The sequence below is a fragment of the Cynocephalus volans genome, chromosome 8, assembly GCF_027409185.1.
Source record: "Cynocephalus volans isolate mCynVol1 chromosome 8, mCynVol1.pri, whole genome shotgun sequence".
Lineage (NCBI taxonomy): Eukaryota > Metazoa > Chordata > Mammalia > Dermoptera > Cynocephalidae > Cynocephalus > Cynocephalus volans.
Window position 1 is genome coordinate 7,314,512 of NC_084467.1, and position 143,126 is coordinate 7,457,637.

Below are 143,126 nucleotides of genomic sequence, written 5' to 3' on the forward strand. Positions count from 1 at the left end.
CAGCCGACAGCAGCACGGACGCTGGGCAGCCAGATGGCAGAGTGCGCCTCTGTTGACTATTAGGTGGCAGACTGCTCTCGGAACCAAGCAAGCTGATGATGAAAGCTGTTAAAAGAACATTGTTATACGACTCTTCATAGTTTCCCAAGTAAATATTACACTCACTGCTGCTTGAATTACTAATGCCTTGGAAGTGGAGGCTGCAATCTGTTCCCAAACAGACTCCTCTTTTTTTCTCTGTCACCTAGGCACTCCGCAGTGTTGTCGAATTGTTTTCCTGGTCTCGCCCGTACTCAGAGCTCAGTACATTCCCTCAGAGTGATCTCTTGGCACCTCAGAAGCCCAATTTGAGCAGCCACCTCACCCCCCAGCTCCTCCACGCTAGTGCCTCATCCAGCAGGCAGCTCGCCGCAGGCAGGTGACCCAAAGGTCCTGTGACAGAACTGCAGCCAAGGGAGCGATTGAAAAGCAGCCGCAGCTCTGCTGAGCCTCTGCAAAGAGACGCTGCTCTAGCGGGCAACTCCAGGTTGAAGAAGACAGCTCTGGGGGATGTGTCACCTCCAGCCCCCACACCGCGGCACTTAACCCCTTCTCGGGTTCTCTGAAGAGACAGCCAGAGAAAGTGCCTGGACACAAACAGCTCTTGGGTCCTCACTGTCATTATTACTGCTTATAAAAGCTAGTAAACAGATGGTTTGGTTTAAAGAAAATATGCAGTTATGCAGTCAGTGTTATTAAAAAGAAAGAAAGAAAGCAAAAGAATGAGAGAAAGGGAGAAGCAGGAAAGCTTGTATCACAGCGAGGACGGTGACAGCTCATAAATCCATAGGGGCAGGCTCTACATGTGTCTCTGGTTGGGGTTAAGTTATCCTCACCAAGCCGTCTGTCCCAAAAGCCCAAATAAGTCCAATCTCATGTAGAAAATGCAGTTTACCCTCCTCACCGCCCCCTTCCTGTGTTCTGTCCCATACATACTCATGGCATTCTGGTAAGATGAGTTTGGTGGCACTTGGAGCCAGGGGAGGCATCTGTGGGCAGTCCTTGAAGGAGGCTGCCACGCACTGGATGGCCACGGAGGGAGAGGCGAAAGGAGGACCTTGGAGGTCTCTCTGGAATACAAGGCACTGGGGCCATGAATTTCCTGCGGGAATAGAGGACAGTGGGTACTTGGTTATACACCTGGCAGTGACCTCGGCCAGAATGCAGCTGCCGGCTCCCATGAGTCCCAAGAGGAAAAGCCCGGGAGGAAAAGCCACAAAACAGATGGGCTCGGGATTGAACCGTAGGACTGAGAAACTCAGGGAGGGGGCAAAGGCACACTGCAGAGGTCCCCCTTCCCACACCCTCAGCGTCTCCCTGAGGAGAGACCAGGCACCAGGATTCAACACAGGACGTGGGTGGAGAAGGGAGAAGAGAGGATCAGGGTGTGGCATCGTCCTCTGGCCACCCACAACTCCTAAGGATCAAGAAGAAACGTAGGAGAGCAAGGCCTAGGCACGTGTTTGGGACTCTGGGGCCAGGATCCTGCAGTGGGTGCGTGGAGGTTTCTGTCTCTTTCACTTCAGCTAAAGCTAAAGCAACACACATAGAGATCAGAAGGAAGATGGGGACGCCGAGGAGGTGGGAAGGAGGCCCCAAGGCAGACACGGAGTGCAGAGTCCTCAAGATGAGCCGGAGGCGGGCAGGGGGTGGCGGAAGGCAGTGTTCTGGAAGGGGCCACACCTGTGCCCGGGCGGCCAATGCTTTGCCACTTGTCTACCGCAAAACAAGTACAGACACCAAGAGGAAGCTCGCAGACACTGGTATATGCCTGTCCCTTTGTTGTGTTCGTCCTGCTTATATGTTTTTGAAACGTCATAGGTGATCCTTGAATCTAATAATAATAATAACTGGGGCTCATATTTCGTATGGCTTTTGCGTCTCTCATTTCATTGTCTCTAGTACATCATTGTTACTGTATTTTACAAAAGCAGCCGTCTGCAATGGATTGGAAATTTTAAAATCTGGTCTTTCTCTGTAGATAGTTTGGGACTCGCCGGCCCAAGTGATATGAAGCACCGAGAACCACCCCCCTCTCCCCAACCCCAGCATAGAAAGTGTAAGATCTGTGCAGCAGCAGATGTCACAGCAGCCCTGGGGGGCCGCACGAGGGCACCGACCAGGCCGCCAGGAGCCCAGGCCCGCCCAGGGACACAGGGACTCTCTGGGCCCAAGCTGCTAGAATCCCTGCCCTGCACCAACGAGGCATAAAACCAGGAGTGACTGGAGCCAGCCCCGTGGTGGAGAGACTCACCGGCAGCAAAGAGGGTGTGGGGTGCCCCAGCATCCTGCTGAAAGTGAGGGCGTCTGGGGGATGGGGTTCCAGAGACCCCACTGCTCAGGCTTATTGGTGACTCTGGGTTATCCTCCTTTCTCCGTCCCTGATCCCGGATGGATGCAAACCGGGAAAGCCTGAGTCACACAGCACAAGGAGAAAAGATGCTGAGTCTTTTCGTTCTCAGATCAAGACCCCACCCCGCATTCTGTATATCTGCTGAAGTCAGGCATTCCAGTCCCTCTGTTGGCAGCCACGTGGCCCTGGGCACAGGGAAAGGGCGCGCTGCCCCTCTTCATCCGCTCCTCCCTGGAGCTGGAGGTGAGGACGCAACTCGACCCTAAAAATTCTACTGGCTTCAACCCAAAAGAGAACAGAGTGCATGATCCCATTCACACAAAGCACAAAAGCAGGCAAAGCTAGGATAACGCTTGCCTCGGGGCTATGGTGACAAGGGGTGGGGGGCAGGGGGACTGGGGGGCTGGTCACGTGCTGATCCTTGATCCGGGTGCCAGTATGTTTGGTTTGCGAAAACTGACAGTTTGTGGAAGTTGTACACTTGGATTTGTACACTTCCTTCACGCACATTAAGCTTCAGTAAAAGGTTGGAAAACCCTGGGGCCTCTCACCACAACAGCAAAAGTAAAACATCAGCACAGAGGTCTTGCTAGCCCCCTCCTGCTTGCGTTAAAAGTGCCCAGTCGTAGCGCCACAGAAAAGACCATTGCCCTGTAAGAGAAGCCGGGATTTGCTTCTCAGGTCACTGCTTCCCCAGGTGGTTGGGGGAAAGGGGCACGGATGACTCATTTTCCTTGCTCCCCCTCCCGCCCTGTCCCCACAGTGTGTGGCGGGATGGGGGCCAAGGACCGGGAGATTTGGGCTGTTGCCTTGGTGAGGTTTAAATATTGGCTTCAAGTGATGATGGTAAAATAAATAAGCAGGAGCCGTGGGGAGCTCCAACCGGCCCCTGCCGGTGCTCCCAGATCCCCGCTCAAGGACTAAGGTGGCTCAAGTGCAGTGAGACCCATAACTCTTCCAGGGGGACAGACAACAGGTTAGGCTGGGTGTGCCAAATGCTCAGGGATCCATGCTCGATGCTGGGTGTCCTGTCTCAATAGCCTCTCCTGAAACTCTTGCTCGTGGTCATATGGCCATATAGTGACCACAAATAAAGATCCAGCCTGGGGAGAGCACTCTCTGTCCCTGAAGGTGGTGGGCACGGAGGGAGTTCGTAGAGCTGAAATTCTGCTGTCAGTAGACTTGCTAGCTTTCAGAAGGTGAGGGCCAAGAAAATAGCATTGTTTTTGGAGGCGGGGAGCCACGATGCCCTGGCTCGGCCCACCCAGGAACCAGAGCCGGGGGGCCGCAATTCTCAACAGAGCCCAGGAAGATGAAGACCCTGGTCCAGGAAGCAGAAGAGAACTTTGCCCAAGCTAAGTTCTCAGTTCCAGTCCCAGCTATCTTGCCAAGATGCTCTTTGACTTGGAGGTGTATAGCAAGTCCTTAATGCCTCTGGGCCTCAGTTTCCCCATCTGTAAGCCATTATATTTTATTGACGGAGGCAGGAGAGAATGGGACTCCAGCCCTGGGAACGCTCTCCCCAGGCAGCTGCGGCAGATGTGCAGCTCGTATTCCAGGGTTTACGACTCGGCTGCCCTCAGGGAAGTGGAAACTGTTCGCCTCGCCCATTCCCAAAGCATCCAAATAATAAACCGCCACTAAAGTCTTGGCTCGGAAGGTCTGGTTCTCCTGCTGTGTGTGCAGGGAAGAGAACTCACAGAGCTGGGCAGGGGTGGGATGGGGACAGCTCCCTCTGGGCAATGCGGAAGCACTGGGCGGTGCTGGGAGGGGCCCTGAGTGTTTGACATCCAGTGTTAGGTCACCGCTGTCCTCCTGTTGGGTGTGACGTGTCAGCGGTGCAAGCTGTGATTCACGGTGGGGAGCATTCCTCCCGAAGGCCTCGGCCCCAGGCCCTGCTGCCCCTCCCAGCAGATGCCTCGCTTTCTCTCCCTCCAAATCTGTCCTCCCAGGGCTCCAGCCTCAGCCAGCCAGGAGAGCCTCAGCAGGAGCCCAGTGCCCCTGGATGCCCCAGATGCTCCTTTGGACACACGGGTCCCCTCCAGGGCCATAGGCTGCCCCCTGAAAGTTTATAGAGCTACCCTGAGGTCCCCTCTTCATGTGTCCCCCGCACCTCCTCCCACCCCAGGGGAAAGGCAGCACAGGGATAATAGTGAATTGAACACCTACTATGTGCTGTGTGTCAAAAGCTTTAGGTGACACATGTCCTTTGAGGGGGTGTATTCATTTTGTGGGACTGCCATAACAAGTTACCATAAACTGGGTGGCTTAAAACAACAGAACTTAGGTCTCTCACAGTTCAGGAGGCCAGAAGTCCAAGATCAAAATGTCAGCAGGGCCACGATCCCTCCAAAGACTCTAAGGAAGAGAGCTTCCTGCCTCTTCCAGCTTCTGATGGTTCCAGGCATTCCTTGGCTTGTGGCCGCATCACTCCACTCTCGGCCTCTGCTTCCCATGGCCTCTCCACTCCATGCATGTCTCTCTGTGTCCTCTTCTCTTCTTCTAAGAACATCAGTCATTGGATTTAAGGTCTACCCTAAACCCAGGATGATTTCATCTGGAAATTGTTAATTATATCTGCAAAGACCTCGTTTCCAAATAACGTCACATTCTGAGGGTCTGGGAAAACATGAAGTGTGGGGGTCCCACAGAGGGGCAGGATCAGTACCCCCTTCTTACAGATGAGGAAACGGAGGGCTAGTGTGTCTGGAGTCTCCCAGCTAGTAAGTGGTAGAGTCAGGATTTAAACCCAGGCCACCTGACCCCGCACCCACTGGACCGTCTCTGCCAGAACCCAACATCTTCGAGAATTCCTACTCTGCAATGTCCAGGCAGGGATGAAAACAGGTAGGAAATCCTTGGCCTTCAGGAACAAAACGTGGTCCCACACTGCAGTCATTCTCTAACTTCACTGTTTGGACAAATCCCCAGAAAGAGCTCTTAAAATCACTCTGAGATTTTGACCCAGTCAGCCCGTGGGGGGTAGTGTTGAGGGGAGCCAGGATCCACGTTGTAAAGGAAGCCCTGAACCCCAGGAACTTGGTGCAGGCGGATGCCGTTCTGAGAGTCCCTGGAGCAGCCACAGAGACTGGACCCCATGCTGGAGATCAGGCTGTCTCCAGCTCAAGGAAGTAGCAGAGAGCACAGCTCAGCCAGAGGGACTGGTCCCCGTGCCAGCCTGCTGAGGACCCAAAGTCCCCATCCCACCACAGGCAGCTATGCTGAGCAGCCCAAGGGGGAGGGTTTGGATTGAAACTCCCGATCCTGAAGGAGCCAATGCTCCTCCTGGGAGCTCCTCGAGGCAGCTCTGGGCTCTGCCCAAACCCCAGCATGGAGGATTTGGAAAGGCCCAGAGAGCCAAACCCTCCTTCCCCTTTACAATGCCAGTGGGAATAATAGTTCTGCCCCAAGACCAGCCCCTTCTCCTGGTGGCGTCACTAAGCACCTTCCGTGCCAAGTGATGATAGAAATTTGGCAGTCCGAGTCTCATGGGCCAGCTGGAGCTGCAGCTTGGACCCTAAGCAGGGACAGCACCCTCCCCACTGCTCCAGCCAGGAGGAAGACAGGTACAGCTGCTTGAGAGCATCCACCCAGCAAAACCCACGCGTGATCTCTCCCCTGCACAGGACGTCCTTGGCACCTCTTTGGAGCTTGTTCTACCAGGTCTCATGAAAATACAGAAACTCGCCTCTGGACGAGCCATCCAGGCATTTCCGTGGTCCCTGCAGTGGGCAGCGGCCCTGCCAGCGACCACACCCACAATTACCCTGTACAGTGGCCTCTGGCTTAAAATCCACTGCGGATCCCAAACGCTCCGAGGTTTAAGAAGAGAGAAAACAGGAAGAAAGGGAAGGAAAGAAGGAGTCACACGCCTAGCAGCCGCTGTGGGTGAGAGCACTTGTGGGTGAGGACAACTTGTTTTTTTATTTTTTATTGAGGCGAGATTTGCATAACATAAAATTCACCGTATTAGAGTGAACAATTTGGAAGTATTTAATACATTCAAAATGTTGTGCAACCATCACCTCTGTCTAATTCCAAAACATTTTCATCACCCCAGAAGAAACCCCCTGCCCATTAAGCAGTCACTGCCTCTCATGCCGGGCCCCAGCCCCTGGCACCCACCGTTCAGGGTTCTGTCTCTGCATTTACACATTCTGGACATTTCATACAAATGGAGTCACCATGATCAGTTTGGGGACAGGCTTGTAACTCAATCTCAGCCACAGAGAATAACCTCAGGACTTCTGCTGGAACCGCCAAGCGAGTGATGCCGTCTGCTTGGCTCGCTACTCAGCACAACAGGAGGCCGGTGTTGCCAGCAGCCACCTTTCCCACCTGAGAATGAAACCCGTGCAGAGGAAAGCAGAGACAAAGGCAGGCCCGTCTCACCAGCACCGTCTGGGCACCTGGATCCCGCTCTGCCTGAAAGCAGAGCTACCGTTGGACGTTTCAGTTTTGAAAGCCAATAACATCCTTCTGTACTTAAGCTAGTTGGAGAGACATCATCAATACTTGTAGCAAAGGGGACTCCAGCTCAGTTTCCTGCCTTAGCCTTTCCCCATTCCTTATGGAATAAAATACAACCTCCTTAACAAGGAACACGTGGCCTTCCTAATCCAGCCCCTGCCTCCCTCACCTTTCATGACATGCACCCCGTCCTCTTACACCAGCCACATGATTCTTCACACACACACACACACACACACACACACACACACACACACACACACACACACACAAGCTTTCTCCTGCCTTTGGGTCTCTGCTCTTCTTGTCACCTCTGCCCAGAATGCTCTCACCGCCCCACCCCCAGCCCCCCAACACTTACTCATCCTTTAACACTCCATTCAGCCATTACCTCCTCCAAAAAGCCTTCCCTGACTCAGTGCCCCTCCTCTCCTCCAGCTGAGATGTGTCTCCCAGGCTCCCACCGTGCTGCCCTGCGTGTGGCGCAGTCTCGGCACTTGCCTGCACGTCGCTTTTCATTACCCATCTGTGTCCTGTCCACCCCCCGCACACCCAAACTGGGAGCCTCCAGGAAAAGTTTCTGTCTGGCCCATTGCCAACCAGCACAATGCTTGGGCCACTGTGAGCCCTCAGTATATGTATGTTGAATGAATAAATGAATGAACAAACGAGTGAACAAAGTGCCTTGGAACATGCTTTAAAAGAAGAGATCTTATTTTCCAAATACTTCCCAAAGGTACAGAGTTTAAATTTATGCCAGCAGCCCTCATCCAGGCAAGCAGCCAGCTCCCATTCTGTCCCATATTTAAGGATGTGATTTCTAATATTTCAGCCTTGGCTGAGGTTGGACTTTGGGGCCCCCCTCCCTAAAGCCTCACCCCACACCCCACCCCCCACTCATGTAAGGGACGAGGAGAGATGGGGCTCGCTTGCCAGCAGCAGCTCACGGGGAGACCTCCGATACCCACAGCTGATGTGGGGAGGAGGCCTCTCCCCGCACCGGGACGGTCTCGCCAGGCCTTTAGACACCCCCAAAGCCTGTCTAGTGCTTCCCATAGTGGCCACATTCACGTCTTTACATGTGAGAGTCCAGAGGCTACTAGTGCCATCCACCGTCCCCCCATCCCCCCCGACAATTCTGACTTGGAGACCAGCTAAGATGGTGAAGCCTCTCACTGACCGTCCTCTCTGGACACCAGTTAAGGTGTGAACAGATGGGGTGGGACCAACTGGGTGACCCAGGACTACTTGGGAACCACTACCAAGACAGGGCCTGAGCCAAAGGATGACAAGTCACGGCTGCCTTAACCAGAATTGCAGGCGGGATTACTTATGGTTCCCAGGGGGACTCACTCCCCAGCTGGTGCCCCGACGGACTTGTCAGGGAGCCGAGGTTGTCTCTCTGGGACACCCCTTGCGTCCTGGAGCTGCTGGGCTTCTGAGCCAGATACCACGTTTAACTTCCCTGGATCAACTCCACACCCAGCCCCTGGGATGCTAACAACTGCTCTAGCCTAGGACTTCATCAGAAAGAACTGAGGCCCCTTTCCCAGGCTGTCCTGGGAAACCCACCATCAGCTGTGTACCAGTGGGTCCTGGCTTCTCTCCTGGGCTCCACAGGGCAGGCCCCAGCTGCTTGAAAGCTTCATCCCCTGGAAGTGCCCTCCTGTCACCTTCATGTTTTACAGGATCTGCTCTTCCCAGGCTGCCTCAGACTTCCACTGGGCTCCCTTGGCAACTGTAGTGGATTGAATTATGTCCCCCAAAACTCCCTGAAGCTTGAATTGTGTTCCCCAAGTTTTATGTATTAGAAACTTAGCCCCCACTGTGACTGTCAAGAGGGTGAGAAATCCTATTATGGTAATTGGAAGGTGGAGCCTTGAAGAGGTGATTGGATTGTAGGACTGTGCAGCAGTGAATGGATTAAAAATGGTGGTCAGCACTGAGCTGCTGCAGGAAGCGCCCCAGGCTCTCCCAACCCAGGGCAGTGGGGGGTCTCCAGCCTCAGCCACACACCCCCGACACGTGCAACCAGCCCAGCGAGGACCACCAAGCCACAGCAAGAAGGGCCCTGGGTTCCCTAGCTGGGACAGTGGGGGGTGAGGGCTTTTGCCACACCCCTTGACATCTGCACCCAGCCTGGCAATGACCAAGCTACCGCTGGAAACCCCCACCCCCAGTCTCCCCTGTGGGAATGAGGCGGTGCCACAGTCCTCAATCCCACCCCTCCTCCTGCCTCCTTCTTCCATCACGTTTCCTTCCCCTTTCTCCCTCCCCCTCCCTCCCAACTGCTCTGCAACATCATAGAGTGTAAAAAATAATATTAATAAAATTACATTTTCTTTTTTAAAAAATGGTGATCAGGGGCGTGGCTCTGAGGGCTTTAAAAGAAAGGGAGAGTCTGTCTCTCTCTCTGCTCTCTCTGCTTCCACCAACTTACAATATGAGACCTTGGGTCACTGTCACCACCACCAGATGGACTTTGGACTTCCCAGCCTCAGAAACTGTAAGCAATAAATTTCATTTTCTTTATAAATCACCCAGTTGCAGGTATTTTGTTACCAGCAACAGGGACAGACTAATACAGTGACCCTCCAAGATCCACGCCCCCATGCCCCAAGCCCCAGCAGCCCTGATGGATCAGCACTGGAAACACTGACCCAGCTTTGAAAGTCCTCTGAGAATGACTGTCGAAGTTTGCTTCTCAGGGATTCATTTTTCCGCGAATAGTCTATTACTTTGGGGTGGAGGGGGTGTTTCATTCATTTATTCATTTATCCAACATTTATTCAGAGTCTAATATGAGTCACTAGATAATGTGTGGAGCACAGATACTGATGGCAGTTCCTACCCTGGCTTCAGGAGGTCCCTGCTCTTAGCCTCTGCCCAGGCTGCCTCTGCCCATGGCAGGTCTCTCTGGCTGAGCAAGAGAGGCCACTCGGAGGGTATGTGCCCTTCCATCTCAGTCTCCAGACACAGGCCCTTCTTGACACCTAAGTGCACGTGGGGGCCATGGGCCCACCCTGCTCATCTAGCCAACCCTGAGGTCAGAGGTCAGCTGAGCTGACAGGCTCCGAAGGGAGCTGTGGACTCCCAGGCTGGACAGCTCTGCCTGTTCACAGCCTTCAGGAGAGATCTCCGAGGGCCACGTGGGTCCCCACAGGGAAGTGATGGGAGGTGGCCTCCCCTCCCCAGAAAACAAGGTCGGATGCCTGACCTGAGTCAACAGTCTGTCCCTAAAGGGAAAAAACAAAATAACGAAACCTGATTCTACGGAAAGGATGCTCTTGTTCTGCCAGCGGGAGGGACGCCCTCACAAAGGCAGCTTCTGCAGAGCAGGTGTGTCTCCTCCCAGCCCAGGGCACATTGCAACCGTGTCATAAACTCCTGCCAGAGAGAGCATCTGAGAGCTCAGCTGTGCTCAGCACTGGCTCCCGTGTGACAGGTGACTCTGCTCCTGTAAGAGGAACAGGAGAAATTCTAGAAGCAGGATCAGGTCACGTTCCTAATGGTCTCTGCCCTCAGAAAGAAGCAACTTCTGGACAGCAGCATCCCCACCAGAGCAGAGGCTCTACGAGGGCCCCAATCTCTGCCCGTCTTGTTCACTGCTGGGTCCCCAGGGTCTAAAATACCACATCATGAAGCCCCCATCAATTTTCTTTAAAGGATTCAATAGCTGCAAGCCTAAGTGTGCGGGCCAGGTGGTCGCTGTTGCCACAGCTCCACTCTGCCACGGTAGAGAGAAAGCCACCAACACTTCACAAGGGATGAGGCCTGTCCCAATAAAATGTGATGGACGGACACTGCAATTTGAATTTTATATCATTTTCAGACATCATGAACTATTATTCTTCTTTTGATTTCTTCCCAACTATAAAAAAAAAGGTAAAAGCCATTCTCAGCTTGCAGGCTACACAACGTGCTCGCTATGGTTCACTGACCCTGACCCAAAGGCCACAACCTCAAGTGCCAAACCCAAACACAAGGCTCCCCACGCTCTGCCAATCAAGGGTCCCCTACCCCTTCCCCCACAGACCCTCCCACCTAACATCTGCAATTCTCAGTTCACACCTCTCTCACAGGTGCTTCTGGAACATTCTTCCTCCTCCCTTTCCAACACTTGTTTGTTTTTTAAGGCTCATTTCAAGTGCCCCCACCTCTGGGGACCCCCTCTCGATACCCAGCAGGGTGTGGGTGCTCTTCTCTTCACCAAGCCCCATAACCAGGCCCTCAGTGCACTTGTTGCCAGGTCTCATGATGGCAGCTTGCTCCATGGTCTTCTGCATCAGCCTAGAAGCTCCCTGAGGGTAGTGCATGGCCTTTCATCTCCCGGAGCTTCATTAGTGCTTGGAACAAGGTAGACGCTCAATAAATGCCTGTCGGGATCATTTGTCCATCCCACTGCTTCCTCTTCTTCCTCCTCTTCCTCTTCGGGTCTCCTCCCAGCCTCTGAGACTGGCTGACCCCAGAGCTCAGGCCAGGAGTCTTCTTTTCTCCACCCACCTCACATCCTATGCAAGCTCACCCTGTATCAGGCCTCTAACAACATGTGTGTGGTAATAGCTCCCAAACTTTTAACTCCATGAGGTTATTTCCCATGAACCCTAGATCCACAGTGCATCTGCCCACTCTTAAGGTCGGCTTCAAATAGCAGCAATTAATAGTTAAAGGAGACAGTAGGCATAAAACTGTCTTGCAAATATGAGGGGCAAATCAGAAATGTTGAGGCATCGTAGCCCCATGGGATGGAGGAATTATAGAAGCCAGAGAAACTGGCCCGAAAGGAACCGGTCAAATGTTGGCTCAGCTCAGACCAGAGGCCAGAAGCCTGTTGGTTGTCTACCCCAAATATTCCAAGGGTGTCCCCCCTTCATGTGGTCCCTCGTGCACCCCTGCACCCTGGTGGGATGAAGATGCCCTCTGGCTCTTCCACCCGCGCTGTTTGAGACTCTCCTGGAGGGAGCAGAGAGAGGCTGGCTGGTCCTCTTTGCTAATCTCTCCTCCCAGCCTGTGTTCGTGGGCCAGAGCCCTGTCCAGGGCCCAGAAGACCTGGGCCGCAAACCCACACAGCATTTCCAAATAAACTTGTGAAACAGACAAAGCATCTGGAGATGAAACATCCAAGTTGGGGAGGAGGTGGTCAGTCCCAACAGAGCAGTTCCTGAGACCTTGATCTTGCAAATCGTTAACTGCATCAAGCCACGGAGCATTTCCATGGCCCTTGGGAGGCCATTATTCTCCTAAGCAGGCTTTTTGCCCAGAAATCGTCTTGAGCCTCAGCCTATCACTTCCTCTTCATCGTGTCACCTCATTACTCCTCCTCACGTCCTCCAGACGCTCCCGTCTTCCCCTTCCATCTGGGACCCTTCACATCTGCCAGCTTCAGGCCACGTCTCCCCTAAATCTGCGCTGGGGTTGAGCCGTCATTTCATCTCCCCTCCTAAGTGACCCCCCCGCCTCTCCATCACTTTTACTGCCTTTTCTCCTCAAAATTCCCCCCCAGAGTTGTCAGTGAACCCTACACGGGAAGACCCAAAAGAAAATCCCCTCGATAAGAAACACCCTCTCACTTCCAAGGGTGCTTTCCTGGGCAAGTCCTTCTCATCAGCCGGTGATGGACACAATTTTGGCCAGACAGAGAGTATTTGTGATCCTCAGGGGTTTCTGCTCCGTCTTAGCCTGATTCCGGCGTGGGTCCCCTCCCCTCCTCGCGGCCTGCTTTCCTGCCTTCTCCGGATCCTCTTCAGCAGGCTGTAACAGGAAACTGCTTCATGTTACGGTCTCTTGGTTTCTGCCCCAAGAACCTTCAATCAGGGGCCCAGTGGGTAATCTTGGGGCCCTGGGCTCGTCCCCACCACCTGCTTTGGTCACTCCAGCATCTGATGGCTCCTATAATGTCAGTGGAGGATCTGCCATGTGCCAGGTACTGCCAGGGAGATTTGCCACATTGTCATTTCATCAAAAAAAAGTTCTAGGTTTTATGCTTTTCATTACAGGGAAGTGGACACAAGGTTCAGGCAAGTTAAGTAACTCACCACGCCCATATGGTCAGAAAGTAGCAAGACTGAGATTTAAACCCAAGTCCTTACCCTTCTCGTGGAACCTGCAGTCCCCAGTGCTCATGCCTGATCAGCACAGGAGACAATGGACTGGTCCTCTGGTCACTGGGAATATATTCCAACCACTGCTGCCTCCAGCAGGAAACAACCAGTGGGCTTCTGGCCTCTGGTCCAAGCAGAGCAAATTATACTCCAATGAAAAGATTCATTCGCCATTTTCCCCAGGAGCTGTATCACACTACTGGTTCTTACGGAGGTGAGAATGAAGGAAAAGTCCAGATTTTGCTCACAGAGCTTCCTATCCTACACTTGGGCAATTCATATGTTTTGCTCTTCCAGGTAGGGCTTTATTTTATCCTTTACAACTAAACAAATCAAACATAAACACATGCACAGATGTTCACAGCAGCACTATTCACAATAGCCGCAAGGTGGGATCAACCCAAGTGTCCATCGACAGATGAATGGACAAACAGAACGTGGTATCTCCACACAGTGGAATATGACTCAGCCGTACAAATGTCGGCGTGAGCAGGATGGAAGCCGTGTTGGGACCTAAAATCACATAGGCTGTAAGCAAATTTTACAAAGACACGGTTTTTTTCTTGGCATACATTTCTCTGAGCTCCCTCTTTTCCCATGTTATTTGATATTTTGAAACTTGGTTATGGGGCAAGACAACCCTATTTGCATACATGTAAAGTTGTTTTCCAGCAGCCTGAAGCTGCAGACTTGCAGACTTGCACATACAATCCAGACTCCGGGAAACCCAAGAAGACATCTGTGTTAATCCATTTCTGTTGCTTATAACAAAATACCTGAAACTGGTGATTTATAAAGAAAACAAAATTTATTGCTTACAGCTTCTGAGCCTGGAAGTCTAAAGTCCAGACAACACATCTGGTGAGGGTCTTGGTGGTGGCAACAGTAACCCAGGGGTCCTTCATGGCAGAAAATAGCTGAGCAGAGAGAAACTCTCACATGCTCTCTTTTTAAAGCCCTCAGAACCACACTCCTGACCACCATTATTAATCCATTCACTAGGGCACGGTCCTACAATCTAATCACCTCTTCAAGGCCCCACCTTTCAATTTCCATGATAGGATTTCCCACCCTCAACAGTTACAGTGGGGATTAAGTTTCGGAGGGGGCATTCAACCCAAGGCAACATCAATAAAGCCATGCTGATTCCACCCCACCAGCAGGACCTTAATACAATAACGTCAAGGATGGAGGAGCAGAAACCAGATGGAGCCTTGGTCATAATTTGCACCTGCCCCTGCACATCCCCCTCCCTCCTGCTTTTCATTTCCCATATTCCATTCCCCCTCTTTAAAAACCCCTCAGTAAATCCAAGTCTTTGTGATGGCTTTAGTCTGGCCATTCCCTTTCAGGTTTGCTGGAGAGATGGGTCAACCTAACATCTGTCCTCAGGTCACCAGTATCGCTGAATAAAAGCTGACTTCCATTTTCACCAACATTTGACTTTTGAGTGGTTTGCTTTTGGAAGGGGGCAGGTAGCTGGACCTGTGTGCCCTGTGACAAAAAGGAATGAAGTTCTGATACCTAATTCTACAGCAGGGATGAGCCTTGAGAACATTATGCTAACGTGAAAGAAGTCAGACACAGAAGACACGTACTGCGTGATGACATTGACATGAAATGTCCAGAATAGACAAATCCATAGAGACAGGAAGCAGATGAGCATTTGCCAGGGGCTGAGGGGAGGGAAGTGGGTAGTGTCTGCTTAATGGGGATGGGTTTTTCCTTTGGAGAGATGAAAAAGCTCTGGAAATAGGTAGCAGTGGCTGCACAACCTCGTGGATGTACTTAATGCTACTGAATTGACACTTCAAAATTATTAAAATGGTAAAATTTATATTACATGCATTCTACCACAATAAAGAAATTAAACAGGACTCTAGTCTGGTGTTGCAGACCCCCCTTGGGCTGAAATGCACCTCTACCACCCTTGCTTGGTGACCTGGCTGACGCCCCTGGGTCCCCCTGAGGTGAGCGCAGCCAGCTGCAGGTGCCATCCTGCCCTCCAGCATAGGCTGGAGACCCCAGCAGTTTCCTTCCTGCAATGAAATGGAGTTAACTCGGGGATCCTGTTGCAGAAGCTGGGTGATGGGCAGGTGGAGATGTATTGTCATATTCTGCCTTCTTTTGTATATGCTTAAATTTTTTCATAATAAAAAATGAAAATAAAGGGCCAACCCATGGCTCACTCGGGAGAGTGCGGTGCTGATAACACCAAGGCCACAGGTTCGGATCCTATATAGGGATGGCCGGTTAGCTCACTGGCTGAGCATGGTACTGACGACACCAAGTCAACGGTTAAGATCCCCTTACCGGTCATCTTTAAAAAAAAAAGAAAGAAAATAATATTTTTAAAGTTTTTGTGCATAGTTTTCAAAATACAGAAAAGTTTGAGGAATGTAGCCATCACTTTCAATGCCACCACTTGGAGACAACCCCTGGTGGCATTTTTTACTACCTCCCCTCCTAGTCTTTTCCATTATACATATGTAAATCATGTTATAAATATTGTGTTTTATCATTTTTTTTAATTGTGGCAAAATGCACATAACGTAAAATTTACCACCTGAACCATTTTTAAGGGACCCCAACATCACTGACCTGAGCACCTGAAAGGATGGAGTTGCCCTTAACAAAGACAGGGAAGAGCAGGTTTGCAGAGGTTTGGAAGTGGCTTTGCAGAAGTTAGGTGTGAGCTTCCTAATAGGCTTCCAGTGGCAAAGCTCGAGGAGCTAGTCGGACGTGGGAGTCTCTAGGAGGGGCTAGGCTGAAAGGCGAGTGGTGCTTATACCCTGAGACCGGCTGCCGTCACCTGGGAGTGAGCACGACCAGAAGAGAAGGGTCCAAGAACTGGCCCTGGGGCAGCTGCAGGAGACCATGAACCACAGACGAGGAGCTGCCAGAGAGGGAGGGGGAAGCAGGAGCACCGTGGGCCTGGAGGCCGGGAAGAGAGCCTGGGAGAAGAGGGGGCACTTGTCCGCAAGTCTAGTGAGACCAGGAGAGGTCACCGGCGACCTTGATAACAGTGATCTCAGTGGCATGATGGGGGCGGACGGCTGGGCAGAGCCGGTTTCAGATCATGCTCTTCGCCCAGCTCCGGGGTGAGTCCCCAGATGTCCTGCCCACCACCCCGGCTGCAAGGTGGCTCCTCAGTTTGTCTTTTTTTTTTTTCCTCGCCATTTTTACCATTCTAAAGTAGATAATTCACTGGGTGTTGGCATGTTCACAATGTTGTGCAACTACCACCACTACCCTATTCCACAACATTTTCATCACACCGAAAAAACCACTAACATTCACCGCCACCCTCCGCTTCCCCATCTCCTGGCGACCACGGATCTACTTTCTGTCTTTAAGGATTTATTTGCCTGTTCAGGATACTTCAAATAAATGGAATCTACAATGTGTGGCCTTTTCTTTCCCTGAGCATAATGTTTTCAAGATTCATTCATGTATCAGTACTTTATTCCCTTTTATAGCTGAATAATATTCCACTTTTTTTTTTTTTAATCTATTCATTTTGTTTATCTGTTCCCTTGTTGATGGACATTTGCATTGATTCCACGTTGCGGCCATTATGAATAATGCTGCATGAACGAGTGTGTGCAAGTCTCTGCAGCCATATGTTCTCAGTTCTCTTGGGTCTATACCTAGAACTGGGATTGCTGGGCCATGTGGTAGCTCTATGTTCAACTTTCTGAAGAACTGCCAACCCATTTTCCGGGCTGCACCATTTACCATGCACCCTGCAGCGTCCTGGTGGTCTGGGCCTTTGTGAGCTGTGACGGCTCATCGCCCTGGTCTGATGCCTTGGGTGTGCACGCACACACACGTGTGTGTACTGGCAGGGGGTGTGGCCCACAGCCATGCACCCCAACTCTTTATAACCTACTTTTGGAGGAGCCGGTTTCATGGAGCAGCCTAGAAACGGTGGTGGCAACCTGCAGTTTCCATGCTCTGGATCAAGCTTGCCCAGAGAAGGGGCAAGAGGCCTGGGGGTCCCCATAACTCTTTCAGTTCCATGGAGGGAGGAAAAGAAGCCTCCTCACTTGTTGAAACCCCAAGAGAATGTCTGAAACAGAGAAATCTAGAGACAGAAAGTAGATTGGTAGTTAGTGGGGTAGTTGGTAGTTGATTGGTAGTTGGCTGGGGGCAAGGAGCGGGGGGATAGGTATAGGGTACCCAGTTTCTTTTTGAAGTGATAGAAAAGTTCTAAAATTGAAAGAGGCGCTAGTTTCACACACCTGTGAATATACTAAAAACCATCAAATTGTCCACTTTCGGTGGGTGAATTATATGATATAAGGGGTCTTCAAAAAGCTCATGGAATATTCATATCATGAAAAACTGTGCATGGATTTCAATTTATTTTTGCACCAAAATAAATTTGTACTAACTTGTTATAACATGTCTGAACGGAATCTAGTTTGAGGCACTAAGAAGGATAAGACATGAGTTTGAAAAGAGCCCCCATCAGAGCAACATGAATTCTGCTAAAATCAAAGCAAAAACAAACATCAAATTTATGGCGAAGGCTGGGTGGAAGAATGGTGAAATCGCTGACGCTTTATGAAAAGTTTATGGGGACAACGCCCCAAGATATCAGCAGTTTACAAACGGATAACTCGTAAGAAGGGACGAGATGATACTGAAGATGAAGCCCAGGGGCAGACCAGCCACATCAATTTGCAAGGAAAAAATTAACCTATGTTTGTGGCCTAATTGAAGAGGACCAACAGCTAATGGCAGACACAGCGGACAAAACCACGGACATCTCAATTGGTTCAGCTTACACAATTCTCACTGAAAAATTAAAGTTGAGCAAACTTTCCACTCCATGGTGCCAAAACTACGGCACCCGGCTCAGCTGCAGATGACAGCAGAGCTTTCAATGGAAATTTTAAACAACTGGGATTGAGCTCCCAAAGCAGGAGATGACACATGGCTTTACCGGTACGATTCTGAAGACGAAGCACAATCAAAGCTGTGGCTACCAAGAGGTGGAAGTGGTCCAGTCAAAGCCGAAGCAGACCATTCAAGAGTGAAGGTCGCGGCAACGGTTTTTTGGGGTGCTCAAGATGGTCTGCTTGTCTTTCTGGAGGGCCAAAGCACAATAACATCTGCTTATTAGGAGAGTGTTCTGAGAAAGTCAGCCAAAGCTTTCGGAGAAAAACAGCCGGGAAAGCTTCACCAGAGAGTCCCCCACCGTGACAAGGCTTCCGCTCACTCCTCTCATCAGACAAGGGCAATTTAGGGAGAGTTTCAATGGGAAATCATTAGGCATCCACCTTACAGTCCTGATTTTCTTCCTTCTGACTTTTTTTGTTTGTTTGTCTCCTAATCTTAAAAAAAATCTTTAAGGGCAGCATTTTTCTTCAGCTACTAATGCGAAAAAGACTGAATTGACCTGGTTAAATTCCCAGGACTCTCAGTCCTCTAGGGATGGACTAAGTGGTTGGTGTCATTGCTAATAAAAATGTCTAGAACTTGATGGAACACAGTTGAGAAATACAGTTTCTATTTTTTATTGTTATCTTGTAATTCCATTTTCTCATGAAATCCCCTGTATGTGAATTATATTCTCAATAAAACTATTAAACACACACAGGGGAGACTGAAGAAACTGGTACAGAAACGCAAGAAAAGTTCTCTGAAGCCACATCAGGATGAGAAAACAGCAGGAAAACACGACTGTCCTCGCTGCAAGTCTTCAGCAACACGCCTGCAATCTAGGCCCTCGCCTGGACTTCACGCACATCTCAGGATCGCGCGCCAACTTCCCCGCATGGAGGAGCTTGAAGTCTCAGCAGCTTTCGGGGGGCGGGTGGAGGGTCACGAAAGGAGCTGGGGAGGGCCCGGCTCGGCCCCTGTCCCGCCCCCTCGGGCCTGGGCTGGTTACCGTGGTCTCGGGCGCCCCCTGGCGGGCACGAGGGACGTAAACAGAGGCGTCTGGAATCCGCTGCGAGCTGCACCAGTCTGACCTGCCCCCAGCCCACAGCGGGGTCTCTCGTAACCTGGTTCCTTTGCACCCAAAGAAGGTCAGGGTTTAGCCCCCGCGTAAACCCTTTTCAATTTTTAAAAACTTTTTATTATGAGGGGTTGGCCGGTTAGCTTACTTGAGAGAGCTGTGGTACTGGTAACACCAAGGTCATGGGTTTGGATCTGATACCAGCCAGCCACCCCAAAAATACATAAAAACTTTATATTATTAATAATTTCAAACATATATAAAAACCAGAATAATCTAATGAACAGTTGCCAGCACATAACCAATCTCATGCTCATTTCATCTCACCTCCATCCTCAATTGTATTATTTGACAGCAAAACCCAGATGGCATATTATGACACCTGTAAATATTGATGCATGCATAAAAGGCAAGGATTCCTAAACACATTCTTCAACGTCATTAAATTATCAGTGTAATTATATGAACAGTCTTATCAACGACAAAAATCTTTTTGTTTAACAATCTGTTTAAATCAGGATCCACTGAGATTTGTTGATCTGCCATTTAAATCTTTTCACCTTGAGGTTCTGTATTCAGCTTTTTTTACTTGCAGTTTGTTGAAGAAAGCTGCTTCTCTACTTTAACATGTAACTGAGATTTGTTTTTGTTTTTGTTTTTGTTTTTTAAAGATGACCGGTAAGGGGATCTTAACCCTTGACTTGATGTTGTCAGCACCACGCTCACCCAGTGAGCTAACCGGCCATCCCTATATGGGATCCGAACCCACGGCCTTGGTGTTACCAGTACCACAGGTTATCAGCACCACACTCTCCCGAGTGAGCTACGGGCCGGCCCTGTAACTGAGATTTGCAAGTGGCCTGGGATTACAGTCATGTTGATGATGGGAGAGAACTGAGTGCCTGCTGACCGTGTTTTGTGGTTGGAGTTTGGGGAGTTTATTTGTCCTTCTGTCCCAGTTTCTCCAGTTCTCTGTGGTTCTACTACTTTTGTCATAGAAAAACAATTCTTTAAACAGAAAATGCACCTGAGACACTGTCAGAGAATTGTACAATTGTACAATTGACCCTACCCTCTTTAAAATGACCAGAACCTAAAACGTGTCTAAGTCCTTCTGAGATTTCTGAGCCTGTTAAGAAGAGTGACTGTCTGTGAATGATCCTGTGGTGTGAAATACAAGGCACTATGAGCACCTGAGTCCAGATTTGGACAGGTGAGGGCCCTGCTTGGCCTCTCCCCGACTTGCACCCTAACTTGGCGAAAGTCTTCACGGGGAGCCCTTGACCCCTCTCTCTTAGCTGCCCCTCTTCCCTGAGCTCGGATGCCCTACTCTGCTCCTTCCAGCACAGTCTGCCATCCTCGAGCTCTGACCACCCTACCACATAGCCTGTTTGCCAGCGGCACCTTGATTTCCAGGGGGACAGCAATGATATTAAGCTTAAACACTGTGACCTATTCAGACGTCACTTTGGACCAGCGTGGCCCTTTGAAATTTAGATAAATATGGCTCAAATACCTGGATTTCACAGCCAATGCAAGTCCAGACTGAAACTGCAAGTAGACCCACGATGTCTTCTCACCCACTTCCCGGCGGCTCCCATCTGCCCTCCGCGCTGTGGGTGTTCGTCTCCCTCCGGCTGCGGGTCAGCCGACCTGTGCCCTCTGGCCAGCTGCTGCAGAATCCAATCCCACTCGGATGTCCTGGAATTAGTTCCTTTACTAAGATGAAAAGGGGGTAGTGGTGGGGACTTCAGGGTTCCCTCAAAGGAGGACACAGAGGTGGCTCATGGCTGATTTAGTGGTGAGGGTCCATTTACATGAAACATGACATCAGTCATCTGAGAACAGTACCAGTAAATAACCCAGAAAGATGTTATTGATAAATATCCTTACAAACAGGTTGTTTTAAGGAATCTAGAATTTTCCCCTAATGGCTAATCAATTATTTCACCAGTAGTTTACTGCTTTCTCTTAATTTCTTACTTTCCTGAATTAAATTGTAGTACCATCAACTTGAGAATTCAAAATGCATGTACTTGGCCAATTTTGAAAAATTCTTATTTGGGGTTGCCAGAGGAGATGGGGGGTAGGTGAAGCCCTGTCCCCTCTCTCCTTGGCATGTCTTCACACTCGGCCTCCCTCAAAAGCTAGGACTTCTTGCCCCTGGAGGGAGGCTCCCAGGAGGGGACCTCTCTTGTGCACCCAACCCTAGCAGCTCGGGCTACCCTGGGCTGGTGTGGGCTTCCTGGGGGGGAAGAGGATTTGGCTCCCTCCGCCTCTTGGGGTGTACCCTGCGAGAGCCTGAGGGGCACAGCGGGGAGGGGGACAGGACTGGGCTCCGTCCTGGGTAAGGTGGCTTGTGGGTGAGTGAAGGGTGTGGGGCACGATTCTGCACTGTGGCCCCCAAGCGTCCACCAATCTGTCCGGGGGATGGTGGCTCAGGATCCCCCAGGCAGCAGGCTGGGAGAAATCGCAGATGGCCACCTTTGCGGAGGCATGATGAGTAAATTGTGGTGCCCAGGGCGACGGTAGCAGCTGCGGAGGCCACAGTGGCCGCTCCTCCTGCGGCCGCCAGGGGGCGCAGCGGCGCCAGCAGGAACCGCAGGGAACCGCAGCTGTCCCCACGAAGATGTCCCCTGTGTTATCTCGTGATCTTCACAGGCACCCGCAGAAGGGGGCAATAACCACCCCCCATTCAGTCGCCCCTGGAAAGTGGTGGAGCCAGGACGGCAGCCCAGACGCGCACAGATGACGGAGACCACCCAGCCCCGCTTCTCAATGCCACCCCCGCTTCTCAATGCCACCCCCGTGGTCCTCAGGCCCTGCTCCCTCTGGAGTTATTGGGGTTTTTAGCTGAGTTAATAATTTGTTTTTAACAGACTTTATTTTTTAGAGCAGTTTTAGGTTCACAGCAAAATTGAGCAGAAGGGACAGAGATTTCCCATGCACTTCCTGCTCTTACAGCCTCTCCCACTGTCAAAATCTCCCACGAGGGGAGCACATTTGGTAAAACTGATGAGCCTGCATTGAGGCATCATTGTCACCCAAATCCATAATTTACTTTAGGGCTCACTCTTGCTATTGTACATGCTATGGATTTCAAAAAATTTGTATGACATGTTTCCACTATTGTAGTATCACACAGAATAGTTCCACGGCCCTAAAAATCCTCCATGTCTGCCTACTTATCTCTCTCCCCAACTCCTGGCAACCACAGATTGGACAGGATTCATAAAGCAAATGTACTTCACAGGGCCTGGTTTTCCAGAGACTTGCAGTTTCAAATATTGACCTTACAAAGGACAGGAAAATTTCCCCAGGCTTTTGAGTCTCTGTTGCAAGATAAGAATCGTAACACAGCAAGGCTGCTAGCTCAAAGACAGACAAGTTACTAATTCATATGTAAAGTTACTAAAAAGCTGCTGGAGGGAAAAGGAATGTTTGCCAAATCAAGCCTTTGTTAGTGGATCACTTAATTGCCTAACAGAATGTCATTTGACTTGTTTTTACTGAATGTTACCAGCTTCTATTGTAAAACTTGTAAAACTGTACTTAGCAAAACCCCACCTATGTCTCTTCCTGTAACTTCTTGGTCTGGAGAATAAATGCAGGAAGAGAACCCCAATTCGTGGTTAATTTCCCAAATGGAAGCAATGCCTCACTGTTGAGGGCTATGGGAGATTAACCCCTTTCTGGGGCTTCTCACTGCTCAAAAGAGATGGGCTTTGAGTAATTTTTGGTGGCTCCATCACCCAGGGGAAAAGGGGTGACAAATCCATGGGAGGCAAAGCAACAACCAATCTTTTCACCGTCTCCATAGTTTTGCCTTTTCCAGAATGTCATGCAGTATGTCTTTCCAGATTGGCTTCGTCCACTTAGCAATAAGCATTTAAGTCTTCCCCATGTCTTTTCATGGCTTGATGGCTCATTTCTTTTCAGTGCTGAATAATAGTCCATCGTCTGGATGTACCACAGTTTGTTTATCCGTTCACCTATTGAAGGACATCTTGGTTGCTGCCAAGTTTCGGCAATTATGAATAAATATCCACAAGCAGGTTTTTGTATGAACTAAGTTTTCCATTTATTTGCTGAATCATATAGTAAGAGTATATTTGGTTTTGTAAGAAACTACCAAACTGTCTTCCAAAGTGGCTGTGCCATTTTGCATTCCCACCAGAAGTGAATGAGTTCCTTTTGCCCCAGATCCTCGCCAGCATTTGGTATTGTCAGTGTTCTGGATTTTGGTCATCCCAATAGGTGCCTCATGTTTTCGTTTTTGTTTTAGTTTGCAGTTTCCTAATGACATATGATGTTGGACATCTTTTCATATGCTGTTTGCCGTATGTGTATCTTCCTCTATGAGGTGTCTGCTCAGGTCTTTTGCCCATTTTTTAATTGGGTTGCTTATTTTCTTATTGTTGAGCTCTTTGTACATTTTGGATAACAGTCTTTTATCAAATATGTCTTTCGCAAATATTTTCTCCCAGTCTGTGATTTATATCCTCATTCTCTTGACAGTGTCTTTCACAGAGCAAAACTTTTGAGTTTAAGGAAGACCAGCTTATCAATTCTTTTTTTGTTTGTTTGTTTGGTGGCTGGCCTGTACTGGGACCTGAACCCTTGACATTGGTGTTATAACACCACACTCTAACCAACTGAGCTAACCAGCCAGCCCAGCTTATCAATTCTTTCTTTCATGGATTGTGCCTTTAGTGTCATATCTAAAAAGTAGTCACAGGGCGGCCCATGGCTTACTTGGGAGAGCGTGGTGCTAACAACACCAAGTCAAGGATTAAGATCCCCTTACCAGTCATCTTTAAAAATATAAAAATAAAAATATATATAAAAAATAAAAATAAAAAGTAGTCACCATATGCAAGATCATGTAGATTTTCTCCTATATTATCTTCTAGGAGTTTTATAATTTAGTGTTTTACGTTTAGGTCCATGATCCATTTTTAGTTGATTTTTTGTGACGCATGTAATGTCTGTCTCTAGATTTGTTTTTCTTTTGCATGTGGATATCCTGTTGTTCCAGCACCATTTCTTGAGAAGACTGTCTTTTCTCCATTATACTGTTTTGCTCCTTTAGATAGATCAGTTGATTATATTTACATGGGTCTATTTCTGTGCCCTCTATTCTGTTTTATTGATCTATTTGTCTATGCTTTTACCAATACTATTCTGTCTTAATTGTTGTAGCTTTATCATAGGTCTTGAAGTCAGCTAGTGTCAGTCCTCCAACTTTGTTCCACTTCAATGTTGAGTTGGCTATTCTGGGTCTTTTGCCTCCACAGATCAAGTTGGGAAGAATAGACATCTTGACAATATTGAGTCTTCCTATCCATGAACATGGAATACCTTTCTACTTATTTACTTCTTTGATTTCTTCCACCAGAGTTTTGTAGTTGTCCTCAAATACATCTCATACATATTTTGTTAGGTTTTTATATGGATTGAATTGTGTCCCCCAAGTGTATTAGAAGCTTGATCCCCACTTGTAACCCCACTGTGTTAAGAGGGTGGGAAATCCTATTATGGTAGGTGAAAGGTGGGGCCTTGAAGAGGTGGTTAGATTCTGAGGACCATGCCATAGTGAATGCATGAATAATGGTGGTCTGGTGCATGGTTCTGAGGGCTTTAAAAGGAGAATACACGAGAGTCTCTCACTCTCTGCTCTGCCATTCTGCCATGTAAGACCCCTGCATTACTGTCACTACCAAGGCCTTCACCAGTTGTGTTCCCTGGACTTTGGACTTCCCAGACTCCAAAACCATAAGCAATAAATTTCATTTTCTTACCCAGTTCCAAGGATTTTGTTACAAGCAACAGAAATAGACTAATACAGATTTATACCTATGTGTTTCATTTTTAGGGGTGCTAATGTAAATTATAATGTGTTTTTAATTTCAAATTCTACTTGTTGATTGCTCGCATTAGGAAAGCAATTGACTTTGTATATTAATCTTATTTTGCAACCTTGTTATGATCACATATTAGTTCCAGGAGTATTTTTGTTAATTTTTAAAACTTTTCTATGTAGACAATTATGTCATCTGTGAACAAACTGTTTTATGTCTTCCTTCCCAATCAGTATATCTTTTACCTCCGTTTCTTGTCTTATTGCATTAGCTAGGACTTCCATTATGATGTTGAAAAGGAGTGGTGAGAGGAAACATCCTTGCCTTGAACCTGACCTTAGTGGGAAAACTTCCAGTTTCTCAGCATTAAGTATGATGTTAGCTGCAGGGTTTTTGTGAATGTTCTTGATCAAGTTGAAGAAGTTCCCCTCTATTCCTAGTTTGCGGAGAGGTTTTTTTTTTTTTTTTTTGTCTTTTTTGTGACCGGCTGCACTGCGCTCAGCCAGTGAGCGCACCACACCGGCCATCCCTATATAGGATCCGAACCCACGGCAGGAGCGCTGCTGCTCTCCCAGCGCCACACTCTCCTGCGTGCGCCACGGGGTCGGCCCTTGCGGAGAGTTTTTATTGTGAATTGAGTCTTCCTATCCATGAACATGGAATATCTCTCCATTTATTTAGTTCTCCTTTGATTTCTTTCATCAGTGTTTTGTAGTTGTCCTCAGATAGATCTTGTATGTATTTTGTTAGATTTTGGTATGGATTGAATTGTGTCCCCCACATGGATTTTGTCACATGCTTTTTCTGCATCTATTGATATGATCAAGTGATCTTTCTTCTTATAGTCTGTTGATGTGATGGATTCCATTAGTTGACTTTCTAATTTTGAACCAACCTTGCATCCCTGGGGAAAATCCCACTTGGTTGTGGTGCTGAGTGAATAATTTTATGCACCAGCTCTGTGGCAAGTTATGGGTCCCCTGTACTGCCACCCCCACTGACTCACCCCAGCAAAATTGACCCAGGAGATTTCAGTGCTCTTCCTGATTCAGGCCTCCAATTTGGAAAAACCCCCCCTTCTCAGTAGGGTCATTTCCATCATTTCAGAGCAGAAGCCCATGATCCCAACATCTTCCTCCTCACTGCTATGCCCTTCCCTTGAACTGGGGCCACCCACGCCTTGTTCAACTGAGCAGGGAGCTAGGCAGGTGCGGATCACCCTGTTGGATCTACATCCTCTACCTAGTGGAACCCAGGTTCCATGGCAGAGCCCCCAGCCCTACACACTGTTTCCTGTTGGCCTTTTCAGCCTTACCTCCTCACTCCAATTCCAGATCCCTTTAGCTCTGGCTACAACAGACAACAAATCAATAGGTAGTGCATTCATACTGCAGATATTTACTGAGAGCCCCTTTGTGTCTGGTCCTAATCTTGGCCCTCGGGATACAAAGCAAACTCGACCCAGTCCCTGACCTTGGAAGTCTGCAGCACTGTGGGAAAGAGATATGAGTGAGACACAGGGGATCAGTGCTGGAACAGGGGTGGCACAGGGGCCTTTGGAAGCTGTGCAGTGTCAGGCCTCCAGGTCTCTGTCCCTTCTCTTCCACACTCCTTTTACAATCTTCTTCCTGGATTCTTGGCACAGCAAACTCCTATTAATCTGCAAAGCCCAGCTTGGAAGTTTCCTCTTCAGCAAAATCTTTCTTGGTTGTCCCTTCCGTCCAGGCAGCATTCACTGCTCCTTTGTCTTTGCACTTGCTGCACACTCCAAGACCTGCCTTTGGTGCACACTATGCTGGATGTTCCTGACCCCAAGCACTATTCCCTGGGATAGCATGGTTCCTGTCCCTAGTGTCCCTTTGTGGCCACCATGTCCCACCAGGCATCCTGGGTTTCTGCTCTCAGCTAACACTGCATTCTCCAAACCCTCCCTCTGGTGCCAGCCTGAGAACGTTCCCACTGGCCCCTCCTTTCTGCTGCAAACACTTTCACCAGCCTTCTCCCAGGACCAGCCTATCACTGTTTACAATAGAAGCTCCTTGACAGCAGGCAGTGGTTCTGGGACCTTGGGAGGCCTGGATGGGGCTGCTGTATGGTGGCCCAGGGTGTGCACATCGCACATTTCAGGGGCCCCGTTCTTATTCTGGACATCTTAGATTTGTATGTTTATTGTGCTGATTTTCTGACAGTCAAGGGTCTGGAGGAAGGGATGCCTTTTTCTGATTCTCATAGGCGAAGCTTCTGGTCCAGGGAGGGGCCTGGGCCCAAGGTAGCCAAGGCTGGAGTGAGCCGGCTGCCTCATGTACTGGATGATACTGAGGACACTGGGCTGGGCAGACATGAGCAAAGGGATCAAGAGGGCAGAGCCTGGCTCCACACGCCACTGCTGCCCCGCGGTCCTCTCTGTACTGTACTTTCTGCTCCTGGGATCGCCCACTGGGCCAAATGCAACCAGCTACTGATTAACAGAGGCGGCTATGTGTGGCTTTTACTGTGAACTGTGGGCACGTAAACTTTTCAGCCAAATGTGGGTAAAGAGGCACCTAGCGTAAAGGTTAAGAATGAGGCTCGTGGGGTGTGATGAGCCGTGGGTCCAGTCCCAGCTGTCCGTGACCTTGGACAAGTTATTTAATTTCTCAGCTTCCTTATCTGTGACTTGTGAATACCAAGGGTGCCCACCCCACAGGCCTGCTGTGAAGAAGAAATAGGATTTTGCATGTAAATCACTTAGCACAGTAAACCTCAATACTGGAAACTATTAGAGAAGGAAACAGCAAAGGAAGGAGGCACCAGCGGGACCAGACCGACCCTTCCTTCAGGGCCCGGAGGCACAGAGCTGTGATACGTTTAGGGCCCCACAAAAAGGTTTTCATTCCTTTATAAAATCAGAAGGAAAAAGTGAATATAATAATAACAAATATAACAAATACAGCCTGGATTATATTTTCCTTTATGCCAATATAGTTATAAAATATAATTTTTAATATATTTTTAATGGAGGAAGGGACCCATGAAAACAAAAACGTCCAGGGCCCCTGAAAATCACAGCACAGCCCTGATCCCTACCGTGTATGTTTTTGAGGCCCTTTCTCAGGAGACTCCAGTCTACTTTGTGAATAAAAATGAAGCCCTAATAGATCCGTCTCTGAGAAAGGACACGATCGGGTGAAAGTTCTAGGCAAATGCTCTCGGAAGCACCCGCTTCTCCATAGTCTCACTGTTTCCTCCCCACGGTCAAGGTATTTGTCCAGAGGGAAAGTGGAGGAACCTCACATTGACCCTCAGCAGCCTTGGAAGAGCGTGGCCAGCAAGGATTGAGCCAGTGACTTGATTCTGGGATTACCTGACCATGTGCAGATGCCAGTTCTCACTGGGAAAAAAAGAAAAAGAAAAGAAAAAATTTCAGCACCCAGAGACTCAAATGAACCATCCCTATCCAGGCACGCTGGGCTTATAAATAACCACAGTGACCTGGCCTTGGAGGAGCCTCTGCTGTACTGTCTGTCCCTGCTGTACTGTCTGTCCCCACGAGGGGCCAGCTGCTCCCAGGCCCGTGGTTTCATCTTATGGCATCATCAGAGCTGTTATTTGCTGCAAGAGGAGGGGACAGGGGGAAGCGGCTCAGATGACTTTCCTGGGTGCCAGTTGTTCACTCGTTCTGTCAGGACAGATGGAGGAGCTCCCGGCTACACGGGAAAGGTCACGGGGCTAAAGGTACTTGCTGGGGCGGGTGTCCCTCAGAGCCCTGCCCCTCGGGATTCATACCTGTTTATCTTATTATGAAACATGTTGTAACAACCATTGCTACTTTCTTCTGGGGTGCAGGGAGAGGTATGAGGGGCGCACATGGGTACCTGGGGGAGAAGAGCTGTGGCCATGGGCAGGGCCAGGCCAGAGAGAGGGGTCCCCACTCTGAGGACGCTCAGTGAGCCCACCATGCCCCTGGACCCTGGTTATGACCACAGTCCCTTCTGACCCTTCTGGGCCCCATTTGTGCTCTGCCACACCTTCGACATCTGCTGTCACCCACTCCTGTTGACCGTCACCACAATGAAGCAGTGGCCCAAGCTGAGCCTGCCCACTAAGACTCGATATCTCACCTGTACCAGGAAAGGACAGCTCCCTGGGTCACTTCCAGCCTTCTCCTCTCATTCCCAATGAGACTAAGCATCCCTCTCCTATCTAGGCTGCTTTAGGGGCTAGTAGGAGCAGGAAGAGCTGCGAGAGAGGTCCTTTTGGGCAGGGCTATAGGAGACCTCCAGTGTCACTTCCAGGCCTCACCACTAAAGACTTGCACTTAACCCTTTAATCCCCCCCATGGCCCCTCAGGCCACAGCAATGCTCGTGGGTGAATTGAAGATATCAGGGACAGGACAGGCCAGAGACTGTGTGTTAGATATCTTACCCTCGTGTATCAGGTGGCTAAGGGCAAGAGCCCTGGAGGGAGGGGACCACACAAGCAGGGACCTGCCCAGCCGATCCACAGCTAGGACATGGGAATATAACAGCCTCCACCTTGCAGATTATTCCAAAGATGAGATGGTGTAGGTGGGCAAAAGGCTTAACTTACATAGGCCCGGTAAATGATACTTTATTTTAAAATATAATATTGATGAGATACTAAGACACAGAAGGGCTGAATTAGTTTCCTGGGGCTACTGTGATGAATTATGACAAACTGGGTGGCTCAAAACAACAGAAGTGTATTCTTTCACAGTTCCAAATGCCAGAAGTTTAAACTTGAGATGTGGCAGGGCCACACTCACCCCAAAGGTCCTGGGGAAGGTCCTTCCTCTCTTCCTGCAGCTTCCGGCGGCTGCAGGCTCTGCTCGGCTTGTGGCCACATCACCCCAGTCTTCACACGGCCTCCTCTGTGTCTGTACCTTCTCCTCCTTTATTTTTTATAAGGACATCAGCCACTGGATTTAAGGCCTATCCAGATAACCCAAGACAATTCCATCTAGAAATCCTTGACTTAATCACATCTGCAAAGACCCTTTCTAATAAGGTCACATTCACAAGTTCTGGTGGACACATGTTTTGGGGAGCCACTGTTCAGCCCGCTACAGAGTCTAATGTCCAGGTGAGTTTATGGTGAAAACAAAGCTAAACCCAGATTGTTCAATGTCCGCTAGAGGCAGAAAGGGAGAACTGGGCACGTGTGTCCAGAGTCACCTCTCACAGGCAGAGAGGTCACAAATGAGGCCACAAGAATTGCTGGCAGAGCTAGAGATTGATGGAATGCGAATTCTTCATAATTGCTCTGAAAACCCACCTGGACTCCCCTGTGTCTCCCTTGACGGGTTTCTTTGACTAGGAATGGATGCACGAGGCACTCCCTCTCAGATGAGCTTCTGGAATGCATGAATATTCACCACCAAACTTAATCCCCCTTCTCATCTGCAGTGGGTTGAATTATATCCCCCCAAAATTTGCTGAAGCTTGAATCGAGTCCCCCAAGTTTTATGTATTGGAAACTTGGTCCCCACTGCACTGTTAAGAGGGTGGGAAATCCTATTGTGGTAATTGAAAGATGGAGACTTGAAGAGGTGATGGGATTGTAGGACTGTGCAGTAGTGAATGGATTAAAAATGGTGGTCAGGGGTGTGGTTCTGAGGGCTTTAAAAGAAAAGAGAGGAGAGTCTGTGTGTGTCTCTCTCTGCTCCGCCATTTCACAAGGTAATACCCTGTGTCACTGTCGCTACCACCAAGACCCTTACCAGATCTCTTCCCTGGGCTTTGGACTTCCAAGCCTCCAAAACTGTAAGCAATAAATTTTGTTTTCTTTATAAAATACCCAGTTCCGGGCCGAGCCCGTGGCGCACTCGGTAGAGTGCTGCGCTGGCAGCGCGGCGACGCTCCCGCCGCGGGTTCGGATCCTATATAGGACTGACCGGTGCACTCACTGGCTGAGTGCCGGTCACGAAAAAACGACAAAAAAAAAAAAAAAAATACCCAGTTCCATGTATTTTGTGATAAGCAACAGAAATGGACTAATACAACATCAGATCCAAAAACACCCACAGCCACCATAATGCCCCCTGACAGGAGCGGCAACAAGTTGGAGAGGAAGTCAGGATGGGAATAGGTAATGCGTAACTGATTGCAATTAGATATCTCATTTTTGCAAATTTTGCAAGAACATTTAACCATGAGGGGGCCATTGCTTGGGTCCCCAAAGCTTAAGCAGAATCCACCTGTGGATAAAGCACCTGAAGGGGTTTATAACCCATGCTCTCCTAGTGTTGGGGACAAGACAGTGCACCTGGTTCTCTTAAGGACCTTCCTACATTTTCTGGCTGGTGATTCCAAAATTAAAGCAATATTTTGCAAACTTGTTTATGCAATGTTCATAGCAGCATTTTACATACTAGCCAAGCCACATAACAACCCAAATGCCCATCAATTGATGAATGGATAAACAAAATGTGATATATTACTGAAATAGAGCTCCCTACACCCTCATAACGTATGCTATCTGCTTCTGTAGAATTGCTCACTTAACCTAAGTAACTCCATTTTACCCCCGTCTGACCTGCAGACTACCCCACACTTCTGCATGACCGTTGACCTTCTCATGGAAACAAAAAACAATTGCATAAAAACAGGAGCCACACACAGTGAATTATTACATGGGAACAGGAACCATACACAATGAAAACTTGTATGCTCGATTGCTCGAACGGCTCGTTCTCGGCCTCTGTGACCTAGCTCCCTAGCTTGCTTTGTGCACCTGGACAAACCCGTGGGCCAATGGGATGTAGTTTTTGCCTTTAAAAACCCCACAAGAGGCCGAGCCCGTGGCACACTCGGGAGAGTGTGGCACTGGGAGCTCAGCGACGCTGCCACCACAGGTTCGGATCCTATATGGGAATGGCCGGTGCACTCACTGGCTGAGTGCTGGTCACGAAAAAGACAAAAAAAAAAAAACCCACAAGACCAAGGCCTGATGCCACTCTTCCTTGGTTGCTCCTTGGGAGACGGACGCTGGCCAGCTGGAGTGAATCAACTGCTCTTTTCTGCACGAGTGATGTATAAGTGCATTTCTTGTGGGAGGGGGCCTCACAACATTACCACGCAATGGAATCTCACTCAGCATAAAAAGGAATGAAGCACTGGTACATGCTACAGCATGGATAAACCTTGAAAATATTATGCTAAGTGAAACAAGCCAGACACTAAAGGCCACATATTATATGATTCCATTTATATGAAATGTCCAGAGTAGGAAAATCCATAGAGACAGAAAGTAGATTAGTGGTTGTCAGGGGCTGGGAGGAGTGGGACAAGGATAAGGGGGTAACATCTAAGGGGTATGACTTTGGGGGGAGTGATGAAAATGTTCTGTATTACCCTGTTTCTGATGCTTATAACAAAATACTTGGAAATGGGTAATTAGTAAGAAAACTAAATTTATTGCTAAGTTTTGGAGGGTGGGAAGTCCAAAGGTCAGGGAACACAGCCGGTGAAGGCTTTGGTGGTGACAGTAATGCAGGGGTCTCACATGGCAGAATAGTAGAGCAGAGAGAGACCCACGTGCTCTTCTTGTAAAGCCCTCAGAACCACGCCCCTGACCACCATTATTAATCCATTCCCTAGGGCGTGATCCTACAATCTAATCACCTCTTCAAGGCCTCACTTTTCAATTACCATAATAGAATTTCCCACCTTCTTTTTTTTTTTTTAAAAAGATGACCGGTAAGGGGATCTCAACCCTTGGCTTGGTGTTGTCAGCACCACGCTCAGCCAGTGAGCAAACTGGCCATCCCTATATAGGATCCAAACCCGTGGCCTTGGTGTTATCAGCACCGCACTCTACCGAGTGAGCCACGGGCCGGCCCAGAATTTCCCACCTTCTTAACAGTCACAGTGGGAGCTAAGTTTCTAATACATAAAACTTGGGGGACACAATTCAATCCATATCATTCCACCCCAGCGCCCAAAGTTTATGTCCTTCTCACAGGTAAATACATTTATTCCATCTCCAAAGTCTTGACTTGTTTCAGCTCAGAAGTCCAAGGTCTCAAGGTCCCATCTGTGAAATCGAAACAAGTTATCTACTTCCAAGATACATAGGGTACATATTCTCATTCAAAATGGGAGAAATAGGCCAAAAGAAAGGGGTAACAGGTTCCAACACAAGTCTGAAACCCAGCAGGGCAGACATTAAATCTTAAAGCTGGCAAATCATGTACCTTGACTCCATGTTGATGTCCTCTACATGCTGGTGTGGGGGTTGGGTCCCCATGTCCTTGGCCAGCTGTGCTCCTTTGGCTTTCCTGGTCTCTGGCAATGCTTCAGCTCTCCCAGGCTGGCACTGCATGCTGGTAGCTCCACAGGTCTAGGGTCTCCATGCTGGTCCCACTCCTACAGCTCCACTAGGCATGGCACTGGTGGGGTTTTTCTGCTGTAACCTGACCACACATTTCCTCTTGGTGTTGCTCTAGTGAAGGATCTATGCAGTGACTCCACCTCTGTGACAGATCTCTTCCTGGGTCCCCAGGCTTTTCCATCTACCATTTCAAATCAGTATGGAGGTTCCTAATCCTCCATAGCTCTGGCATTCTGTGAGCCTGCAGACCTAACACCGTATGGACACAGCCAAGGCTTGTATCATTCAAAGCTGTGTCCAGCCATGGCTGGGGCCAATCTAGCCACTGGAGCAGCCAACACAGCCAGGGTTCTGGTGCTGGAAGCAGCTTCCGCAGGTGGTCCTGGGCAGCAAGCCCATGGAGGGCACCACAGGCCTGCTCCTCAAGACCATTCTGTCTCCCTAGTCCTCCAGGCTTATGATGGAAGAACTGGCCCCAGAAGCTTCTGCAATGCCTTCAGGGCCTTTTTTCCCTTCTCTTGATAATCCCTTTCTTTTGTATTCATCTGCTTAGCAAACGGTCGGTCGCTGAGCTGCACCACTGCATTTTTCTCCTGAAAATGCTCTCTGCTTCTCAACCACATGGCCAGGCTGCAAATTTTCAAATTTTCATGCTCTGCTTCCCTTTTAATTATAAATTCTGGCTTTATGTCATGCCTTTGCTGCCATAACTCAGCATACGTTGCTATATGCATGCAACTTTAAAAAACATGTTAAAACATGCAGCTTCCTGAATGTTTTGCTGCTTAGAAATTTCTTCTGCCAGATACCCTGGGTCAACAACTTGAAGTTCCACATTCCATAAAACTTTTGGGCATGAACAGAATGGAGCCAGTTCATAGCAAGGGTGATCTTTGCCCCAGTTTCCAATAAACTCTTATTTACGTCAAGATTTTCTCAGAATGGTCTTTACAGTTTGTATTTCTATCAGCATTCTACTTACCCCCATTTAACCATCCTCTAAGATGTTCCAAACTTTCCTCACCAGCACCTAGGCTTTTCCTCATCAGTTCCTCCAAACTCCTCCAGCCTCTCCTCAACACCCCATTCCAAAGCTGCTTCCACATTTTCAAGTATTTGTTATAAGCAACACCCCACTTTGTTGGTACCAGGTTTCTGCATTAGTCTGTTCCTATTGCTTATAACAAAATACTTGGAACTGGGTAAATTGTAAGAAAACAAAATTTATTACTTACAGTTTTGGAGACTAGGGAGTCCAAAGTCCAGGAAACACATCTGGTAAAGGTCTTGTTGGTGGCAAAAGTGGCACAGGGGTCTCACATGACAGAATGGTGGATCAGAGAGAGAGACACTCAGGTGCTCTCCTTTTAAAGCCCTCAGAACCAGGCCCCTGACCACCATTATTAATCCATTCACTATGGCATGGTCCTCAGAATCTAATCACCTCTTCAAGGCTCCACCTTTCATTTACCATAATAAGATTTCCCACCCTCTTACCAGTCATGGTGGGGATCAAGCTTCTAGTACATAAAACTTGGGGAACACAATTCAATCCATACCATGTTTTAAAATTGTGGTTATAGTTGTAAGACTCTGTGAATGTACTAAAACCCATTGAATTGTACACTTTCAGTGGGTGAATTACATGGTATGTGGGTTATAGCTCAATAAAGCTGTCACCAAAAACCCAACCAAGACAAAGCCCTTACTAATTGCTTTAAGACAATATTCACTTAGATCAGTAATACTCATATACAAGAGATGTCACTGTGAATTCTCAGGCTGATTCACAGTCACTTTCATATAAAATCCAACTTGGGACCAGCCCAAGAGGCTTATTCAAAGGGTGCTTATTCAAACCCCACACCTCACAGGGTGCCAGACACACAACTCAGTGAGACTCAAGCTGCGGGAAAATCAAATCTTTGGCTGCCTTGCTCCTGTTTCCTAACTCTGCAGCTGCAATCACATCTATGCGTGATCTAGCATCAAAAAATGACCTCCCTCCAAGGCAGGGCAACAGTCCTACAGATGGGTCTAAAATTCTGTCACTTTCAAAACTGTCCCAGGTTCCAATCCCACTTTGGCATCTTAGAGTGGGAAGAGATGACAATTAGACACTAAAACCAGTGTGACTATATTTTCTTTTTGCACGGCCTGTGCCCATTGTATTCCGGCTCAATTCGCCATCACCCTACCTCCACCCTCTCCTGGGGAATTGATATTCAAATGGAAACACCTGCTCAAAGTCACCTTCCCAGCTGCTTCTCAGTCAGTCAGGACTTGTAGCTTGTGACCTAATCTGCGGTCCAGGAAAAAGATGCTTCTAAAGTTCTGGGGATGGAAGTGTGATTCATGACTGTCGGGGGTGCCTGCAAGGGCACAGGTGGGGCCAGGTCCTCGCCGTCTTAACAGCCCGTGTCAAAGTGCCGGCTCGGCTTCTCGGTCAAAAGATTGGCTTGTCCCTGTGGTTGCTGCTGGCAACTCCAGGCTTCTCCGAGAGGATTAGCTCAACACCTCCCTTCCCCCCGCAAAGGGAAAGCCCTTGGAGCGCGAGAGGACAGCTGGAGGGAGCAAACATCTCCAACTCTCCTAGGACAGCACGTTCCTGGGGACCGCTGGGACCCTGCCAGGACAAGCCAACCTCCGAGGGACTGGCAAATAGGGGAAGGAAAAGAAGCGGCACCAGGTCGGCCCTGTGTGCGCCCCAGATGGAGAGGTGCGTTTAAAACTCCGCTGAATGTAAGGCGACTCGCATTTCAGTTAAAAAAAAAAAAAAAGCTAAAACAAAATACCCTGATACCCACCCTCCGCAGGGAGAGCCAGTCCAAATTCACAGATTATTTTAAAGAAATGAAATGTTATGGGGCCAGCCGGTGGCTCACTTGGGAGAGCATGGTGCTGACAACACCAAGTCAAGGGTTAAGATCCCCTTACTGGTCATCATTTTAAAGGAAAAAAAAAAAAAAAATGAAATGAAACGTTATGATGTTCGAGCACACAGGATTCTTGAAATCAAGTTCACCAATTATTCTGTGGCAAGACTCCTTGAGGAAGGGGTAAGAAGGAGGCCCAGGCAGGCTGGGACTTCCATGATTCAGTTAGCTGCTCATTTTACATGTATTTACTGGGCGGGGCACAGGCAGCTCAATAAAAAGCAAAGCAGGAAGGACACACGTAGACAAATGCTTGTCCCTTGGGACATCCAGCCCAGTCACTGGCAGGGCTTCAAAGAGAGGAGGGTTAGCTAGGGCAGGGGATGGAGACAGCCAGGGCTCCACAGGGAGGTGACATTGGAGGTAAATCTACCAGCAGGAAAAGGCAAGAGAGTCCCAGGCAGGGGGCACGGAGGCATGAAGGAGTATCACTCGGCCAAGTGTGTGGAAATACTGCCAGAGGTGGATTGTGCGTTGCGGTGTTGGATTTGAGCTCACATTCAGCTGGGCTCCTTAGGCTGGAAACCCTGCGAAGCCATTGTTAAGGGTGCAGGACTGTTTGACTTAACAGATCACACATTGTCAGGGACCCACCTGTATCCCCTCGGCCAGTCCCAAAAGTCACCACTGGACGTGTCCCTTGAGGGTTTCTGTGGCTTCCTGTATCCTCTGTGAGGACGTCCTCCAGCTGTGGGAACACGCACAGGCTGAGGGGGCAGGAGCAGCCCCGAGCCAGTGAGGAATGGGAGTTGGTGGATAAGCCTCCAGCCTCGTCACCTGTCAGCAGGACTTCTGCGCTGTGGCCCGCGCAGCCTCACCGGGGGGCCCAGCAGGGTGGAACCCCAGATCCCAACAATGGTAACAGCCCATCAGCTGACCCTTTCTGCCATCCTCTCCTTCCTCACCTCACTGTGTTTGCTGGGGCCATCTCCTAAAATACGGGCCCCACCTATACCCCTATTTCCTTAACCATCTCAACCCAAACATCTGGGCTACAAGTTCAGCAACAATCCAAGAGGAGCATAACTCCCTCCCTTTGGACCCCTGGAGACTGCTCACGGTTTTATGGAAAACAGTGTGGGCAGTTCCTCAAAAAATGAAACATACAATGACCATGTGATCCAGCAACTCCACTTCCAAAAGAATTGAAAGCAGGGACTCAAGCAGATATTTGCACACCCATGTGCATAGCAGCATTATTCACACAATAGCTAAAATGTGGAAGCAACCCATGTGTCCATCAACAGATGAATGGATAAACAAAACGTGGTACATTCACAATGGAATATCATTCAGCCTTAAGGAGGAAGGAAATACTGACACATGCTACATACAATAAACCCTGAGGACATTAGGATAATAAACCTTGAGTGAAGCAAGCCGGTCACAAAAGGACAAGTACTGTACGATTCCACTCATATAAGGTACTAGAGGAGTCAAATCCACAGAGACGGAAAGTAGAACGGTGGTGACCTGGGGCTGGGGGAGAGGGAACGGGGAATTAGTGCTTAATGGGGACAGAGTTTCAGTTTGGGAAGATAAAAAAGTTCTGGAAATGGACAGTGGGGGACCAAGGCTGCACAACCTTGTGAATGTGCTTAATAGCATTGAACCAACCATACACTTAAAAATGGTTGAAGGTTAGTGCAGTTGGTTAGAGCACAGTGTTGTAACACCTCCCCATACTGGCTAGCTGCAAAAAAAGCTTTTTAAAAAATAATGGTTGAGGGCCGAGCCCGTGGCGCACTTGGGAGAGTGCGGCGCTGGGAGCGCAGCAACGCTCCCGCCGCAGGTTCGGATCCTATATAGGAATGGCCGGTGCACTCACTGGCTGAGTGCTGGTCATGGAAAAGACAAAAAAAAAAAAAAAAAAAAAACAATGGTTGAAGGTAAATTTTATGTTACGTATATTTTATTACAATTATAAATTGCTATAGCTAGAATGTGTCCCCCAAATTTCATGTGTTGGGAACTTAATCTTCGAATTCATGTGCTTACACATTTGTATGTTGATTGGAAGTGGGGCCTATGGGAAGTTATTAAGATTAGATAAGGTCATCAGGGTGGGGCTCCATGATGGGACTGGTGGCTTCAAAAGAAGAAGAGAGATTGAGCTCTAGCTCTCTCATGGGGTAATGTCTTCCACCATGTTATTTTAATTCTTTTTGTTAATTTATTTTTTTGGCAGCTGGCCAGTATGGGGATCCAAACCCTTGACCTTGGTGTTACAATGCCACACTCTAAACCAACTGAGCTAACTAGCCAGCTCTGAGTTTCTCTGCCTTCTACCATGTGCAGCAAGAAAGCCCTCACCAGATAACAGCCCTCAAGCACTCTAAAAAAATAAGAAGCAGAAGAAGAAAAATAAATAAATAACACACACACACACACACACACACACACACACACACACAAATAAATAAATAAAAATAACAAACACAAAAAAGAGAAAAAACAAAAAGTAAATTACCCACTCTATGGTATTCTGTTATAGCAACAGAAAACAGACTAAGACATAAATAAATAAGAAAATAACTCACTTTTGTGTTTAAAAAGTTATTTATTATGTTTCATCTTGGATTTATAGGAGTTTTATGGTAAGGGGGCTTTTTGAGATCTCAAATCAGCCGTATTTCCAGAAGCAAAGGCTCTGGGACTGTATTAGTCAGGGTTCTCAGGAGAAACCAAACCCATAGGACATATATAGATATACACAAAGCAATGTATTATAAGGGATTGACTCATGGGCTAATGGAGGCTGACAAGTCCCACGATCTGCTGTCTGCAAGCTGGAGGTCCGGGAAAGCCAGTGGTGCATTTCCAGTCTTATCTCAAAGGCCTAGGAACCAGCGGAGCCAGTGGTGTAAGACCCAGTCCAAGTTCAAAGGCCCAACGTCTGAGGGCAGGAGCAGATGAACGTTCCAGCATAAGCAGGGAGCTAATTCACCCTTTTTCTGTCCTATTTGGGCCCTCAGCAGATTGGATGATATCCACATACATTGGTGAGGGAAATCTTTATTCAGTCTCCCAACTCAAATGCTGATCTCTTCCAGAAACACCCTCACAGACACACTCAGAAATAATGTTTTACCAGCTATCTGGGCATCCCTTAGCCCAAGCAGAAAGTCTGGTTTGGAATGTGTATGGGAAAACACCATTATAAACAGCATTGGATATGTGGTAAGAGAACATTTGTTGAAAATCTCTGTGGAAGAGATCACACAAGCATCCTCATGTACAATTAAGCTTGACTCAGTGAAACAAAGCACCGCAATGCAGAACTCACATAGATCTTGCCGAAGTTCTGGTTTGGAACGTGTGTGGGAAAATGCCCTTTATAAGCAGCATTGCATAGATGGTAAGAGAACATTCACTGAAAATCAGTCAAGTTGACACATAAAATTAACCATCACAGAAATCAGAGTGAAGAGCCTTGTAGGTGGCAGCCCTGTCACCATCTCCTCTGCAATCTTGTCAACATCGTTTGCTTCATAAGCCTGTGTCTCCCTAAGTGCGTGACTCAGCTGTGTCGCAAACTCATGAGACTTGAATGAGTCAAGTTTCAGCATGGGAACTAGGATGTACTCAGAACACAGGCTGCTGTGAGACGATCCCTGGAGGAAGGTAAAACCAACTCCTCAGGGTAAAAGCCCATGTCTACACACTCACAGCCTGCCTGGCCTGGTGCCAACCCTGCTTCTCCATCACCCACATCACCCCACTCATAGCTCACCAGGCTCAGCCTCGCGGCCCTCTTTCTTCCAGCTCTTCGCGTAGTCCAAGCTCGCCCCTACCTCAGGGCCTTTGCACCTACTGTTCCCACTGGCTGGAACAGTCTCCCCAGGCTCTATGAGTCTAGCTCCTTTGTGTACTCCATATCTCAGCTTAATGCCACTTCTGCAGAGAGGCCTTCCCTGACCACCCTCTCCAAAGGGAACAATAGATACAGCAATTATCCGTCACAGGGGATGATTTAAAGGACCACTTGTTTCCTTGTTTTGGAACAATTTGAATTTGAGCTCCATGAGGGGTAGGGACGGACCATTCTTACTCACACCCAAGACCCTGGTGCCCAGATATTGAGGAGGAATTCAGGTAGAAGTTGTGTATAAAATATATACATTATCAGACTTTTCGTGACTTCATTTCATGATGGTAACTAAGCCCCTAACTCTGATTCCAGGCCTAGCAAGCAAACTGTGAATGGCCATGTCTTTCTAATGGTGACTATCCAGTGGGAAGATGAGGCAGCCTGAGGGGGGCAGCAGGTATGGGGCAGGTGGGATAAGGAATCAATTGGCATGGTTTGTCAATGTTAAATTGCACCTGCCTATCTAAAACCCATCTGGAGGTGTCAGATAGGTGAATGCTCCAGAACATACCTCAGGGAAAGGGGGAAAGGGTGGAGCTGCAGATAGAAATTGGGAGTCATATGGATGCCACACAGATGGTTTGTAAAATCTTGGGACTACATGAGGTCACCTAGAGAGAGGGTACAGCTCTCAAGTCACTGCACTGGAAAACTGGGCAGTTTTTGAGCTGTAGGGACCACATTTTAAACCACTTTGTAAGCCACCCAGCATGCATCCTTCAATGGTGGGCATGAGGGCACCTCAGAAAGAGCAGGGAATTGGGAGTGTTAAGACAGGTCTTGTCTTATCTCTGCCCCTTTCCAGCTGTATAGCTCAACAAAGGCACCTTCTCGGAGACTCAGCTTCCCCATCTGTAAAATTGCTGGGAGTTACATGACCTACATTATTTATCAGCAATCAAACTGCATTTCTCCAGTGCCCTTAAGCACTGGTGTTGGGAATGAAGTGATCCTGTCCTGCAGGAGCCCACAGTTTAGTGGGAGGGGCCTGGAAGTGGAGCAATTGAGCTGTAAGGAAGGGGAGGGCTAAGTCCCAAGGAGGCAGGAGGGTCCACTTCTGACCCTGAGAGAGGCATGTGCTGGGGAGATCCTGAAAAACCTGGTGAAGTAAACATTTTAAGCACCATTTTACAAAAGAGGAAAATCAGGTTCAGAGATGCTAAGTAACTTGCTCAAGGTCACACAGCCTACAAGTGGCAAAGTGCTTAGTTACCATTAGCTTTGATGGTGTTGGTCACAGCTGGGGCAGGCAAAGCCCTCTGGTAAGGAGAACGCAGCGTATCTTCCTTCCCCACCCCAGCCTTCCTTCCTGTACCCTCTCTGGTAACAGATTTACAGCTCAGCAAAAAGGGTGCGGTCTTGACAGCTTAACCTGAATGTCAGAAGAAGAAAGCCAGGGGATGCACCCCACCTAGAGCCTCTGATCCAGTCCTGGGGGTTAGTTGGAGCACAGACTGGAGCCAAAATACACTGGTTCAAATCCTCCGTGCCTCATTTTGCAATCGGAGACAATAATGAAATAGTCTCCTATTCACGGTGTTGCTGTAACGATTAAGTCAATACAAGCTAAGCGCAGAGTGAGCCTTCTGTAAATGTTAGCTGGGATTCTCAATCCCTTTTGCACACCTGCCCCTTCCCTTGACTGGGCCCGGGGTGGCAGCACTGTGACTCTGCCCTACTCAGACTGTGGCCATGCCAGGTCTGCAACCGGAGCCAGCTCCCCTGGGAGGGCAGTGAGCATGGGATCATTTTTAGGACCTAATGAATTCTTCATACCTCCAGGGCTCGGTGGCTCTCTGAAGAGTGTCCTGATTCTCCCTCCTGGGGAGATCAGGCCCAGGAAGAAAGCCCATTGAAAAGTGACTTGTCAGAGCCTGAGGCTGCTCTACCACACCTGTAGTTTTAGTGACGCACACAGAAATCATGGCAGGTGACATCAGCAAGGCCTGCGCCCATCTGCATTGTCTACACTGAGTACGGTGGTGGGTACTCCCAGCTTTGCTCTTGTGTCCTTTGTTTGCCAACTACCTGTTGTCTTACAGGGACCCAGAGAGAGCTAGTATTTCTCAAAATTCCATCAGGTGCAACTCAGGTGAAGCTGCACCAAGGAAAAGAGCTGTTGCCCACTTTGCCCTGGCAACATCCCCAGTGCACTTCCTCCTCTATTCTGCTTACACAGGCAGGTTCCGGCGCAGAGTGAAAGGAAGACTCCAAGGACACCGTGGGCTCTGAAACCCAGCGTTCATCAGTGCTGGATCTGGGACGAGCACCTCTGCTCGAGGTCACCTGCACTGGCCCTGAACTTTTCAGTCATGACCAGTCCAGGCTAGGCCAGGAGAGCCCAGCGTGATCATGGGCAAGTCAAGCAAGCCATGCCCCTTGCCAGCCCACAGCTGTCACACGAGGTCATGTTTAAAAGAAAGTGAGCTGAGATGCTGGGTACCATTCAAGCTTTATTAAAGAAAGAAATCTGCCAGGCTGTGCTCAAAGTGGCAGGCAGCCCAGGGCTGTCCTGAAAAGGGGACAGCACCAGGCATGGGGGTGGTAGAGCTCATATAGGGCGCCAAGGGCTGGCTGATACCATCAAGGGGGGTCATTATGCTAATGTGGATAGGGGTAGAGAACTGCATCCTTGCAGAAGCAAAAGGGGTTTCTGTTTACGTCAGGAGGCTTCTCCTAAAGGGAAGGGCGGGGGAGGGGAGGAGGTGGACGGCACCATTTTGTACTTGGGCTTGTCTAAAGTGGTGCTGGTTATGTTGCAGATCTATTAACGTTAACACCAAATGCCCGGGTTAGAGGGGTCTCTGAGCCCCTCCCTCCTGACAACAGGAACTCTGCCCCCCACCTTTATAATGCTCCCCACCCCTTATATGTGAGCCTTCTCAAGGTCACCTCATAGGCTGCATGCTGTGGGGGCCACGGGGCCGCCCCCCCTTGCCCATTCCTCACACAACCATGTCACTTTTCCTCCTAAGTAAATGTGCAGCCAGTCCCCTTCCCTTGAGCCCCCCGACACCATGGTCTAGGCCGCCACCCTTTGCTAATTGGATGCTAATCTTCTGACAGCCAATTCGCCCTCCACACAGCACCCAGAAGCATCTTCAGAAGCCGTCCCAGGTCACACCAGCATCTTCCTGCCCTTCAGTGGCTTCCCATTGCCCTTGGGATCAAGTGCAAATTCCCAGGCCTCCTCTCCGCCACTCCCAGGCCCTTTGCTGCTTTTCCTCCCTGGACCACTCCCCCCAACCCCCCCAGCTTGGCTCATTCCCGACGTACAGGTGAGGATGCTGAGGCACTGCACGGAGAGATGGAATAACTTTGCAGTTTGGCAACGGAGTCCTGTGCTCATGCTTCTCAGAAGCTGAGACAAAGGAAGAATGGGAGGGAGGAAAGAGGGCTTTGTCTAACTGCAGTGCTGCCCAGCAGCCAGTCCAATTACAGGTGTCATTGATTCACACTGAGAGCCCACCGAGTTCCAAACATTATTTCAAATATGTCCGAAACACAAGTCAGGGCCTCTTAGACTTGAAGTTATACCAAAGTTGCCTTCCTTCTAAGAAACGCTCAGGGAAACTTGTGCGCAGGGACAAAGAGCTCAACGAGAGTTTGAATAAACAGGTTCCAGCCTGGTGGACACAAAGAGAGACTCGTGGGCAGTGACTTTTCCTTGCCAGAGCTGGAACAACACCAGCCTTTCTTTAATAAGAAAGCTTGGCTTGCAAAGTCTCATTAGGACCATAGTTGGAAACTTGGCTGAGGCTGGATGTGTTAAGGAGAAATGAAAAGAGGGAGCACAGGGGCCAGTTGAGCATTTGTCCTTTGCCCCCACCCCACCCTACCCCACCCTGCCTGCCCCAGTGTCCCTGGGCAGAAATAGGCCTTGCAGCTTCCTCTATTCTAACTGAGGCCTCCCAGAAGAGAAATCAGCCCTGACCCAGCCTCTGGCTCTGTACAAAACTGAAATGCTCCTTACAATTCGCTGTAAAGAAATGAAACCCCAAACTCTTGGGGGTAGGGAATTATTTTTTCAATAGCCGGCAGCTTTTGCAGAATACCAAGAATTAAAGAAACAATTAGAGGTTTGACAGAGCAGAAGAAACCAGGAACAGGTCAGCAAGAAGCCTCAGGCCTTTCAGAATTTGCATGGTTACAAAAACCCAAACAAGTTTCTCCTTCCCCACCCTACCAGGGACCCAGTGACACCTAAGCAGATCTCCCTGTATAACCGCCTGTGCACTTCCTCACCTCTAAACTTGACATGCTGTACATATATTTATATGCAGTGTGCCTTGCTTATCTTTATTACCAACTTGATTGAGATATAATTTACATACAATAAAATATGCCCATTTTAAGTGTAACTTTTATTTTTTTTAATTTTTAAAATTTATTTATTAATATTATATTTTTACGCTCTAAGATGTTGCGAAGCACTTGGGAGAGGGGGAAAGGGAAAGGGGAAGGGAAATAGGGTGGGAGGAGGAGGAAGGAGGGGGGTGTGGTTGAGGCTCGTGGCACCCCTCTCATTCTGGCAGAGGAGACCAGGGGGCTTCCAGGGGAAGCTTGGTCATTGCTGCGCTGGATGCAGATGTCAGTGGAGCATCGGTGAGACCCTCAGCCCCCTACCACCCCAGCTCTGGAGCAGTGGCCTGGTGGTCGTTGCTGGGCTGGGTGTGGTCATCAGGAGGGTGTGGCTGAGGCCCATGGCCCTCCCTGGCTTGGGAGCCCAGGTGGATTCCAGTCCTTCTAGGTTTTATAGGTATTCTTTGGTGGTGTTAGACCTTTACTAGTTAATATCAGACTTTGTCTCTGGTCTGTGGGTATTTTGTTTTTTCTTTCAGTTCTGTGTTGGATTATTTGCCGTTCCCACTACTTAAACTCTGCACTGGAACTAATTTGCTGTCCTTTGCTTACTTCTAAAATGGGGGAACTTCCTGTGGGGACCAGCACTTGAGCTCTGTGGTTGAGCTAAACTGCTGCTTTGCTGCTGATTCCCTGGGGAAGGCTTTTTGTGCAGCTCAGGTTTTAATGGTTCACCTTGTAAGTACTTTCAGGTCTTGTAAGGTCTGGTACACCTGGGTTGTGGGGAAACTCTGGTCTGGGCCTGAGTCTTTTCAGCAAACTCCACCCCCTACAGTTCTATATTCCTGACCAGTCGCCACTGAGTGGTCCTGTGCTGATTGGGGGGAGATCAGCTGTCCATGCTGTGCCCCAGTGTTCCCCTGGTGACCCATCTTCTCCACTGCCCAAGTTCCTAACACTTCCCATGGAATGGCTGTATGTTGGTTCCTTGTGATGACTCACTGGCCTCTAAGTGGCTCCTTGTTTTTGGTTGTCTGTGGCTCCTCATGCCTATGTGGGTCCATGGGAACCCTGTTAGAGGTCTTGCTGGCCTGGGGGCCACCAAGGCCCTCTTCTCCCCTGCCACCTCCAAGCAACTTCATACGAAGGGCACAGCTGTGACTTTTGCCAGCTCTTGCTCCATGCACTCACCAGGGCCAGGCTTTAAGCAGCCAGGGTTGAAATAATGGGAGCAATCCTTTCTTTCTCTCATCATGGCTTCTCCCACCTTCATGCACTCCATAGGTCTCTCCTCCTCTTCCCCTGAGCTCTAGCGGCCCGAGCTTGGCTTTTTAATTATTGTAAATTGGTTGGTTCAGGGGACAGAGTGACGCTGGGGACAATTTATTCTGCCATCTTGACCGGAAGCCCCTTAAGTGTATATACCTTAACTTTTAATGAGCTTGGTCCTCATTATATGTATACTCCCTGATTAGGATACAGAACAGTTTCATCACCCTAAGAAGTTTCCTCCGGCCTCTTTGCAGTTAATCCCCTTCCCATGCCAGGCATTCACTGATCTGCTTAGTCTCTATAGATTAGTTTTGCCTTTTCTAAGATTTCATATAAATGAAATTACATACTATTTTATGTTTGGTTTCTTTCTTTGTGTTTTGATGTTATCATAAATTGAATTTTAAAAATTTTCATATTCAAATGGTTTGCAGCTAGCTTAAAAGAAATTTTTTTTTTTTTTTTGTCACCGGCCATTCCTATATAGGATCCGAACCCGCGGCGGGAGCGTCGCTGCACTCCCAACGCCACACTCTCCCGAGTGCTCCACGGGCTCGGCCCAAAAAATTATTTTTTGTATACTGACTTTATTTCCTGTGACCTTGCTAAATTCATTAGTTCCAGTAGTCATTATATATTCCTTAGGATTTTCTGGTAAACAGTTACATCATCTGTGGCTACAGACAGTTTTACCCCTTCCTTTCTGATATTTATGCCTTTTATGTCTTTCTTATCTTGCTGCACTGACTAGGACGTCTAGTTCAACACAGAATAAGTGCTAAACGCAAACATCTTTGCTTGTTCCCATCTTAGGGGCAGGCAGTCAGTTATTTACCACTAAGTATGATGTTGCTGTAGGTTTGTTGTAGACACTTTTTATCAGATAGAGGAATTCTCTCCTGTTCCCAGTTTGCTGAGAGCTTTTTTCATCAAGGAGTAATGAGTCTTGTCAAATGCTTTTCAGTATCTATTGGCATGATTATCTGGTTTTTCTCCTTTATTCACTTAATATGCTGAATTATATTGATTGATTTTCAAATGTTAAGCAAACCTCTCATTCCTGGGACATACCTTATTTGGTCATGATATATTATCCTTTTTCTATATTGCTGGATTTGATTAATGTTTCATTAGGGGTTTTTATCAATTAGAATCTGTGCCATACCCCAGAACCTAGAACACTGCCTTAAACAGAGCAAATCACTGAAGCTCAAGCTTCATATAAAATGGCATAGTATCTGCATACTATGTATGTATGTATATCTACATGTAATCTTCAAATCATTTCTATTTTACTTATAATACCTAATGCAATGCAAATGCTATGTAAATAGTTGTTATACTTTATTGGTTTTCTATTTGTATTATTTTTTCTTTTAGTCCGTTTTGTGTTGCTATAACAGAAATACCTGAGACTGAGTAATTCATAAAGGAGAGGTTTATTTGGCTTACAATTCTGGGACAGCTGCATCTGGCACCACCCTCAGGTTGCTTCTTTTTTTTTTTTTTTTTAAAGATGACCAGTAAGGAGATCTTCACCCTTGACTTGGTGTTATCAGCACCACGCTCTCCCAAATGAGCCACGGGCCAGCTCTCAGGCTGCTTCTACTCATGGCAGAAAAGCGGCAGGCATCTGGTGGGTACAAGCAGATCACATGGCGAGAGAGGAAGCGAGAGAAAGAGGGAGGGGGAGAGGGAGGGAGGGAGGGAGGGGGAAAGAGAGAGAGAGAGAGAGAGAAGAGGTGCCAGGGTCCTTTAAACAATCAGCTCTCTCGGGAACTAATAGAGCGAGAACTCACTCACTACCCCTCCTCCCCCAGGGAGAGCATTAATCCATTCAGGAGGGATCCGCCCCCATGACTCAATCAGGTTCCAACACTGCCACATTGGAATCAGATTTCCACATGAGTTAAGGAGGGGACAACACATCCAAACTCCATCACTTTTTAATTGTATTGTTGTTTATTTATTTGGCAGCTGGCCAGTACAGACATCCGAATCCTTGACCTTGGTGTTACCAACTCCATGCTCTTATATTGTTCTTCTTTATTGATTTCCTTTTTTGAATATTTTTAATCCATGGTTGGTTGAATCTGCAGATACAGCACCCACGGATACAGAGGGTCGACTGTATGTGTTGAAAGAATGAACGAATCAGATAGCTTCCTCCATGTGGGATTGCTGGGTAAAAGGATGTGTATATTTCCACATTCTGACAGAAATTTACAGACTTCCCTGGGAAAACGTTGCCTCAGTCTTCACTCTCACCAACTCATATGCCAGGGAGTGAATGCTGGGGCAGCTCATGGTGTGGTAGCCACAGCCACAGTCCCTCCCCTGAGTGCTGGGGAACAGGAGAGAGAAGCCCTTGATTTCCCCAGGTGAGTACGGGGAGGCTTCAGAGAAGTCAATACCTGAGGTGGTGTCAGAGGAGGTCCAGAAGGAGTCTGGCCGGCAGAGGAAGGGGGCATCCTAGGCAGTGGAAAGAACACGTTCAAAGGCAAGACCCATCAGCCACTAACTAGCGATGTGGCCTTGAGCAAATCTATCCTGCTTATCCATGAAAAGAGAATGAAAACAGGGCTGCCAAACATTGTGAGTATCCAATGAGATATATACATGAAGAACCTTGAAAAAACTCTTAACATGAAAGCAACGTTACTGTTGACAAGGAGGTAGGGAAGTCTGTTTAAGTATCTAGCATAGCTCTAGACTGACGATCTTTGATAAGGAAGGCAGGTGTCTGGGTGCAACCTTGGAGTTAGGAGCCTGGGTCCCAGCCTCAAACACTTCTGTGAGAGAGGAGCCAGAGTAAAGGCTGTTTCCAAGGATGGCATCTCCTCGGATTCAGAGTCCTGCCCAGAGGGGAGCGGTTCCTTCCTAGTTAACAGCCTGGCAGTACTCTCCTCTGGCTCTGCTACTGCCTTGTAAATCATCTTCAGCTAAGACAAATACCGACTTCCTAAGCATCCAAAGCAAGAAATTTGGTAGATCCAGCAAGAGTGAAGAAACTCGCCCCCCCCCTTTTTACCCTTTACTTTCTTCTTCTTGCCTTATATCTCGAGCACTAGTACAGATTCCCTTCTTTCTATGCCTGGTAGCAATGGCTTTAATAGAGTAATCACTGTATTTGTATTTTGGATGACTGCTCCTAAGAGTTGTTTTTAAAGAGTCCCAGCAATTAAATGCAGATTGGCTTGCCAGCTGCTGTTTGCACACAATTCTCCCCCTACTTAAGCTCTCTTTGTGTTTACACACAGGACATTTAGCAGCTTGGTCAGGTGAAGGTACTGCCTTTAGCAGCTCTGGGAGACAGAAGACTGAGGGTTGGTATGCTCTGTATCCGGTGCTGCTGGAGGGGAATGGAAATAGGGTGGAACAGACTAAAGTGGTTAAGGGGTGGCTTGTGAGAACAGGAGAAGATTTTTGCTACAAAGTAGGTGAGAAACATGAAAACCTGAAACCCATAGCAGCAGAGGAGGGAACACAGAGAAGGGGATGAACTTGGGAGAATTTTAGGAGCTAGAAGTGCCAGGTGAGTGATGGGCTGCTGAGAGAGAGAGAGTCCAAGGCAACGGGACAGTTTCTGGCCTTGGTGCCTGTGCAGACGGTGGTGTCACCACCAGGACAGGAAATACACGAGGCAGAGCAGGTTTCGGGGTGGGTAAGAATGATGAGTTCAATTTGAGACATTTATTCACTAGTTCTTTGGGCATTACTATGCGGCCAGTACAAGGTCGTGAATAACCATGAACAAAATAAACAAGGTCCCTGCTCTCCTGAAGTTACATTCCAGGACAGGAAGGACAACTTAAACAGGTAAATCAACAGAGTAACTGCAAAAGCCTACTGCGAGGGAATTCGATGGAGCCATGTGATGGACTGTGCTGGAGGGTGGCCACGGGAGGTCTTCCCTGCAATTTGGGAGAGATAAAAAGATGCCAGTTTAACAGGGAGCAGTTTGGATATCTATGTCCGGGCTGGAGATGGTCAGAGAAGATAGGCCAAAAAGCATATTGCAAAACATATGCAGCACACAGTACTATTTACGGAAACATCAAAAGTACACACCATGATACTAGGGGTACACTGGGGCTTGTTTAGATCCCCTTAGCTGGGAGGTGAGTACAGAGGTGTGGGATCTCAGTGACATATAACTTGCATACCTTTTCGCACACGTATACATCACAAAGTAAGCAAAAATAAGACAAGGCCTAGGCCTCCTAGGATCCCCTAAGCCTGATTTCGCTGGCTCTGAGCGGGAACCAGACAGTCGCAACCAGTTTTTACTCCATCCTTTCTCTGGCCTAGGGCGGCCCCGCCCAGTCATCCGCTCGGAGCTGGCCCCGCCCACACCCGCCCGCCGGCCAATGGGCGCGCAGGTTCTGGGGCCACACACCCCCCTCGCGCCTCGCCCCGCCCCCGACCCGCGGCGCCGCGTGACGACAAGACCCGGCCCCCGCCACGTGACCGCCGGGTTCGGGGCGCAGAGGCTGGTGAGGCACCGGCGGCCACGCCGCGGAGGCCGCGGAGCGAGGGGAGCCGAACGTCTGGGCCCGCGCGCATGGAGGTGGCTCCGGCAGCAGCCTGAGGCCCTCGGGGCCAGCGAGACCTCACGCATCCCTCGAGCCTGCCCGCGCCACCCGGCGGCGCAGGCGCGGCCATGGCGACGGGCACCCAGCAGAAGGAGAACACGCTGCTTCACCTCTTCGCCGGCGGGTAAGCCTCCCGGGCCGAGCCCGCGCACCCCGCCGCCCCCGGGCCTGCGGACCCCCGCCCGGCCTCCTCCTCCGGGCGCGGCGCCGGCCTCCCGCGCCGGTTACCCGCCCTCCCCGGGCTGAAGCGCCGGCGCCCGGGAGGAAGAGGGGTCCCGGCGTCGGGGCTGCTGGGGAGGCCCGGGCCGGGGGGTCGGGCCTTTCCTCTGCCCCATCTCTCACCCCGACTGCATCCCCCGAGGTGCTCTTACCCCGCGCCGCTGCCGCCCGGCGTTCCCAGCCTTTCCTCGTTCTGAACAATTAGTGGCTGGTGTGAGTGTCACTCGGGGTGGTCCTGCCTGACCACTGTGGCTCGGGCCGGCATTTCCCCGAAGTGCAGCGTTTCAGAGCCCTGGGGAACCTCAGGGCAGCGCGTGAGGTAGCTCAGTCAGAGGGCTGCAGGTGTTGGACGTCAGCTGCAAAGTGCTGGTGAACGGCGATGCTTCCAGCAACACGTGGGAGCGCGAAATGCGAGGTCGCGGGTGCGTTGAAATGCTTCCAACGCCGGAGACGCAGAAATGTAATATGTGCCTGTTTTGAAAGATGCAAGAGGCACTTCAACGTTTTTTTTAGTGGAGGCAACGCTTTTTTAGGAAGGTCGAGTGGTAGGGGAGGTAGGAAGGTAGCTGATTACACCACCTTCTCCCCCCACGGAAAATAGAAGTTCAAATGGTTTGGGGTATTAGTTTTTTCTTTTCTCACAGACGGTGCCTTTGGGTTCGTTTAGAGTCTTACAGATGTGCAGTCTTATTTGAGGACCTCACAGGACTGGGAACAGCAATTTTTAAGTGTAGGACTATTTTTTTTTTTTTTTTTTTTGGCTGCTGGCCAGTACACTTGCATAAAATAGAATTTGTCCTGGATTATCATCTTGACGAGTATTTTAGTTGCAGCCTGGATTGCTACCTAGATGTGTTTATTACAAGCAAATAACCGTTGAGAAACTGTACTGCGAAGCTCACTGTGTTGAAGGTGTTCCTGAGCTCTCTGCACCTTTATTGTAGGAGGTTATCCGGTTACCTTCTCCAACCAAAAAATGTTGGTGATTCTTTGTAGATGGTATATATTAGCCAGTTTTCTATTCCTTATAACAGAATACCTGAAACTGGGTAATTTATAAGAAAATGAAATTTATTTTTTACAGTTTTGGCGGCTGGGAAGTACAAGGTTGAGGGGTCTCACCTGGTGAGGGCCTTCTTGGTGGCGACTCTATAGGGCCCTGTGGCAGTGCAGCGTGTCACGTGGCAAGAGGTTGAGCAAGAGTGCATTAATGTGCTTCTTCCTCTCCTTACAAAGCCACTAGTGCCACTCCTGTGACAACCCATTCGGCCATTAATCCATGAACGGATGCATCCATGCCTGAGCACCTTGTCCGATCTTGTCCAATCACCTCTTTTTTTTTTTTTTTTTTTTTTTTGGTCTTTTTCCGTGACCGGCACTCAGCCAGTGAGTGCGCTGGCCATTCCTATATAGGATCCGAACCCGTGGCGGGAGCGTCGCTGCACTCCCAGCGCCGCATTCTCCCGAGTGCGCCACAGGCTCGGCCCTTGTCCAATCACCTCTTAAAAGCCCCACCTTTCAAGTACCATATTGGGGGTTAAGCTCCAACAAGAGCTGGGGGCGGAGGGGTGGCATTCAAACCATAGCAGTTGGGAAGAATTCTCAGTTATTTCTTTTTTAAAGTCTCACATTTTTAAAGCCAAGAAGGATAATTCTTTTTTAATGAATTTATTATGCTCAGTGATTTTGACTTAGTGTTTTCAGTGACGAGGTCTTTTAAATGCCTTAGTATTCCAAAGTGGGGGAGTTGCCTGCTCTGGAGCAGCCTCTGCTGAGGCTGTCTGCAAAATTGATCTCCCGGTCTTGATGAATCTCCCTATGCTCCCTTTACAGTGCCCTTTGGCTGCCGATTTTCCTGCCAGAGCGCCAGCCAACAAGGTTGTGGAGGAAAACTGCAGTGGCCAACACAGCTCTCCCAGATTGATTAAGATGTAGGTAGTTTATTAGAGCAGTGCCTGAGGCCATTGTGGAGTATTTATAAAGTTTGAGTACCTTCATTAGCAGCAGTATGGGATTACTTGCAGATATTCAAGAAAGAAAATAAACCTTAAAAAGATGTTTTTCAGAGTAACTAATTAGATTTTGATGCATTCTCACTAGCCTGAAATGTTTAAACATCAGTTTCATTTAGGGTAGAACATGAAAGGGGCTGAGTAGAGATGGGTATATTACATGGTTAAAATTAGCCAACCTGAAGGTCCCAGCTTGTCCAGTGGAATATGTGCCGCTTTGCTTCAAGTAACTAGTTTCTACTGTTAAGCTGGCTTCTTTCCAGAGAACTAAATTCACTTCCTTTGAGAAGTTTGTTGAAAAGTCAGAACTCCTGCTTTTAAAGTCTGTCATATTTCTCATTTATTGAATAGCCACTGGAAACTAATATTAAACAAGCTTAATGCTACCACTAATGATATTGGACAAATATTTTAATAATGTATAACAAGCTTATGAATAGTTTAAAGTTAATGCTAGAGCCTGGAAAATGAAAACTACACCAAAACAAGTCACAATCTTTTAAATTTTTTTGATTTAAAAAAAAAGAAAAAGACAATTTCTTGGATTCTTGGATTCTTTGCAAAGGGGAGGATACTCCTGTGTTAACCTGTCATAGTCATATTTTTAATATGCAGAAAACAAAAAAAAAAGGTCAGGTTCCCATACCAGCCAGCCACCAAAAATAAAAACCTATTTTTAACACAGTGTGTTGCACTTTAAGAGAATGGAAGGAAAAACCACCCACAAGTCAACTCCTAGAAATAAGCACTTTAGAGTAGGTTCTATGCATATATACGTGTACCAAACGTAATTTCATTTCATTTTTTAAATAGGCTCATGTTCTTTAAATTGCTTTCTTCTAAGTAATGAGTTTTAATGGCATGCCGGTAGCGTATGCTGTGTGGATACCATTAGTCCATCAGTATTTATCTTCCATTTAATGCCTGGGTTGTGGGAAGATGGCAAGGCAGAAGGCACACTCGGTTTCTAAGCCCAGTGACTGGAGTTCAGAGAGGATGTTAGAGTAATTTACAACCCGGCTCCCGCTATGGTTTGAATGTCCCCTCTGAAGCTCATCTTGGAACTTGATTCCCATTAGATCCATTCATGGATTAGTAATGGGTTAATGGTCTAGTGGGTTATCAGAGAGCAGACTGGTGGCTTTATAAGGAGAGGAAGAAAGCATGTGAACATGCTGGTCCTCTTGCCCTGTGGCCATGTGATGCCCTTCGCCACCTGGGAACTGTGCAGTTACACCAAGAAGGACCTCACCAGATGTGCTCCCTTGATCTTGGACTTCTCAGCCTTCGAAACTGTAAGAAATTTCTTTTCTTTATAATTATCCAGTTTCAGGTGTTCTGTTATAAACTACAGAAAATTAAAACAGCTACCTCACTTATTCTGATTACATAATTTCTTTCCAGTCTATTATTGCTAATCTTTTGCCATTGTAAATAATTGGACATCCTTATGTGTACATGTGTACTTTATTTCCTTTGGATAGACCAATAGACGTAATTGCTGAGTGAGAACATTCTTAAGGCTTTTGGTACCCACACAGCTCTTTCATAAACTGTCTTAGAGTGGGTTACTTCTGCAGGAGTGAACTTCGTTCATTTGATGTTGCTCTTTAGTAGCAGGGTTCTGCTGTTTTCTGCTTTCTTCCCTCCTTGTCCCCAAATCTGGGTAGTATTGTTGTCAAAACAAAAAAGTACTCAAACATATTTTATTGTAACTACATAACAAATAAAACCTATCATTATTTTTCTACTGTTTAAACCATCTCATCTATAAAAATACCGCAGTTCTCTGAAGTTGCCCTTCTGTGTGTACGCCTGATTTGCTGTGGAAGAAAATCCTGGAAACTTTCCCCATCAAAGACTTAGGGGTTCTGGTTGTCCATTAGTGTTAGTGAGGTTCTTCACCTGCTGGGCAAACACTAACACAGCGGGGAGATGATTTAGGAGATCTACTCAGCACGTGGAATAGCCGGACTAAGCTGTCCTTAGACGTTGATAGCCTGGATTAAATGCTTTGGGTCTTGCTTTTATAGCATGATTTTTTGTTTTCTCATCAAATATACTTATATAGCCTTTAAAATGTATTTTAGTGGGAATATGTTATGTTTTTAAGGACTTAAAACACATAATATACAGATGTTTTCAAGATTCAGTGTTTTCCCCTCCATTTTGCACAGCTGTTGCCAGGTATACTGGGGTACTGTGTTTGTCCCCACAAATTTAGTCTGTGTCAGCTAGTGATTACTTTTGAAGTGTTAGGGAGTACAGAGATGGTGTGTTTTATGGGGGAATAATGGGGGAACAATGTAGAGAAGATGCCAGGCTTATTTGAAATGCTTAAGGAAATTTTGATATGACATGTAGTGTGCACCTACCAGTTTGTATAAGGCTGGTATAAATATATCGCTGTGAATGTAAGTTGGCTTTGCTTTCGTCCAGTGTATTTTGTATATGTAACAAAGATTTTTTAAATTGTATGGTATTTGGGTGAAATTTTTCCACTCGTTTTTTAGTATATGTGCTGCCGAAGCGAGCACTTTCCACTCGTTTTTAAGCTTCATGAGGAACCATGTTTTTCTTCATTGATACATCCCAAGTACTGAGACAGGCACATTACAGGTGCAACCTCAATACTTAAGTGATTGACCAGGTGAATAAAAGATGGGTGGCCTGTTAAGTTGTCCCAAATAAAGAGAAGCAGTACTTTGTGAATTATGAACTTGGTTTCACATTAGGATGTGCTGAAACTGTATTGACATAAGGTAATGTTATTTTGGATTTGTCTGTTTGTGAAAAATATGATTCTCTTCAGGTTCAGAAAGTGCTAGAGTTTTTTATTCATTTGGGGTGCTATTTTAAATTTTCTTCCCAAATAAGATAGAATACAGGAAATAGCGTCTAAAGGAGAATTAGCTACATCACAAACTATTTTGCTTTAACCAAGTGGATATAAAATCTTGTACGCCTTATGCCAGGTATTCAAATAAAACTTTCCAGAAAATTATAGCATATATAGAAGAGCAATTAATGTTTTTCAAGTAGTGACTACAGAGGTAGCAGATGAAAAAGAGAACTTACCCAAAACTCCAAAGATTCGGAGGATTCAGTTCAGGGTATGTGGCAGTATCATTTGTCGGTGGAACCCATTTTGTACATATGTATAAGCTGTGAGTGTGGAAACCAGTTTACCAGCAATTGGGTAGTGACTATTATGACAAAGATCTCTTGGCCTTGGTTTTAATGCTTAATGTGAGGGTATGCATAGGAAACAGAGGTTCTTGATGAAACATCTAGTTTTTAAAAATTGTCCTTGTTATTTGAAACTCAGAGTTAAAAAGTAAAACTTAGTGTGCATAATGTAAAAATTGTATGTAACTGTCTGATTATTTTAAAGAGTAAAAGAATGCAGTATATATATTATAGTAGTAATATTGTAGCTTTGTTCTGCGATAAACAGAGGAGGAGAGATGTCTAATCCTTGGGAAAAATCAAGCCAGGGCCCTGTGGGTGTAAAAAGATAAAAGGTTAAATATATCTTCATGTAATAAACACAAGATTTCCATTCTGGAAAGGAAGATTGAGAGAAGGTAGAAAAATCGGGGGTTGACCATATATTTGTATAGAAAGGTAACAAGTGGTTAAAAAAAAAAAAGGTGCAGAAAACATCCAGTGAATGGACTTTTTTTTTAGAAATGAAGGCAAATAGACTTCAAAGAGCAACTATCTCTATGACTGTTCTTGGACTTGTAATCTAACCACTATTCATTGCCTTTCTGCTACTGTATTCAACTCCGTCGGATGTTTGCTCTGATTGGACTATCCCAGAGAATTTTCTTTGGACTTTGGCATCAGTGACTAGAGCAGTATTACCTTAGCAGCAAAATTAAATTAATATCCAGGAAGTTTCCTTGTAGCTGTTAGAAACATAGCTGCCTTGGGTTGAATGTCCTCCCAAAACTTAATCATGGATGTAACCATTGAGGGTGGGAAACCCTATTACAGTAATTGAAAGGTGGGGCCTTGAAGAGGTGATTACGCTGATGGTTTATTGGCGGTCAGGGGTGTGGTTCTGAGGGCTTTAAAAGGAGAGCCCATGAGAGTCTCTGCTCCGCCATGTGAGACCCCTGTGTGGCTGAAAAGCATCACCAAAGAAGACTCTCACCAGATGTGTTCTTTGGACTTTGGACTTCCCAGCCTCTGAAACTGTAAGCAATAAGTTTCATTTTCAAAGTACCCAGTTCCAAATATTTTGTTATAAACAACAGAAATGGACTGATACAATAGCCTACAACAAACATGAGTCCTAACCACTCTTTGGAAGTTTATTTGTAATTGTAAAAGCTTTTCTTGAAAAGTTGAGGTATAAATTTTTTTGGCAAGGCTCATTTAGGAGGCTTTCAGTTGTAAGTAATAGGAGATTACCTTCTTTCCGCACTCCAATGGATCACCCTGCACGTCTCTTAGAGCATGAGCCGCACTTTGGAGATTAATGGTCTAAAATGCTGCTGAGAGGCTGGTACTTGCTCTGTGGCCAGATGCTTCCTTCAAGCGGGATGCTACTGTTCTGGCCCAAGCCAGCCGGATGAGAAGAGACTGGTGGGGTATGCTTGGGAATGACATGGGTGACTTCCTACCTCAAGCTAGTCTTGTTGGCTCCTGGAGGACTTGGAAGGACACTCTGGAGGGCCGCATTGGCTTGATGTCAAGAAGCATGGGGACCAGAGGAAGGGAAGGCACCCAGTGCTTCTCACAAGGTCCCCAGGCCAGGTAAGACAGAAAGGAGACAGTGGGATGGACTGCTGGTGGGACCGGTGGGGGGATTCCTGGTGTTGCGACCCGTGGCGAGGTTGAACACCATCTACACGGAAGTCATACCGTTTACTGAAGCCACCAGTATGCACACAGTCAGGTGGATTCACAAGATAAGGACCAATTACATAAGACCACCTCTCTCCTCCTTGTCCCCGAGCTCAGAGAATCCTAGAACTAAGGAAAGAAAATGTGAAGGAGCAGACCAAGTCCCCTCAAGTCACAAGTCCAGCCAGCAGTGGTGGAGGGAAATTTTGAATTAAGATTTGAGGTTGAAGTTTTCAATGGGACTGGATATGAAAAACTGGAAAGTTATGGAATCTGCCCATGATGTCATTGAAAGACGGATTCAGTAGAGCACAGCTTAAAAGCAGTGAGGGGTGAGGGCCGGCGACAGAACTCACGTCTGTGCCCTTGCTGGGCCGAGACTCCTGGGAAGTCCTCAGAGCCACAGTTGGACGGGGCTTCCGCAGAGTGCCCTTGCCAGGGGCAGCTGTGGGGCTAAGATCAGAGGGGCTCTTTGCATCAGAGAATTGAGAAGTGACGGGGACTTTTTTCCTACAAAGAATATAATTTAAATCTTAAGTGCTTTGGGCCTAACATGATTAAATATTTTTAGAAAACATTTGTAAAGCCAACCTAGATAAGTCAGTGTTTCGTGCTCATATTATCGTCTCCGACTGGTGAATATCTTGCACTTATTGGTTCATGAAGAAAGAAAAAGAAGTTGAGCTGAAAGATAATTTAAAACATTTCATAGCAGTACTTTTCAATTTCAGGAAGAATCTTTGGAAATTTTAGTTTAGTATCAGGACTTGTTTTCTTCTAATGAAGAGTATTTAGTGACTGTGTCCGACACAGCTTAATGACTTGGACATTTCGCATTTAAGGTATTTTTTCTAGTAGGTAAGGAGGGGTTTACCTCCTGAGTGGTTACTTAATTTTGATAATGACACTGCAGTGTTCAGCTTGTGGTGTTTACCGTTCTGGGTGGTTTGCTGTGAGGCTGGCGTCTTCCTTGTCTTGTAGGTGAGACACCTGAGCTTTAGACTGCCCTGGTTCATCCAGCTGGGAAGTGGTTTCGAAGCCCAGGCCTTTTCACCACCACCACCCGGTCCTGCCGTAGTCATGGTGTACAAAATGTTAAGTAAAGTGGTGGTGAGTGTGGCCTGCCACACTCAAAGAGGTCACCACCTTGCTGTCAGGGGAGTATTTGCATAGTTGGGCAAACACACCTCCCTGCTGGTCTTCCTCTGATCAGTGGCATAGACTTGGATGAAGTTTGGCCAAAGTCATGAGTACAACTGACTGAAAGCAAAAGTAGCTGACCTGCATCGTATTTGAACTTGCAGACTTTCTGATGAAAGGATTTGCCCAGAAGCCATTTCTTCACTGATATGGGGTTATGTTATTAAGCAAAAATAGATTTCAGATATTTCTTTATCTTACTCTGTAGCAGATAACTTTTCCAGTATTTTTAATTTTTATTTATTTATTTATTTATTTATTTTTTAAAGATGACCGGTAAGGGGATCTTAACCCTTGACTTGGTGTTGTCAGCACCAAGCTCACCCAGTGAGCAAACCGGCCATCCCTACATGGGATCCGAACCCGTGGCCTTGGTGTTATCAGCACCACACTCTCCCAAGTGAGCCACAGGCCGACCCTTCCAGTATTTTTAAATGTTATACTTCTTAAACATGTGGTAGATATTTTTGTGTAAATAGACATGGGATAGAAAGTGGTTTTTGTTGGGGGTTTTTTACCTCTTTTTTTTTTTTTTTTTTTAAACACTTCCCATTTATATCCCGTTTTCTTTAGATATATTCTAGTGCTTAGAACAAGTTATACAGCCCCAAATTAAGTTAGACTGACAATTTTTTTTTCTTTGTTTTGGCAGTTGTCTGGTATGGGGATCCGAACCTTTGACCTTGCTGTTACACCACCACACTCTAACAAACTGAGCTAACCAGCCAGCTCTACACAATTTTTCTTTTTTGATGACTGGCCAGTATGGGAGATAATTTTTTCTTGACTTAAAAAAAAAAACAACCCATTAGAGTTTTTAAAGACTTAGTTATCTAATAACAATTTTCTATTTTTGAGTGTGAATGTGAGTTGACTAAATTAGCTAACAAAACTGTATACAATAACTATTTTTCCATAATACCCCAAAAGAGGCTACCTCAGTGTAGTGGAGAGGACATGGGCTTTGGAGACAGAGAGCCTGGATTTGGTTTAGACACTTAGTCACTTTGAGACTTTGAAAAAGTATGTAACCTCACTGAGACCCAGGTTTCCCATCTATAAAATAAGGACCACCTCAGTTCCTTCCTGTCCTTCCTCTGTCGCAATTCTGATTGTAACCCCCTCAATTGCTTTTATAATTAATGGGCTTTGGGCCCATTTTGAAAACACTGGAAGATAAACAGCTCAATTTAGGGTATGTTATCATCATGATTTTACAGTAGTTTCACCTAAATAGCCAAAATGGCTATTTTTTTCCTCCCCACCACCCATCTGTGTATTTGTGTCTTTTTCTGACATTCAGGTTCCTCATTGTAAGTTAGGGCTAACTGGTAGTTCCTAACTCAGAGGATTGTTGGAGAAATGAATGCTTGTCATAAAATAATCATGCAATCAGTGGCAGTAGTTCTCATATTTAAACAGATAGCTTCTGGCTGTCAGTTATTGATATGTTACTTGCTTTATGGAAGTACAGGGGTCCTGACTTTAAAATCCTGCATGAGGATTTCATTTCATTCATTACCTTGAGGTCTGTTTTGGGGTTGGGTTTGCTGCCAGTTTTCCAACGCTTGCATCTCTCAGAGAAGGGATATGCCAGGGCCTGTCCTTCCTTTCTGATATTACTTTTCCCAGTCACAGATGCTGGTGCTGTGTCATTATTTAACCACCTGTTTTGTGCCAGGTGCGCTGCGTTCTAGCTAAGTACAAGAGTGTATGAATTCACAGCCCTGCCCCAATCTAGTGAGAGACAGCAGGTGGTAAAAGGTAGATGGGAAGTGCTTTTTTCAAATATTCAGATGCCTTCAAAGACATTCTCCTTTGAATCTCAAGTGAATAATTCTTAGCAAATATTGTTTGTGAGCTTTCTGAGTTCTGATGCAAAGAGTAAGACCCGGGGTCCTGATCTCGAGGAATCCATCATATTGTAGAGCCGTGTCTTCCAGAGGCAAGCCTGTGCAGTGCTGCTGTGGTGATGGTTTTAGGTGGTATATGACATTGTTAATGATAACTAGTCCACCAAACATGTCATTTCATGGATAGTATTGTTTAAGAGAAGATGGAAGTAGGTATTTTCAGATAAATAAGTGAGTCGTCTTGAAGGAATATATTTAAATAGTAATTCAGGTCTTATCTCAATATGAACACATTGTAGAGGGAGGAACTCAATGATTAACTCTCCTGACCAGGAGAGGGAGTTTGACCAATGAAAACACGGAGGATGAATTGATTAGTTGTGAATGAGGCAAACCCACGACTTCATTTTTGAAAGTAAACTTTAGAATTTTCAGTGGTGATCAAATTAACCAGATTTTGATGAAGGTCCTTATTGTAGTAAACATTGATTTTCGAAATCGTAACATTACCTAAATAACTTTTGTCTGAATGTACAAAGATGCATTTTATAGAATATTTATCACAGCATGGTAATGAAATTAGAAATGACATAAATGCCCAACAGTAGGATAAAATATTATCCACTGATACGGAGGGAAAGTATGAAACCATTACAAGGGATGACATAGGTGTATATGTTGACATGGAAGGACATTCCCAATATCTAGATAAGTGGGGTTGGGGGGAGTGCCCCCAGAGGATGTGCTCACATGGCAACAATGGTTATCTCTCTAGCTCTGGGATTTCAACTAATTCTTTTTCACCATCCTTATGTTCTAATTTTTATTAAATGAACATGTGTACCTTCCTTTAAAGAGAGAAGTTAAATTTCCTGTTCCATTTGTATAGAGAATAACAGCTTTTCTGCTCTTGCTGTGATTTCCTTTCTTACAGGTGTGGGGGCACAGTGGGTGCTATTTTCACTTGTCCACTAGAAGTCATTAAGACGAGGTTGCAGTCTTCGAGATTAGCTCTCCGTACAGTCTACTATCCTCAGGTTCATCTGGGGACCATCAGTGGAGCTGGAATGGTGAGACCAACGTCCATGACACCTGGACTCTTACAGGTTCTGAAGTAAGTTCTGTCCCCATTCAGTCCGCTCCTTCTGCCACCAGCACGCCCTCCACACCCACTGTCAATACAGAATGTTCACGAAGCCCAACAAATGGAATGTTCTGTTTGCATAAGCTTGGTGCAGACCTAAGAATTAGGTTTCTTTACCAATACCTTTGAACTCTGACCTTGCTTTCTTGGCAGCAGTGGTCCTGGTGTGCATGTGATTATCATCCAGGGACAGTCACAATAAACTTTCCAAAGCAAACCAAAAATCCATGTTTAAATTGTTGCATCAGATTGTCTTCTTGCTCAAATCTTTTGAGAGCTAAGAAGATAAGAGGTGGTAGAGTAAAATATTTTAAATTGCACAAGAGAAGGGTTGTAAATATTTTAAGAGGAAGTAATATAGCAACAAAATGTTTTTATAGAAAAGTTACAATATATTTAATAAAATAGGTTTTTTAATTTTTGTTTTATGCATCAGCTACCTGCCCATTTTATTGTTTTTACTGCAGGAAAAATATCTCATTTGCTTAAAAAGTAGCTAAATATTCATAGGTTGAATTGGGGTTATCAGTCTCCATGCTTAAGGCAAAATCAGAAATTCAGAAGAGCATTTGACCATATCTGATTTTTAGCTTAGGGCCTTGTACTTTTAAAAAGTTGCTCAATAAGTAATAGTTGAATTTAACTGAGCGTCATATTCAGATCTTTGAAACTTATCCTTGGAAAAGGGTGTGTTCAAGATAGACAGTGCTGGGGCTGAGCCCGTGGCGCACTCGGGAGAGTGCTGCACTGGGAGCGCGGCGACGCTCCTTCCGTGGGTTCGGATCCTATATAGGAATGGCCGGTGCACTCACTGGCTGAGTGCCGGTCATGAAAAAGACAAAAAAAAAAAAAAAAAAAAGACAGACAGTGCTGTTAATCAGTGTAGGGATTTAGTTGGGAAACCTTGGAAAAAGAAGCAATAAAAGGGAAATTCTCTGTCCTCATAACCACAACACTTAGCACTTTGGACAGAGCTCAGTCCCATTTTGGATAAGGTAGGATGAGTTGGAAGGTGCTCAATTTATTTTCAGATACCTGCACGTGAGTCACTTGGGCCTCCATGCCCACCCTGTGTGTAGGGTGCGCCTATGCTTACTGAGCAGCCCTGGGCAGCAAGGCCAGCTGCTGAAGACAAGAGACTAAGAAACCCAGTGAGGGGCAGGGAGGTCAGTGTCCACGGTAGACCTTGGGAAGGGGAGTGGAGACCCAGAAGGCAGAGGCACGCTTTGATCTCAGCACAGACACAAGTCCTCAGGACGTGGCTAGAGCATACCCCTTGCCTGCTTTGCCTTTTCACATGCCAGTGTCTCCAATGACACCTCTTTTCTAAGGAACATACTGTGCTTTGGACATTATGAAACCGACATAGGTAATGTGCCCACTTAATAGCATTCAGAGTGAACTTCCTCTCACATGCTTGCCAAATAACTCATGACTAGTGAATTTAGATTTACTGTAACTGAGAAACTGTTACCAGGAGTCGTGGGTGTCAACAGGGCCATGGATAAGTGGGAATGTTTGTCTGTTTTAAGTTTTAAGGGATGTATATTCGACATCTCCACTATTTCTTTGTCTCTCTTATCTCCAGTAAATCTCACCACCACCCCCAATGAGGGCGATTCATTATGAAAATGTAAACCAGGCTGGCCAGGAGCCCTGTTGGTGCTGGAACATGGTGCTGATAACACTAAGCTCCAGGGTTTGATCCCTATACTGGCCAGCAGCCAAAAAAAAAAAGACTGCTCTTATATAGTATTATTTCATTATTTTTTCACAACAGTCTAGAGTGATTAGCACTCAGGTGTGATATTACCCCCATTTTATAGATGAGGACATACAGATTAGAGATTAAATGACATACCCAAAGTCATGTTTAATGTATATCTACCTTATTTCTAAGAAAAATTTGAAGCGGCTAAGAATAAAAAACAACAGAAAAGCCGTAGAAACAAGGCTGCTTCTACTTCTTTCACGTGGCAACAGCAGTAGTTCCCAGCTCAAACGTGTGTGGGCCACACTCTCCTACCTCCCTGGCCACTGCTTCTGTGTGTTTGGTTGTGTTTGCAGCCTTCCCACCTCTGGCTGTTGGAGGGTCTCAGGGCTCATACCCTGGCTCCATCCTCTAGCTTATAGCCACTTCTTCAGTGGTCACATTTGGCCTCATGGCTTTGTTTGTTTATTTTTTGGCCTCGTGGCTATAAATGCCATCTGCAAGCTGACATCATCTTCCCTCTGAGCCTCACACTCTCCATCCAGCTCCCTGTTTGACAGCTGGGGTATTTATTGGCCATCCAAGGCTTAAAATGCAAAACTGAGCTCCCAAGAACTTGCTGCTCCTAGAATCTTCTCTGTCTCAGGCAAAGGCACCTCCATCCTTTGGGCTATACAGATCTAAAGCCTGGGAGTCATCCTTGGATCTTATTTCTCTCAACCCCACAGCAATCCTATCAACTCTTATCTTCAAAATATATACAGAATCTGACCCCTTTTCACTCCTTCCTCCACTGCGATCCTGATGGAAGCCGCTGAGTCTCCCCTGTGTTATCGTGTTAGCTCCTTTGCTGCTGTGGCCTGAGGACTTGCTGCTCTCCATCCTCAGTCTGTTCTCAGCAGACCTGTAGCCTGCCAGGCTCTACACAGTCGCCACCCCTCCCATTACTTCATCTCCTGTTCCCCTCGGCTGCCCCTCCAGCCTGTTTGTTGTTCCTTTAAAAGGCCAGGCACTTTTTCAACCTCGGGGTTTTTATACTGGACATTATCTGCATGGCTGGCTCCCAACTGTCACCTTTGCAGGAAGGCTTTGCAGTGACCATGCTATTTAAAATGAAACCCTCCCCCTATGCCTCATCCCTCCTTCCTGCTCTATTTTCATCCACAGTACTTGTTTACCTCCATCCAATATACAGTGTAATTTATTTATATTTTTTGTTTTCTCAATCCTCCTTCCCTCCAACCCCCTTCCCCATGGAACTTCCTTGGAGGTAGGGACTTTCCATGTGTTTTGATTACTGACGTTTCCTCAGCCACCTAGAATGTTGCCTTTCATAGTAATAAGCATTCAGTACAATTGAATGGTTGAGTTTGGGCACGTCAGTAAGATATTGCATATAAAGGGCTAACAGCACCCCACCACCACCATGTCATTACAATATATACTTTCTGTGCTTTTTAAACATGATTTTTCAGTTTCTTCGTGTTCAAGGGAAGAAAGGGGACTCTCTTCTGAAGAATGTACCCTCACTCCTCCGGGGAAATGTATAGCTTCTGAAAGCAGTCTGTAACTCAGTACTTACATAAAAACCACATACCAGCATAAGAAGCATGTCTTTTGGGTGGTTTAACGAGGATGACTACCTTCACTCTGCCATCACCCTGCCTGAAGCCACCCTCCCCTCTCACCTGGATTGTGTAGCCTTCTGTATCTTCCATTAACCATCCCTAAGCCGAGGACAGTGACAGTGGTCTGCAGGGAGAGCACTGTATCTAGTCAATGATGAAACAAGGACGAGGGTGCAGGCCCTTTCTCTATGGGACAAAGCCTGTCTCTGGTTTTTGTTCACGTTGCCATTTGTTTAAAACTCAACTGCTTATTATTAGTCTTGCTCTTTCAGGGAGTACTACTTTAAAAGACATTTGTCAAACAACAGAATTGTTTACAGGAAGCCTATTTTTCAAAATGCAAATCAACCTGCCTTAGAGAGACAGTGTTCTCCATTGGAGAACTGAATATGTCTTTTGAATATAGTTACTGGGAGAACTGAATATATCTTTTGAATATAGTTACTTCAAAAGAAAAAAGGCAAGATGTTAACAGATCCAGGCTCTCACTATTAAATTATCAGAGTAAGGGCCAGCCTGTGGCTCACTTGGGAGAGTGCAGTGCTGATAACACCAAGGCCATGGGTTCGGATCCCTATATAGGGATGGCCGGTTGGCTCACTTGGGAGAACGTGGTGCTCACAACACCAAGTCAAGGGTTAAGATCCCCTTACCGGTCATCTTTTTAAAATAAAAGATAAATAAAAATAAATTTATCAGAGTAATAATGCATATATTTCAGGTATTTGCTTTTTTAAAGAAAGTCTTCTGGCTTAATGTTTTTCAACAGAGTTCCTGTTCTTTAAACTGCCAAGGTGTATCTTATTTTTGTTTTTTCAAGTAACTTTTTAATCTGAAAAGTAGTGTGTTAGTGAGCTAGGCTCTGTCTTTTAATCTGCTGTTCAGATGAGATACTTGTCTTGGATTAGTCTGTGGCGTGCATATTATGACCTAAAGCTAGTGAAGACAGTGAAATGCTCTAAACAAGATCCCAATTTCATTTTATATTTTCCAAACAAAAGTTTGTGCCTGTGGGAAAACGAGTCTGGATCCTTACATACTTTATTTTCAAGCTGAAGTGTACCATTTATAGTAGAAACTTGATTGTTCCAGAAAAGTTTTGTAAACATCCAGATAGGTTAGATGTAATGGAGATTTGACTTTTTGCCAGTTGTTAATATGCATATCTGTGGAGACAGTCTCTCTCCAGTTCTTAAAAGACCTGAGTCACTTGAGGACAACCATGTTCCCTGCTGCATTATGGATGAGAGGCTTCCAGCCTCCTGGAGCCAGAGACTCCCTTAATTGTGTTTAAATGGCCCCTGGAGCTGCATAGTGCACATTAATGGGACCCACAGAATCTAAACTTCAAAAATTTTTGAATATACTTAGCATTTGCACATCTTTACTGTTACTGCGTACTGTATTATAAGGTGTAGGTCACTTTAGGGTGTTAATATTTGAGATAAACTTTTGTTCAGAGAGCTTGGCCTTTTAAAAACAATACTGATTTGAGAAAGGTAATAAAAATAAAGTACTTTAATTTGAAAACATTAAATTCTTAGTCTTCTATTAAGGGCCAAATAACTTATTTTGGGCCAGGTGAATTCACTGAAACTCCATGAATTTCATTTTGAAGTGTTTACAGAGACCCAAAGAATCATGTTTATCCTAACCCTTGCTTTTCATGACTATGGGCTATAATCATGAGTTCAGTATTTTTATAGCCTATGGTAAGGTTTTCTTAAAAGGACTTTTTATTTTGAAATAATTTCAAACTTAAAAAAAGTTACAGGAATGATACAAATAACTTGCTTATATCTTCTTCGTTCACCAATTTTTAACATTTTGCCATATTTGCTTTTTCATTTTTGCTTTATAACCATACATATTTTTCTGGAACCATTCAAAAATGGTTACAAACATTTTTCCCCCTTTGGCACCTCGTGGATATGCGCATCCAAACCCATGGCCTTGGTGTTATAAAGTTGCACTCTAACCAAACACATCATTGCCCTTAATTCTGCAGTGTTTGTTTCCTAAGAACACAGGTATTCTCTTAAGACTACAATATAGTGTTCAAATTCAAGAAACAGTATTATTTACTTTTTAACTACAATTCATTTTCCAGCTTTATCAACCATCTATGGTAAGCAGTTGATTTAGCACAATGACTAAATTTTGTTTTAAAGCTGTGTTCCTGCCAGTATCTCTCCTCTCTAGATCTTTTTCAGTGAGTGGGTTTCCTCTTTTCTTCTCGACCAGTTTTAATTTTTTTAGGCAGCTTTATTAAGATATGATTCACATGCAGTACAATCCACTCATTTAAAGCTTTCAGTTCAACTGTTTTTAGGATTCCACAGAGTCTGTGCAGCCATCACTGCCATGGGTCTGATGTGTCCCCCAAAAGTTCATGTAATGGAAACTCGGTCTCCATTGTCACAGTGCTGAGGTTGAGAAATCCAGTTATTGTATTTGAAAGGTGGGACCTGTCAGAGGTAATTGGATCGTAAGGACTGTGCCCTTGTGAATGGATTCATCCATGCATGAAATAATAAGTTGTCATGATGGCTTTATAAGGAGAGCGAGTGAGAAGATTAGCTCTCCTGCTCAGCCCCTTCTTTCCGTGTGATACCCTGAGTTCCTATAGAGAGTCACCCCACCAAGAACAAGCCCCTCACTAGATGTGCCCCCTGGGCTGTAGACTTCTCGGCCCGCAAAACTGTAAGAAATAAATGTCACCTCTTTATACATTACCCAGTTTCAGGTATTCTGTTGTAAGCAGCAGAAACGGATGAATACAATCACCACAATTTAATTTTACAACATTTTCATTCCCACTGAAAGAAAATCCTTACCCATTGCAGTCACTCCCCATCCCTCACCCCTAACCCCCAGCCCAAGGCAACCAACCACTTATCTACTTTCTGTCTGTCTCTATTTGTCTCTTCTGGACATTTCATATGAATAAAATCATGTAATATGTAGCCTTCTGTGTCTGGCTTCTTTCACTTAGCCTAGCATTGTTTTAAGGTTCATCCTTGTAGCGCACATCAGTACTTCCTTCCTTTTCATTCATGAATGATATTCTATTGTATGGCTCGGTCTTGTTTTAAACCTATTGCTTTGACTTCCCCAGATGCGGTGGGGAAAAAAAGAAATGAAATGTCCGCTGAGCTTGCACTGAGACACACTCCCTGGTTGTCTGGGTGTGGCAGGGCAACAATGCCTTCATGTGATGGTCAAGGGTAGCAAGAAGGGTTGTTAGTCTGGGCCACATACACAAGAGTGTGTCTTGGGGTCACTTTAAAGGGCCTGGGTTTATACTTGCCAGTAAGGAATAGATGTTATAATTAGAAAATAAGACTGTTGCCTCTCTCATATTTTGAAGTAGTTTTAACTATATAAATGGAACTTAGGTCTAGTTCTTACTACTATTTTAAATAATAGCTCTATTGAGATGTTATTCACGTACTATAAAATCCGTCCTTCTAAAGTGTGCGGTTCAGTGGTTTTTATATATTCGTACAGTTGGGTGACCATCACTATCATCTAATTCCAGAAAGTTTTCCTAACCCCCAAAAGAAACACAAACCCGTTAGCAGTCATTCCCCATTCCCCTCTCCCCCAGTCTCTGATAACAGCTCATCTACTTCATGTCTATGGATACGTGTTTTATTCTTTTGATGCTATTTAAATGAAATTGTTTTTTAATTCCTTTTTCATTGTTCATTGATACTGTATAGAAATACTGTTGATTTTTGAATATTGATCTTGTATCCTGTGACCTTGCTGGACTTTTACTAGTTGTAGTAATATTTTAGTGGCTCCCTCATAATTTTAATATAAGATGCTGTCTGTGAGTAGAGTTAGTTTAACTTTTTCTTTTCCAATCTAGATACCTTCTCCTTTTTCTTGTCTAATTGCTAGCCTGCTACTTCTTAGGAAAGCTCTTAAAGGTTCAAATATTCTTTATTTCAATCAATTGAAATATTTTATGAACATACAAGAATTAAAGCAAGATTCCAAATTTAGTTTATACATTCAGGGAATCTAGAGCATGAAGTTACACAGTGATCTGAGGAAGGGAGGGAAGTTGTAAGTGGACACATTATACACCGTGCCATGGACCAAAACATTGATCTAACCAAAAACTCAGCTTGGGTTTTCAAAACTTTTTCTTCATGGGAAAAGTAAAAGTGGTAGAAATAGAATTGGCAGGATTCACTTTACTGTTAGCTTTATAGGAACATCTTTTCCATAAAGCGAAAGGTATCTTTTTATCAGAACTTCAGTTTGTCGTAATGAAGGTAAAACATTATGTGAACTTTTGACTAGGATATTGTTTGTGAGGTAGATCAATTAGTATATATTCTATTGGTAACTATGAAAATTGAGCCATTGAAAAGAATAAACTTAACCAACTTGAAGAATCACAATGGAGTGGAAACTGCCTCTAAAGAATGTTGTTTACAATCCTTTTAGGATATTCTGAGTCACTTCCTATCAGAAACCATATTTTATTATATATATATTTTAAAGCGTGATGGCAAGGTCAGGGGGGCTCAGAGCCCTGTTGCATTCCTGGTAGGAGTGCAGGGTGATGCAGCCACTGTGCAAAGCAACATGCTGGGTCCTCAGAAATTAAACATAAATAGAGTTACCGTGTGACCCAGCACCTCCACTTCTGGGTGTGTACTCAAAAGAATTGAAAGCAAGGACTGGAACATGAATTTGCACACCCACGTTCATAGCAGCAGCATTTACAGTAGTCAGGTGGAAGCAACCCATGTGTCCATTGATGGATTAGTGGGTAAATGTGGTATTTTATTCAGCCTTAAAAAGGAAGTTCTGACACATGAGCAAACCTTGAAGACATTGTGTCAAGTGAAAGAAACTAGTCACAAAAAGGACAACTATTGTATGATTCCACCGGTATGAGGCGTCTAGAGTAGTCACATCCATAGGGCCAGGAAGTAGAACAGTGGTGACCAGGGGCTGGGGGAGTTGGAGTGGGGAGTTAGTGCTTAATGGGGACAGAGTTTCAGTTTGAGAAGATGAAAAAGTTCTGGAGGTAAATGGTGGTGGTAGTTGCACAAAATGTGGGTGTACTTAATGCCACTAAACTGTACACTTTAAAAATGGTTAAATTTTATGTTATGTATATGTCACTACAAAAAAAAAATTTTAAAGCAGTCTGTTGTCTTTAGACTTGAGATACTAGGCTTTGGCTTTAAATAACCTTCATCCAGCCTATGAAAATTATTAGGTTTTTCTGTCTTTATACGTCTGTTTAGGGCTGTACTACAGTAGGTAAAGATCTAGAAGATAGGATTGTTATAAAGAGTAAATCCAAAAGAAATACCATCCAAAGTAGTCTCTGAACCCATTTCTTAGTGAATCTTGTTATGATGAGGACATTTTTTCCCTGTATCAAGCCCTTTGCCAGGTGTTCATCCTACCTTCATGGGATTTCACTGTGTGGTTCAGACCTTGAACATCTTCTATGTGAGCAAGGGAACAGGCTTCTTGAAAATATGTGTCACTGATGCTTTTGAAGCATGTTTTTTCACTGTTAGTGAAAGCAGTTTTCTACAGCTTTCTAATTCTATATTGTAATAGAGTCTGGAGTCTCTTAAACATTTTATTCTCAAGGGACTAGTGTGAAGGTTGACATGTCATCATTTTGTATAGGCTTGACTAAATGGTTTTAAAAGTACATCTTTTCTTATTATTCAGGTCAATCTTGGAGAAGGAGGGACCAAAGTCGCTTTTTAGAGGCTTGGGTCCAAATTTGGTTGGAGTTGCACCATCAAGGTAAGCATTAAACTTGCCAGCAAGTTCACTACTAACAATATATCGTATAATGCTGAGTCCTTTCTTACCAAAGGGTGATCCTGCTAAATGACCAGTTTCTTTTTCTGTGTTGGATTTGCATAAATGTGTCTGACATAGAGAAATGGTCAGTGATAACTGTGGGTGTGTCTTTGAGTGTGTGTGAGAAAGAGGTTCTAGTTATTTTATGAAGTATGAAAATTAATCCGCAATCACCTGTAATCTACTTTAAGTGTTTGTTTGCTGCTCGAAGTAGGGTGTAGGGTATGTGGTCAGTGGCACTGGTGCCATCTGGGAGCTTGTTCGAAATGCACTCTCTCAGGGCACACCTCAGACCTATATCAGAATGTTTTAACAAGATGCCCAGATGATTCATACACACTTGGAAATGGTGACCTGAAGGAATTGTAGAGGCTTCAGGCTTTATATAAAACTATATCCTTTTTTTTTTTTTTTAACAAGGCTTAATTTTCTTTAAAGCCTGTTTAAATATATAGAGCTGCACTGTCCCAATACAGTAGCCACTGACGACATGGAATTGTTTAATTAAAATTAATTAAAATTAAAGATTCAGTTTCTCAGTTTCACTAGTCACATTATCCACAAGTAGCTAATGGCTAGTGTATTGAAGAAGGTAGAACAGAACATTCCATCTTTGCAGAAAGTTCTGTTGCACGATGCTGATAGGATAACTGGGTGGGGTACAAAAGTGAACGTATGAGACAGAGAGAGGGAGACAATGTGTTGATAAGAAACTGCTGCTAGAAATGGCCTCCTGGGAGGAGAGCTGGCTAACAGAGGCAGGACACTTAAACGTTACCATGTAATACTTGAATAGACTTTAGAGATAATTAAGCCTTGTAACAAAAATGAGACTGTCTTACATAAGGTGAAGACTAAACACTTATAGAATTCCTCCGGATCTATATGTAGTAAATAGAGAGAATAAGAGTCTATGTGCTGTAGGCAGTGCTAATATGGTGGCCCTGTTAATCTGATGTAGATTCCTAGCTACCACAACCTTTTAGAACAATTGGGATTTAGGATATAAGGAAGACTCTTTTATAACACAATAATGATAAGTAGCCAAGATCCGCAGTTGAAAAAGTATTCTATGATTGATCTACCAGCAAAGAAAGCATTTTCTCTGGCATTGCCGGTGAAAGAACAGGGAAAATCCGAAGCAGCCCCAACAAGAGGAAAGACAGAGGGAGGAAAAGCTGACAGAGAAGAAAAGATTGGGGAACTGCATCTTAAATTTTAATTTAAACAGCTCCATGCAGCCAGTGTGTATTGTACCTGGCACCCTGCAGCTCTAAATATTCAAACAAGCTTTAAAGAGAATTAAATTAAGCCTTGTAAAACCTGTAGCAGGTTTCAATTTTAGCACAGGTGAGGTCAAGTATTTGGTTACATCAACTTCTTTCCCTTATTATCTTTCTAAATTTTCAGATGTTTTGCAGAGGGCCATGTATGTTTTCTAGTGTCATGATGACTTCTTCATAGTGTTCTCTCTTTGTTCTAACAGGGCTGTGTACTTTGCATGTTACTCCAAAGCCAAAGAGCAATTTAATGGCATTTTCGTGCCTAACAGCAATATTGTGCATATTTTCTCGGCTGGCTCTGCAGGTATGTTACCCGACTGAGTAAGAGTGTCTCACTTACCTAAAGCATGCGTTGTGCCTAACAGTGTTTTTCAAGAATTTTAGCTTCCTGCTTCTTTTGCACCTAAAGTCATTATTCTAAAGCTTTACGTGAGAGCTGGTCGAATATGAGTGTGTGAGAACAGTTTGTAGCTTGCTTTCATTTTCTGTGACCACTAAAGCTTTTTACTCTCCCTCAAACTTTACATGTTGTCGTGCATGCTACTGGTGTTGTTTCTTCTAAAGGAATATTAATGGGTTTTTCTTGTCTGTCTTTTTTTCCCATTGAGTTACTTTCTAAAATTAGAGCTTTGTTTGTGACTCCCCTGGTGTCCAGCACATCCTGTGTACAGTAGGCACTCCGGTCCTTAACAACTGGATTGTGCAGTGACGGCTAACGGCCTGGAGTGGGGTTTTATCAGTAGGGTCAGTGACAGCTTAGAGAGCTTCTGTTCTCTTTTGAGGGGGTCGTTCCAGTTACTACAGAAAATTCACAGCAGGACTTTTTCCCCAGGAAGTACTTGGCAGAAGACATGGACTTGTAGATTTCTGAGAAAAGACTCTTTTTATAGAGAATTTTATGTCCATCTAAATAGATATTTTACAGAACCTAAATGGGCGTTTTGTGAAAAACTCCACCTTCTGCCAGCCTGTAACGTGTACGCACCAGTTTTGTCTGCCTTCATTACTCTAAATAAAAGCACTAGCAACCCATCTGAATATTTATAGATAATAATTTTTGGATCCTGAATAGGAAATCATGTTAAACAAAGCTGTTTCACAAAAGAAAGGTATTTCTACTTAATAGGGAGCTCTGAGGAGATAATGAAGAATTCAGGTACAGGTCGGTCTTCACTTAATAGGGCAGTAGTGAGTTAGTCATGAGCTAAAAGCTATTGCTCAGTTTTCTTCTAAGTAACTTTTGCTAAGTTAAGTTAGAAGAACCCTTGGTAAGTAAAGCAGACCTCAAGAGTTTTTTGAACCAGTATTTTCCTAGTACCTAATTAATCTGCTTACTTGGGACTGAGGAGGGCAGGGAGGGATTAGAGAAGACTCAGACTAACACCATGGTGTTGCTTTTTTTGGTCGGTCTGGAATGATTAGCAGTGTTAAGATGGGAAAGGCTTACTGAGAAAAATGGTTCCTGTAAGCCAATCAGTCTTAAAACTTCAATTTCCTGAAATGATCAAGTTTTTAAATTTCTAAGTATAGATTCAGGTCAATGGAGATTTAATTCCTTCTGGTCTGATTTAGGTATAGCATAACCTTTTGGATTAGGTCAGTAACTTTTTTAAACAAGTTATTTCTGAATCTGAAGCTTTTAAATTGAGTTTTAGGATAGTTTCATATTTACCGTAGGAACGACATTAACAGAAGTATCAACAGCACCACCTAGAGGTTGAAGAGAGACAGGGCTCTGGCAAATGAGAGATTTCTTTTAGGTCGGACAAAACCAAAAGATGTTAGTTACTGTTGGGATGTTACAGTAGATGTTTCGACAGGGGAGTATAGAAATGTCACTGCTTCGTACTATCCATTTTTATTGAACTTTGAAATCAGGACTTCAGTAGCTCATCACATGATATAGACAGCTTTAGTAAGTGTTGACTGTCTACAGTGGTGACTTTTTCTGGGTTTTTTTCCTTTCAGCTTTTATCACAAATTCCTTAATGAATCCTATATGGATGGTTAAAACCCGGATGCAACTAGAACGGAAGTAAGTTATTAATTGTTCCTTCCTTAATATAAGAATTCTCGGGGATTTTTTTCTTTTCCCAGTGCCAACTGTGGAATGAGACGTACTCAGCCGTCCCCTTCCTTATTTTGTTCTTGGTCTCAGCATGTGTAAACTCCTTTTATCTTGAGATCTGTGCTGCAAGTACCGTAGGGAGAGGAGGGCCAACAGAGGTAACAAGCCAGGGAAGGTCGGGAGTTCTCTCCGTTGTGGTCCTGACTTCCTTCGCAGACTCCACCCCAGCCGGAGCTGTGGACCCTCCTCCAGACGGTCTTTCAAATGGGAGATGCCTCAAATGGGAAGGACAGAACAGTCAGTGCCTTCAGGCCTCAGGGTAATCGTAACTTCCAAGGCCCTCAGACGTACTAGATTGCTGTCCTGAAACTCTAGCTAGGGGATCTTTTGTGCTGTCTAGTGGAGCCTGTGGGCCCTTTATAGAATAATATTTGTTATTTTTTTATTTATTTCATTGTACCTTTTTTTTTTTTTGGCGGCTTGCAGAAAGGACCTTGGTGTTACCAGCACCATGCCCTAGCCAATGAACAACCAGCCAGGCCAATCACGGTACACTTTATGGGCCTTTTTAGAGTAACGTTTTTTAAAGTGATGGAAACCAATTATTGAAATAACAGTTATCAATATTAAAAAATCTGTGATATAGTATGCTTCTTTAACACATTAAATAACAAGATCTAGTATCAGTAACTACTGTAATTTCAAAGAAGTGATTATGATAAATGATGTCCTATGATATTTGTGACAAATGTAATATGATATAAAAATATTTCTATTTGTGCAAAATCCCAGGTACTACTAATACTACTGTGGCCTGTGACCTACATTCATAATTGAAAGAATGCTGATTTCAGTTAGGGTTTACAGTTAAAGACACCATTTCCTCCCCCAGTCCAAAGTCAAGGAACTGTCTAGATTCTAGTAAAACCCCTGTTGGTACTATGTTGCCTAGAAATGTTTGTGCTGGAAACTTGCAGTTAGTTCAGTGTGACTTTCAGCTTCCTCTAAAGAAAGGAGGTAACAGCAAAAACGCCCTGCCTAGTTCATTCTTCTCTCTAGTGATCACAAATGAATTGGTCTTTAACTCCAGCTTCCCTAATTCATTCTGCCTTAAAGAGTCTTCCAAAGTGCGTAGGTCTAACCATTTGAACAGATCCCTTGCCAAGGATCTGCTATTGAATCTCAGTTACTCTCAAGGTAAATCGTAACCCCCTGGCTTAGCATTTAATGTCCTCTACAATTTTCAAAAATGTCAGGCATTCTTATGCCTCCATCTCCCTGAGTCTGCTGTTCCTCACCAGGAGTCCCTTTTCCCCTTCTTGGTTGTGCTGACGACCTCATCTTTCAAGCTTCGGACCAGCATCCTTTCCAGGAAGCCTTTGGTGATTGTTTTGATAATCACAGCTCCAGGTGTCTCCATAGTCCAGTGGATAAATGCATTGGTCAGCTGAGAGCATTTTCACGCATTCTTTTAAATTTGCCTAGTAACGATCATGCTCACGGCGTTCCCCTCCCCCGCCAAAGCATTTGTTAGCATTTCATGAACCTCCCTTCATGTGGCCTCAAGCCACTAGAATACGACACTCTCCCTTCACGATGACAGGCCACTTTGGGTGCTTTCCCTTCCCCAGAACTGTGTAGTAGTGTGATGGCACCACGTCGATGATCGGAGCTGCTCCAGCCTTGTTTTGGCAGCATTTACCCGGGTCTGTTCACTGATCAAGGTCCACAATTTATCAAGGTTGACATTTGGACAGAAGCTCTGGTTCCTCATACCCACTTTCCCAAAGTAACCTGGGTGAATTTGTCCCAGTTGGTCCTGTGTCAACACATGCCACCAGCATTACCCCAGCCTCCTGGGTACTTCTGGTGCTTGCTGCAGGTGCTTGATGATGCAGCTGGCTCGCGTGGCCTTGAAGTTTTAGGGTCTTCCCCAGTCCGGGTGGCATGTTGGCAGCCGAGACAAAAGAAGAGAACATTTTAGAACTTTGGGTGGGCTCCGTTAACATTTGTCCCTCAGCAATGGCTATTCGCTGCTTGTGCTAGTCACTAGGGAAACAACAGGGAATAAGACATAGCTCCTGCCTTCTAATAACTTACAGCTTTACAGAAAATAAAGAAAATTAGGGTCTGGTGGGAGAGGGGCCTGAGGTGCTGCTACAAGACCCTGGAGGGTCCCCTAGTGCAGTCTGGGTGGGTGAGGGGGAGAGGAGATAGGGAGGGCATCCCGAGGCCGGGTGGGGGGTGGCAGCTAAGAGTGCCCTGTCCAGGCAGAGAGCAAATGTGTGCAAAGACTCCCAAGGCAAGAAAGCACGATTAGTTCTGGGGAACTTCAAGATGGGAAGCATGGGGGCTATATACCATGTGTGTGTGCTGGAGGAAGGAATTACAGAAAGACAAGGCTACAACAATGAGGGCCTTGGAAAGGAGTTCGGAGTTGGGCTTTGGGGGCAGTGGAACTCCATTAGAGCAGGGGGTCTTGGGGAAATGGGAGATAATCTTTCAGTGGGGGACATTTGGCAGTTTAGAGACATTTTGTGTTTTTTGGCAGCTGGCCAATAAGGGGATCTGAACCCTTGATCTTGGTGCTTTAACACCACTCTAACCAACTGAGCTAACTGGCCAGTCCCTCTGGAGACATTTTTAGTTGCCACCCTTTAGGTGCGTGTTTTGGTACCTAGTGTGTGTAGAGGTTGGGGAGCTGCTAAACATCCTACAGTGCACTGGACAGCCCTCTTCTCCCTGAAATGTCAGTAGTGCCAAGGGTGAGAACCGCTGTATTGGAGCAATTTAAGCAGGGGAGTGACATGGTTGGGTTTGTGTTTTAAAAAGATCATTGTGACTCTGGTGTCGGAATAGCTTCTGGGGAGACACAATAAAGAAGGGAGAGAGGCCGGCTGAGACCAGGGCACAAAGGGGGCCTGGTCTGGGGGGTTCTGTGACAGGTGACTAGTGGAAACACAGCCACACATATCCAGTGGGTTTGTTTGCTGCGTCATAGCCAGGCAGTTTATAAATACTTCATGTCATGGGGTCGGAGCATCTAAGCCTAAGGCTTTTTATTAGTTCTTTTACAATCTATTAAATGTTTATAATTTTATAAATTTAGAAATAATAAGATCTAAATGCACCATTTGGAGACTAGAACAGTAAGAAAGAGTACCCTTCTAGTCACCAACCTATGAGAATTTTGGTGAATTTTCCTTCAGTATTTTCCTACAGCACATTTGTATCATAACTGTGATCACCCTTTACATCTTCTTTTGTCCCGCTTTCCACTGAAAGCACTTGCCCAGGTCTCACTGCCATCATGACTGTTTTAATCTGGGAGATGTTGCATAGTTTACTTATCTATTCCTATTCTTACATATTTGGACTGTTTTAATTGTATTGCGTTTATAATTCCTCTGTGATGAACATCCTCTTTCATATAGTTCTTTCTAAAATTAGGTCAGAGGCTATGAGCATGTTTTTATGACTCTTGATACAGATAGATGCACATGTCATTCTGTGGGCCCGTCAGGTGTCCCAGCTAATTAACATGGCCTCACAGTGACCATGGTACAAGGAAGACACATTTCTACTACCGTATGATTTCTCTGTGTATTCAGGGATCATCGTTTGTGACTCGGTGCAATATCCAGACTCATCGGTGTATCTTTTAACGGCCCACCATTGATTCCTTTATGCAGAGTGAGGGGCTCCAAGCAGATGAATACACTCCAGTGTGCTCGTTATGTGTACCAGACAGAAGGCATTCGCGGCTTCTATAGAGGATTAACTGCCTCCTATGCTGGGATTTCAGAAACTATCATCTGTTTTGCTATTTATGAAAGTTTAAAGAAGTATCTGAAAGGAGCTCCATTAGCCTCTTCTGCAAACGGGACTGAGAAAAATTCTACAAATTTTCTTGGACTTATGGCAGCTGCTGCTGTTTCTAAGGGATGTGCCTCCTGTATTGCTTATCCACATGGTATGTTTTGCTTTTTTCTCCCAGAGCAGTAAAACAGCTGTCAGATTTGTCATTTGTTAGTACATCTAGACCTCTATAGCACAAATTGAAACACAAATACCCACAGGGCAGGTAAATGGACATGAATGAAGCTGGCTCTAATGCATGGGCACGTGTGCATGGTGAGAGCTCTCCCTCACTCAGCTCAGCTGATTGTGGCCAAAGCTTGCTGTGCAGAATGTGGGCACTGTGTTGCTGAACTTCTGATGTTTTCCAAGAAGCCAAAAATCTGGATTTTATTTAAAATTCCTTGATTCTAAAATATTATGTGGGAGCCAAACTTAAAAATCACTCAGCTTCCATTTGAATGGGGTGCTGAGTAACGCTACTTTGGGTAAGTTTACTTTTTATAGAACTATGGAATAACTGTCTTACTAGCCTACTTTTTTAAAAAGCTTAGTTTATTGTGCCATGAAAAATAGGTTTTGTTTTCAAAAGCCTACCACATCGTCAGCTATGACAAATGCAGCCAACACCAAAGGGCTTATGGAGAAGAGGTCGGCAATGCCCCTGGGGTCTGAGATCTGTGTGACAGGCAGGAGTGACTAGTGCGGGATGTGGGTGCCTGAGAGGGAGGGCCAGATGGACAGAGGTTTGAAAAAGGAGAAGGTGGCTTTTAAGCTGGACAGAATAGAGAAGGGTCTTAGGGAGAGGAGAAAGTTGGGGAGTACAAGAAAAGAATATGCTGAACATAATGCCATACTTAATACAAATTACACTTCAGTGAAATTACAGGGTTTGCTTAATTGGGAGTTGAAAACCAGGAATTATTTTATAATTAAGTCCCATTTAAACTAAGCTTTTTTTAATCCCTTAAAAGTTACTTTGTACTTTTGTGTATGTATACGTGTCTGTAATTGACTGATTCCCAGAGTGGGAAAATGTTCTAGAAAGAATGTAACTTTTCAGTGTTCTCTGTGTATGTGACTGTCATGTCCAAATACAGCTGAAATGGCAAGTAGAAGGTTGTACATTGACAGTTATAAAGCACTGTCTATGAATTTTTTTCTCCTTATTTATTTATTTATTTCTCTCTGCAGAAGTCATAAGGACTCGGCTCCGGGAGGAGGGCACCAAATATAAGTCTTTCATCCAGACGGCACGCCTGGTGTTCCGGGAGGAAGGCTACCTCGCCTTTTACAGAGGACTCTTTGCACAGCTCATCCGGCAGATCCCAAATACTGCCATTGTGTTATCCACCTATGAGTTAATTGTGTACCTCTTAGAAGACCATACTCAGTAACAGGCCAGAAAATTGTGCTCTAGAAGAATAAAACTGAAAAACTCTATAGAGAATTTTTTTTTTCCATTGATGTTTAGAATGTTTGAGACTGAAACAGGGAGGGCCATAAAATATCTGGCTCATATCTGTTGGACATTTCCTTTTGGATTCATGCTTTCTGGAAGGTTCAAATTCATTAACGTTAATAGTTAATTATAACCTTTTTTTTTTTTTTTAACTTAAGAGGATTCAAGATAACGCAGCAACTAAATTAAATCATGCTATTTAAGTATACATTTGGTTTGTGTCCTCTTTATACTTTACTGTAGCTAAGGACTTCATTATTTCAGTGAAATATGCCCCATAAATACAGAGACAAAGTCGAAGGACAACTTGTTTTCTAATCTGACTTTAAGATCTCACACTGCTGGGCAGGGAAGAAGTGTCACATTTTGGTGGTACCATGTGGACCAGGACAAACTTCCTATTTTTCTCCTTTATACAGTTCTAATTCATAATAGATTGATAATCTAAGTTTTCAGACTGCCAAGATGAAAAAAATAAAAACATTTCTGAAACTAAGTATTTTAAGCTATAAACATTTTTCTGAAGTTATCCTCTTCCTCTCCCGTTTGAGCCAAAGGCAAGAGTTTTAAAGAACTTGCTTATCAATTGCCTAGCTCCTGGCTTTATTTCCAGAAGTTAAGCCTAGTTAAGCACAGGGACCCCGTAAGTGTGTTTCAGCACAGCCTCTCAAGTTGGCTGTGAACGTAGACTGGGGGGATGAGTAATAGCCATTCACTCTGTCTTCAGCCCTGTCCTTGAATCTCTGTATGGAAGAGGAGCACCTCACAGGATCAGTTGCTCACCCCCTGGAGAGCTCACTTGTATTCCAACAGGAGGTGCCGATATTGTTTAAACACCCTAGTTCAAAGTAAAGAAAAAAGATAGTGACAAGACAGAGGCAGGTAGGATAGATGGTCTTCCATCAGCTCTTTCACTGGAATTGGAGTGTATTGTACAGGAAGGTTATTTCAATTTGAATGTCTAGAAGTGCATTTGATTCTAACACCTGATGCATTGTAGTTTCAGATGCAGTTGCAAATACTCTGGGAGGGATGAGAGGATATTTTGAAATCGTATTTAAACTGAGTTTAATTTTGTTCACCTTTACAGTTATAAGGGAAGTTGGTGTTCTTCAACTCTAGTGTAATTTGCTTCAACAACTACCTAGAAGTCAAAATTAGCAATGTTAGTCAAGCTTCAGTGCTGCTAAAGTGCATGAAAGTGATTTCCAGAAGCTCATTTTAACAGTTCAATGGTGACACTTAGCAACATCCTCCTATTTTAATGTTCATATTAAAACCTAAAATTTTCCTCAAGACTTTAATATGAAGGTTAAAAATTAGATTACCTAATTTTCATTTACACATTCTTGAATGAATAAATTTGATGTTGACCTAGTATAATTTAGTTGTTTGCTTCTACACAGTGGAAAGATAAGCAGGAAAGAAGCGATGCTTCCCCTACAAAGGGGCTTGTTGGATTTTTAAGTGGAAAATATTGCTGTTTGAGCTGTTAATGGAGAAATCCTATGATTGATTTGTCTACAAGCTTAGTCATCAGGATTTATTTTTAAATAGTCACATATATACACATGCATACATATATATGCACGCACATATTGAGTGCACATATACGTGACTTTATCTTTTATTTTATTTTATTTTGTCGATATACATTGTGGCTGATTATTGCTCCCCATCACCAAAACCTCCCTCCCTTCTCCCTCCCCCCCCTCCCCCCAACAATGTCCTTTCTGTTTGCTTGTCGTATCAACTTCAAATAATTGTGGTTGTTATATCTTCTTCCCCCCCCCCCCGGTTTGTGTGTGTGTGTGTGTGTGTGTGTGTGAATTTATATATTAATTTTTAGCTCCCACCAATAAGTGAGAACATGTGGTATTTCTCTTTCTGTGCCTGACTTGTTTCACTTAATATAATTCTCTCAAGGTCCATCCATGTTGTTGCAAATGGCAGTATTTCATTCGTTTTTATACCTGAGTAGTATTCCATTGTGTAGATGTACCACATTTTCCGTATCCACTCATCTGATGATGGGCATTTGGGCTGGTTCCAACTCTTGGCTATTGTAAAGAGTGCTGCGATAAACATCGGGAAACAGGTATACCTTCGACTTGATGATTTCCATTCCTCTGGGTATATTCCCAACAGTGGGATAGCTGGGTCGTATGGTAGATCTATCTGCAATTGTTTGAGGAACCTCCATACCATTTTCCATAGAGGCTGCACCATTTTGCAGTCCCACCAACAATGTATGAGAGTTCCTTTTTCTCCGCAGCCTCGCCAGCATTTATCGTTCATAGTCTTTTGGATTTTAGCCATCCTAACTGGGGTTAGATGGTATCTCAATGTGGTTTTGATTTGCATTTCCCGGATGCTGAGTGATGTTGAGCATTTTTTCATATGTCTGTTGGCCATTTGGATATCTTCCTTAGAGAAATGCCTATTTAGCTCTTTTGCCCATTTTTTAATTGGGTTGCTTGTTTTCTTCTTGTAAAGTTGTTTGAGTTCCTTATATATTCTGGATATTAATCCTTTGTCAGATATATATTTTGCAAATATTTTCTCCCACTCTGTTGGTTGTCTTTTAACTCTGTTAATTGTTTCTTTTGCTGTGCAGAAGCTTTTTAGTTTGATATAATCCCATTTGTTTATTTTTCCTTTGGTTGCCCGTGCTTTTGGGGTCGTATTCATGAAGTCTGTGCCCAGTCCTATTTCCTGAAGTGTTTCTCCTATGTTTTCTTTAAGAAGTTTTATTGTTTCAGGGTGTATATTTAAATCCTTAATCCATTTTTGAGTTGATTTTAGTATACGGTGAGAGGTATGGATCTAGTTTCATTCCCCTGCATATGGATATCCAGTTATCCCAACACCATTTGCTGAAGAGGCAGTCCCTTCGCCAGTGAATAGGCTTGGTGCCTTTGTCAAAGATCAGCTGGCAGTAAGTGTGTGGGTTGATTTCTGGATTCTCTATTCTATTCCATTGGTCAGTGTGTCTGTTTTTATGCCAGTACCATACTGTTTTGGTTATTATAGCTTTGTAGTATAGCTTAAAGTCAGGTAGTGTTATGCCTCCAGCTTTATTTTTTTTGCTCAGCATTGCTTTGGCTATGCGTGGTCTTTTATTGTTCCATATAAATGTCTGGATAGTTGTTTCCACTTCTGAGAAAAATGTCTTTGGAATTTTGATGGGGATGGCATTGGATTTGTATATCACTTTGGGTAGTATGGACATTTTCACTATGTTGATTCTTCCAATCCAAGAGCATGGGATATCTTTCCATCTTCTTGTATCCTCTCTAATTTCTCTCAGCAGTGGTTTGTAGTTCTCATTATAGAGATTTTTCACCTCCTTGGTTAACTCAATTCCTAAGTATTTTATTTTTTTGGTGGCTATTGTAAATGGGCAGGCTTTCTTGATTTCTCTTTCTGCATGTTCACTATTGGAGAAAAGAAATGCTACTGATTTTTGTATGTTGATTTTGTATCCTGCTACTGTGCTGAAATCATTTATCATCTCCAAGAGTTTTTTTGTAGAGGTTTTAGGCTGTTCGATATATAGGATCATGTCATCTGCAAACAGGGACAGTTTGACTTCATCTTTTCCAATCTGGATGCCCTTTATTTCCTTCTCTTCTCTGATTGCTCTGGCTAGTACTTCCAACACTATGTTGAATAGGAGTGGTGAGAGTGGGCATCCTTGTCTAGTTCCTGTTCTTAAAGGAAAAGCTTTCAGCTTTTCCCCATTCAGGATAATATTGGCTGTAGGTTTGGCATATATGGCTTTAATTATGTTGAGATACTTTCCCTCTATACCTATCTTATAGAGGGTCTTTGTCATGAATGAGTGCTGAACTTTATCAAATGCTTTTTCAGCATCTACAGATATGATCATATGGTCCTTGTGTTTGAGTTTATTAATATGGTGTATCACATTTATTGATTTGCGTATGTTGAACCAACCTTGCATCCCTGGGATGAATCCCACTTGATCGTGATGAATAATTTTACGTATGTGTTGCTGTATTCTGTTTGCTAGTATTTTAGTGAGGATTTTTGCATCTATATTCATCAAGGATATTGGCCTGTAGTTTTCTTTTTTGGTTATATCTTTACCTGGTTTTGGTATCAGGATGATGTTTGCTTCATAGAATGAGTTTGGGAGATTTGCGTCCGTTTCAATCTTTTGGAATAGTTTGTAAAGAATCGGTGTCAATTCCTCTTTGAATGTTTGGTAAAATTCTGCTGTGAATCCATCTGGTCCTGGGCTTTTCTTTGTTGGGAGCCTTCTGATAACAGCTTCAATCTCCTTTATTGTTATTGGTCTGTTCAAACTTTCTACGTCTTCACGGTTCAGTTTTGGGAGCTTGTGTGTGTCCAGAAATTTATCCATTTCCTCCAGATTTTCAAATTTGTTGGCGTATAGTTGTTTATAGTAGTCTCGAATGATTCCTTGTATTTCAGATGAATCAGTTGTAATATCGCCTTTTTCATTTCTAATTTTTGTTATTTGAGTCTTCTCTCTTCTTTTTTTTGTTAGCCATGCTAATAGTTTGTCAATTTTATTTATCTTTTCAAAAAACCAACTTTTTGATTCGTTGATCTTTTGAATTGTTTTTTGGTTTTCAATTTTATTCAGTTCTGCTCTGATCTTAATGATTTCTTTCCGTCTGCTAACTTTAGGTTTGGATTGTTCTTGTTTTTCTAGTTCTTTAAGGTGAAGTGTTAGGTTGTTCACTTGCCATCTTTCCATTCTTCTGAAGTGAGCGTTTAATGCAATAAATTTTCCCCTCAATACTGCTTTTGCAGTATCCCACAGGTTTTGGTTCAAGCTTAGTCATCAGGATTTATTTTTAAATAGTCACATATATACACATGCATACATATATATGCACACACATATTGAGTGCACATATACGTGACTTTAAAAGTCCTCATTGCATGCCCAGTGGGTGCCAAGCAGTGTATGCAAGGTGTGTTAGGTATTTTCTCATTTAAGTTCTGACCATCTTGCAAGGCAGGTTACCATCATCCACATTTTAGCAAAGAGAGGCTCAGAGGACTTAGCATGACTTGCTTGAGGTGAGATGCAGATAAGTGGTAAACTGACCCATAGGTAAACAGGCTGCTTGTACTACCTGTTGACTAAACAAGAGGTAGAGCAATTTGAGCCTGTGGAATGGTCTGGCAAACCATGCCATCTTAAGGATTACAAATCCACAGGCAATATCACTGACCAAGGTGTGCTTCAACTAGTAATGCGCATGACAGAAGTGTTGGATGCGTACGTTGTCCTCATAGATTAAAGAGTCTTTCCTTGGAGGGGGACATAGGAAGACACCATCTCCCTTGGAAATACATAACACGATACTTAAACACAATGCCACAGTTTTGAGGGAAGCTACACCTCAGGTTATTTATCCGTGTGTGTGCTGGGGGCTGGTGAAAGACTGCAGATGGAAAGGCCTCTGCTCTGAGACTTCCAACAAAGGAGGTCAGCCCGGATCTGAATCCCCCTAGGTTTCGTGTCTGGTTCCCTTCCCTCTCCGCAGGCCTAACTGGCAGCAGGAAACAAAAGTAACATTTGCCCTCAACCCATTACTATCCACAAAGAACTTGATGCTGACCTCAAGAACGTTGGAAACGTTGTGGGAACACTAACATAATCAGATACAACTATGTTCTATTTGCTTTTTTTTTTTTAACTAGTGATTTAGCTCAAATCAGTAAAGTGAATCTTCCCTCTAATCCCACTCCCCGAGGTAATGAGTTTTCAGTTCAGGGTGAACCACCCTCTGCTTTCTACAAACATACACATAAGGCTTCGTTCAAGCCTGGGATATTATAAAAATGAATCTGCATGTTGCTTTTTGAAAACAGTGCATCACCCCTACAGACCAATATCTAGCTCCTGCGACTCTTTCTAGTGCTTGCCTTATGTCCCCGAGTATGGATGTCCTGTGATTTACTCAGCCTCGTCTCTATCGATGAACATTCGTGTTTCTCATCCTCCCAATTTTCTAACCGTGGGAGCGGCTTCAGGAGCAGCAGGTTGCAGCAGAACAGCACTCAGAGCACAGAATGGGTCTGGCTAGACTTCGGGGAGCCAGGATTAGCGAGAGGAGTCTAACTCCATCTCCCCTTCGTCGCAGAGGGTCGGGACTCCCGCCGCGGCGGGTGCGGAGCAGGGGCCGGGCGGGGCTCCAGAGCCGGGCTCCGCGCGCAGCCTTCCACCTCCGGCAGCTGGGGGGCGCGCGCGGGCCGGCCCGGCCGCTTCCGCCGACGCCCCGCCCACCCGGGCTCGCCCCACTCCCCGATTGGCTGCGCGGCGGGAGCGCGCCGAGTCAGGGGGCGGACCCGCGCCGGCTACAAAGCGGCGAAGGTCACGGCGCCAGGAGGCGCGCGCCGCCCCCCGCGTCCGCCCGCGGCCCGCGCTCGCCGGCCCCGCCGCCGCCGCCGCCCGCCGCGCGCGGAGCCATGGAGGGAGTGAGCGCGCTGCTGGCCCGCTACCCTGCGGCCGGCCTGGCCGGCGGCCTGGGGGTCACGGCGTGCGCCGCGGCCGGCGTGCTGCTGTACCGGATCGCGCGGAGGTGAGTGCGCGGCCCGGCCCCACGCGGCCCTCGCGCCGCCGCCCCGCCCCGCCCCCGCGCCGCCCGGGCCCACGGCCCGCCCGCGGTCCGGCCCTCGGCGCCCCGACGCTCCCGCGAGGCCGCGGCGGGGACCCGGCCTGCTCGCGGACGCGCGGAGACCGCTCTGCACGCCCCCAACCCCCCCAAAAAAGGCCGCGTTTGGAATCTCGAGTCGGGAGGCGACTGGGGCTCCTCGCTGGGGGCGGGGACTCCGGGAATTGGGGGTGCCGGCGGGAGCAGCCCGCACGGGGGTTACGAACTTCTTCCTCCCGTGGAGAACCGGGCGGGGCCCGGAGGCCGATGCTCTGAGCCGCTGTCCCCGTCCCTGGGCAGCACGCTGCACGGTGGGGGTACGAGCTGGCTCTTACTGCTCTGCACGTGACTCTCGGCCGTGCTTCTACCCGCCTCCTATCGGCCCATTTCAGCGTCCACCCCGTAGAAAAGCCGAGGGACGATGAGCTGTCTAATTAGAGGAGGCACGATGGAAACTGAGGGAGCCTGCACTCCTAACCACTGGGCTAGACTGCTCCCCACAGGTGGGGAAAGCCTGAGATGCTTCAAAGGTTAAGTTTGAAAGGGGCTGGGCCGCCCTCAGCCCTGCAGGGCTCAAAGATCATGCAGATCCCCACATTCAGAGCTGGCTTCTCTTATCGGCCTCCGAGGTCAGGGACAAAAGTGTAATGGCCTCTTGTTTCAGCAGGACCTCCAGGGTAGCCGCCTGTTTCCCCACCTGATCCACCTCCCCAGGGAACAGGGAGAAAAGTGGGGCTCTGAGAACATCCTAATGACTGAGTGGTGGGTGGATTCGCAGCCTGGGCAAGGGATGCTCAAAGCTCAGATCGCGGGTGAAAGGAGCGAAGGAACTTGCCCACAGTCACTTGGCAGTGAGCAGCGGAGCTGGGAGTTGAACCCTGGCAGTCTGGCTGGCGAGTCTGTCCTTCCTTAACCACTACCACGTACTGCTGCTTTCCTCGAGGGGGAAGACAGGGAAAAAGAAGTGGAGGTGGTTGAGTCACAGAGGCTTCCCAAAGGAGGAAGGGGGCAGGGACATCAGCTGTGTGTGGAGGATGAGCCACACGGGGGAGGGGGGGGGCTGAGGAAGGGGACACCTCCCTGGGCAGGGCAGCTTGGGATTGAGGGAGCCCCTGACTCAAGGGGTCCCTGACAACGTGTGTCCCAGTTCCTGCCCAATTTCTGGAAGTTGGAGGGGCCTGCAGGACCAGCTGGTGAAAGCAGTCATTTTATCTGCAAGGGATCTGTTGTCCAGAGCCCGCAGATTGATTTGCTCAGATTCCTGGAGCATGTTGACAGCAGAGCTGCTCCAAAGCCCGGCTTTCCTCCTGGACAATGCTGCCTCTCACTTAACCCAGGATGGGGAATGTTGCCCCCAAGAGTCAGAGCCTGGGCGAGGGCGTTGTCTCCAACCTGGGTTTTGCGTGGCTGGATTTGGACTGGGGTTTGCTCACTGTGCTCCACACTCCGGTGTCTTGTGCTGCAGCTCTTCAGGGGGTCCTGTCTCCACTTCCTGGCCTACCAGCCACGACTTTCCCTCTCCTGGAGACAGGAGTCTGGGGCCTTGGTGAGGTCCTGGGCAAGCTGGTACAACAGGAGCCAGGAGGGCCCAGAAGTCCTTACACCCCTGGACAACAGAGGTGGCGATGGGACTATTGCTGCTGATTGGGTAGAGAAAGACCAGCCTTTCCCTGGATGCTCTAAGATGTCCTAGGTTTCATCTGGAGGTTGTATATTGGCCACTGTCAAGATTCGGAAGCAAGACCAGCCCAGGGAGAACACCGTGACAATGAGGAAACATTGGCTCTGGCCATAGCATGGGTTTTGAATGACCCTTGGGAGAGCACATAGAGTTGTTTTTGGAAGGCGATTTGGCTGGTTGGGAGTTTGCAGGCTCAGCACAGAGGTGGCAGAGGACGGGAAAGTGGCCCGAGGAAGAGTGTGGAGGGAGTGACCTCCTGAACCCCTCCAAGTCAGCCCTGCCCTGTGCTTTACAACTGGCCCAGGTGCCCGGGGAAAAGGCCCTTCTCTCGCTTCCCCACCTGTGGAGTCTTCTTGCCTTGATCATTGTTAATGATGGCAGCAGCTAACATTTTGGTGCTGATGACGGGCAGTAAGCATTTGCACACTGCCGCCTCCAGAGACCAGGCAGCAGCCCTGCAGCACAGCAGGGACTTCTGTTCTCATCATTTTACAGATGAGGAAATAGAGGCTTGAAGAGGTTGGGCTACCTGCCCTTCTGCCTGGCTGTTACATGGCGGGGCCCTGCCTTGTGCTGACATTTCCACTGCAAGCCAGGCCTCACACTCTGGGCGCTCACTGTGGCTACCTCTGCACCTGCGGCAGGGCTTCCCTGGGCTCGCTCATCCCACACTCCAGGCAGTGTGATGGTCCTTAGCTTCCTAAGCCTCCCCCACCTCATGACTCTGATGCTTAGATGTGACCTTGTCCCTTTTCACGTTATGTCCAGGATCCATCCTCTGTAGGCACACATCACTGTTCCTCTTGGGGGCCTCGGGGGCCTCTTGCAGCATCCGTTGGTGTTTCTGGGGATGCAGGGTCCCAGATTATGTAGTAGAGCCTTGTCCTCACATTCAGAGCCCCCTCAAGCGTGCCCCCTCCCTGTGTCCAGGCTCCACTCTCTCCATCACTCTCCCAGTGCTGCATGCTGTAGATAAGTGGACTCCACTCCCTGGACGCACGCACAGCGTATGGTCCCCTCCCTCTGCCCTTTGCCCTGGTGGCAAGTGCACCTGTTCTTTAGGGCAACAGCAAATGCCCCAATGTTGGCCCCTCTCCCGTGGCATCTGTCACCAGCTGCCCTGCTAGGCTTTCATTCTTGTCCTTGTGTCCAGGTCAGAAGTGGAGCATCTTGCTCATTTTTGTATCTCTGTGTACCTAGCATGGCACTCGGCAAACTGATGGGGTGGTCTGCCCGCTCCAGGCCGGGGTCTGTCCCCAGAGGGGTGGGTTTTGGGGGTTTCTGTCTTGGTGTTGGTGGTATTGTTTTGTTTTGAGCTGGTTGGGTCCTAGCAGTGCTGAGCTGCACTTTGGTGCCACTGTCGCTGAAACCCAGTAGGCGCCACCTTGTATGTTTCTGGCTGGATGAGACATGTGTTGCCCACCCAGTGCACAGAAGAGCAAGTGAGGAGATGCCTGTGAGGCTGTCCTGGGATGTCCTCTCGGGGCCTCCTGGACCCCTGAGAGAACCAAGCCTCACTCTTACAGAGCCAGTCTTTCCGGCCCCTCTCGGGCTGGCGCACAGTCCCCAAGGTCCGGGGAGGTCCGTGCACTTCTCGGGGCCTCCTGCAGACTCTGAGCCCCATCTAGTGTCTCCCCACGTGGCACAGCTTTGGGCACATAGCAGTTGCCTGGCCCCTGACAGATCCCTGGGCCAAGGACCTCAGTGGTGGGCTCTCTCCTGGAATAGCTCCCCCTTCCTTATAGGGAGTGACGAAATATCAGGGCAGGAGCTTTGTCGTAACCAGATGTTCGAGATCGGGGCTGACGGAGGCACATGCTATCTTTCTCTCCCTCGGCGTGTGTTCACTTGTGGACAGGCAGGTGTGGAGCACGCACAGCCTCTCGCTCCTTCCAGGGATCACCTGCCTGAGGCTGCCTCAGGCCGCCTCTGGCATCCCCATCAGCATCCAGGTACCAGGAGCTGGGAGAGTGGTTTCCAGGCCCTCCCCTCAGCCCACCCACGGTACCCCCAACCTGCGCCCCAAGGCAGCCTGGCCAGGGACAGAGGCCTGGGGGCTGAGCTACCATCCTCCCAGAACCTGGACCAGTGCCAGGTGGAAGGGTGGCCTTTCTGGGCTGTCTTCCTCTCTTGCCTGTGTTATAGAGATGTTCCATCTTATCACCTCAAACCTTGTCCATCAAGTGTGGTTTCTTCCTAGAGCCAAGCTGGGGGCTGAGGTTGTTGGAGTGAAGGAGAAAGGTGGGTTGAGGGAAGCCTGGGCCATTTCCCTGAGCAAAAGCAGGGCCGAGGCCAGACTGACTGGGAAGATCAGCTCAGAGGTGGGGATTGGCCTGGGCTGCCCTGGGGCATCATGCAAGCTGCAAGGTCGGCTGTCAGGTGGGAAGATGTTTCACATTAGCTCATGTGTCTGATGTGGGAAGTTCTAGGAGGCCACAGCACTGGTGCTTGGGGGACCTGAGATTCAAGCCCAGCTCCCTGTCACCCACTTGTCCATCTGTCTTTCACAGGGCCTTCAGGCCCTTTCAGGGCTCACCCCCAAAGGAGCCGTGGGTGGTGACGCCTTGGTGTGGAGACACCACCTGGCCAAGGTGGGTGGCAGTTGCCACGAGAGAACATCTCCACCCCTCCCTCCACCCCAGCAGGGATTACGAAGTGCTGAGAGTGACAGGAACTGGAGCCCTGGCCCCAGGGACAAGGACGAATCCCCTGCCTCCCCTCCTGCCACCACTTCTAGACTAGACATATTCTAGATGGGTGGAGCCATTTCTCTAGCAATGGAGCTGGAGATCGGGGTGGGAACCCTGACTTCCTGGAGCAGGAGAAGCTTTGTGGCAGGCTTCCTAGGTGGAAGCCACAGTCCCTGCTCACCTGTCAGGGCAGGCACAGGGATCAACCTTTCCTTTCAAAGGGGTTAAAAGGGCTTAAGGGCTCATCACCCAGAGGCAGGTATAGAATCTTGTCCCGGGCGTGGTGTTCTGGGGTTAGGGGTTGCTTGGGGGCAGATGAGAGAGGTCACATGGCCTGGCTGTCACCCATGAGGACATGCATCCATGCACAATTACAAAGAAGCCTATAAGGCCGGCCCGTGGCTCACTCGGTAGAGTGCGGTGCTGATAACACCAAGGCCAAGGGTTCGGATCCTATATAGGGATGGCCGGTTCGCTCACTGGCTGAGCATGGTGCTGACAAAGAAGCCTATAAAGCAGGTACAAATTAACAGAGAGAAAGCCAAGTGCTTAAGTGCCCGGGAATGCCGAATGTGGGCAACACGGGCACCGCAGCAGCGCAGACTCGCGCCCCTCCGCCGTGGCTTTCACGGTTGATGCCCAGTGAAGCTGTCCGAATGCTGAGCACTTTCCCACATTCTCTGCTTGGATCCTCACCGCAGCCTCTCTTGGGGCAGGGTCTCAGTGTCCCCATTTGACAGGCTAGGGAATGAATGGAGGTTCCAGGAGGCAGAGTCACTGTCCCTGGAGCCCACCGTGAGCATGGTGCCGCACTGTCCAGTGTGCTGTCTGCATGTTTGCCCTGGTCCTCAGGCCTTGCCTGCTGGCTTTCTGCTGTGGACAAGACGTGGCAGTCCCTGGTGGTCCATGGTGAGGTCTTTGGCCTGAGCTGCGGCAGGGCATGTGGGGTGAGGAGGTTTGGGGCTGAGTCTGTTGGGGGACCTCCAGGCTGCCCTCCATGGACCCCAGAACCCTCCCCTGCAAGGCCTGGTTCCGTCTCCTCTTCTCTGTCCTGGCCTCCCCTACCCCCGCCCTTTGGCGGTTACTCTAGTCTGGGCACTGTTAAGCACTTGCCTTGAAGAGTCCCCTGCAAGAGGCTCTTGTTCTCAGTTGACACATGAGAAGAGAACTCCCTTAACTTGCCTAAGGTCAGTGGAAGGGGGGGGAAAGGCTGAGCAGCAGCAGCCATGTCAGGAGCTAGAGCCCCACTTTGCAGGGGCCACCCTCCCTCCCAGGCCCCTGCCAGGCCAGGCACGGAGCAGTGACAGAGCTAGCCCTTTTCGTTGTACAGCACCTTTGTGTGTCTTACATCACTGCGTCCCTGTAACGTGTGGAAGCCGCGGGTGTTGTGGTTGCCACCACTTCACACAACTGGGCCCCGAGGCTGGGACACGTCCAGATGCAGGCAGAGCTGGGGACTTTGGCTCCCAGAAGCCGGCTTCATCCTCCTCTCTCTGAGCAGGACCTCAGGGTGAAAAGGCCAGGGACCGTGTCTGTGTGTGGGGTGGCTGCCCCCTCTGCAGGGGCTCAGGCCGTGTCCCCAGAGCAGGGGAAGGACCAGGGGAGGCAGGAGCAGCAAGGCCAAGACCACAGGGCTGAAGCACCTGCTGCCCATCACCCACATTGTTTTCTAGGTCTCTGGCACTGGAGGGGTTTGTTGGGCAGTTGCTGTGTCTCTCTCCCCACCCCCACCCCTGAAAAGACCTGCAGCCAGTGAGGCAGGTGGAGAGGGGCCCAGCACAGATCCCCCAGTGTCTGGGCCGGGATTATCCCATGGGCCCCACCTGTCACTACATGTATGGCCAGTGAGGGCCACTGCAGGCCTGCCCACCCTTGTCCCCTCTACCAGGAAGGGCTGGCCCAGGGCTGAGCAGCTGTCCCTAGTCCCCACCCCTCAGCCTTCTTCCTCTCACACTCCTGGGGTTGCCTTTCTGTGAAGCACAGGAGGCTCCCTTCAATTTGGAAACTCCTCAGGGAGCACCATCTCTGCAGCCTGGGAATGGGGACCATGGCAGGGAGGGGCAGTCCTGGAGCCTGGTCCCTGCCAGCCCTGTGGCTGGGTTGACCCTGGCCCTTGTTGCCCCCATGTCTGAACCCCAGGACAGGAGGGGCTGGTGGTCCTGGGTCCCTAGGTGGATGTGCTGGAGCTTAGGGATCTGGTGAGTGCAGCTACTTCCTGGGAGGTGCTTTGCCTCGAAGGCTGAGAAGGCCAAGAAGCCTGAGTCAGCCATGGTCTCCTTGTTTGGTCCTCTGGGCAGATGCAGCAGCGTCCAGTCCAAGTTCATTGCCCTGGGAGCTGTCCTTTCCTCCCTCAGCTGACCTGTGCCTCCAGCTCGGTGCCCCATCCCACTTCCAACTCCTTTTCCCTGGTGGCCTGGGGGCAGAGCGCGTCTGGTGCAGTCTTCAGGCTGACTCCACTCTTTTCTTGGTCCACAGGATGAAGCCAACGCACACAATGGTCAACTGCTGGTTCTGCAACCAAGACACACTGGTGCCCTATGGGAACCGCAACTGCTGGGACTGCCCCCACTGCGAGCAGTACAACGGCTTCCAGGAGGTGCGGCGCAGGACTGGCGCTTCTGAGATGGGCGCTGTGGGGCTGCCCGCTGCCCTACAGGCTCTGAACCATCTCAGTTCTCATGGGTGGCTGCCCTGGTGCTGTGCCCTTGTTGGAGGAGGAACTGGACTGAGGCAGCTGTGATGACTTGTCTGAAGTCACACCACTAGAAGTGGCAGACTTGTGGTTTGAACCCAGGTCTTTCTGGCTCTGCAACCATTTTCTGCACTAGGTCAGGGGTCAGCAAACTTTCCCTACAAAGGGCCAAATAGTGAGTATTTTAGGCTCTGCAGGCCGCATGGTCTCGGTCACTGCTGCTCGGCTCTGCCAAGCGCGGTAGGTAGTATGTGGATGAATGAGCATGGCCATGTTCCCATAGGACTTGATTTACAAAAACAGGCAGCCAGTCCGTGGGCCATGCTTTGCCAACCACGGTTTGCAAACAGTTCCCAGAGCTGTGGGGTTCCGAGGACAAGGCCAACGGGAGGCGGGCGGCAGGCGCTCGGGTCGGGTGGCTTCACTCCAGCGTCTGGGCCTTCAGGGTTTGGTGCAGAGTGTCTTTGGCGGGAGAGCTGCTGCTGTTGGAGATCTGCCACCACTTCCCTGTGGCGTCCCCACATGGGGCCTCCATGCTACTACTGTCCAGGCTGAGCCAGCTGGGGAAGCTCGCCTGCCTGTTGGGAAGGGGCTCCCCCTCTGATCACAAGTTCCCCCTTTTCCCCCAGAATGGTGACTACAACAAGCCAATCCCTGCCCAGTACATGGAGCACCTGAACCACGTGGTGAGCAGTGCGCCCAGCCTCCGCGAGCCCGTGCAGCCGCAGCAGTGGGTGAGCAGCCAGGTCCTGCTGTGTAAGAGGTGCAACCACCACCAGACCACCAAAATCAAGCAGCTGGCCGCCTTTGCTCCACGCGAAGAGGTGAGGCCGGGGCCCTTTCTGGGGGTTCTCAGAGCAGCTGAGGGGGCAGGCACATGTGCAGCACGCTGGCTGGATGCCGTCTTGGGGCCTCAGCCCCTGCTCTGCCAGACAGCAGCTTTTCTGTCCTGAGTGCCCAGGGGGTCCCCTCCTCACCCTGACCCTGTGTGGCCCCACATTCCTAGGTGTGTGATTTCTTCCAGCCCCATTGTAGCTGGGCTTCTCCTTGTGTCTTGTAGTCACTTGTAGTTCCAAGCCTGAGAACACCATGGAAACCCTAGCGCCTGTCAGTCCAGAGAGGTTTATCCCTGGACAGAGGGAGGGAGGATCCCTGGGCTCCAGCTGAAGCCCTGTTGGGCCCATCCTGTCCTCATCTCTCTGAGTCAGTCTTGCAGTTTGTTCTGAGAGCTGGCAGGGCATGCTCCTGGCTTCTGGGAGAGGGTGGAAGCTAGATGTTGCTGAAAGGCCTGATGTTAGGGGTTGGGCTAAGCTGGGAGCTTTGCCACCCCTGGGCCCACCATGGAATCCAGGAGCCTTGTTACCTGGCTGCTCCTGTCTCTCTACCTACTCCTAGACCTCCCCCCACTCAGGGGGTCCTGTGACCTCCAGAGGCAGATCACAGCTGGGGCCCAGGGACACTGGCTCTTCCGAGGTCAAGCCCGGGAGGGAGGGCGGAGAGCAGACATGAGCTTGGGGCCTGCAGCAAGGTGGGGGAAGCTGCAGCTTACAGCTGGGCAGCTTTTCCGGTGCTGGGTCCCAGCGAGAGATGGCATTGATGATCTTCCCAGCTGCCGCAGGCTGGAAACAGAGGGGGAGGTGTGTGGCTGCATCTCTGAGAGGTGGTAGAGATGGGACTTGTCTCCTGGAAGCCCAAAGAACCCTTCAGCTCCTCTAAGGTCCAGGCCAGGCAGGGCTCCTAGAGTTTTTCAGATCCTTGTGCTCAAGGGGAAGGGCTGGCCCTGCCTCTAGGTTACCCGTCTGTCTGAGTCCAGGCAGGGTCAGCTCAGAGCCACCTTCTGCGGCTCACCTGCCTTCCTGGAGCTGTGAGTCCACAGAGCAGGGCCTGAAGCCAGGAAAACTTCCTGAGCTCCAGGCCTCCAGGTGCATCGTGGAGCAAAGGGACTTTGTTAGAGTAATCTCCATCCCCTGTGGGCCACTGCATGGTGCGGCCCTCACTCCCGGTAGCCCACGTCACTGTTTGTCCTTTTGGGCTGGGGGAGGGAAGCAGGTTCAGAGTGGGGACGACTTTCCTGCATCACCCCCCCAGGACCTGAACCCAGGTCCCACCCATAAGACAGACGGGCAGCTCAGCCACCATGCAGACACCAAGCCTCTGCCCCCCGCCCCCGCAGGGCAGGTACGATGAGGAGATTGAGGTGTATCGACACCACCTGGAGCAGATGTACAAGCTGTGCCGGCCGTGCCAGGCAGCCGTCGAGTACTACATCAAGCACCAGAACCGCCAGCTGCGTGCACTGCTGCTGAGCCACCAGTTCAAGCGCCGCGAGGCCGACCAGGCCCACACGCAGGTCTGTGCAGGCAGTCATGGGGCGTTTGGGCTGTCGGGACCTGGGCACTGTGACCAGAGGGCAGCTTTTCTGAGCTGACAGCCTTATCCCTTCCCACGGGGCCACCTTCCCACCCTGACCCTGGGCCCTTTATGTCATCGGCCAAGTGTGTGTTCTCAAGGAGAGTGGCCAGCATAAGGATGTGCCTGCTGTTTACACGCCTGAGCTTGGCTTCAGGTTGCCCTGCTGCACCTGAGCTCCTCCGGACTCTGCTGCCTCGTCCTCAGAACGGCCTTGGAGGAACACTCTTAGGCGTTGGGACCCTGTATCAGTGCATTTCTGTTGCTTAAACAAAATACCCAAAACTGGGTCATCTATAAAGAAATGAAATTTATTTCTTACAGTTTGGGAAGCTGGAAGTCCACAGTCCAGGGGGCGTGTCTGATAAGGTCTGTCTTGGAGGGAACTCTACAGAGTCCCGAGGCCACCAGGGTGTCACATGGTGACAATGGCAAGAGCACTCTCATGTGCTCTGAATAAAACCACCTGCCCACACCCATGATAACTCATTACTCCATGTGTGGGTTAATCCATTCAGGAGAGCACAGTCCTCACGATCCAGTCACCCCTCAAAGGCCCCATCTTTCAAGTTTCGTAGTCGGATTTCCCACCCTCATAACACTGTTACAATGGGGATCAAGTTTCCAACACATGAACTTTCAGGGGACACATTTAACCCATAGCAGACTCCCATTTACAACTGGAAACCAAACTCAGGGAGGTTAAGAAACTTGCATAGTGTTGTTCACCTGGTGTGCAGTGGTGCCACTATCTGAACCCAGGCAGTCTGACTGAAACTAATTTTTATCATGGTACTCAGTCAGTAGAACGTAGTCGGCCATCTGTATCTGTAGGTTCCATGTCTGTGGATTCAATCGACTGCAGACTGAAGATATTTGGGGGAAAAAATGGACAATTCTTTCTATACTGAACAATTACAGACTTTTTCCCCAGTCATTATTCCCTAAACAATGCAGTATAACAACTGTTTACATTACATTCACATTGCATTAGGCATTATAATTAATCTAGAAATGATTTAAAGTATACAGGAAGATGCATGAGGGTTATATGCAAATAATGCACCATTTTATATCACTGGCTGAGCAGCCGCAGATTTTGGTATCCACAGGGGGTCCTGGAACCAAATCTCCACAGGTACTGAGAGACGACTATATTCTGGTTGTTTAAAAATCATATATAGTAGCAAGTAGATTCAGAAGTAAAAACCTCACAAAGAAACTCCTACCCCCCCCATGTCCCTAGATGTACCCTGGGTCCAGCTGGTATGTCGTGTCCACTCTGCAGCCAGGCCCCAGCCCTCATGTTTCCACAGCAGGACACCAGGCAGACCATGTCCTTGGGCCTTTGGATCTCATTCTGACCACGTTGTTCATGGTCTGAAAAATTTATTGCTGTATTTTTAAATTTAACTTTTGTCAGTCATCTGTACGTGTATTTGAATTCCAGTTAAAAATCACAATAGGAGTTTTGGGTGAGAACTTGACAAAATGATTGAAAATTCATGTATGGGACTAAGGTCACCATAATATCAAAAAGATTTCTTTTAGAGGAGAGCATGGTAGAGCAGTGCTCCCCAAGAGAGCTATTGCAGTGGGCGAAGGCCCAGAAGCAAGGCAGGTGGTAAGCCTCTGGGCACAGCCAAGGGCACCTCTGAGCATCAGGAACCGGTGGATTCTTCAGCTAGTGCCTTGGGGCCCTGGCCAGCCACCCTGACAGCGGGCTCCAGGAATGGCCACAGTGGTCTGCAGCCATCTCACTGACCTGTCTCTTTCTCCCTCCAGAGCTTCTGCTCCTCTGCAATAAAGGCCCCTGTCCAGGTCATCCTGCTGCGCTCCCTGGCCTTCCTGGCCTGTGCCTTCCTGCTGACCACCATGCTGTATGGCACCAGTAACCCCTTCGCCCCAGGGGCCACCCTGCCCCTGGCCCTGCCACCTGGTGGCAATGGCTCGGCCGCACCTGAGAATGGCACTGCCCCTGGGGCTGAGGGCTGGCAGCAGCTGTTGGACCTGCTACCTGAGCACATGGCAGAGAAGCTGCGAGAGGCCTGGGCCTTCGGGCAGAGCCACCAGATGGGCGTTGCGGTGCTGGGCCTGCTCACCTGCCTGCTGGCCATGCTGCTGGCCGGCCGCATCAGGTGAGCATGGGGCTGTGGGGAGGGGTGGGGGTTCTTCATGACGGGCTGCTGCCTGGCCATGGGAGCCAGGAGGTCCTGTTGGTCACACAGCTCTGGGCTGAACTCCACGGTGTGCCTAGAACGAGAAAAAAAGAAGAAAGTAACAAGACTTGGTGCTTGTTCTCCAGGGGCTGGGAGTGGGGGTGAGACGGGACAGCAAATGACCTGCCTTAGAGGGCTCAGTGGTGCTCAGAGCCAGCCCCCCGCTTACACACTGTGGCTGGGCCACCTCTCTACCTCAGACTCGTCTGTAAGTCGGGGTGACTACAGCCACCTGCCTTAGGCTGCAGGGATCATGTGGGGTGCTCATGGGCCCTTGCAGGAGCAGGCCCTGTACAAGTGCCACGCCCATGTCATCTCACTCCTCACGGACTCTGAGGAGTCCCCTCAGCCCCATTCACAGGCCAGAGCGTGGGAGCTCACAGAGCCAGGCAGTGGGTGTGAGGGAGGTGTCCCGGCCGGGCTTTCCTCCTGGCCCTGTTGTCTGCCATCTCAGCTGGACTGGGATCTCCTGCCTGCCCCCTGCTCACCACCCTGCTCTCCGCTGCAGGCTCCGGAGGATCGACGCCTTCTCCAGCTGCCTGTGGGCCCTGCTGCTCGGGCTGCATCTGGCCGAGCAGTACCTGCAGGCCACCTCACCCAACTGGCTGGACACACTCAAGTTCAGCACCACATCCCTGTGCTGCCTGGTGGGCTTCACGGCAGCCGTGGCCACAAGGAAGGCAACGGGTCCACGGAGGTTCCGGCCTCGAAGGTCAGAGAAGCAGCAGTGACTGTGGGGGGAGGAAAGACGGACGGACAGGCCCCGGGCTTTGCTGCCAGCCTCTTCTTACCTGACTCCCTCCTGCCCACCCTGGCCTGGCCCAGCCCCAGCACTTCCCCGAGCGGTCAGCCTGCCCCCCTTTTCCTTTCGGCATCTCCATGTCGTTCCGACCTAAGGCTCTCCCTGATGCCCTGTAGCTGCTTGCCACTGCCACCACTTCTCTGGCCAGAAACCCTCTCACCTGGTGATCGGCGCACGGGCAGCACCCACAGCCCACCTGTGACACTGGCCTTCCTACTGGCAGCTCTAGGCATCTGCCCCGCCACAGCCTTATCTGGCCCTGACACTTGGATGAGGGGTGTGGGCTGCTGTCTGTCTCCTCTCACCTCCCCTCAAGCCCCTGTCCTGGACGGTGACAGTGGCTGCGGGCTGGGCCCTACGCACATGGCCTGTCCCTCAGGTTGCTTGGCATGGCAGGTGCTGCTCAGCAGAGTGAGCGGGGTCCAGAGCAGAGCCCCCCGTGCCATCCCTGGATAGAACCCTCCTCTGGCCTCTCCCCTTGGTCCTGCTTGTTGCTGGGCCAGCCCTGTAGGGGGCAGCGCTGCCACTCAGGCTCCACTACTCAGTTCCCTGCTCCAAGGCCTTCCTGAGACCCAGGACCCCTCAGGCTCCTTCCCTGGGAACAGAGAGTGCAATTCTTGGGCCCAGTCTGGCCTTGACCATGAGTCTGTGGCGTGAGACCTCCTTCCAAGGTGGACAATAGAAAGTCCTGCTTTTCCTTGCAATCAGCAAGTTTCCTCCTTACGGCCAGGCTGTGGTGGGAGTTCACCCTGGTTGGGGGAGTCTTAATAGCCTTTCCTTTATTCATCAGTTAATTACTATGGGCCAGACAGAAAGAACTAGGGCACTCACGCTCTACCCACTCTCCTGAGAACCCCCCATCCCTGCCCCAGAAAGGCAGGACCCCTGCCCTGTCCCTACACTTGTCCCCTGTGGGGCAGGGGTTTGGGCTTCCTGGGCTAAGGCTGCCCTCACTAGCTGGCCCCTGGCAGGACTGGAAGGCTCTCACTGGCCCTGCACCCCCAGGCCTAGGATGTCCCCAGTTTCCTCCACTTACCCCCAGATGATGCCTAGGGAAAGCTCACATTGCCCAGGGTCAGCACAGATAAGGGGCACGCAGGCCCACAGTGATGCTGGGAGATGACGTGCCATCCACGTGCAGAGGAAGCTCTTGGCCTAACACTACCTCCAAGGGCCACAGTCAGAATGTGGACCAAGGCCATCCCCTACCTGGCATGTTGCCCTCAGATGACCTGACACACTCCCTCCACGTCCCATGTGTCCTGCTGCTTGTCACTCTTGAGCATAAGTCCCCTCTCCAGGCCTGGCCCCAAGTCTGCCAGCTCCTCCTGTCTGTGCATCAGAGCCCAGGGGAAGCAAAAACAGATTACACCTTCGTGGGGGTCACACCTGGTAAAAGGGCCACCAGTTACCTGGACCTGAGGAGGCAGGTAAGGGGGAGGGTGCCCTGGTCAGCCTCTGCCTGGAGCCCCGCAGGGAGTTTGAGAGTGGTGCCTAGGCCCTACTGCAGTGAATTCGTTGTGTTTTGGGGTCCTAAGTGGTTGCCGTACCCCCGAGCCCCAGTGATTGGGCAGCAGCTGCATGTGGTAAGCCCAGGTGGGTCAGGGGACCATCTGGGGGCTTCTGTGGCCCTCCATGCCCAATGAGTTAACATGGCTTCAGACAAGGCCCTGGCCTTGCTGGGCTCAGCTTTTTGTTCCACGTGGAGGGTGAGCTGAAAAAACCATGAAAAGCTGTGGGCGAGGCTGTGATTCCCACTGGCTCAGCAGTGGGGATGGAGAGCCAAAGCCATCCCTGGTGACACATCTGCCTGAAGGGCCTGTCTGTCCTTTCACTCCCACCTCCTGCCCCAGAAAGAGCCCGTCTGAGAAAAGGAGCAGGCAGGCACCAGGTCAAGGAGTGGTCTGTGGCTGTGTACGCCCTTGCTTGGATCTCGAATCTCCTATTCTCGAGGAAGTTTTGACAATGTGACACTAGTTTCTGCTTTTCTTGGCACTGGGTGGAAGCTGGACATCTGTGTATACGTGTGTATTTAAATTACATTATTTATAGTGGCTGGAACCAGCTCTTCTGCTGGCCAGGATCCTCCTGCTGAGCAGGTGTCTCTCCTGTGCTCTGGTGGGGTATGGGAAGTGTGTCACGAGAGGACTCAGCAGGGTATGGATTCCTGGCCATTTTAGAGTTCTATGTGACTTTTTAAATTACCCATCTGGGCCAAGCCCGTGGCGCACTCAGGAGAGTGCAGCGCTGGGAGCGTGGCGACGCTCCCGCCGCGGGTTCGGATCCTATATAGGAATGGCCGGTGCACTCACTGGCCGAGTGCCGGTCACGAAAAAGACAAAAAAATAATAATAATAAAAATAAATTACCCATCTGTCCCTACAAGTTTCATTAGGTGGATAAAATGCTAACACCTGATGTTACTGGCAACAGCTGAGGAAGTGTAGGCACCACGAGATTGTGGCTTGTTACTGGGAATTGTCACCCCCGCCGGGGACTTCTCGCCCTCTTGCTGGGGATGACTGTCAGACTTCCCACGGTCAGGATGGGATCTCCCTAGTGACTAGGTGACCATCCCTGAGACTTGAGAAAGGTAGACTTGACCATCTTCACCCTCTGGGTCCGTCGTCCCAAGTGACGCTTGCCTGGGAGCAAACTGCCAGGACACATCCACACAGTCCCTCAGCAAGCCCCGCCTCCCCCTGCCCTGCCCTGCCCTGCCCAGGAAGGAGCCTGTGTCCTCTCTGTCTGTGACTGTTGCCAAGTCTCCTCTGTCTTGTCGTGAAGTAGAATTGTGGAGAACTGTCTAGTGCCCCATGATCACTGTAACCACACTCCTGGCGTAAACCTCGTGTTTTGGATGCTGTGTTTTCAATAAATGCCTCCGGGGCCCTGCTCTTGCCCGTTGGCGTCAGGTACCACGTCTTTTCTTTTTTCTTTCACATTTCTCCAGAAGGACTTCTGTGCCAGGGCTGGGGGTTGGGTTGGGTGAGCTTTGTCTGGGGGGCATGCGTGTCCACAGGGATCTGGGTGGGGAGTTGGGTTTGGGAGCTGGTGACGATGACACCGGACAGCTCTGGAGCCCACCTCTCCTCACTTGCCTTGCTTCATCGCTTTTTTCCTGTCTCAATAAACTGCTTAAATGTAGTCCTAGTACAGGCCTCCTTCCACTCTTGACTCGGACTGGGATTGGGTTGGAAAAGACCGGCCTCTCCCCTTGGTGTCAGATGATTACAGTGTGACGTGCCCAGCCCTTGCCCGGGATCACTGTCCCAAGGTGGATGTACAGACTTGGATTCTGGGCTCTTAGACCCTGAGATGTAGTTTGAGGGTGCTGGGCAGTTGGGGGACATCTCTCACCAAAGGAAATGTTGGAGCCAGACAGAAGTTGGACTCCTTTAAGGGGGGTGGGGGACACTCACACCAAGTTTCTGTGAGAACTCACTCTGGGCGCCTTCTGAGATCCACTCATTGAGTGATGTAAACCCCACAGTGCCAATATTGTCAGTGGCACCAAAATTAGGAACAGCTCCTATGCCAGCTTGACAGGAGACTCAGGTTTCAAGCACTGGGGCGCCCCCCAGTGTGAGCAGGAGCTGTGAGAAGGGAAGCTCTGGGGAGGCCCAGCGCTCATTCCAGAGCTCACCCTGTCCTCTCCCTATGTCCACAACAGTGCTCGCTAGTCCTGGGGCCCCCAGCCCGCCAGCCTGCTGCAGGGTCATCCATGGCCAACTCCTGGCTGTGCCTGCACTGTGCCAGGAGCGGGTGTATACAGGGAGCTCCCTGCAGAGTCCACTGCCATCTGCTGGAGGCCTTGGCAAGTGTTCCTGCCCCCTGGCCCCACTGCTGCCAGGCTGCTCCCCCTGCAGACACCCCAACGGGGGGCCTGGGAGGTTCGTGTGTGATCAGAGCAAATTGCCCAGAGGTTCCAGCCACACCTTCGCTGCCCCTGCAGTGCCTGCAAGTGTCTTCCTCTCCGGGCCATTCCCTGAGGTAGCGGCACTGTCCTGCTATGGTGTCACAATTCTAAAGTGGCCACTCAAAGTCTTAGGTTAGAAGTGGAACCTTCCCCAGAGTCTTGAGGAAGTAGATGTCACACAGGTCAGCAGGAAGGATGAGTCAGTGGGCAGATTGGGGTGTGCCCAGACTGGGGTCCAGTTGTCCAGGTCCACGTGCAGATTTGCTTGACGAGCTCCTGCCTTGATTCCAGATTCTCAAACACAGAGCCCCACCTTTGGTTCCAAAGTGGCCTCCTGTTACTTTAGAAGGCATTAAAAAGTTCCCATGATTCTCCAGGAAGTCAATAGCTGACCCCATATGTGCTTTATAATAACCTTTTTAAAGGGACAGGGGAGGTGAAAAATAATTGGGAAATTAGTGGCACATAGCTTGGCTAGCACTCTCCCGGGCATTCGGTCATGATGGGTGCGGGTACCTTAGCCAGCCCCCACTCGCTGCAGGGCCTGAGCCAGCCTGCCTGCTCGTCGGCACATTGTCTGCTGGGCTCATTGTCCCTTGGGACCCAGGTAAGGCTGGACCCCACAGCTCTGCCCAGATGGCAGACTAATGCATTAACTGCCTCCATCCCTCTCTCCCTTCTGTAATCGAGTGCCTTAATCAGAAGCATGGTTGACATTCTGGCTTGGGGCCCTCGGGTCCTGTTGTGTGATTTGTACCATTCTCAAGTTAAAGAGACACTGTCACCTTCTGTCTTTCGGGCAGCCTTGCGGTCGTTTTCAGGTCTTTTCTAAGTTTGAGTTTGGTGTGTGTCCCACGAGAACCTCTTCCAGGGGATTCCCAAGCCTGGTCACCTCCCCATCTGCTCTACAAGGGGCTGGAGGAGTTTCCAGTGTCCAAGACCACAGACGAGAGGTGCCTCCCGCGGGCAGCGCAGCAGTGGGACTTCCAGGAATCGTTTACCTGGGAGCGGAGGGCTCCCCAGCTCTGCCATGTCCTCACTCCCCGAGGCCCAAGCCTGAGAGACCAGCCAGGGCGTCTCCGAGCTCGGCCGCTCTGTTGGGAGGCTCCAGGCACGGGACGGGCATGGAAGGAGGAGTCTGAGCCTGTTCACCTTCACTGAGTGCCTGGCATGGGGCTGGGCAGTTTTGCTTCAAGGCGAAGGGGTTGGCGTGAGGTCGGCGAGGGAGACAGTGTCACTTTAATACCGAGACTCGTAGTGGAAATAGTTTGCTGTGAGCCTGAGGGGGTCGGAGGGGGCATGCAGGGAGGGATGGTCACGCTGGCACCTCCCAGCCACCCGCTCCTAATGGCGTGAGTGTGGTTGGACCGCTTTTCTGCTTCAACTAACGCACGCCTCCTCTGGGACCCCGACTCAGGCCCCCACCTGCACCGTGGGAGAGGGGACGGGCCCGTTATGCAGAGGCTGCCTCCAGAACCTTCCAGGCTCACCATGTTCCTCTCTGCTGTGCCCGACGGGCCCTTGCAGGTACTTCCTGGGAGACTCCACTGGCCTCTTCCCCAGCAGCCCCAGCCTGGCCGTCCCGTGCCCAAGTGTCGGAGGTTCTTCACCACCCCTGCTCCTCCCCACCCCGCCCGGCCTCCTGCCACTCACCAACCAACAGCTGTTCCGGACTCCCCGGCGGGCGTCACCGTCCTCACTGCCAGGCCGCCTCAGCCGGGCCCTCTCACTGGGAACCATACCCTCTCTGACCCGAGCAGGTAAGCAGCGCGCAGGCACTGGCAGACCTGCAGGGCCCGGGCTCTGGTGAGCACAAGGTGGGGGTAGTGCAGGAGAGTGGTTGGAGCACCTGCTGCAGAGACAGGCAGACCTGACTCGGATCCTGGTGAGTCTACTCGGGGCTGCCCTCGGCCAAGGGGCTTGACTGCTCTGAGCCTCAGTTTCCCCTCAAAAAAATGGGGCTAGGGCTGGCCCGTGGCTCACTTGGGAGAGCATGGTGCTGATAGCACCAATGCCATGAGTTTGGATCCCTATATAGGGATGGCCGGTTAGCTCACTTGGGAGAGTGTGGTGCTGACAACACCAAGTCAAGGGTTGAGATCCCCTTACTGGTCATCTTTTAAAAAAATATTTTTAAATGGGTCTAGTAGAAGAACATGCCTCGTGGGCAGCTCTGAGAGTTGAATGAGATGATGTGTTTAAGGTGCTGAGAAGGGCATCTGGCCCCCACGGGTGCGCAGCACATGGAGGTGCTTGCTGGGTTTCGTCTTTTACTGCCTTTCTTACCATTATTACTACTGCTGCTGTGATGGAGACCCAGGGACAGGAGAATGTGCCCCGAGCCTTTCCACGTGGTCCAAGGGCACAGGGTCCAAGGGTCCAGGTCAGTTGCATTTACTGAATGCTTGCTGCTCATGAACCTTGAGGGGACCAAGACCTAGTCTCTGTCTTGAAAGACTGTCTCATCCCTCACCTTTCCCAACAGAATCTTCTAGAATTCAGTCGTAAATTAAATCTAGTTTTAAACATACTCAGATCCTTGTGTGTGCTCTGTGCCAATCCTCTCCCCTTGGGAAGCTGCCTGTCTTGTCTCACTCTTGGGGGCATATCATGGGGGCTGGCTCTCTAGGTACCAGGCCCGGTGCTGGGAGCACCAGGGTCTAGAGGCAGGGTCCTATCCACAAGGAATGCGTTGGGTTCTTGGCCAAGCCAGTTTCTCTTTATTAAATTGTAGGTGTCAGGTTTAGTGATGTGCAGTCATGGTCTCAGTTAAGCCCCTCAACAACTGCTGAGGGGAGGGGACCTTCCGCTTCATGTCAGACACCCCTCTGAGCCTGTTTCCTTAAGTGACTGGTCCAAGATGTCACTGCTGCTGAGAGCTGGGGTAAGAGCCCAGCTCTCAGCTCCTCAGCTCAGGTGCCTCTAGCCCTGTGGTACACAAGTGAGCATCCTCCAGGGTAGAGGAGAATCCCTCTGCCAGCAGGAAGGATCACTGGAGGAGATGGCGTTTGAGCTGAGCAGGGGACAGAATTTGAGGCCTTTAGGGTGGGGTGAAGGTGGGATTGCCCTGTGTATGGAGACCTGGATTCCGGACAATTCTGTGTAACCAGACATGAGCCAGGTCGCTGGGGGAGAGCAGCTCCTGCTAGGAATCATCATTCAGCAGAGTGTTCCTAAGCCCCTGTTGGGGCCAGCCTGATGCAAGGCTCAGGGGACACGTTAGCAGGTGAGTCGTAGCCAGGATCTGGCCTGGCTCAAGCCCCTGGGTGCTATTGGGGCATCTGTGGCCTCTTCTGTGAGCAGCACTTGGAGCAAGGGGGCCGTGGAATGCCCTGGACATGGGGACCTGGGAAGCCCTGCATCTGGGGCCCTTTCCCAAAAGAGAGTTCTCTGGAGCTGGGACGGGGTTTTAGGCATCAGTGTGGGGCTGGTTTGGGCCCAGGACAGGGGAAGGACTCAAGCTCCCAGGACCAGCCCAGGTGCAGACCCCACCAGAGCCTTTTGATGGCCATCTTGGGGGAAGAGGGGTGCAGATTGCTGGGAGGGCCACCTCTTGCTTTGTTCTTTAAAAAATAAAATGATCCCAGTTAATCATCCCACAGAGTGAAAGGCAGGGATTTGACCTCAGAGGGGAGCGATTCCTGCCCCTGGAGTTTCCCGTAAGGTAAACCCTAGAAGATCAGAGTCCCAGGCTCCACCTGGCTGCCACCCCCCCAGAGAAAACCCCGCCAGCTGCTGAGGGTCCCTTGGCCCCATCTGCCAGTCTCATGGCAGTGAAATGGGGGATACAGACTCAAACCCACAATGCTGCTCCTCCACATCGTCACCACAGGCGTGTTGCATTACCTACTTATATCCCTTTTCCCGTCTGTGATGGGACTGGTCATACACACCTCATAGGGTTGCTGTGACGATTATATGCAGAAACAGAACTGCCAAATTAGCTGGGAGCAGCCAAGCAGGGCCCCTGCCCCCCTGGTGCAGCAGCGTGACCTCGGGTAGGTGCAGCCCCACGCCGTGCCTTAATCTCTTCTCTCAGATGTGGCGGTTTTGCCTCCAGGACTGTGGTGGGATGAAATGAGACGGGTCAGCAAAGCCCCTGGAGCAGACCCTTCAGCATGAGTGGCTGCTGCTGCTTACTCTGGGCTGGGGGATACTTATCAGAGCAAAGGCCTCGTCCTCCAAAGTGGTTGAAGACCAGGCCACTTTGCTCACACCCAAGGTTGATATCAGGATGGTTTTGCTTTTCCCCTAAGCAGAGGTATCCCTCTCTGTTTTGGGGGTCCCCAGCCTGGCAGCTCTTGAATGGAACTTGGGGTAGAAGAGGGCAGGCTGCACCGAGGGAGCCAGGAGCAGGCCTGCCCTGAGCCCAAGTCCTGCCACGGGGACTCTGCACGAGGGTGGCGGAGCTGAGGGACTTCAATCTCGAGCCCGTGGGGAGGGTGGCAGTACCAGAGCCAGTTCAGGCCCTTGAGGCAGGGCCTCCCACCCCTCGAGGACAACAGGCAACATCCCTGTTGAGGTTGAGGCAAGGGCTCAGGAGCAGCCCCGTCCCGAGGTGGCGGCAGAGTTCTGTGGGACTGAGGCTGGTCTCAGAACATCAGGTTGACGGGTGGGATCCCAGAGTCTCCAATGTCAGGGCGGGTGCACAGGATACATGTAGGTCTTTGGCTCGTGTACCTAGGAGGGCTGCTGGCCCAGGGGCTCGGGCGCTCTCTCCTCCCCAGCTTTTTCCTCCGCCCTCCCCGCCCAGACCTCATCCCACAGCTCCTGCTCAGCAGGAGGAACCCCTCCCCCAGCAGCCATACACCAGGTTCTGGGAGGACTCCGATTGGTGTGCTTGGGTCATGTGACTACCTTACCCAGTCACGTGGGCTGGCCAGGGTCTGTGTCCCCAGGCCTGGTGGGGGGGAGGGGCAGGCAGTATGCTGTGACCTGTGCACTGTGGTGGAGCAGCAGCCACCCCGGCAGGGCATGTGGCCATCTCCAGATCTTTCCACATTCAGCTCTCAGCTGGGCATTGGGAGAATGTAGCTGCGTGAGACAGGTCCCTGCCCTTGGGGTGCACTCGATTTAGGAAAAGGCAGCTTGTTTAGGTTCCCTGGGGTCCAGCGCAGGCAGACGGGAACTGGGGTTGGTGGAGAAAGTGGGATTCTCAACGGCTGAGAAAGCAGGGCCTTGTGTGGGGAGAAGTGCGCAGAATGAGGAGCCAGAGACCTGGCCCGGGCCGACTTCTCAGCACCTGCCGTGAGCTCAGCTTCTGTATCCGCAGCGTGGGAACGTGCCCAGGACGCCTCCGACGGTAGCTTGAGGGGTCAGTTGAGCGTCTGTGTTTTCATGAAAGCACGTGGTAAATGACAAAGGGTGGGTTTCAGCAGAACAGCCGTGGGGACCGTGGGATGGAGGGGGTGGGTGGCTGCTGTTTGCAGGCCTGACGTGCATCACGTTTCTCCTTCATCTCCAGACTCTGGGTACCTGTTCAGTGGGAGCCGTCCTCCGTCGCAGGTGTCTCGACCTGGGGAGGTTCCTATTGCAGGTGAGGAGAGCTGAGAGGAGGGATGGGAAGGCCACTGCAGGTGGGTACCAAGGGGCCCAGGGTTTCCAAAGCAGAGTGGGTAAGCATGAGCATTGGGGTCCAGTAGATATGCGTTCACATCCCAGCCCTGGGCAAGTGGCTAACATGCCTGTGCCTCAGTTTCCTCTTGGTGGAATGGGGATGATAGTTACTAGGATCAGATCATACTGTGCTGTCGTCCCTGTCGGCCATCACAGTGGAGGCGGCACAGCAGGGGTCCAGCCTGAGTCTCCAGGGCTCGTTCCTGCCTGCCTTGCTGTCCGCTGACGGAGGCACCAGGGCCATGGGTAGAAATCGGAGGGTGAGGGACGTGGCTGAGGCTCTGTGCCCCTGCCCCCTCAGGTTTCCAGCAGGGCTTCCCTCTGTCCCCCCATCTCTGCACAGCGTTTCCTTCCCTCCTGGGTGAGAACAAGACAGCACGTAGTAGGCGCTGCCGTGCCAGCCAGCACTCGCCGTTGTTCCTCTCCCCTTCTGTCCCGCCAGGTTACTTCACTCTGCTGTCGGGGAGCTGCCCCTCCTCCCCGGCGCCCTCCATGGCCGGTTCGGTGGCTTCCAGCTTGGGCTCTCTGCGCCACCGCAGGCCCCTGATCAGCCCTGCCCGGCTCAACCTGAAGGGGCAGAAGCTGCTGCTGTTCCCGTCACTCGCCGGGGAGGCCCCGAACACCCCCAGCAGCTCGGACGAACACTTGCCGCCGCCAAATGGCAGCCTCTTCCCCATGGAGCCGCCCCGCGTGCCCCAGAGGCAGCCCATGCAGGACGCGAAGCACACTGTGGGTATGGCCTTCTGACCGTCCTCCTTGGGGATGGGACAACCTGGTGGAGGCCTAAGGTCAGCAGGGGCCTGTCCTGGCTCTTACCCACATGTGTGTGGTCAGTCTCAAGCTCTGGACACCCCCAGTCTGGTGACCTTGAGCCTCTCACACATTGCCCTCTGCTGGCTGATTTTATTGTCTTTTGCAGTTGACCTTTAGGGTCCTCGGTCCCTTGGGACCAATCAAACACACATCATGTGCTGCCTGGCTGCATCTGGTCGCAGATATTTTTGTTTGGTTCAAATGGTGTTGTGCTGCAAAGCATTTAAACATTTTTTAAATTAGGCTCCAACCTGTAAAATCTAGAACTTTCACATGAGTATGTGGATTTCCTGTGTCGCTTACGCTGTCAGCAGATCTGGCCACACTGGGTCTGAATGCCAGCTAGACAGAGGTGGCAGGGCAGTCATGGTCTTGTGTCCCGGGCTCTGCTGCCCCTGCCCTGGTGACCTCCCCCTCCAGAGGCCTCCCTTGTGGGTGGCATCTGCTAGTGCCTGGTGGCATTTGAATTTGTGGCTCCTGATCTGAAACCAACTGCCCCTATGGCAGCTATTCATCTGGGATCCTGACGAGAACCTGGCCTTCTACTGCCCAGGGTGGGTGAGCCGGTTGGGGCAGGCTGGCTGCCACTGCCAAGGACTGTGTCCTACAGTTGGAAGCAGAGCTACCCCCGTCTGTCCCTGCACTGAGCCGTGAGCCCCCACTGAGACACACCCCCCTCTCCACAGACATGAGACTGAAGCCAGAGAGAGGCAGCGCCTGCAGCAGTCGCTCCATCAAGAAAGAGGACGACTCTTCCCAGTCGTCCACCTGCATGGTGGATACCACCACCCAAGGGTGCTCGGGAGAGGCCGCCGCCTGGACAGGTCTGCACCCTGATGTGCGGGGGAGGGCAGGAGGTGCAGATCTGAAGCTGCCATCACCTCCTGGTGGGTGCAGGGCACTGATGAAGACCTGGAGGGTCTGGGACCCTGGCAGAGAAAGAACCTTCAAGGCACTGCAGGCCCTCAGGCGACCGATGGCTGACCCACTAAGCCTTGCAGCCATGGGAGGTGACCTAAGGGGGAAGGCCTTCTAGGGGGCGCTGTTCAGCCACAGGGCCACCCACCCACATGGGCGTCTTCCGATGGGTCTCTGCTCTCGCAGGTTGTTTCGGCCCTTCCCTGGTGCGAGGCCTCCTGGCTGTGAGCTTGGCTGCCAACGCCCTCTTCACCTCGGCCTACCTGTACCAGAGCCTGCGCTGACCCACCGTCAGGGAAGCTGGGAGGGCAGCGCCCGGTGCATGCTACTGCCACCACTGCCGGCCTCAGGCCCCTCCCCGGAGGGGCTGCCGCCTCTGCCCTGTCTCCAGGGCCCTTGACCTCACCAAACTGTGAGCTTCTGTCTGCAGGACGCCAGCTCCTCCTCACCCACCAGACTGCAGGGCTGAGCATGAGTCTCAGATTGTGCTCTGCCCGCCCATCTCCTTGGCTGAATCGGTTGTGTTTGGTGCTGACACTCTGATCCCGATGCCAGGGATCCCTCAGGGCTGCAGAGCCCTGAGGTCCCCTCCCTGTCATCCAGCCCTGCTTGGCAGGAACTCCAGTACCACTGCACCTGCAGCAGGAACCGGCCCTACTGCCTCCTGACCCCGGGCCCATGGGCTGTGGTCACATCTTCGTACTGTAGTCCCCTGTCCCACCTGGATAGCCACCTCAGAGCCCCACTAAGCTGAAGGCCCTGGGGGAAGAGGGAGGCGTGATCCCTGGGTCACTGCATTGTCACCCCTGCCCGACAGAGAAAACCTCCCTTGGGCAGTCCCATAGAGGACGGGCAACCCCTGCCCCATCTCACCCCTTCCTGTTGGCCCCGGCTGGGTGGGCAGATTGGGCCTGGGGTTCTCAGAGCTCCTGTGTCTCATTAGCCAAGGGCCTAGCTGGTTCTTCAGGACCAGTATACACCTGCCCTCCCCTCTCCTGCCACATGCGCCTCTGTTTCATGATCTCTGGTGACCTTCCCAGGACGTGGCCCCATCACCCTGAGAACACAGAGCCCAGAACACAAAGGCCTGTACTTTCTGGTCCCTCCTCACATGCTGGCACAGCCCCTCAGCTCAGCCTTCACATCTCAGATGAGACTGGACCCCTCCCCACCCGTGCTGGGCACCTGGTTCCTCTAGTCCCTGAGACCCCACTGTCCTGCCCTTTCATTTTCCTGCCCCACTCCCTGTGGTCCCTACCACTGCCCTTCTGACCGATACTGCAGGTTGCCCCCTGCTTTCAGTCTGGCACGGGGCTCCTTGCGATGCTGAGGCATGAGGGCTTGTGTGTGCCTGTGGCTGTCAGGCCCCCGATCCCCGCTGTGAGCACCTGCCCTGGGCCTGGACATGGGCCGGGGGGAACGTGCGTGTGTCTGCCTGTGTCGGAGCATGTGCTCATGCCACTTGGGGAGGAACTGGCGCCTCGGTGAATTCTGAGACTTGGCAGGGGGTGGGGAGCAGGAAGAGGGGTCTTCACTATCATTCAGGGATAAAGTTTGATTTTATTTTTCTACACATTTTTGCCAGGTAAGGCATTTTGCTGATAAGCAGGATGCCACCAATTCTCCCTGCTGGGGAGGTTTAGTTTTTTTAAGCTTTAGGTGCTTTTTTAATATTTTTTTTAACATGTGGGGAAGGAGATTGCTCTGACTTCACCCTCCTCTTCCCCCACTCCTGTCCTGAAAGCTACTGATGCTGTATCCTGCCCTGCCCACCACCCCAGACGTGGCCAGCTGGGGGGCCTGGGCAGAGTCCAACTGCCAGAGATGGTTCCAACTCGGAGGCGGTGCCCCTTGGTCCCCATTTGTAGAAGGGGTGTATGTGACACTTTTTAATTTTATTTTTTGCTTACCAAAACCAAACTCCATTCCCAAATTACCTTCCTCTGGCTCTGAGGCAGCTCCCAGGCAGGGGGCGCCCAGCCCCTCTCCTCCCAGCCTGGCCTCCTGCACCTGCCAGTGCTCCCAGCACCCCGCAGTGGCAGGGAAGACGCCAGGCAGGAGGGGGTTTTACTTATGTTTGGTTTCAAACAGAAAACACAACCTTATTTTTCTTTACAAAAGCAAAAAAGGAAACCAAAAAAGATACAACCTTTGACCTATACTTTGCCGTCTTGTCTTTTTTCTCGTTTGCTTGGGCACCTCCAGCCGGTGTGAGGAAGGCCCCCCGCAGGGTGGGGAAGACTCCCAGCAGGGGTGGGAGTGGTTTCATTAACCTGCTGCTTCTATACAGATCTTGGAGTGGCATGGCAGATGCAGTATGCGGGACAGTGTCCCCAGAGGGGCTAAGGGATTTGGGCAGGAGGAGGCTTGCTGCCTGGGCTGGGCCAGGCTGGAAGGGAGCTCAGGAGTTTGCTGAACATGGAAAGGTGTCCCAGGCAGAACAGCTTGAGCCAGGTTCAGGCAGAAAGTGCTTGCTCAGCTCTGCAGAAAAGCCTGTCCCAGCCAGCAGCCCCTGACCTTCCTGATCCCTGGCTGCAGACAAGGGCCAGCATGTGACAGACCTTGTCTTCCCCAAGCCTGCTTGGAATGCCCTGTGATCCTCTCTGCAGCCATGCTCACCACCTGTACCTACAGGTGCAGGGCCAGATGCCAACTGTCCCAGTGGAGACCAGCCCTTCCTACGCCAGTAGGGCCGACTTCCAGGCCCAGCACCTTGGCCAGAGGAGGCGAGAGAGGGCTCAGAGATGCCGCACCGGCCTCCTAAGTGTCCCCAGCCCAAGTTCTGGGGTAGGGTTGTCCGGTGACTATGGGGCCTGTGTTTCTGTCGGCTTCAGCTGAACTTGGAAGTAACAGGCCTGTACTCCAGAGCTGATGTGGGCTGTTTGAACCACATACAGTATGGAGGAAGTTGCAGCCAGTGTGAGCCTCTGTCATTCTGGCGCAGTGCCCTCTGGGGAGGACGGACAGCCGGGGGTGGTTGGCTCCCTGCAGCTGTGATCTAAACCAGACCCCAAGGGCAGATTGGAGGGCTGGGCCACTTGCTCTATGCAGAAGCTGGCCCTCTGGGTGCCAGGACTCACCTCTGAGTTCTCTGACCTTGGGGGTCCTTGGGATACTCTCTGGGGGCCTAAGATAGCCCAGCATTCTCTACCTGGACCTGAGGCTCAGACCCTGGCAGGGAGGAGATGCTGCCTGGGTTGGTGTGCATGGGGAGGTGGAGGCAGAGGTGGCCTGAGGCTGGTGCTGAGAAGGGGTGAGGGGTTTTCTGGGACTCAGCACTTTCAGTTGCCAAGATCTGGGTGACATGCTTTGAGCCCCTGCCAGTGAGCTGAACCAGGACTCCAGGCTGTGAGGGCCAGTGGGGTGTTCCCGGGCGGAAGCCCATCTCCAGTCGCACACTGGAAGACACTGGGAAACAGTCTGATTTACGGTTTTGCTTCCTTGGTTTGGGGGAAGGTGCCTGTGCCACCCACCTTCAGATGGGCTGCGTGGTTTAAGACTGGAGTGGGGGTCAGGGTATAGGTTCCCCCTCAGTCTGGCAGGGGGAGGCAGTGGGGAAGTGGACATTTGCGAATGTCTGGTCTGGCCCTGCTGACCTGCCATGACCCTAAACAAACGCAAGGGGGTCAGGCTGGACCTGGGGAGTGGGGACAAGGGACCCGGGAGGAACCTCACAGGGACAACAGTCCAGTGCCGGGCCAGATGCACTGACATGGAGCCAGGGGGCGGCCAGTGGGCCCCAAGGAGCCAAGGTCACAGCCTCGGCCACCCTGGGGACAGGACAGAGCCTCCTACCTCAGGGTGTGCTCTGAGCCGCTGGCTTTGAACCTAGACAGACCCAAGGATGAAGCCACCACAGGGGTATTTTTCCTGCTCGCCTAGAACGAAATGGGGACCATTAATGCTTAGGAGCTGCTCACAGATGTGCAGCTTGGAGCCGAGTCGGCTGGCTGCTCCCTGGGCCGGAGCGCTGGGGTTTGGGAGGAAAACCTCTGCAAGCCGACTGGGGTGCAGGGTTGTCAGCACTGCCCTTGCTGCCCGGAAAAATCAAGTGCATGTCAGAAATTCTGGCAGGAACTGTCATGCCTCTCCTTATGGTTTTGGTTTACAAAGTGATTTTTGGTGCGACTCTTGAGGCTTCCCCCCCCTCGGCGTTAAGTAATCCTTTGTTGTTCTCCTTGATTCTAAGGGTGGAAGGAGTTTTCTGGTGGTGATTTTTTTTTTTTTTTAACCAAAAGTTGTGCAACTTTTGGAGAACCAAGAAAAGTCTGAGCCCCGAATCTATGTACGTAGCAGCATTTTCGGTTTGGTTTTTTCTCTACTTAACTGAATTAAATACATGCTACTTAGTTGAATCATGTAGAAATTGATAGATTAATAAATATCTAGGGGTTTCCTTACTGCCTGTAGCATCTTAGAAATCAGGCAGCCACGAGACAGGGGTGGGGGTTACGGTGCCAGAGACACTTGGTGCCTTTTAGAGAAATAATTTCCTTAAAAAAATTTAATTCCTTAAATTACCAGAGGATATTTCCAAATTAGCGCATCTAAATTCTGTGCATTAGTGCAAACCCAGGCTGTGTAGCCCTGGCTTGCCCACCACGTTCCCTAGGAACGCTACAGGGTCCCCTTCTCAGCTAGGAGATGCATGATTTCCCTCTCAATCTGGTGTAGACACAGCACAGCAAGGATAGCAGGGTAAACACAAAGCACATGGTTTTCTTAAATTGATTTTATGGCAAAGTCTCATACAAAGCAGCTATCCCTGGCCAGGCCATTTGATGACTTTGAGTCCTACCCACAGCTGCAGAGAGGTTTGCTGAGATGGGATCTTGTCTAGAGATTTGGGTGTTTTTTTGTTTTTTGTTTTTTTTCTCCAGAGACATTGACTCCTTGTCATGAACTTGCAGCTTCCAAATTCACTGTGGTTGGGCTTGAGGGATAAGAGTTCTCTATTTTGAATTTATAAATAGTAAGAGAAGGGGTTAGATTCAATATTTCATTTTTATTGGGCTCCTTCACCCAAATTTGCCAAATATCAACTGCACTGGCTGATGACTTTACAAAAGAGCTTGTATAAATAAATGTCCCCAAGTGACCCTGACACATGGAGCAATACAGGAAGAAGCCAAATTAGCAGGTCTCTTTTTCTGCTCCCATGCTGAGTAGACAGTAAGCAGCCTGAAGTTGCTCTTACACACATTTTGTTGTCCTTGTATTTTCCCCCACAAAATCACTAGGAATACCTGTGAATAATATGGATTTTCTAAATATTATCCTATGGAAAAACAAAACTTTATTATGGAGTTTAGTTAATATTGGTTCATTGGTTGTGACAAATGTGCCATAGTAACGTAAGTTGGTAGATGTAGGGAAACTAGACGTGGGTACACAGGAACTCTCTGCAGAGTTGGCCCTCTGTATCCATGGGCATCCACGGATTGAAAATATTCAAAATAAATAAATAGCAATACAACAACAAAGAATAATACAAACTAAAAATACAGTATGAGAAACCATACAACAAATGAGAAGGGAAAAAATAAATTAAATGCAGTATGACAAATACTTACCTAACTTCTACATTGTATTAGGTATCGTAAGTAATTTAGGGATGATTTCAAGCATACCGGTAATTTTTGAACAAGAGGCCCCACATTTTCCTTTCCCACCAGGCCCCGCAGTTCTGTAGCTCATCCTGCCAAGATGGAACTCATACCCAACCCCCGGCGGTCATCGTCCCGGGAAATAGGATAAGGCAAGAGTGAAAGCAAGGCAAGGATTTCTTGTACACTTCTGTACAGCAGACATGTCTACAAACACTTAGACTTTTCCAGCTTTATATGCATATCCAGAACATGAGAGGACGTGTTCAGGGAGAATCTAGCTGCCCAGTGGAAAGAGTGTGGGCTTGGAAGGGCCCTCTAGGAACTGGATATAATTCTGCCTTTACCAGTCAGTTACTGGCCCACTCACCTTGGAAAACTTACTCCCTTTGCTGAAACTCAGTTCCCTCCTGGAAAAAAAAAAATGGGAACTATTTTCTACCTCTTGGGGCTGGTATAAGATTAAAGGAGTCAGTGATGTGAATTATATGGACCATGCGTGGGAGTTATCAGGTGACGGCTACATAGTAACTAGTATTGGGGGGCGGGAGAACATGCTGAGAGCACGGGCAGACCTGTGTTTAAATCCTAACTCAGTCACTTCCCATGTAAAGTTGGACCCTTTATTTCATCCTACCAGGCCTGTTTTGTCATCTATAAAATAGGACAGTATTGATTTACAATCACTTATTGTCAATTTCAAAACCCCCGAAAGCTTTGAAAACAGAAAGTGTTCAAGTTGGCACAAACTCACTTGGCAAAATCTCAGACCTGAACTGATGTGAGGCTATTTAGGATCTCGATTTTCCCCTACACTTTGCATGAAAGTCACACATTTTTATCAGAACTGCTCGTGGTTTTCATTACAGGGTGCTCTCCGGACCACAACAGAGCCGTGATGTAATCTGTGGGAGGTGGGTCTGTTAGCGTCAAAAATCTGAATGATCCAAATTCCAGAACCCATCCGGCCCCAAAGGTGTGAGATGAGGGATTGGACCTGTGATCCGTCCCTAGGGCTGTGCTGAGGTTTAGATGTGACATGACACATGGGATTGACTAGTAACAAAGCGTGATGTTATTTGGTGTCATCAGATGGTTCAAGTCCCATCTCTGCCCCATACCATCTGGGGGAGCTTGGGCAACATACAGAAGGTCTTTGGGTTTCCTAAAGTGGGGACATTGATGCCTTCATCATGGGGTGCTTACTGAGGTTTGCAACAATGGAGGGAAGAGCTCAGTGGGGCCCAGGAAGAAGCAGATAGCTCGGTCAGTGGTGGCCACATTTATTTACTTGTTGATTGGGTACTGAGCACTGGAGGGCCAGGCAGGCAATCTGAGGGCTGCCCAGAGGGTACCCCAGGCCCTCTGCCTTCAAAGGAACCCACAACCAGGGAGAGGCTTTGGGAGAGCAATTCACAGGAGCAATCGGGATGAAGAGGAGCTTCTCCGTCCCCTGCGTTGAGAAGGCACCACATGCTCCAAGCTGGAAGCTGGTGTCAGCCTGCACAGGAGAGTTCTGGAAAACCCGAAGATAGGAGGCTGCCCAGAATGGTGAGCCCCAAGACAGGGCCCCAGAGCAGAGGCAGACATAGGGTCTGACACACAGCTCATGCAACGAGGGGCTTGCATTTGGCTCTTTTGTGGGAGGGATGGGGGTGACTGGTCCCCAATATTTTGTTCATGACTCCATTGTGCCTGGGACCCAAAAGGGAGCCAGTGCTTCACACAGATAACTGGCTTCTCTTGGTTCTCAGCATCAAGCCAAGACCTGTCGGTGGCTGCAGGTGGCCCAATTTGGTCCTGACTCCCTCCCCCACCCCTCTGTCCCTTACTCCCTGGCTCCTCACCCACCCTCCAACTCAGTACTGTCCTTATACCCAGGCAGGGCCAGGTATCTCAGGGGTCCCTCAAACTTTGGATCCCCTTCCTCAGAGGGCATCTTCTTTGGCACCTGGGACTAACACGGGCCAGAAGTTCCATTTAAGTGGGGCACCTTGAGCTGAACCACAGCCCCAGGCCTGGGTCCCAGTTTCTACCTTTCAGGGTGGGCTCCAACCTGCTCTGAACATTGGGTTGACCAGATACCTGGAGGAGTTCGGGCTCTCACTTTTGTGCGGTTGCTTCAGGAGGAAGCTTGGCAAAGTTGCGGCCAGCATGATAGTTCTTCTGTGGGACTGCATGAGACTGGGCCACAAAAATAGTGCTGACAGTGATTCTGGATGCCTCAAAACGGTATATGCAAACGGGAGCCCTGCACAGCCTGGGGCGGCCCTGCCCCAGCTCACTGGTTGTCCTTCAGTTCCCAGAACACATCATGCTCTTTCCAACCTGCAGATATGTGGTGCCTCCTGCCCAGAAAACCCTCCTGCACCCTTTTCCTATAGGTCTCAGGCCAAATGTCACCTCCTCTCAGGGGCCTTCCCTGACCACCACTTGTTCTCACCCATTTTATTTCCTTTGCAAGACTATGTGTCAGGGACATGAGCTACACAGAGCAGGCCCTTGGGTGGCTCACATTCTGGTGACTCACAGGGCCCTGTCTGCCTCAGTCAGGGCTGTAGGGGCCAAAGGAAAACTTACTATTCACCCTCTGAAGATTCACTGAAAATCAACCAACAAAAGGCAAATTAATAGGAGAAAAGTCATACATCGCACGGGGGAACTGCAGGAGAATGATGACTCAGTAACCCAGTGGGGTACGGAAGTGTATATTCCCTTCCTCATAGGGGAGGCAGAGACCGGAATGTAGACCATTCTTTGACGGACAGACAGTGATTATCAGGGAGAATGAATGGACATGGGAGAAAGAAATTGTCTTGTACATGATTCTCTTCGGAGTTTGAATGAGCCTGAGAAGCAGACACCGTCCTGTGAAGAAGTCTGTCCAGGCGTGGCCGCATCCCCAGTTCTCTCCCCTGAGACAGATGATGAGATTTCAGGGAGAGGACGAAAGACAGTTGTGATCCTTTCTGGGGGTCTGTTTTCCGGGCAGATAAAGGAACTTCAGAGAACAGCCTCATCTTGTGTTTCGGGAAAGACAAAGGGTTGAGAGACAGGATGGGGTAAGGGACGGTCAGAGAGATCTTGAGGCTGCTTCTCTAATTCAGCCACATTTGAGGGTGAAATATCCTGGTTCCCTTCAGTCTCCCATTTGAAACTTTATTTTTAGAAAGTTTCATATATTCCAGTAGGACTGGTAGATATGGAGAAAGAAATCAGGTTAGAGGTTTCAAGATAAGAGATTGACAAAGGGGGGAAGAGAGGCATAGAACAGGCAGGGGAGAAAAATTGAGTGCACTGCCCCATATCTTCTGGAATCAGTCTCTTAGTCCTGAGAATAGGTCAGTTCAGTTAAACAGGTTTGTCTTATTTCAGGAGGTGGCACTGCAGATTGTTCTCAGAGCTAGGCCTCTATATACGGTGCAGGCAAACCTACTTTTAATAAGAGCCATATCTATGGAAACAGAAGAAAAAACGGTTAATGTCTGGAGTATTTTATTAGTTAGTTTTTCTAGAGTCTGGAGGGCAGTCAGCTGAGAAGATTCCTGGATTTGGGCTCAAGGCATTTTCAAGTGGAGTGGGCAGGCAGTGGCAATCTGAGATTTTCCTGGGGTGTATTTTGAATCAGGTGGGCCAGTGAACTTTCTGAGTAGTCCATACATCAATAGCCATGAAGGCTGTCCATATACAAGCTGTTGTAGTGATTTGTATCAAGTTGTCTAGTTTTCAGGGCTTTGAGAAAAGCACGGTTTTTAAATTTCTAGTGATTTTAAGTCAGAAGGATGAATTGGAAACATTTGTCTGGAAAGTCACAGTCACATTATTTTTGTTTGTTGTTTTCACATATTGGAGGAAACTGAAAATTCAGGATTTACTACAGATTTTAAAAAACTCAAAAATAATGAACAGAGCTAGAATTTAAAAACAGGTACACTATAGTTTTCTTATGAAACATAATTTTTCTTTCTTTTAACCCCCATTTCTACCAAAGATACTTATGGCAAGACTAATTTGCTTGTAAAATAAGTTTGGTCTCATTAACTTGGCCTGATTATTTGCACAAGTGCAGTAAGAATAGTGACTTATCCTACAGGCTCCTTTCGAGTTGGCTTTGCTGGAACTTTTCATAAGGAATCTCAGATTAGACTTATAAAATCCTCTTGAGGCTTAAGAGCCAAGCCAAGGATTTCACTCACCCTCAAATTGTAATAACTGTACAAATTGGGTGAATTCCTCCCTTCTTGAGGCCCTCCATATATCTTGATGTTTGTGGCCCTGCCAGGAAGTGACATTCTTTATACACCTGTAAGGCAACCGTGTGAACCATGTATTTAATGTAGCAGGCCAGTTTTTCCAACTGGGCTTTTTATTGGCTCCAAAAAAAGTCAATCTTAATTCTTCAAAGCAGTCTGGTCATATCTGAAAATATGACATTCCTGACCAAAGCCTTGGGAAAACAACCAATGTTTCCAATTGTGTCCTGTTATAAAAGGAAACAGATTCCTTTTGAATTTATGCAAATAACTACATTTCCATAAAATAAGAATACTCATGAATAGTTCACAAATTCTGGAAAGAAAGGTAAATGTTTCAGTTTTGCTCACTTTACCCAATTGCTGTAAGCTACAAATAGCTTGAAAGAAAAAACATTTTCTTAACTCTGAAGAACAAAACATAAAAACAATCAACAATGTTTCAAACAAAAAGTCATAAAAAATTATTTCAGTTCTTTATCAGTTCAGTCCCATGTAATTAATTCTTGTTCTGCTTGATGTTAAGTTAGCAATTTTATGAGCCCAATTTTTTCATTAGAGTTCTGGAATTTTTACCCAGTTCAATGATACAATCTTAAAGTTGTCAGAAACCTGTATTTGTCAGAGATCTTTCCATCTTTTCCAAGACTCTTTGAAGATGCAATACTTTAGGATTTGCAAAGAGCTTTCAGAAAAAAAAGCATCAGAATAAGCAATTAATTGTGGACAACAGACTTTACATAATAGCTATAATTATGACTGATAACATATACCAAGACATATCAGATTTTTAGAAATCTCACACAATTCTGGAACATATTGATAACATATACATACAAATATAACTCAAAAACGTTAAGCATTATTTCGTATTTGACAATGCTTTCTGTATAACTTAACATATCAAATGATTTGGTTTATTATCTTTTTGGGGGGTGCTTCAGGGTTTGAGGTCAGAAAGACTTAATTTAGAATTTGAAATTTGATTTTGGGAAGCCTGTTGAATATGTCAAAGGTTTAAAACACTTGATCAAAATAGGATTAAAGCTCACTGTAAAATAATTGTCATTCATTTAGCCAAAGTCACAATTAACAGATTTCAAAAAGCAAAAATCTTTACTTTGATAGAAAGGAGACTCAGTTTTCCAAATAATCAAAGATCTAATAAATTTTCCTAAGTAATCAAAAGACCTTGGGCCGAGCCCGTGGCGCACTCGGGAGAGTGCAGCGCTGGGAGTGCGGCGACGCTCCCGCCGCGGGTTCGGATCCCATATAGGAATGGCCGGTGCACTCACTGGCTGAGTGCCGGTCACGAAAAAGACAAAAAAAAAAAGACCTAGTAAAGACAGCATGAGGCACACAGAGTCGGTTTTTCTCTATCCCCTCTTTTTTTATATTTTGTAGTTTACTCAAAAGGTGAACAAAAAGATTTTTTTAAATTATTTTTATCAATGTTACATGAAAATCTTCTACCAATGATATTAAAGCTCATTAAAAAAACACTTATAATAAATTTGTTTAATTTTTGTCGGTTTAACCACACAAGTTTCTCTTTTCCCCCAACTTTTTATATTCACTTACTTTCATCTATAACATTTTATTTATTTATTCCAAAACAAACTTTAAATAACCTCTAGATTAGACAACGTTATTTTTTGTAACAAAAACTGCATCCTCATGTTTTTTTTATAACCATTTTACCAAAAACATATCCTGTTTTTCTTGTACACTTTGTATAAGTTCTGTAATTGCTTTAGTCATTTTAGTTGCATATATTTATTAGAATTTTAACTCTTAGTAACCCTAATTTCTAGTGAAAAACTGAGGCAGTAATTTTGAATTTTTTTATATCAGTATTTGTAGAGGAAAACCATTTTATAATTTCAGAAAGATATGCTTCCTCAGTTTTTTATGTTTATTAACAGTTCTAGATATATTTAGCTTTTTTACAATGTATAAAAATAAGATGTCAAACCACGGGTTCAGATACCTGTACTGGCCAGCCACCAAAAAAAAAAATGTCAAAGTGTATTAACTTACACTTATGCTGAATAATTAATGTTTTTGTATTTTAACTTACTGAGAAATGACTCAGATATTTTACGATGATCTATTATTCAATTTAACATAACTTTAAGATTTTCAATTACTAAAAAGATTTTTTAAACTATGTCAAGTTTATTTTAAATGTTTATCACATTTATGTTTATGTAATTTACTCATTCTTAGCAATTATATTTGAATTGCTCATGGAAAACAAAGCTAATCATTTGAGTTATTATTTTTTTGTTTATTTTAGCAAAAAGCAAAATGAGGCTAACCCTGCATCAGTACGCTTCATCTTGATCTAGGCCTCTGAAATACTGGACACACATATCCTCCCTAACGCCCCCCGAGTCATCCTGGGTCCCAAGTACCCACATGGCACACAGAAGGGCCGGGACTCATCTTGATCTAGGCCTCTGAAATACTGGACACACATATCCTCCCTAACGCCCCCCGAGTCATCCTGGGTCCCAAGTACCCACATGGCACACAGAAGGGCCGGGACTCCTCCAGATCCTGAATTTACGCACCAGGTGCATAGCCCAGAACAGAGAACAGAGCTGTGAAGAGGGTGTCTAGAGCATCTGACCCCTCCCATCATGGCCAGGAGGCAAAGCTGGAACAGGAAGGGCAGGACCATACTGGGACCCATGTCCTCAGGCCTCACCAGGGCCAACTGTCTAGACCCCAGAATTCAGAGGCTCAGAACCAAATACATAGGTTTACAACAAGATGTGTGCAAAGCTTTAGGGGAGCCCAGCAGCCAGCCCTCACAGCCTTAGCTCACAAACAAATCAAGCAAGTGTCAAAAATATCACAGAAGCAACAGTTTGGGACCTTAAAACATTTAGCAGGGGCAGCATAAGTCTATCTGACCAATAGATCCAGATTTTAAAAGTCTAAATCAAATTCTGAAGACATTTTAATTTTGTTATTGACAATTTTTATTTATTTATTTTTTTAAAAGATGACCGGTAAGGGGATCTTAACCCTTGACTTGGTGTTGTCAGCACCACGCTCACCCAGTGAGCAAACAGGCCATCCCTATATGGGATCCGAACCCGTGGCCTTGGTGTTATCAGCACCGCACTCTCCCGAGTGAGCCACAGGCCGGCCCCCGTTATTGACTATTTTTAAACTAGCTTTTTTTCACCAAAGATTACTAAAATTACCTGAACTGGAAAAGCTTGTTTATTTAATTTTGAGTGCTCATTTACTTATAAATTAATTTGGTACTATGTAGACAATATATGAATACAGACACGTACACATGTATATATAAAAATACAAACAAACATAAATAAAGATTTTATAGCTTTGATTTAAAATTTTTCACCACGAGGCAGGTAAAACTCACTAGTTCAAAAGGACAGTGGATTCAGACTATGCCTTTGTAAATAGAACAAGTTAAAGTTTATCTGAACACGGCTTCTGAAGCACTTATCCAGTTTCAGGGAAAACAGGGTAGCAAATTTACATCTCAAAGCAGAGAGAAAGAATGTAAGCTTTTCCAAGAAGGAGTTTGGGTATGTCAGTTAGACAAGACACAGAGGAAGATTTAAAATGGATATCAAGGTAACACAAAATCACAGGAATTCACCACAGGATTTTATAAGAAGACCAATTTTAGTCAGAAAGGTAGCTTCCAATTTAGTCTGTTTTCTAACTGGACCATTGAGCTCAGGGCAGAACCCATCAACGCATAAGGACCGCAAAGCATTTGTGGCTTCTAGGGCCCAACACACACACATGGAGAAGCAAGTGCAGCTGCAAGGTGGAGCACTTGGATCCAGAATTCAAGGATCCCACCTTTAGGCTGAACCCTGGGTCTCCCAGAGATGAGGCAAAATCCCAAGAGGGAAATGCCACGGGGCTGGGCTGTTAGCACTCGCACAGTGCACCTTGCTGTAAGGACATCCCCTCTGACCAGTCCACCCCACAATAGTTCTATCCCTCGGTGGTGAGTGCTCCCACGGTCTCCAACTGTTCGACTCTGCCCATCATCAGTCATGGTCCCAGCTCCTAGACCCCATAACTAACTTGCCAATGACATTTCCAGGACCACATTGCCATCAACTGTCAGTTTCTGTTCAACTCAGTCAGAAATCTGAAGCTTTTCTTACCTAAATGCACAAAGAAACAAGGATAAAAAGCCATCTGCCTCCTGTAGTAATAACCATTCCTTGTGACGGCTGTCTGTTACGTTTAGAACCACATGTTGTTTGGCTACGGCTAAAGTCGGAATCCTGCTCACAGCGCCAATTGTCGAGCTAGGGATGCGTCTGGAGCTCCCAGACCCCTCAGGCCTGTTGTCCAGACTGGGTCACAAACCCTTCATACGCCAGGCTGGGTCACCAGACCCCTTACACGCAGGTCTATGAGCTAGGTAACCAGCAAACAGGTCCTTGGAAGCCATAGGTTGGAAAGCATAGCCCCTTGGGTGGCAGTGGCTGCCCGGGGCAGTTGTCAGCCAGCCTGCTTCACAAACTCTGACGAACACAAGAATAGCAACAAAACTAAAAAGATACATTGGTACGCATGTGCACTAACCACACACACACACACACACACACACACACACACACACACACACACACACACACACACAATTTGCTTACAAAGGATGTGCTGAACCACACCCAACCAGACCCGAGACAAGGGTCCTGACCAAACCATTCTATTTTCCCAACACATGTTATCACAACAAGTGCTTTCTTACTTACAGTATGAAGAAACCCTTGGTATCTCCAAAAGCCAGAGAGATCGGGGGCTCAGTGTGAAAGAGAGCAGAGCTTCAGATCTGAGAGGAACTGGCCCACCGCCCTCCGGATTCTGTGTGGAAGACAAATGACCCTAAAAGGGGTTCTGTGGCACTCTTCATGTGTTCCTCAAGGGGTCCCAGGGTCACTAGAAGTCTCCTAGGGATCCACTTATGTGGTATTGAAGGTGGCAAAGGATGGAGGATGAAAGATTGAGGCAAAAGGAGGGGCAGGATCACACGGAAGAAAATTTGAAAAGTTTCCCAAAAAGGTCAATAAAGTTCTAGTTAGAAGGGGATCTAGAGAAAGGGGTGTAGTCGACCGAAGAGCTTCCACAGGGAGAAGCAAAATCCAACAGAGAGAAATACAGAGGCCTTCAAAAATGTATAGCTTGAATATCAGTTTTTAATTAAGCCAACTTTTGATCATAGAGCTCTTTTTAAAAAGTCCTTTCAAATCTTTTCCCAGATTGAAGCCAGGACCAACAGCAAATATTCCTGGCTTTAAAAAAATTTGTTTTAGGCCGGCCCGTGGCTCACTCGGTAGAGTGCGGTGCTGATAACACCAAGGCCACGGGTTCGGATCCTATATAGGGATGGCCGGTTTGCTCACTGGCTGAGCGTGGTGCTGACAACACCAAGCCAAGGGTTGAGATCCCCTTACCGGTCATCTTTTAAAAAAAAAAAAAAAAAAAAAAATTTGTTTTCTTTTAAACAAAGATGTTTACCAAGTGATTTAGAGTCAAAACCAATAAGCCTTTTATGACTTAACCAAGGACACATGAGGCGTCTCCAAAGAGGTGGAAAGGAGCAGTCTTCATGAGATCCAGAACCTCCCCTCAAAGACAGCTGGAAGGAAAAAAGAGACGTAGAGATGAACGAGAAAGCAGTCATGGGCCGGGGGAGCAAAAGGGTAACAGGACGGAAAAAACAAATGGGTACCCCAAAAGTCAAGCTTCACACAAATATAAATTCGAAACAAATAATTCAAACTAATTCTTAAAAACGTTTCTTTTTTCTCCTGAGTTAAAGGATTTAAATCTCCAAGGGACTAGTTTCCTGCCTGGGAATCAAACCCGGCCCTGGCAGTGCCCGTGGGGAATCCTAGCCACTAGGCTCCTGCAGGGGACCCAAAGCAGGCAGTTTGAGCATACAAAGGGCCCTAACTCTGTTTTAGATCTGATTTCTGCCTTTTAAAAATCTTGCCAAGGGAGTTCGCCCCACCTCCCCACCACCAAGGGGGTTTTAAAGGCTATATTTCTTTTGTATCTTTATTTATTTATTCATTTATTTTTTGATGGCTGGCCAGCACACAAATCTGAACCCTTGACCTTGGTGTTATAACACCTCCCAGAGGTGACTTTCCAGGTTGAGAATATAATGGATGTAAGTGGTGTTTTTAAGATGAGCTGCCAAGCCAGGGAGGCGGGAGGCCGAGGGCCTCAGTCATGCCCCTCTGACATCCGCAACCAACCAGCCCAGTGATGACCACCGAGCTGCTGCAGGAAGTGCCCCGGGCTCCCGAGCTTGGACAGTGGGGGGCCAAGGGCTTCAGCCACACCCACTGACATCTGCATCCAGCCCAGCAACTACTGAGCCGCTGCTGGAAGCCCCCTGGTCTCCCCTGCCAAGATGACAGGGGTGCCACGGGCCTGACCATGCCCCCGCTCCTTTCTCCTTCTCCCACCCTATTTCCCTCCCCCTTTCCTTCTCCCCCTACTCCCCAACTGCTCCACAAAACATCTTAGAATGTAAAAAAAATAATAATATTAATAAATAAATAGATTTTAAAAATAAAAATAATAAAATGGGTTCAGAAGATACAGCTCCATGATTCCAAAAAATTCACTCCCAGAAATAGGCTAAGAAAGCAAAAGGACTACGGTTAAGGATTTAACCATAGATGTGTGTACCGTGTCATTAGTATCTCGCAAATTGGCGGGAGGCCTTCAGTCACAGACTTGTTAATTTGTGACACCAGGTAGGTCCTCTCAGGGACTTTCCCAAGACAAACCAGGTGACAAAAGTTGAAATAGAGACACCCTTTATGGATGGAAATCCTATTAAGACACACTCCCCCGAGAGCTTGGCATGTTTAGAACAAACAGTGTGCTGCTTACAGTGTTACATGCCTTGGGATTCCCAGTTCTTTCAGATTAGCCACCGGACAGAACCCAAAAATCAAGCCCCCCAGGTAGATGGCGGGGACCAAGAGAGAATCCTTGCACTCAGTCACCAGTCAAGTTCATAGGACATAAAACAAGATGAAAGGGGGACCTCATGCCGTTTTTATTTCAGGGACCTCCAGCAAAGTTCGTCTGAGTAGATGCTGGTCTGGTGAGAACCAAAAGCTCACCAGTGTGAAAGGGCAGCTCAAACAACAAACTTACAGGGGTTTTTAGGCCTATGTTCTACCTGATGGTACCCCTTTTTATGGCAAAATGGCACAGAAGAGACAAAGGAAAAACAAGGATTATCTCTGGAGGAAAAGTATCAGACAATATTAATGTTTATACTGTTGGAATGAGCAGAGCTGAAGCCATGTTGGGACCTAAAACCGCCTGCACCGTGGGAAGATTTTTGAAAGACAGTTTCTCTCCTCTCTTTCTTCCCATCCCCTGACTTTCTTATCTTATTTGCTAAGTAAAAAAACAAGGCTGTTGAAAGCTAATCAAAGGTTAGGATTCCCATACTGGCCAGCCGCCAAAAAAAAAAAAAAAGAAAAGAAAAAAAGAAAGCTAATCAGTACCTTGCAAAACTTCTTTGAGGCTTGTAGAATTCCAAGGCCAGCCAAAGCCCTGCAAAGCTGCAGGGAGACTTTGCAAAGAAGCTGATTCCACCCGGAAGCAAATCAACATCCTGCAGGACCCTAAGGTAACGTCAAGGATAAGAACAGAAGCCAGAGGGAGCCTTGGCAAGACCTGGTACCTGGCTCCTGGCAGCTCACGTGCCCCTCCCTCCTGCTTTTCACTTCCAGCTTCTTACCCCCCAGTAAAACCCCTCAGTAAAACTGAGCCTTTGAGATGGTGATGGTCTGGCCAGCTCCTCAGCTGAAGAAAGCTGCCTTCCTATTCCACCACCCATTTGACTTTTGAGTCATGGGGTCTTTTTTCATTTGGGCGGTGGACAGCCAGACGTGGGTTTGGTACCAATACTAAAAATACGCCAGAGTTGCTACACCTCAGACCAGTCATACGAATGCTTTTCTCTCATTAACCTTAAAATTGGAAAGGAAAAAGAGACAAACAGTAATTTTTACTATCCACAGACGGATACTTGGGAATCTGACCAAAGAATTTCTGATCCTTCTGCCAGCTTGTCTGGTCCTGGCTTCCCTTGACTGCAGCTTCCAGAAAAGCAGAGGGGATTTGGTTTATCCTGCTCACAGCAGCGAAACTGTAGGGGCCAAGGGAAAACATCCCCTTCACTCTGAAGATTCACTAAAAATCAGCTGACAAAAGGCAGGTTACCAGGGGAAAAGGCATATGAAATTAATTTTAACATGCAGCGCCCGGGGGAACTGCAGAATGATGACTCGGTACCCAGTGGGGTACGGAAGTGTATATTCCCTTCCTCATAGGGGAGGCAGAGACCCGAATGTAGACCGTTCTTTGACGGACAGACAGTGATTATCAGAGAGAATGAATGGACCTGGGAGAAAGAAATTGTCTTGTACATGATTCTCTTTGGAGTTTGAATGAGCCCGAGAAGCAGACGCCGTCCTGTGAAGAAGTCTGTCCAGGCGTGGCCGCATCCCCAGTTCTCTCCCCTGAGACAGACCATGAGATTTCAGGGAGAGGACGAAAGACAGTTGTGATCCTTTCTGGGGGTCTGTTTTCCGGGCAGATAAGGGAACTTCAGAGAACAGCCTTATCTTGTGTTTTGGGAAAGACAAAGGGTTGAGAGACAGGATGGGGTAAGGGACGGTCAGAGAGATCTTGAGGCTGCTTTAATTCAGCCACATTTGAGGGTGAAATATTCTGGTTCCCTGCAGGGCCCACTCAGCCCAGACCACTGCCCAGGCACTTCCTCCCCAGTTCCAAACTGGTCGAGCTCTCAGTAACCTCTGGGTCTCCCTACCCCCTCTGCCCAGCTAACACTCCTTCAATTTTCAGTTCAGGTGCCACCTCTTCCAGGAAGCCTTCCCATTGTACCAGGCACTGCCTTCTGGTGGCCCAGGACAGTGGCTTCACTTCACTCATCTTGAGTGTCTCGAGGACAGGGCTGGGCTTCCAGGCACCAATCCCTGCCCCTTGCCCCCCCCATGCCTGCAGAGTGGGAGCGAGGTGCGAACTCAGAAGGCTCATCCCCCAGTAGATGTTTATTCAATGAATAAATGAAAATGCACATATTTAACAAAATTGGGATCGATTGGGCATTTTTTTAAGGCAACTTTTAAAAAAAATCTCACATCCTGAGCACTTTTCCTCATCATTCAATATTCTTCTGTTGATGGCACACTTTTGCATTCTTGATACCATAATTTTTTTTAAGCAAAAAAAAATTGGAGACCCCATTTGCCCCATCTGGCAAAATCAAAAGAATAGATAATAGTCTGCCCGGACAAAGTGTCAACTTCCAATCTCTTCTAGGTTAGGCTCCCGTTGTGTTAATCTTCCCCAATAGATAAAACTTCCCAGGGAGGGTTTGCATGACAATTGGCTCCCTTCTGGAGAGTCTGCCATCGGTCAGATAAGGGGAATTCAGGAAAAGACCTCTGTGCACTTGCTGCTTTCAGTCTGCAGCCGTCATCATACCAATGCGGCACATTTTGGAATACTATTTCTGGGATTCCTTCAGCATCCACCGGCAGTTGGGTATTTGGGCTTCATTAAAGTGGGCCAGGTACAGCCCAGCCGGATGAAAGATGAGTTCTGGGAAGTCCCATGTATGTGAGGGAAGCTCAGATCTGCAGACCCATCACTTGCTTAGCAGACCCATGCCGTGGGGTGGGGTCCATCTCCCTGCACCAATGGCCTGGGTGAGAGGAAGGTGGGGAGTGGGATGGAGCAGCTCCCTTGACACAAGAGTCCCTCTGGGTTCTTGGGATTTTGAGTTCAGAAAAGGGGAGTTTGGATAGGAAGGAGGGAGATGAGCTGTGGTTTATAGCCATCGCATCACAGGACGGACAGACCAAACTCTGTCTCCCATCTCCTCCCTGTCCTCAGGCTGCTTCCCCTGACCCTGCTTTCTGGCCCAGACCTAGAGGGCTTTTCCATTCACAACAATGGGCCCCTGTGTCTGCGGGGAGGGGGTCACCTTGCAGAAAGGCAAGGGCAACAGTGGAAAGATTACCCGCTACATGGGCATGCCTCCTGTGTGGTCAAAGGGGCCACTTGCTCAGGAGGGCCCACACTTGGTTTAATTCCCTGCTGTCACCATCTTGATCACTTTTGAGCAAGGCCTCACATGTTCACTTTGCACTGGGCCTCGCATGTTGCGTAGCCAGTCCTGCCACTACCCTGTCCTCCTCTGCTGTGAAGCTGTACAGGCCCCATCCATTTCTTGATCCAGTCAGGCCTAGGGGTGTGGCTGCATGCAGTGGATTGAATGGCCCCCCAAAAGTCACTGAAGCTTCATCCCCACTGTAACTGCTGAGGGTGGGAGATCCTATTACGGTAATTGGAAGGTGGGGCCTTGAAGAAGTGATGAAGTTGATGGCTTAATAGTGGCTGTGGGTGTGGTTCTGAGGGCTTTAAAAGGAGAGCACGTGGTACTTTCTCTCTCTGCTCTGCTGTTTCCTGCCAAGTGAGACCCCTGCATTGCTGTAAAGCCACGACCAAAGAAGACCCTCACAAGATGTGTTCCTGGACTTTGGACTTCTCAGCCTCTGAAACTGTAAGCAATCCATTTCATTTTCTTACAAAGTTCCCAGTTTGAGGTATTTTGTTCTAAGCAACAGAGACAGACTAATACCCTGCAGATTCCCACTTGTCCACTCTCGAGCCGAGCGCGGCACCGCAGGCCCATCCTACCTCAGTCTCTCACTGACATGAAAATAACAACAGAGGCTCCTGGGAGGAAGCTGCGAGCGCTGAGTGAGTTCACGGTGTGCGCAGTGCTTAGGGAGAGCCTGGTACTTGGTAAGTGCTAGTCATGATCATTTCCACTCAGGACCCTGGAACTTTGCAGAACTTTCCATTTCTTTGCCTAGCTAGCTGCTTATAGAATCACTAACTCAGAAATATGGTCTGGAGTGAGAAGGTTCAGGTGCAATGTTCCAGGGGCCAGCATGAGAGAAACTGATTCTCCCAGCCTGTAGACCCCTGTCCCCTGTCCTCTACCTTCCCAGCTGTCACCATGGCTGACCTGTGCACACTCCCATCCCAGGCCGGCCCCTCCCCCTGTGCACCCAGTCCCACCCTGCTCTCCTGCTTAAGGACCCCATCCAGCAGCAGCCCCTGCCCTCCTCTGCTCCCCGACTGCTTTCCCTTCTGCATCCCGGCCCCTATCAGCTCGCAAACCAGCTGTTTTTCCTCCCATCTTAAGGTCCCTTCTTTAGGGTCTGTGTCTTTGCTGTACCTTCTCTCTCAGCCTCTTACAGGGTTTGAGATTTTTCCAAACATTAAGTTGAGGAGCTGCTCTCTTTCCCTTCACAATTCAATTCAAAAGGCCTGGGGCAGGGGGAATAGGGGGACAGGGGGCAGCCATGCAGCAGCGGCCCTGTGTGGCCAGGTGTGGGTGTCCCCTCCCGGCCAGGTGAGAGAGGTGGTGAGGCGGGAGCCCCGCAGGGGTCGGTGTGGACTGAGGAAGCAATTGGAGGGTGGGGATGACAGTGGCCTGGTGTGGGTGCGGGGCCCAGGCCGGGGGAGGTCTGGCAGCCCTGTGGCGGCCCCTCCCCACGTCATTCTTTTCCATAGCACTGTGGCCTGGAGGCCTTATGAACGTACTTGTCTGTATCATGGGACAGTGGTCACCCCTGTGTCCTCAGGGCGCAGGACCCCACCGTGTCTGGTGGCATTTGATAACATGTTAAATGAATGAGTGAAGCCAGTAGCCCCTGCCCTTTGAGGGTCCCACAGGCAGCGACCCTTGGGGACACGTGCACGCGGCGGGCAAGAGAGAAGGGAACCTGTCGCGGTTCCGGCTTTGGCCACTGGGGGCAAGAGGGGCGACTGTCACCGAGGCAGGAAGGGAGCGCAGGCCCAGGGCGGGTCGGGTTGGTGCGGGCTCCGCTTGAGGGGCTGCCGGGCGGCCCCGGCACCGTCTGCCGCTCGCAGCGCAGGAGGGAGTAGGAAGCTGGGGCTGCACCGAGTATAGTTTCAGCAGAAAAGGGCTCCGCTGTCTCGACACCTGCCCCAAAGCACCAGCGGCCCGAGCACCGCCGCACATTCCCCACCGCGGAGGCAGCTGGCGGGAGCAGAGGGGACTCCGCGCCCCGCGTAAGGCGGGCGCGGCGACGGTCACGACACCCTGGCCTGCGACGGCGGCCGCGTCGGCCCCGCACCGCCGCCAGGGGGCGCCCCAGGAGGCCCCGCGGCGGGCGCAGCCCCGGGAGCGACGCTGGGCCGGATTGTGCCTCCGGGACCCCGCGGCGGCCTCGCTGTCCCCTGCGTGGACAGCCCGGGCTGCGTGTGTGCCAAGCGGGCCCGCAAACCAGAGGCGACTGGAACTCGCGCAGGCGGCCGAGACCGCGGGCTTCCGACGGACTTAGGGACAAATCCCCATTCAGGGGCTGCGGCCGCGGAAACCCGGGCACGTGGCTCCCGCGCGTCCTCAGTCTTCTCGCCTGTGAAAGGGACGCGTCATACTGATCTCGCGGGGTCGTTCCAAGGATTCAGTCAGAGACTGGGGATGATGATGATGACAAACATGGACTGAGTCCTTTCTGAGGGTCGGGCATTGTTGCAAGCACTTTACATCTAGATTAGCTCATTATAGCTCCCTTTCATAGGGGACTGGCTGGGGACCAGAGGCTCAGTCTCCTCCACAAAGGCCAGGGGACCAGCCTCCCTTGTACTGTCCACCTCCCCTGCCGGGCCCTGGGTGCTGCCCAGTGCTGAGGGGACGCTGCTGCCCGAGCAGCAGAGAGGGACGGGGACGCTTTCGGTGCTGCAGGCTGCGAGCCCCTTTCGTGTGACAGGGAGCAGGGGCAGCTGGCGGGGAAGAGCCCACCTCGCTGTCACACAGCGGTAGAGGAACCACGGAGGCCGCCTCCCCTTCCTCCCCCAGCCCCCACTTCTGCTGTGGTCTGAGCAGCCCCCAGAGGCTTCTGGGAAAGGTGCCCCTGTCATGCAGCGGGGCTGGGGCCAGTGGCGGGTGAGCGCAGGCCCCAGCGCGACACTGTGGTTTCAGGCTCGGTGATGGCGTGGGCAGCAGCACCGTCCTGGGAGCGGGGACGTTGGAGGGTGGCCAGGACTGTGGGCCCGGGGAGCCGGGCTGGAGGCGTGTTTAGTGTCAGGGCTCTGCGGGATGTTGGGGGGATGCCCAGAGGTAGCTGGAGGTAAAGAGGTGGCAGTCAGGACGCAGAAGTGGGTGGTGAAGGGGAGAGAAAGCAGGGGACAAATGGCCAATAAGCGTGATCCTCAGCGCCACCCTGAGGCCTCAGCTCTCCCAGAGCCGCAGGGGGGGACTCGGGGGAAGGGTCCCGGATTTGCCACCTGTGGTCTGTCCTGGGGTGAGACAGCCAGGGGAGTGGAGCTTCATGGCCCTGGGTGCGGAGGAAGCTGGGGTCCATGTGAGGGCCTTGGTGGGGAGTAGCTTTCAGGGGGGTTCTCTCCCCACCCTCATCACGTCACTCCAGCCAGGCCACCAGGAATCCCACCTCTTCTCCTTGGGTCTCATTCTGATGATGCCTTTAAGGTAGAAACTGTAGCACTGGGGCTGCCCCTAGTTCCAGGCCTGGAAGGGAAAGAGGGTTCGGGACTCACCTGAAGTTCTGAGTCCTTCGGCCTCTCAGCCAGTTGAGGTCATAAACAGGAGGTAGCGTTTGGGGGGTTGGTGCCCTCCCTCCGTGACTGCCAGCTGCGTGACTTCCCCTCCCTGCCTCCCCTTGCCTCTCCTCTAACGGGACACCTGGTCCCTCCGGCTCACACATTCCAGGAACCAGAGCGACGGGTCCTCAGCAGCTGGCCTGCTCTCCTTCCTTGCCACCAGCTTCATGTGCTGAGACGAAGGAGCCAGAAACAGCCCTCCTGCCCTGCCCCCACCCACTGTGAGCTCACAGGCCTGGAACAGAAACATCCCACAAATAGGGATCAAAGTCTGAGAAAGAATCCAGGAGCCATGACCCAGCCGTGGGAAAGGCTGTGTGGCCTTGGCCAAGTCACTTAACTTCTCTGAATCTGCTCATCTGTAAAATGGGGTAATTGTCTCAACTTTGCTGCGTTTTGGTACCAATGTGAGGTAAGATGTTAGATGCAAGGTGCAGGTGTGACGTTCGGTCTAAAATGCAAAGCCCCTCACAGTGGGGTCCTTGCCGGACTCTCCCTCGCCCCACGGCACCCCCGCAGTCAGGCTGGGACTGCCCAGACCACTTGCCTGCAAGGCTGCGGTGGGGGGCTGTCGCATTCGCCTGGTGGCACTTCTGCAGCCGCTCGCAGGCTCCACTTCCTGTTTTTCTCCCCAGTGAATCAGGCACCAGTGCTCTTTCATCAGGGGCAGCCGGGGAGGTAGCCGGTGGGAGGAGCAGAGGGGTCCTTGGTTCCCATCCTTGCTCAGGGGACATTTTTTTTCCTGGGCTTGAGAAGGGACCTGGGGGTGGACTGATCCAGGCTGAACCCACATCTCTCTGGTGACCTGAGGGCGGAGGGGCCTCTCTGAAAGGTGAGTCCAACCTCCCTGCCTCCTGAGGCTGTCAGGCCTCTGAGCGTCAGGCTCCAGCGTCACTGGGTCTCAGCTCTGCTTGAAGGACATGAAGGAGTTGTTCCTGCACTGGCTGGGATGGGGCCCTTTGTCCTTCCTCTTCCTTGGCTACAGCCCCCTGACCCTCCCTCTGGGCAAAGTATGACCTTTCCATTCATGACCGAATCATTCATTTGTTCATTCAGCATTTCTACACACTTGCTAATTTCTACACACTTATAACACCCTCTGGGTGCCAGACACAAGGCTGGTGGCCAGGGAGCCAGTCCAGATCCATGCAGAGTCCCTGCTCCCAGGGAGCAGCTGAGGGAACAGGCAAGCACGGCTGAGTAGACGGAGGGCCGGGATGCAGGGTGGCCCAGACTGAAGTAAAGACATTGGGCCACTCTGGGCAAGGCGGCCAGGAGGTAACATCTGTGCCGGGCCCTAATTCTACTGGGTAGTTTAGGCAAAGAAAGTGTGTGTGTGCACGCACATGAGCATGGGCTGGCAGAAGGCTGGGGAAGGATACTCCAGGCAAAGGGAATGGCCTGTGCAAAGGCCCACAGTCAGACATCAAGCCTGGGATGGTCTGGAGCTACAAGTCCCTGCTCATGGTGCAGCATGGAGGTGGGGAGTGGTGGGGAAGTGACCCCGGGAGGCTGGCTGGGTCAGCTCCATTCCGATTAGCGGTCGTCATCTGTCTTGTTCTCAAGCTGCAGCCTCACCCCTCACCCCAGTACAGAGTTCCTGTCCCAGCCGAAGGTCAGAAACCAGCTCCCGTTAGCTCAAGCAGGAAAGGGAACTTTACAGCAGAGGTAGATGGTGCAGACAGCCCCTGAACACTCTCAGCACCACTCACCTGTCCCCATTTGCCCATCTGCATCACACCTGCCAAGCTGATGTGTCCTGGAGCCCTTCACCAAAAGAGAGCTATCCCAAGCCCACCTTCCTAGGAAGGATTCGATTGGCCTGACTTGGATCAGGGCCTCCCTCCTGGTCCAGTCTACTATGGTCAAGTGCAGTGGTCATAGATACATGAGGAAGGGTCACCAGAAAAGAGGCCGGACAGACCACTTAATAGCCTAAAAGCCAATAGTGTGCATTCTAGTTCATTCTATTCTGGTCCTGCCCAGCCCACACACATCCTTTGCCAACTCCTTTGGCTTTTTCCCAGATATCCCCACTCTGGTTGCCCTTGCTTAACCTGGTCCTGCCATATCACCAAGTCAGCCAAAAATACCTCTCTCCCTGTTAGACAAGAGGTGATCCAAGTCGTGTCAAACTATTGCACCCAGAGCTCCGTTGTCAGAACTGCCATCTCCACCTTACATCCATCCCGCTCTGTGTCTACTGAGTGTGCTGTAAGGTAGCTCCCCAGGTCTCCCTCAACTGATGGACCAAGTGATCAATTTACCCTCTCCCACCCTACCTGATCCACAGAGCAAAACTGTGGAAGCTCCATACAAAGCACACGCCGAGGTCTTCTAGATGGGCAGAGTGAGCTGCACATCAGGAACAAGATACCGCATGAGGTTTGCTCTGTGGTTACTTCGTCGGCTCCTGTGTTGGCAAATGTGGCTACCCAGGATCTGCCCCCTGAGAAGGGATCCCTTGTCTACAATCTTTCAGGCCCACCCTTGAGAGTTTCTGGGGATGGCTTTTTCGAGGAGGAGGTATAACTCCCTTAGCAACCTGCTTCTGGTGGGTGCTGGTACTTTGGCCTAGGAACCGCCAAGAGAGTATGATATCACAAGCCCCAACTTGCCAGGCTTGGTCTCATGGATTTTCAACTCTCATAAAACCCTAGATGATTGCCTATAAATTTTATTCGGGGTCATGTCATTTACCAATTACCGATGCCATAAAATCCCATCTAGTTGAATATTCAGCCTTAGACTGGACCATGCCCCAGGGCTTGGGTTTCTTAGCAGCAAGTATGGTGCTAGTTTCTTCTTTCAGCCTAAGGATGAGAAGATAAAATCGTAGCATGGCTATGAAAAGAGTTTTTTTTTCTCTAATTTCTCATGGAATGCTACCCCTGCCTGTCCTCGTGCTGCTTGACGATGGGAGGAACCATCGTACTTGTCTGTCAAGAGAAGGTACTTTGGAGGCCACACACTAAGGATTGTTCATTCCTGTGACTCTTCCCAGACATCGTCATTCTGATCGCTAGGCTCACAGACTTTTCCTATTCACTGTGCCAACCTCAGTGTTACAGCCGTCCTTTGGGGATTGGTTCCAGGACCCCCGTGGACACCAAAATCTGTGGATGCTCAAGTGCCTGAAATAAAATGGATTAGTATTGGCATATAATCTATGCACATCCTCCTGTATACTTTAAGTCATCTCTAGATTACTTATAATACCTAATACAATGTAAATGGTATGTAAATAGTTGTAATGCTGCATTTTAAAATTTAAATTATTTTTTTACTGTTGTATTGTTATCTTGGGGTTTTTTTTGCCCTGATATTTTCTATCCTCAGTTGGTTGAATCTGTAGATGCAGAACCTGCAGATACAGAGGGCCAGCTGGATAAACAGGTGTGACAGAGGATGTGGCTGCCACTATACAGCAAGTGCATGATTATCTGACCCTCGGCAGTCACTGACTATGGAAAAAGACTTCCCCTTAACAGAGTTAAACATTTGCCTTTCTTTTTCCCAATCTTGAGCAGAATTGAACAAAAGCCTATCTGATAGCACCTTCAAAAGGGTCTAGAAGTAACTCACATTCTGATATCCTGGACTTTTTGCTTCCAAGTTTCTTAAAGCTTCAGCCTTGACATCCCATGAGATCACTGAAAATAGTTTAACTGATCTTTCACCATATAACAAGAACTGCCAGTGTCTCATTCAAGAACAGGGAATCCTCATTGCTCCTCACTGTGCCTGAAGTCAGCTAGTTTCATACTGTCTTTGAAAAACTATTTCTTCAACACCCCACTTCTGGTACCAATATCTGTATTAATAGAGGCTTTTTGGTTTCAAATAACAATAACCAACTCAAGAGAGTGTGTATGGGTTGACTGTTGTCCCCCTGCCAAAATTCATACTCACCCAGATCCTCAGAATATGGTCTTAATTGGAAATAGGGTCTTTGCAGATGTAATTAGTTGAGATGAGGTCATACTGGAGTAAGGTGTCCTTATGAGAAAAGGGAAATTTGGACAGAGACACAAGCGCACAAGGAGAATGCCATTTGAAGAGAGAGACAGAGATTGGAGTGATTCATCCACCAGCCAAGGAATGTCAAGGATTTCCATCAGCCACCAGAAGCTAGGAGAGGGGCATTGGATGGATTCTCCTTCAGAGCCTCCAGAAGGAATCAACCCTGCCAGCACCTTGATTTCACACTTCTAGCCTCTGGAGCTGTGAGATAATAAATTTCTTTTGTTTTAAGTCATCCAGTTTGTGGTAATTTCTAACAACAGCCTTGAAACAAAGACAGAGTGTAAGCAGAATGGGAGCAAGGCATAAGGGTGTAGGGGTCATTCACAGAATCCAAGGGCAAGAATGCAGCAGAACCTCAAAAAGATACGGGAACCAGAACTGGAAAGTTGATTGGAATCATCTCGCTTCCTCTCTGTACATCTGCTTCATGATTCTCTCTCCATCTCTCTTTCTCTGCATGTCAGCTTCTCTTGAGTTCTTTGGTCCTTTTGATGCGCATAAGAGGCCCCACAGCTCCCTGCTTTCATGTTACAGCACCAAGCTCTAGGTACCTGAAGAACCACTAACTTTGCTGCCTTGGATTTAATTCCATATTCCTGGAGAAATCACTCATTGTCGCCCCTTGGGCCAGGTGCCCACCTCTGGGCCAACCAACTTGGGCAGGGTCAGGTGTATGTTGGGCTGGCATATCGGACTGGAGACTGTGGTATAACCATGTGGCTGCACGCGGGGAGGTTCCTAGAGAAAGGGGCTGGGCAAACATCCCCAGAGCACTGTGCTCTGGCTGTCTTTCATTTGCCGGGAGTAGAGTTCCCGTGGACTGAGACCCTGCTAGCCACAGACAAATATCTCCAATGCCAACTGTCTTCCCAAAGGACTCCTGTTCCTGTGTTCACATCCCTGTACCATGTCACCCTGTTACTTATGGAGCAGGCAGGGAGTGAGCATCTGGCTGCAACATAGTATGACCGGAGCCCAGGCAGGTGACACAATGGCTCATCCAAGGTCCTGGTGTGAACAGTAGCAGCAAGAGGGATTTGCTCTGACTTGGGGAGAGGAAATAAGGTTTCACATTTTTGCACTTTATTTATACCTTTAGCAAAATGTGAACAGAAAAAAAAAATGAAAAGAAAAACATTTGAAACCCTACCTCCCATCCAGCTTTCACTGTCCTCAGGTCCCCTCCCATGACACCCATGTGTGTCTATAACATGCAATTGTGACCCAGGTAGAGGCAATTCTGCACTGAGCATTTTCTACCTGGTGACACAATCATTTCCCATGATGCTATAGGCCTTCAAAAGTGCCATTTTCAATGGCTGCTTACTGTTCCATCAAGTGGATGTATTGTGCCTTTCCCTGGACAGTTACTAGAGGATAAAACAAGATAATGCATAATAAGGGCACATGCCTATTGCTCAAAATATTTCTTCCTTTTTTTATTTGCCTGTGTAGCCCAAACCCTGTCCACAAGGCCACATCTTTACAATAATCACTTTACTGGTTATATAATAATCCATAGAAGAAATGGGGGTGTATTAGTTTCCTGTGGCTGCTGTAACAAATTGCCACAAACTGAGTGGTTTAAAACAACAGAAATTGATTCTCTTGCAGTTCAGGGGGCCAGAAGCCTGAAATCAAGGTGAAGGCAGGGCCACGCTCCCTCAGAAGGCTGGAGGGAAGGATCCTTCCTGGCCTCATCCAGCTTCTGGTGGCTCCAGGCGCTCCTTGGCTTGTGGCTGCATCGTTCTGGTCTCTGCCTCCCTCTATACATGGCCTTCTCCTCTTCTGTCTCCATCTGCCTTTCTCTCTATTTTTTTTTTTGGGGGGGGGTAGCTGGCTGGTACAGGGATCAAACCCTGGACCTTTGTGTTGTCACGACCATGCTCTAACTGACTGATCTAACCGGCCAGCCGTCTGCCTTTCTCTTACAAGGACACTTTTTGTTGGATTTAGGATAATTAAGGATGATCTCCTCATTTCAAGATCCTTAACTTAATTATATCTGCAAGACTCTTTTTCCAAATAAGGCCACATCTGGGCCGGCCCGTGGCTCACTCGGGAGAGTGCGGTGCTGATAACACCAAGGCCCCGGGTTCGGATCCCATATAGGGATGGCCGGTTCGCTCACTGGCTGAGCGTGGTGCTGACAACACCAAGTCAAGGGTTAAGATCCCCTTACCGGTCATCTTTTAAAAAAAAACAAAAAACAAATAAGGCCACATTCACAGGTACTGGGGATTAGGACTTGGACATATCTTTTGGGAGACCACCATTCAACCCATTATAGGTGGAAAATGTCTTTCCTTCTAATCCTAAACCTTCTCTCTCCTGCTTTTATACTTTTTTCTTTTTTTAAATTTTGTTTTATTTATTTATTTTTGGCGGCTAGCCAGTAAAGGGATCCGAACCCTTGACCTTGGTGTTACAACACCCCGCTGTAACCAGCTGAGCTCCCCGCCAGCCCTATTTACACGTTTTCATTCTGATTTTTCTGGCTGGGGAAAAGTAACCAGCTGTATCCCTTCTCGTCAAGGTTTCGTTGAGGTTTTTGGGGTTTCACATGGGGGTGCTCCCCAATATCTTTCTAGAGAGGGTATTTATCTAGATAGATAGAGCTTTCAAGAGCAGGGTGTGAAGTGTGTGGTGGGGATTCGGGTAGGGGCGAGGCCCGGCTCCGTTCTGCACTGCCCCCTCTGGGGGGTAACCTATTTGCAAAACTTTTACTTGCTTCCAAACTATGCTCATTAAAGCATCTCTTTTCAGCCTCATAACTTCTCTGAAGTTGGAGTAACAAAATCCATTTTCCAAAGGAGGAAGCTGACTGGAGGGTGTGGGGGCAGCACCAGGTCTCAAGGTCCCCAGAGGAGGAAGCTCAAACATAAGCTCAAACATACCGGACCCCCCACCTATGGACTCCAGGATCAGAGGCTCCAGGGCAGGGTGGGGAGAATAAGGCCTTGCATTCTTGATTTCTGGCCTCCATCCCCTGTGATCCTACCTGCTTCCCTCCCCATCCCCCAACCACTGTATTACAGCTTTTTAAACATCATGCCTATGCTTTCTGCACACACGTGTACACGCATGCGCACCCCCACAGGGATCGAACCCTGGACCTTGGTGTTATCAGAATCATGCTCTAACCAACTGAGCCAACCAGCCAGCCCTTTTCATTGTATTCCAGTCTTTTTTAACATAATATCTGGGCTTTTTGCACCACACCACACCCCCATTCTGCCTGCTCCTCCCTCATTGTGTTCCCAGCTTTTTAACATAATACCTGCACTTTCTTTCTTTTTCTTTTTTTAAAGATGACCGGTAAGGGAATCTCAACTCTTTACTTGGTGTTATCAGCACCACACTCTCCTGAGTGGCCCTAATACCTGCACTTTCTCCCCTTCCCTGCCTCCCAGACATTCAACCAGTCTTGCTCCCCCAACCATTGTTTTCTAATCTTTTCTTCACTTAATCAACTTCATATTTTAGAATAGTGTTAGATTTACAGAGAAGTTGCAAAGATAGTAGAGGTCTGATATATCCCTCGCCACTTCCCCCTATTGCTAACTTCTGACATTACTATGGTACATTTGTCACAAATGATGAACCAATATCAATATATAATTATTAACTAAGGTCTATACTTTATTCAGATTTGCCATAGTTTTTACCTAATGTCCTTTTTCTGTTCCAGAATCCCATCTGGGATGCCACATAACATTTAGTCACCGTGTCTCTTTAGGTTCCTCTTGGTGGGACACTTTCTCAGACTTTTCTGGGTTTTGATGACCTTGACAGTTTTGAGGAGTATTGGCCAGGTATTTTATAGAATGCCCCTCGATTTGGGTTTTTCTGATGTTGTTCTCATGATTAGACTGAGGTATGGGCTCTTGGGAGGAGAACCACAGAGCCGAAGTGCCTTGTCATCATCACATCATGTCAAATGTACAGGCTCATCACTGCTGGTGTTGACCTTGGTTGTCACACCTCTCGCTGTGTCACAGAGAGGCAAAAAGATGACTCAAAGCAACATGCATTTGATGAGAAGCCCAAAGGGACTGCACCTCAGCAACTCCTCTGTTAGAAGGAGAAACTGGGTACAGCCCCGAATCAGTTTTTGCTTCAGTTTTTATTGAAAAGACAAGGAAATTACAGGAAAAGAACAGGTGGTTAATCAGTCATAGTAAGAACATAATGAAATTGGCTATGTAACAATCTTCATCCAAGCATGCATGATTCAAAATAGTTTAAACAATATACTATCAAAAGTGTCATAAATCTAAGCTAGGTGACATGTAAAAGAAACAATAAGATAATCATTAAAGTGCCTGACTTCTTGAGAAACTCAAAGAAACAGCTTAAAGCAAAATGTGGAACAACCCCCTTGTACTAACTAATCTAGCAGAATATCCTTGGAAATCTTTTTTTTTTTTTTTTTTTTGGTCTTTTTCATGACCGGCACTCAGCCAGTGAGTGCACCGGCCATTCCTATATAGGATCCGAACCTGCAGCGGGAGCGTTGCCATGCTCCCAGCGCTGCACTCTCCCGAGTGCGCCACGGGCTTGGCCCTATCCTTGGAAATCTTAACTCACATATTTTCCCATCATTTAAGTGTTGTTGTATTAAGGGTTATTGCCCTCAGAACAATCCCTGTTTTATTTCAGTTTTCTTGTTCACATTAAAGGCTTTAAACCTATGTGAGTTTCCTTCTCACAAAATCTTCCAATGAACCCATTATATTAACAATCAATGTATATAATCCCTAACCTAAACAGTGATTAGAATTGATTCAGTGGGCTCTTGCCCCCCTCGCTGTAGGCTCTCGCCTCCTATCCAAGGACTTTTGTCCCATGCATGCATTACCTAAAAACCCTATCTAATAATCAAATAGGAATCAAGATTTCTACCCCTCTACACTCGGTCACCTGGCTGAGGTAGTATTTGCCAGGTGTCTCCACCGTGAAGTCACTCTCTGCTTTCCGTCCCCTTCCACGCTGTACTTTTTGAAAGGACATCATTAGACACAGCCCCACCTGAGGAATGGAGAATTAGGCTCCACCTCCTCGAGGGCAAAGTGTCCCCATAAATTGTTTGGAATTCTTCTGCACAGGAGACTTGTCTGTTCTTCCCCATTTGTTTACTTGTCTAATCATTTAGTAACAGCAGTGTAGACTCACGGGTATTAATTTTATGCTTTGGGTTACAATCCAACGTTACTTTATTTTGTTGCTCAAATTGTTGCAGTTTTGGCCTTCTTGGAAGCTTTCTCGTTTTGTTACTGTGTCCCTCTGACCCATCATCGTGGTGGTTTTGGTTTTGCTTTTGTTCTGCGACCTTTCACTACCTTCTGATACAACAAGATGCCCGAGGTTCATCTAGTCTATTTCCTGCCCCCATCCTAGAAACAGCCATTTCTCCAAGGAGCCCTGGTTCCTCTCAAAACCAAACTCCAAACGCTGGGTGTGTTGTCCTTGCTACTAGGCCTTTTTACTTGACTGAGCAAGGAAATACACGAGTTGTGCACACAGGAGCGTTGTAGACCTTTCCACACGTCAGTCACGACCTGCCACTCCCCAGCTGAGCTTAGAATCTTCCCTCTGCTGCTACTCACTGTTTTGGACAAATCCCAAATCCCCAGGGGCCCTCTCCACGGTCCTCCTTGCTATTTCCATCCGGCCCTACCCTCAGCCTTGCTCTGTCTTGCTGTTGTCTTCCAGCAGGCTGCTGCCCTGCTGCAGGACCTTTGCACTGGATGTCCCCTCGCCTGGGGTGCTCTGGCCTTAGACATCCACATGGCTCCTCATTCAGGTCATTGCTCTGCTCAGAAGTCCTGACCT

At 48.4% G+C, this 143,126-nt stretch overlaps 2 protein-coding genes across 2 annotated transcripts; both read left to right on the plus strand.

The window, feature by feature from the left end:
• The first annotated feature begins 49,971 nt into the window (after window positions 1-49,971).
• SLC25A33 (solute carrier family 25 member 33) lies at window positions 49,972-79,239 on the plus strand. The gene is made up of 7 exons (XM_063106096.1): window positions 49,972-50,224; window positions 61,176-61,355; window positions 70,443-70,520; window positions 72,067-72,167; window positions 73,832-73,898; window positions 77,624-77,904; window positions 78,984-79,239. Exons 1-7 carry the CDS (start codon window positions 50,169-50,171, stop codon window positions 79,184-79,186), a joined length of 966 nt encoding a protein of 321 aa, XP_062962166.1. The 5' UTR covers window positions 49,972-50,168; the 3' UTR covers window positions 79,187-79,239.
• Window positions 79,240-85,723: 6,484 nt separating this feature from the next.
• On the plus strand, window positions 85,724-110,021 carry TMEM201 (transmembrane protein 201). The gene is made up of 11 exons (XM_063105153.1): window positions 85,724-85,838; window positions 92,757-92,877; window positions 93,603-93,797; window positions 95,147-95,323; window positions 97,168-97,520; window positions 98,110-98,313; window positions 103,850-104,082; window positions 107,787-107,858; window positions 108,381-108,671; window positions 109,438-109,575; window positions 109,856-110,021. Exons 1-11 carry the CDS (start codon window positions 85,726-85,728, stop codon window positions 109,951-109,953), a joined length of 1,995 nt encoding a protein of 664 aa, XP_062961223.1. The 5' UTR covers window positions 85,724-85,725; the 3' UTR covers window positions 109,954-110,021.
• Window positions 110,022-143,126: the final 33,105 nt, after the last annotated feature.

Bases quoted from the DNA above. Each gene is read 5' to 3' on its own strand.
- SLC25A33 (XM_063106096.1), top strand. From the start codon at position 50,169: ATGGCGACGGGCACCCAGCAGAAGGAGAACACGCTGCTTCACCTCTTC. The intron at 70,521-72,066 runs GTAAGCATTAAA...TTGTTCTAACAG, and splicing joins GTTGGAGTTGCACCATCAAG to GGCTGTGTACTTTGCATGTT. The intron at 73,899-77,623 runs GTAAGTTATTAA...TCCTTTATGCAG, and splicing joins CGGATGCAACTAGAACGGAA to AGTGAGGGGCTCCAAGCAGA.
- TMEM201 (XM_063105153.1), top strand. From the start codon at position 85,726: ATGGAGGGAGTGAGCGCGCTGCTGGCCCGCTACCCTGCGGCCGGCCTG. The intron at 93,798-95,146 runs GTGAGGCCGGGG...CCGCCCCCGCAG, and splicing joins CCTTTGCTCCACGCGAAGAG to GGCAGGTACGATGAGGAGAT. The intron at 98,314-103,849 runs GTCAGAGAAGCA...GGGCCCTTGCAG, and splicing joins CGGAGGTTCCGGCCTCGAAG to GTACTTCCTGGGAGACTCCA.